The 144,179-nt window shown below is 48.0% G+C and overlaps 4 protein-coding genes across 4 annotated transcripts; all 4 read right to left on the bottom strand.

Annotated features, from left to right (window-relative positions):
* Window positions 1–2,637: 2,637 nt before the first annotated feature.
* On the bottom strand, window positions 2,638–10,168 carry TMEM147 (transmembrane protein 147). The gene is made up of 7 exons (XM_063942171.1): window positions 9,985–10,168; window positions 8,794–8,863; window positions 8,207–8,272; window positions 7,908–8,044; window positions 3,282–3,366; window positions 3,078–3,199; window positions 2,638–2,929 (listed from the first exon to the last, which is right to left on the bottom strand). The coding sequence occupies exons 1-7, from the start codon at window positions 10,059–10,061 to the stop codon at window positions 2,809–2,811; spliced, it is 678 nt and encodes a 225-aa protein (XP_063798241.1). The 5' UTR covers window positions 10,062–10,168; the 3' UTR covers window positions 2,638–2,808.
* Window positions 10,169–43,301: 33,133 nt separating this feature from the next.
* LOC134966860 (chymotrypsin-like elastase family member 2A) lies at window positions 43,302–57,012 on the bottom strand. Its single transcript, XM_063943901.1, has 8 exons — window positions 56,973–57,012; window positions 55,484–55,572; window positions 52,614–52,711; window positions 49,118–49,246; window positions 48,105–48,241; window positions 45,375–45,520; window positions 43,987–44,139; window positions 43,302–43,319 (listed from the first exon to the last, which is right to left on the bottom strand). The coding sequence occupies exons 1-8, from the start codon at window positions 57,010–57,012 to the stop codon at window positions 43,302–43,304; spliced, it is 810 nt and encodes a 269-aa protein (XP_063799971.1).
* A 19,079-nt stretch (window positions 57,013–76,091) lies between these two features.
* On the bottom strand, window positions 76,092–113,441 carry LOC134966858 (chymotrypsin-like elastase family member 2A). The gene is made up of 8 exons (XM_063943900.1): window positions 113,381–113,441; window positions 105,391–105,479; window positions 105,111–105,220; window positions 101,183–101,311; window positions 98,531–98,667; window positions 79,474–79,619; window positions 77,006–77,158; window positions 76,092–76,335 (listed from the first exon to the last, which is right to left on the bottom strand). Exons 1-8 carry the CDS (start codon window positions 113,439–113,441, stop codon window positions 76,318–76,320), a joined length of 843 nt encoding a protein of 280 aa, XP_063799970.1. The 3' UTR covers window positions 76,092–76,317.
* A 262-nt stretch (window positions 113,442–113,703) lies between these two features.
* Window positions 113,704–122,635, bottom strand: LOC134965801 (chymotrypsin-C-like). Its single transcript, XM_063942170.1, has 8 exons — window positions 122,596–122,635; window positions 119,865–119,956; window positions 119,669–119,769; window positions 119,156–119,278; window positions 117,476–117,612; window positions 116,796–116,941; window positions 114,306–114,458; window positions 113,704–113,841 (listed from the first exon to the last, which is right to left on the bottom strand). Exons 1-8 carry the CDS (start codon window positions 122,633–122,635, stop codon window positions 113,824–113,826), a joined length of 810 nt encoding a protein of 269 aa, XP_063798240.1. The 3' UTR covers window positions 113,704–113,823.
* Between the last annotated feature and the right edge of the window lie 21,544 nt (window positions 122,636–144,179).

Below are 144,179 nucleotides of genomic sequence, written 5' to 3'. Positions count from 1 at the left end.
CCGTCGGTGGCGTTTCCCAATTTTTACTCAATTCTGCTGCAAGGGGATAGCGAGCTAGCATCTTCTTGTGCGGGGTGAATTTCTTTCCGGGGTTCTCCCAGGATTCCTGACGTATGTCAACCAAGTGGTCAGAATGAGGTAAAACCAATTTAGTAACCTTCTGACGTTTGAACCTGTCCGGTTTCTTAGAAGTAGTAGCAGGCTCAGGATCATCATCAATCTGAAGAATGAGCCTGATAGCCTCTAATAGATCAGGAACATCCACCTGTGAAAGATTCCCCATCAGAAACGTCATGATCAGAGTCTGTGGGGTCAGTATACACGCCATCTTCATCGGAAGAGGTATCCGGAACATGTGCGGATTGAGAGGAAGTAATAGCCCGCTTAGAGAACTTCTTAGGTTTAGTCTTAGGCAGGCGAGGGTCAGGAATCCGTTTATCCAAAGAGTTATTCAGTGCTGTAACTGAGTGGACAGAGCATCTGTCCATGGCGGATTAGCCGCAGGGACCATATAAGGCTGATAAGGCATAGGAGGTCCCATAGGGGGTGCAAGTCTAGTTACCAGCGTAGTCAGTAAATTAAAAAAGGCCGACCAGGGCGGGCCCTGATGTGCCCCCGTTGTTACAAACTGACTGGGGGGTACAGAACCCCCAGAACCTGAACCCTACGCAGCCATGTTATCCTCAAATGCATCTGGGATATCATAACCGCGCGCGGCGGAATCAGCCCCATACCCATCGCCTCCTGTAGCTGACATGATATGAAAGCGTAAACCACGGACGACAGTACAATATCAGCAGATATAATACCTAACACAAACCCCCCCATGCAGTGTGACAATACAGAGGATTTCTGAGGTAAAATGTGACTGAAAAACGCAGAGAAAAATACAAACTACGTATATCCTGTGAAATACCTATATTATCTAATAACCCTGACGCAGGGAGTCCCCTCAGGTTACAGAATATAGGGATAGCAGTCACATGCACAATGCAGGAATTATGACAAACAATAAAACTGCACTGGACTAGCAATACTATTACTGAGTAAAGCTATGTATATAACCAGATATCAATGCACAGTAAAAACTGGATGAATATCACAGGGTACTTGTACTAAATAACCCTGAAGTATGCACTTGTTCTTAACTAACACTGTCTAAACGACATGTAGAATACTTAAGTGTCCTGTAAATGCACAGCGCTGATGATGCAGGCGGCTTTATAGAGGAGGCATCACTCAGCAGTCCCAGAATCAGCGCAGCTGTAATGGCGCCCAAACGCTGACAGGGAGTGAGGGAGACAGAGAGATGCAGCTCCAGGGCGGGAACATTTACTCTAAATGGCGCCCAGGGGCTGGGGGAGGGGCTACAGGCCAGAGCCATTTTCCCTTGCTGGACTTCACCACCGGTTGCTGCAGGCCTTAATAAAATGGATTATAGCCTAATCCGACCTGTGCCCTTGCCCTGGTTGTTTAGTGGGGTCCCTGTACTGCCTCAGGGTCCACACCAACACGTGCGGCGGATCGCGATTTCCAACAGGTCCCCCCTGGGGGACCCTCTTACCTTCCGCCTGAGTGCGGCCACGCGATCCGAGAGAACTTTGGTTAGTGTGTGTGCCCTGGGTGAAGAACCTGAGCCTCCGCTGTAAGTACCCGGCAACCAAGGACGCGGGAGTATACAGCGCCGCCGGGGGAGGTGATGGAGCTGCAGCAGGAGATATATCAGAATGATACCTAGCACTAGAGTGCCTCTGCTGCAGCCCTTGAAGTCTTCTATCTTCTTTAAAATAGCTCTTCTTAGGGATGCTGGAGCAGCCCTGCCTGTTAGCTACCTGCACTGCAGGCACCAACTTACAAACTGAGCTCCTGTGCACGGAGGTGGGGTTATAGAGGAGGCGGCGCTGAGCATCTTGGGAACAGTCAAAGCTTTTAGCCTGTTGGTTCCTCAGCTCAAGATCCTACTCTACACACCTGATGTTATTCCCTGTGGAATACCAGTGTACCCCGCTGCAGAAATTAAGTATTAGGTCAGGATTTAAACACTATTATTGAAGACACCCACCCGTCTAGAAAAAATTTCTAGGGAGAACACTGGGAGGGACAAGCACATGAGGGAAAAGGGTCCTGATTGCAGAGAGAAGTGGGTCTTGGGAGCCCGTTTGAAGTTTTGTAGAGAGGTGGAGAGTCTGAGGGGGAGAGGTAGAGAATTCCAGAGGAAGGAAACAGCATGGGATAAGTCTTGGAGGTGGGAGTGGGAGGAGGTAATCAGTTGGCAGAACAATTGGCATGTATTTATGGAGCGAAGAGGGCTGGCAGGAGTGTAGAAGGAGATACGGTCAGATGTAAATGGGAGAGGATTGGGTGAGGACTGGAAATGGTACTGCATGCGTGGTGCATAGCCGTCTTACAGTGTCTCCCCTACACACAGCGGGTTCAGCCAGATTCTGCCATATAATAACTGGGGGTTAGTCTGTGCCTCAGGGATGTCACCGGTATCCAGAGAATCTACAGGCTGTCCAGCCAACGCTATTGAATGCCTCCATGATTTAGTCTTCTATGTGATCACAATTAAGAGGCGTCAAATACTTTGCACCACAATACAGGAGGAATGGAATCAATTAAAACCAGACTCCGAGATAAATGGTCCGCATGTATTTTATTATATAAAGTTTTAGGAAATTAATTTAAAAAAACAAAATACATATAAAGTTCTCGCCCCCGTAGTGCTTTGGTTCGGGTTTTCCTCTTGAATGAAGAGACCGCCAACAAAGAGGCCGATGTCCAGCATGAAGTTAGTCCAGAAGCGCGTCAGTTTCCGTGCACGAGGCTGACGAAGAGCGTGAGGCAGCTGAGGGACAGGACCCCGGTGGTCACAGCTTTCAGCAGAAGAGCCGTCCAGCTGCCCAGTAAGAAAATGTGCACAAAACAGCTGCAAAAAGGAAGGAAACTGGTTAAAGGAAAACGCGTCATAAAAACGGAACTTGCATCCTAGAGATCAGTGACAGAAACAGGGTAACCGTTCCCCCAGACACGTATACTAGGCTACGTATACAATGTGCCGATCAGACCATACTCACTCCATGAGGAAGGCTTTATACATACTCAGCCCTAGGAGGACTGAAACCGGCAGACGTAAATGGGTAGGGAGGTCGTATCGCGTCCACATCCAGACCAGGGCGGCTACGGACATGTAATGCACCTGTGGAGGCAGGAGAACACACGTCACACAGCTGAGAGGGCGGTTAGCACATGACATACTCTGCGACCATCGGAGGACATACCAAACTAATGTTGGAATCGATGCTCATCTGAATGTACTTCCAGTCAAACTCAATGCCACGAGCGCCGACCCAGAGAGGGAGACACCTAGCACAGGGCGACAAATAAGCCTGGTCACATCATATTTATATGCTGGAACAATCAAATGGGCGTAATCCATAGTAAGATCAGCCCTGACAGTCTACTGCAGGCGAAGGTGAAAACTAAACCATGAAAGAAACTTTCCATACTACAAAAAAGAAGATTCAATCCCCTATAGATTGTAAGCTCTTGTAAATAAGGACCTCTGCTTGTATTATCTACTTGTACACAATTATACACCTAGGTGAATTTATACTACTCCTACTGTACAGCGATAGAGTTCCCCGTCAGTGCCTTTTAAATAAGAGATAATAATGCACCCCACCCACCGATACATACAGCAGGCAATGGGGCTCAGTAATTAGAGGACGGCCTGTGCACCCCACCCACCGATACATACAGCAGGCAATGGGGCTCAGTAATTACAGAGGACGGCCTGTGCACCCCACCCACCGATACATACAGCAGGCAATGGGGCTCAGTAATTACAGAGGACGGCCTGTGCATCCTACCCACCGATACATACAGCAGACAATGGGGCTCAGTAATTACAGAGGACGGCCTGTGCACCCCACCCACCTATACATACAGACAATGGGGCTCAGTAATTACAGAGGACGGCCTGTGCACCCCACCCACCTATACATACAGCAGACAATGGGGCTCATTAATTACAGAGGACGGCCTGTGCACCCCACCCACCTATACATACAGACAATGGGGCTCAGTAATTACAGAGGACGGCCTGTGCATCCTACCCACCGATACATACAGCAGACAATGGGGCTCAGTAATTACAGAGGACGGCCTGTGCATCCAACCCACCGATACATACAGCAGGCAATGGGGCTCAGTAATTACAGAGGACGGCCTGTGCATCCCACCCACCTATACATACAGACAATAGGGCTCAGTAATTACAGAGGACGGCCTGTGCACCCCACCCACCTATACATACAGACAATGGGGCTCAGTAATTACAGAGGACGGCCTGTGCACCCTACCCACCGATACATACAGCAGACAATGGGGCTCAGTAATTACAGAGGACGGCCTGTGCACCCTACCCACCGATACATACAGCAGACAATGGGGCTCAGTAATTACAGAGGACGGCCTGTGCATCCCACCCACCGATACATACAGCAGGCAATGGGGCTCAGTAATTACAGAGGACGGCCTGTGCACCCCACCCACCTATACATACAGACAATGGGGCTCAGTAATTAGAGGACGGCCTGTGCATCCTACCCACCGATACATACAGCAGACAATGGGGCTCAGTAATTACAGAGGACGGCCTGCGCATCCTACCCACCGATACATACAGCAGACAATGGGGCTCAGTAATTACAGAGGACGGCCTGTGCATCCTAACCACCGATACATACAGCAGGAAATGGGGCTCAGTAATTACAGAGGACGGCCTGTGCACCCCACCCACCTATACATACAGCAGGCAATGGGGTTCAGTAATTAGAGGACGGCCTGCGCATCCTACCCACCGATACATACAGACAATGGGGCTCAGTAATTACAGAGGACGGCCTGCGCATCCCACCCACCGATACATACAGCATACCCTACGCACCGTTACATACAGCAGACAATGGGGCTCAGTAATTACAGAGGACGGCCTGTGCACCCCACCCACCGATACATACAGCAGGCAATGGGGTTCAGTAATTACAGAGGACGGCCTGTGCATCCTACCCACTGATACATACAGCAGACAATGGGGCTCAGTAATTACAGAGGACGGCCTGCGCACCCCACCCACCGATACATACAGCAGGCAATGGGGCTCAGTAATTACAGAGGACGGCCTGTGCATCCCACCCACCTATACATACAGCAGACAATGGGGCTCAGTAATTACAGAGGACGGCCTGCGCACCCCACCCACCGATACATACAGCAGGCAATGGAGCTCAGTAATTACAGAGGACGGCCTGTGCATCCTACCCACCGATACATACAGCAGGCAATGGAGCTCAGTAATTACAGAGGACGGCCTGCGCACCCCACCCACCGATACATACAGCAGGCAATGGAGCTCAGTAATTACAGAGGACGGCCTGTGCATCCTACCCACCGATACATACAGCAGGCAATGGAGCTCAGTAATTACAGAGGACGGCCTGTGCATCCTACCCACCGATACATACAGCAGGCAATGGAGCTCAGTAATTACAGAGGACGGCCTGTGCATCCTACCCACCGATACATACAGCAGACAATGGGGTTCAGTAATTACAGAGGACGGCCTGTGCACCTTACCCACCGTTACATACAGCAGACAATGGGGCTCAGTAATTACAGAGGACAGCCTGTGCACCTTACCCACCGTTACATACAGCAGACAATGGGGCTCAGTAATTACAGAGGACAGCCTGTGCACCTTACCCACCGTTACATACAGCAGACAATGGGGCTCAGTAATTACAGAGGACAGCCTGTGCACCTTACCCACCGTTACATACAGCAGGAAATGGGGCTCAGTAATTACAGAGAACGGCCTGCGCACCCTAGCCACCGATACATACAGCAGGCAATGGAGCTCGGCAATTACAGAGGACGGCCTGTGCATCCTACCCACCGATACATACAGCAGACAATGGGGTTCAGTAATTACAGAGGACGGCCTGTGCACCCCACCACCGATACATACAGCAGGAAATGGGGCTCAATAATTACAGAAGATGGCCTGTGCACCTCACCCACCGATACATACAGCAGGCAATGGGGCTCAGTAATTACAGAGGACGGCCTGTGCACCCCATCCACCGATACATACAGCAGGCTAAGGAGCTCAGTAATTACAGAGGATGGCCTGTGCACCCCCCCCCTACCGTTACATACAGCAGACAATGGGGCTCAGTAATTAGAGGACGGCCTGTGCACCTCACCCACCGATACATACAGACAATGGGGCTCAGTAATTACAGAGGACGGCCTGCGCATCTTACCCACCGTTACATACAGCAGACAATGGGGCTCAGTAATTAGAGGACGGCCTGTGCACCCCACCCACCGATACATACAGCAGACAATGGGGCTCAGTAATTACAGAGGACGGCCTGTGCACCTTACCCACCGTTACATACAGCAGACAATGGGGCTCAGTAATTACAGAGGACGGCCTGTGCACCCCACCCACCTATACATACAGCAGGAAATGGGGCTCAGTAATTACAGAAGACGGCCTGCGCATCCTACCCACCGATACATACAGCAGACAATGGGGCTCAGTAATTACAGAGGACAGCCTGCGCACCCCACCCACCGATACATACAGCAGGCAATGGGGCTCAGTAATTACAGAGGACGGCCTGTGCATCCCACCCACCAATACATACAGCAGGCAATGGGGCTCAGTAATTACAGAGGACGGCCTGTGCACCCCACCCACCTATACATAGAGCAGACAATGGGGCTCAGTAATTACAGAGGACGGCCTGCGCACCCTACCCACCGATACATACAGCAGACAATGGGGCTCAGTAATTACAGAGGACGGCCTGCGCACCCCACCCACCGATACATACAGCAGACAATGGGGCTCAGTAATTACAGAGGACGGCCTGTGCATCCCACCCACCGATACATGCAGCAGGCAATGGGGCTAAGTAATTCCAGAGGACGGCCTGTGCACCCTACCCACCGATACATACAGCAGGCAATGGGGCTCAGTAATTCCAGAGGACGGCCTGTGCACCCCACCCACCGTTACATACAGCAGACAATGGGGCTCAGTAATTACAGAGGACGGCCTGTGCACCCTACCCACCGATACATACAGTAGACAATGGGGCTCAGTAATTACAGAGGACGGCCTGTGCATCCTACCCACCGATACATACAGCAGGAAATGGGGCTCAGTAATTACAGAGGACGGCCTGTGCATCCTACCCACCGATACATACAGCAGGAAATGGGGCTCAGTAATTACAGAGGACGGCCTGTGCATCCTACCCACCGATACATATAGAACTGTTAGAACCATGTGATTTTTACTGACTGACCAAAATGTTCTATATTTTCTCCACAGGTCAGTAATAACCCTTTCAGACTGCCACAATAACCAGGTTTATTGCAGGGTCAACCCGGGTTGCCTCTCAGTTTGAAAGGGTCCCAAAATAATAACCCTGGTTGAGTGACCCGGCAACGACCCAGGCTACGAGCAGTTTTAACGGGTGACCCAGGTTATCCGACCCAAGTCCCATTTACAGTACAGGAAGAGTCATCTCTCCGGCGCTTAGTGATGATGTCATCTCCAGGCACAGGCAGAATAGTTGACACTGCACCCGTGTGCAGTATAAACAAGCCAACCCGGGAATAACCCGTGTCAACGGCGCAGTGTGAACAGGGTCGGTCCCGGGGCTGACCCAGGTTGGACCTGTGTTCAAGATCAGTGGGCGGTCCCCGATTTTGATCTGAAAGGGGTATAACGGTGCCATACAACCATTCCCTGAATTAACATTAACATGCATAGTAACAGGTGCGAGCACTGTACATAGTATACAAACATGAGCGCTAGTTCTTACCTAGACATGACCAGTTCCGCCGTCGCCCACCCCATGGCTGCCACCATTATTTTGTACTCTCCCTTCCCTGCGTTCCGAGACATCACCAAGTGCAGCCCCAACAGGTCCGCCAAATCAACTGTGGACTTCATGAACTCCTAGCAAAGATGAAGAGTAAGAGCAGCACAGAGCATGTCAGCATCAGTACGACCGCGCGTCGCAGCAATGTTATACGCGCATAAAATAACATAACCTAATAAACATGGAGGTGTGAGGTTATAGGCACAGATAGAGAAAGAGCGCACAGGTTTCAGCCTCACCCCAATAAAGTCGTAAACTCCGGCTGCTCCTTCCCATGTCGGGAAAAACGTGGCCAGGAACAGCATCTGTAAGAAGATCACACATGTACGTCACCAACAGTTTGTGATCAATACAGACTCCAACTGTACACGCAGTGAAAAATTCAACCACGGACGCAGAATTGACAACAGTACATTTAATGGTTCCCATTCTCTGAGGGACAATCAGCAGAAGAAAGGATATAGATATACAGTAAATGCACATACATACAATCATAATTTAATTCTTTAAATTGGAATAAATTGATTGCATTTTTTGAAACGTAAAAATCTTTGTCCATTTAAGTCATCTACTATCTCCCGATATTAGCAGCGTCGTCTGTGCGCACAGCGTACAACTGCCCCATGTGGACACACTGAACATTTGCATCAGAAATTTCATATATAAATCAGTACAGAATTAGTCAGACGTTACGGAAAATTAGTACAAAATAGAACCAAGAAGAGAGCTTATGGTGCAGATCCAGGCCCCACAGCCTGTGCTTGCCCCCATTTACCTGTCGGTGGGTACTCTGCCCACACTGCAGTATACCCAGAGTATGACTGACCTTGCAAAGCTGCACACACAGGTAGGTGGCTCCGGCCTGTACACATCTCCAGAAGGCGCCATACTCGGAGCTGTAATACAGACAGTTAAATGCACCCGAAGCCTAGATCCCCCTCTCTCCATCGCTCCAAGTGCCCAGCTCTCCCCTGGCTCTCTTCTACCAGGAGCCCAGCTCTCCTGCCCTCATGCCAAAAGCCCAGCCACCGCCTCCCTCCTTCCCTACAGGTGCCCAGCTCCCCCACACCTTCCCTCCAGGGGCACATCCACCTCTCACCTTCCCTCCAGGGGTCCAGCCACCAGCCCCACAGGGGACCAGCTTCCCCACACCTTTCCTCCAGGGGCACAGCTCCCCCACACCTTCCCTACGGAGACCCACTTCCCCCACACCCACCGTACAGGGGCCCAGCAACCCCACACCTTCACTCAAGGGGCCCAGCCGCTGCCCCTCCCCTTTTCTCCCAATAGCCCAGCTCCCCCACACCTTTACTCAAGGGGCCCAGCCCCCCTTTCCCCTAGGGGCCCTGCTCCCCCACACCTTTCCTCTAGGTGCCCCTACACCTTGCTTCCAGGGGCCCAGCTCCCCCACACCTTGCTTCCAGGGGCCCAGCTCCCCCACACCTTGCTTCCAGGGGCCCAGCTCCCCCACACCTTCCCTCCAGGAGCCCAGCTCCCCCACACCTTGCTTCCAGGGGCCCAGCTCCCCCACACCTTTCCTCCAGGAGCCCACCCCCACCACACCTTCCCTCCAGGAGTCCAGCTCCCCCACACCTTCCCTACAGGGGCCCAGCTCCCTCACACCTTCCCTACAGGGGCCCAGCTCCCTCACACCTTCCCTACAGGGGCCCAGCTCCCCCACACCTTCCCTACAGGGGCCCAGCTCCCCCACACCTTCCCTACAGGGGCCCAGCTCCCCCACACCTTGCTTCCAGGGGCCCAGCTCCCTCACACCTTCCCTACAGGGGCCCAGCTCCCGCACACCTTGCTTCCAGGGGCCCCGCTCCCGCACACCTTGCTTCCAGGGGCCCAGCCCGTACACACCTTCCCTCCAGGAGCCCAACCCCACCACACCTTCCCTCCAGGAGCCCAGCTCCACCACACTTTCCCTATAGACGCCCAGTTCTAAAGTGTAAGTCCCCTCCCCTCGCTCCCGTTCTCCCCTAGACAATCCTGTTCCTTCCCACCGGTCACTCACAGGCCGCTGCACTTGTAGGTGATGAAGTACGGGAAATAGGCCAGAGCAAAGCAGTTCCCGAAATGAAAGAGCGTCATGGCGACCGGCAGCAGCTGCCCCGTCCAGCACACCGACCAATCACACCGCGACCGGCGCGCCTGCGCACTGCGGGAACACGCCACGTGACCCGTGCCAGCTGCCGCCTGAAGCTGCCAGTGCTCCGAGCATGCGCGGAAGACTCCGGTCTGTCAGAGCGGACGGAGTCACGTGATCACAGGACAGCTCTGCTGCTGCTGCTGCTGCTGCTGCTGCTGCTGCTGCTGCTGCTGCTGCTGCAATAGAGTTATTATTACTATGAGTCTCTGAGGGGTAAATTTACTAGAGCTTCTAGAACAATTGGTGATGTTACCCGTAGCAACCAATCAGACGCTGTCAATCATTTTCTGAAAGGCAATAGAGAAATGATAGCATCTGCATACGTCCCAACATCTGGAGGCATAAAACCGGGACTCTCAACGCGGCATCGCTGCACGGCGCTGAAAAAGGGGCGTGATATAATGGAAAGGGCGTGGCTTCGCATGAATGACACAATCACAAGCCACGCCTCCCATGTCCGTCACGGTGGGGCGTGGCCAGTGCTCTGTGAGCTGCTGGTCATGCTCCCAGTCCATCTGGCTGACTGCAATAGACGCTGTGCCCCCCAACCGCGGCCCGCGGGAGGGACAGCGGGACAGACCCAAAAAAAAACGGGACTGTCCCGCGAAAATCGGGACAGTTGGAAGGTATGCATCTGATTGGTTGCACCAATTCTCTGTTTTAGAAGCTTTAGTAAATTTACCCCTGAGAGAGAGAATGAGAGTATTTGTATTAACTTTCCAGCTGACCATCCCCATCACGTCTTTGAAACTGTCAGGAATTACGCCACGAGCGGAGTCAGATGTTTGTGTGTGTATGTGATGTAGGACTATAAGTTCCAGCATGCCCTGGCAGTATATACTGAGAGTTTACTTGCAGGGGGTGTGAGCCACGGGTGAGGTCAGCGCTGATGTACGGTGACTGACCTCTGACATGTCTATTGCAGGATCTGCTTCTTGCCTGTCACCGTGTAATGCGTCATTTACTATCCCGCAGCCACTGCGTGGCCCCAGCCGTTATACAAGGAATAATGCGCTCCCTACTGTATGATACAGAGATATTAGAAGTCATCCAGGAGCGTATGGAGGCTGCAGGTCTCCATAGTGACGTCTAATCTCTGTGATACCTTACAATGCGGGGAGCGGGATTTTTCATCATTGCGCTAAGAGACATCCTGCATGGCTGCTTCGTGCAGAAATTCAGATGTATCATACAGAGTTGCCAGAGGTACTACGATAACCCACCCCTCCAGTGACCTCAGCCTGGTGCTGATCCGGTACGGCCCTGCTCCCCAGCAGAGGGGCTGCGTCATTCTGGACCGACGGTACAGGCATGGACATGTCAGGAGGCGGCAGGGGGACTGGTAAGTGATACACAGCACCATCCTCAGATGACGCTATGAGTTAGGAGACAAACAAAGAAAAGCTCAGTTTCTCATCACTTAGGGGTCTATTCAGACCCGGACTCAGCCGTGCGTCTGTCGCAGCGGCTGCATCCAAACACATGCGCACCGGCCGTAGTGGGCGTGCGCAGGCTGCCATGATGCGATCGCCGGATTATGTAAGAGGGGTGAGTAATGTGTATAGGGGATGAGGGCCAGAGCCGGATTATGTAACAGGGGTGAGTAATGTGTATAGGGGGTGAGGGCCAGAGCCGGATTATGTAAGAGGGGTGAGTAATGTGTATAGGGGATGAGGGCCAGAGCCGGATTATGTAAGAGGGGTGAGTGTTATGATTCCCGTACTCCAGACCAGAGGAGATCTTAATGACAGAGGTCTGAGTACTGGAAAGATATGCTGGTACGGGAGCAGGAAAGCCTAGTAACCCCTGGCGCCCTAACTCCGTTGTCTCGCCCGTGTTATCAGAAATCCCCTGCGAGACTATGGTTGCTTGAGCCCATGGCAGCCGCGTTCGAAGGGCGGATTATGTCTGCCCAACCCCGATGCCCCCTCAGGTCTTAATGGGAGACAAAGGGAAATCCGAGACAGGGTGATAACAAGGGGCCCTCTGACTAAGCAACCAGGCCAGGGGTTACAAGCTATCTAACTTAAACCAAAAGTATGTGCGGACAAACCGCCAGGGAAAAGGACAACCAAAGATCCACTGATCCGTTACTCCTATCCAGCACCGCTGGATACCAGAGTGGATTTGTGGGAGCGGAATCCTCCGCAAAAGCTCCAGAACACAATAAACCAAATAATAAATAGTAAGCGGTCAAGCCGCAACACACGGCTACGCCGCGACTCACGAACACCACAGGATGTCAAAGGTGCTCGGTCGGACTCCAGGAATAGATGACAAATTCCGAGTACTGGATCACTGAGGACAGGAACAACCGGGTTGAGCAGGACTGGAAACTCTCAGTAACTGACACAGCCAACAGGAAGCTATCACCGGCGTCTGTGATAAGTCCTGGGAGTGCTTATATTTGGGAGCCCTCCAATCATGATCCAGACAGGGTAATTATAAAGTGATGCCGTGCAGCTGCATGCTGCACGGCCGGAATACACAAGCACTGATAATTAATACCCAGCAACGGGGAACGCGGCCTGAACGTGGCGTCCCCGTTGCTAGGGTCTGAGCGGCTCCGTGCGCCCGGCGTCTAGCGTTGCTAGGGAGCCGGCGGCTGTCTGCCTGCGGCGTCCCTAGTTGCTAGGCGCCGGGCCGCACTGACGGGCGGACCCTCGGCGCCTAACAGTACCCCCCCCTTGAGGAGGGGTCAAGGAACCCCTACGGCCAGGTTTCTGAGGAAATTCTCGAAAAAATGCCCTTTTGAGCCTCGGGGCATGGAGATCCTCATCCAGGACCCAAGACCTTTCTTCTGGACCATAACCTCTCCAATGTACCAAAAAATAAAGCCGACCCCGGGACAACTTGGAATCGAGAACCTTCTCCACTAAGAACTCCTGCTGACCCTGTACATCTATTGGTGATTTCCCCTGAGAGATCTTGCGAGGAAATCTACTGGACGAAACATATGGTTTTAACAAGGAGCAATGGAAGGTATTTCCGATCCGTAAAGTTTTTGGTAAACGTAACCGGAAAGCCACTGGATTGACTTTTTTGATAATATGAAATGGTCCAATAAATTTAGGACCCAATCTGGCTGAGGTTTGTCGAAGTTTAATGTTGCGAGTCGACAACCAAACCCTATCTCCAACTTTAAAAGTGCACGGCCGCCGGAGCCTGTCAGAAAATTTTTTCTCCCGAAATGCCGCTTTTCTGAGAGCCAGGTGCACTTTTCTCCAAATGAGTTTGAGATGAGAGGTCAAGGTCAGTGAGGAGACAGAGGAATGTTGAAAAAAGGAATTAGCTCTGGGGTGAAAACCAAAAACTGTAAAAAATGGAGATACATTGGTGGAGGAATGACAGGCATTGTTGTAAGCAAACTCTGCAAACGGAAGAAACTCAGACCAGTCATTTTGGAGTTTGGCCGAGTACAAACGCAAATATTGTTTTAATGATTGATTAACTCTCTCAGTCTGCCCGTTGGATTGGGGATGGTAGCCAGACGTTAAAGATAATTTCATCTTTAATGAGGCACAAAAAGACTTCCAAAATTGTGCAATGAATTGTGGACCCCGATCAGAAACTATATCAGTGGGTAACCCATGGAGTCTGAAAACATGGCGGAGGAACAAGACTGCCAATCCCTGGGCAGATGGCAATCGGGGAAGAGCAATGAAATGGGCCATCTTGCTAAAACGGTCCACTACCACCCATATGACTCGGCATCCGGCTGACAGAGGGAGGTCCACCACAAAATCCATGGAAATATGAGACCATGGCCTAAGAGGAACATTCAAGGGCATAAGTTGACCGATAGGCAAGGAACGGGGAACCTTATGCTGTGCACAGACCTGACAAGAAAAAACAAACTCCTTAATGTCTTTGGAAAGACCAGGCCACCATACCGAGCGGGAAACTAATTCAAAAGTTTTAGCGATCCCCGGATGCCCGGCAACCTTGCTATCATGAAACTCCGTCAAAACCGTTGCTCTCAAAAACTCGGGGACATAAAGACGACCAGCAGGAGTATTTCCAGGAGCTTGATGTTGAAGCTGCTTTAACTGGGTAAATAAATCTTGTGTGAGACCTGCCCGAATGACTGAAGACGGAAGTATGGGAGTAACAGGACTGTTGTCTTGAACTGGAAGAAAACTGCGTGACAGGGCATCTGCCTTGGTATTCTTGGAACCTGGCCTGAAGGTGATAAAGAACTTGAAACGAGTAAAAAATAAAGCCCACCGAGCTTGCCGGGCATTCAGCCGTTTAGCTGATTCAATGTATTGAAGATTTTTGTGATCAGTCAAAACTGAAAAGGTATGAGTGGCTCCTTCAAGCCAATGCCTCCACTCCTCGAAAGCCCATTTAATAGCCAGTAATTCCCGGTTACCAACATCGTAGTTGGATTCAGCAGATGAGAATTTCCTGGACATGAAGGCACAAGGATGTAATTCCAGGGAATCCGGATCCTTCTGAGATAGGATAGCCCCTACTCCAACCTCCGAGGCATCAACCTCAACAATGAAAGGCAATTCTGGGTTGGGATGTCTGAGGACCGGGGCTGAGACAAAGGCTTGTTTCAAGGCCTGAAAAGATAACTCCGCTTCACGTGACCAGTTGGTAGGATCTGCTCCCTTTTTAGTCAGTGCCACAATGGGAGCAACTAGGTCAGAGAAAGAGTGAATAAATCTTCTATAGTAATTCGCAAACCCTAAAAAGCGCTGAATTGCTTTTAAATTGGTGGGTTGCGCCCAACTAAGGATGGCTTGGAGCTTCTTTGGTTCCATACAGAATCCCCGAGGGGAAATAATGTACCCTAAAAAGGATACCTCCGTGACATGAAATTCACACTTCTCCAGCTTGGCATATAGGTGATTTTCACGTAATTTTTTTAGAACCTGACGCACCTGGGTAACATGTTGTTCAATGGAGTCAGAATATATCAAAATATCGTCTAAGTAGACTACAACGAATCTTCCAAGAAATTCACGGAGCACATCGTTAATGAGATCCTGGAAAACTGCCGGAGCGTTGGACAGGCCGAATGGCATAACCAGATACTCATAGTGGCCTGATTGAGTACTGAATGCCGTTTTCCACTCATCCCCTGACTTGATTCTGATGAGGTTATATGCTCCTCTTAGGTCAATCTTAGAAAAAATCACAGCCGAACGTAGCTGATCAAAGAGGACAGAAATCAGCGGCAAAGGGTAAGTATTCTTCACTGAGATTTTATTCAAGGCTCTAAAGTCAATGCAAGGTCTGAGTGATCCATCCTTCTTCTCCACGAAGAAGAAGCCTGCACTTAAAGGGGATTTAGATGGCCTGATAAATCCTTTCCCTAGGCTTTCTTTAACATACTCATTCATGGCCACAGTTTCAGGTCCGGACAATGCATATAACCTTCCCTTAGGCAAAGTGGCACCAGGAATTAACTCGATAGCACAATCATAAGGCCTATGGGGAGGCAGAATATCCGCATTGCCCTTGGAAAATACATCAACAAAATCCTGGTATTCCACAGGAATGGGTGCGGGAATGACAGCAGCTATTCTGATGGGAAGCGTAACACATTCCTTATTACAGATGGTACCCCATTGTAAGATCTCCCCTGACTGCCAATCAATGATGGGATTATGAAAGGCCAGCCAGGGGTGACCCAGAACCACAGGAACTGCTGGGCAATGGGTAAGGAAAAACTCAATCTTTTCAGAATGCAGAGCTCCTACTGAAAGAAGAACAGAAGGGGTACAGAGAGAAATAACCCCATTGGACAAGGGACTCCCATCTAAACCATGCATGGTGATACACCTACCCAAGGCTAACTGAGGAATACCTAAGGCCTTAGCCCATGTTAAATCCATAAAGTTCCCTGCAGCTCCACTGTCCACAAAAGCCGAGACCGAGGAACAGAGGCTGCCAAAGGAAACTTTAGCTGGAACCAACAGTGAATTATTTGAGGAGATAAGCTGCAGACCAAAGTGAACCCCCTCACAACTCACTTGGTCGAGGCGTTTCCCGACTTGTTCGGACAACTACGGGCAAAATGTCCCTTACCCCCACAGTATAAACAAAGACCAGAATTTTGCCTTCTGGTTCTTTCTTCAGGAGACAGTTTGGAGAGGCCTATCTGCATGGGCTCCTCTATGTCCACAGGAATGGAAACAACACAAGGAGAAGACCCGACAGATGCTCCTTTTTCAGCCCTCCGCTCTCTGAGACGACGATCAATCTTAATAGAGAGCTCCATGAGTTTATCGAGAGTCTCAGGAGCGGGATACTGAAGGAGACTGTCTTTTATAGACTCGGATAAGCCGAGGCGAAACTGACTGCGCAGGGCTGGGTCATTCCATCCACAGTCGTTCGACCAACGGCGAAACTCCGTACAATACATCTCTGCGGGATTCCTACCCTGTCTGAGAGCACGCATTTGACTCTCGGCGGATGCCTCTCTATCAGGGTCGTCATATAATAGCCCTAAAGACCCCAGAAAGGCGTCTACAGACAATAAAGCCGGATCGTCTGTCTTTAAGCCAAAAGCCCAGGTCTGAGGATCCCCCTGTAGCAAAGAAATAATAATTCCTACCCGCTGAGATTCCGTACCTGAGGAGACTGGTCTTAAACGAAAATACAGTTTACAAGACTCTTTAAAATTAAAAAACTGCTTTCTATCCCCAGAAAAACGGTCAGGCAGATGCATTTTTGGTTCAGGAATGACCCTCGGGGAAGTCCGTAACAGATCTTCCTGAGACCTCACCCGAAGGGACAGATCCTGAACCATCTGAGTAAGCTCTTGAATCTGGCTAACTAAAAGCTGGCCAGGATTTGGCCCAACACCGGAGGGATTCATGAGGCTGACAAATCTCCCAACAGAATAAGGGAAAAAAATTAACTCCTGTTTAATTTTAAATTTTAGTCTGGCCGGTGATAATGTTATGATTCCCGTACTCCAGACCAGAGGAGATCTTAATGACAGAGGTCTGAGTACTGGAAAGATATGCTGGTACGGGAGCAGGAAAGCCTAGTAACCCCTGGCGCCCTAACTCCGTTGTCTCGCCCGTGTTATCAGAAATCCCCTGCGAGACTATGGTTGCTTGAGCCCATGGCAGCCGCGTTCGAAGGGCGGATTATGTCTGCCCAACCCCGATGCCCCCTCAGGTCTTAATGGGAGACAAAGGGAAATCCGAGACAGGGTGATAACAAGGGGCCCTCTGACTAAGCAACCAGGCCAGGGGTTACAAGCTATCTAACTTAAACCAAAAGTATGTGCGGACAAACCGCCAGGGAAAAGGACAACCAAAGATCCACTGATCCGTTACTCCTATCCAGCACCGCTGGATACCAGAGTGGATTTGTGGGAGCGGAATCCTCCGCAAAAGCTCCAGAACACAATAAACCAAATAATAAATAGTAAGCGGTCAAGCCGCAACACACGGCTACGCCGCGACTCACGAACACCACAGGATGTCAAAGGTGCTCGGTCGGACTCCAGGAATAGATGACAAATTCCGAGTACTGGATCACTGAGGACAGGAACAACCGGGTTGAGCAGGACTGGAAACTCTCAGTAACTGACACAGCCAACAGGAAGCTATCACCGGCGTCTGTGATAAGTCCTGGGAGTGCTTATATTTGGGAGCCCTCCAATCATGATCCAGACAGGGTAATTATAAAGTGATGCCGTGCAGCTGCATGCTGCACGGCCGGAATACACAAGCACTGATAATTAATACCCAGCAACGGGGAACGCGGCCTGAACGTGGCGTCCCCGTTGCTAGGGTCTGAGCGGCTCCGTGCGCCCGGCGTCTAGCGTTGCTAGGGAGCCGGCGGCTGTCTGCCTGCGGCGTCCCTAGTTGCTAGGCGCCGGGCCGCACTGACGGGCGGACCCTCGGCGCCTAACAGTGAGTAATGTGTATAGGGGATGAGGGCCAGAGCCGGATTATGTAAGAGGGGTGAGTAATTTGTATAGGGGATGAGGGCCAGAGCCGGATTATGTAAGAGGGGTAAGTAATGTGTATAGGGGATGAGGGCCAGAGCCGGATTATGTAAGAGGGGTGAGTAATGTGTATAGGGGATGGGGCCAGAGCCGGATTATGTAAGAGGGGTGAGTAATGTGTAAGGGGATGAGGGACAGAGCCGGATTATGTAAAAGGGGTGAGTAATGTGTATAGGGAATGAGGGCCAGAGCCGGATTATGTAAGAGGGGTGAGTAATGTGTATAGGGAATGAGGGCCAGAGCCGGATTATGTAAGAGGGGTGAGTAATGTGTATAGGGAATGAGGGCCAGTGCCGGATTATGTAAGAGGGGTGAGTAATGTGTATAGGGGATGAGGGCCAGAGCCGGATTATGTAAGAGGGGTGAGTAATGTGTATAGGGGATGAGGGCCAGAGCCGGATTATGTAAGAGGGGGGAGTAATGTGTATAGGGGATGAGGGCCAGAGACGGATTATGTAACAGGGGTGAGTAATGTGTATAGGGGGTGAGGGCCAGAGCCGGATTATGTAAGGGGTGAGTAATGTGTATAGGGGATGAGGGCCAGAGCCGGATTATGTAAGAGGGGTGAGTAATGTGTATAGGGGGTGAGGGCCAGAGCCGGATTATGTAAAAGGGGTGAGTAATGTGTATAGGGGGTGAGGGCAAGAGCCGGATTATGTTAGAGGGGTGAGTAATGTGTATAGGGGATGAGGGCCAGAGCCGGATTATGTAAGAGGGGTGAGTAATGTGTATAGGGGATGAGGGCCAGAGCCGTATTATGTAACAGGGGTGAGTAATGTGTATAGGGAATGAGGGCCAGAGCCGGATTATGTAAGTGGGGTGAGTAATGTGTATAGGTGATGAGGGCCAGAGCCGGATTATGTAAATGGGGTGAGTAATGTGTATAGGGGGTGAGGGCCAGAGCCGGATTATGTAAAAGGGGTGAGTAATGTGTATAGGGGGAGAGGGCCAGAGCCGGATTATGTAACAGGGGTGAGTAATGTGTATAGGGAATGAGGGCCAGAGCCGGATTATGTAAGTGGGGTGAGTAATGTGTATAGGGGATGAGGGCCAGAGCCAGATTATGTAAGAGGGGTGAGTAATGTGTATAGGGGGTGAGGGCCAGAGCCGGATTATGTAAGAGGGGTGAGTAATGTGTATAGGGGATGAGGGCCAGAGCCGGATTATGTAACAGGGGTGAGTAATGTGTATAGGGAATGAGGGCCAGAGCCGGATTATGTAAGTGGGGTGAGTAATGTGTATGGGGGATGAGGGCCAGAGCCAGATTATGTAAGAGGGGTGAGTAATGTGTATAGGGGGTGAGGGCCAGAGCCGGATTATGTAAAAGGGGTGAGTAATGTGTATAGGGGGTGAGGGCCAGAGCTGGATTATGTTAGAGGGGTGAGTAATGTCTATAGGGGATGAGGGCCAGAGCCGGATTATGTAAAAGGGGTGAGTAATGTGTATAGGGGATGAGGGCCAGAGCCGGATTATGTAAGAGGGGTGAGTAATGTGTATAGGGGATGAGGGCCAGAGCCGTATTATGTAACAGGGGTGAGCAATGTGTACAGGGAATGAGGGCCAGAGCCGGATTATGTAAGTGGGGTGAGTAATGTGTATAGGGGATGAGGGCCAGAGCCGGATTATGTAAATGGGGTGAGTAATGTGTATAGGGAATGAGGGCCAGAGCCGGATTATAGTAACTGGGGTGAGTAATGTGTATAGGGGATGAGGGCCAGAGCCGTATTATGTAAATGGGGTGAGTAATGTGTATAGGGGGTGAGGGCCAGAGCCGGATTATGTGAGAGGGGTGAGTAATGTGTATAGGGGGTGAGGGCCAGAGCCGGATTATGTAAGTGGGGTGAGTAATGTGTATAGGGGATGAGGGCCAGAGCCGGATTATGTAAAAGGGGTGAGTAATGTGTATAGGGGGTGAGGGCCAGAGCCGGATTATGTGAGAGGGGTGAGTAATGTGTATAGGGGGTGAGGGCCAGAGCCGGATTATGTAAGAGGGGTGAGTAATGTGTATAGGGGATGAGGGCCAGAGCCGGATTATGTAAGAGGGGTGAGTAATGTGTATAGGGGGTGAGGGCCAGAGCCGGATTATGTAAGAGGGGTAAGTAATGTGTATAGGGGATGAGGGCCAGAGCCGGATTATGTAAGAGGGGTGAGTAATATGTATAGGGGATGGGGGCCAGAGCCGGATTATGTAAGAGGGGTGAGTAATGTGTAAGGGGATGAGGGACAGAGCCGGATTATGTAAAAGGGGTGAGTAATGTGTATAGGGAATGAGGGCCAGAGCCGGATTATGTAAGAGGGGTGAGTAATGTGTATAGGGAATGAGGGCCAGAGCCGGATTATGTAAGAGGGGTGAGTAATGTGTATAGGGAATGAGGGCCAGTGCTGGATTATGTAAGAGGGGTGAGTAATGTGTATAGGGGATGAGGGCCAGAGCCGGATTATGTAAGAGGGGTGAGTAATGTGTATAGGGGATGAGGGCCAGAGCCGGATTATGTAAGAGGGGGGAGTAATGTGTATAGGGGATGAGGGCCAGAGACGGATTATGTAACAGGGGTGAGTAATGTGTATAGGGGGTGAGGGCCAGAGCCGGATTATGTAAGGGGTGAGTAATGTGTATAGGGGATGAGGGCCAGAGCCGGATTATGTAAGAGGGGTGAGTAATGTGTATAGGGGATGAGGGCCAGAGCCGGATTATAGTAACTGGGGTGAGTAATGTGTATAGGGGATGAGGGCCAGAGCCGGATTATGTAAGAGGGGTGAGTAATGTGTATAGGGGATGGGGGCCAGAGCCGGATTATGTAAGAGAGGTGAGTAATGTGTATAGGGGATGAGGGGTGAGTAATGTGTATAGGGGGTGAGGGCCAGAGCCGGATTATGTAAGAGGGGTGAGTAATGTGTATAAGGGGTGAGGGCCAGAGCCAGATTATGTAAGAGGGGTGAGTAATGTGTATAGGGGGTGAGGGCCAGAGCCGGATTATGTGAGAGGGGTGAGTAATGTGTATAGGGGGTGAGGGCAAGAGCCGGATTATGTTAGAGGGGTGAGTAATGTGTATAGGGGATGAGGGCCAGAGCCGGATTATGTAAGAGGGGTGAGTAATGTGTATAGGGGATGAGGGCCAGAGCCGGATTATGTAACAGGGGTGAGTAATGTGTATAGGGAATGAGGGCCAGAGCCGGATTATGTAAGTGGGGTGAGTAATGTGTATAGGTGATGAGGGCCAGAGCCGGATTATGTAAATGGGGTGAGTAATGTGTATAGGGGGTGAGGGCCAGAGCCGGATTATGTAAGAGGGGTGAGTAATGTGTATAGGGGTGAGGGCCAGAGACGGATTATGTAAAAGGGGTGAGTAATGTGTATAGGGGGTGAGGGCCAGAGCCGGATTATGTAAGAGGGGTGAGTAATGTGTATAGGGGGTGAGGGCCAGAGCCAGATTATGTAAGAGGGGTGAGTAATGTGTATGGGGGATGACGGCCAGAGCCGGATTATGTAAGAGGTGTGAGTAATGTGTATAGAGGATGAGGGCCAGAGCCGGATTAGGTAAGAGGGGTGAGTAATGTGTATAGGGGGTGAGGGCCAGAGCCGGATTATGTAAGAGGGGTGAGTAATGTGTATGGGGGATGAGGGCCAGAGCCGGATTAATAATTTTGGAATGCTGGTGGTTGGTCTTCCGGAGCCAGTGTCTTGAGTGGAGTCCGGATTCACATGACCGCTGGTATCCCATCCATCGAGGTGCCATCCCTTTGAATATAGTATATTTAAAGTTCTGGCTTTCCAACAACTGCATGCACCAACATAGATATGGTTCACCATTGGGAGAAATTGCCCCCCAGCCATCCCTGCCCTGTGTGCATGGGCATTATACCGTATACATATATCAGTACCTTTACATCTATATACCCTAGACGCACTGTGCCATTAATAAAGGTAATAATATAAAAGGTGACCTATGTACGGGGCAAGTGTAGGATTTTGGAGAAAGGATTCTGAATATAAAAGATTCAATAGGAAGCTATCATAGGCTAAGCCACGTGACCGAGTATAGGCCCTCATTCCGAGTTGTTCGCTCGGTATTTTTCATCGCATCGCAGTGAAAATCCGCTTAGTACGCATGCGCAATGTTCGCACTGCGACTGCGCCAAGTAACTTTACTATGAAGATAGTATTTTTACTCACGGCTTTTTCTTCGCTCCGGCGATCGTAATGTGATTGACAGGAAATGGGTGTTACTGGGCGGAAACACGGCGTTTCAGGGGCGTGTGGCTGAAAACGCTACCGTTTCCGGAAAAAACGCAGGAGTGGCCGGGGAAACGGTGGGAGTGCCTGGGCGAACGCTGGGTGTGTTTGTGACGTCAACCAGGAACGACAAGCACTGAAATGATCGCACAGGCAGAGTAAGTCTGGAGCTACTCTGAAACTGCTAAGTAGTTAGTAATCGCAATATTGCGAATACATCGGTCGCAATTTTAAGAAGCTAAGATTCACTCCCAGTAGGCGGCGGCTTAGCGTGTGTAACTCTGCTAAATTCGCCTTGCGACCGATCAACTCGGAATGAGGGCCATAGTTCAATCCTGCCCTAAAGTAGTCTGCAGACTACAGTACATGGGCCCTCATTCAGAGTTGTTCGCTCGCTAGCTACTTTTTGCAGAAATGCACACGCTAAGCCGCCGCCTACTGGGAGTGAATCTTAGCTTTGCAGAATTGCGAACGAAAGATTAGCAGAATTGCGAATAGAAATTTCTTTGCAGTTTCTGAGTAGCTCCAGACTTACTCTGCCAGTGCGATCAGTTCAGTCCTTTTCGTTCCTGGTTTGACGTCACAAACACACCCAGCGTTCGTCCAGACACTCCCCCGTTTCTCCAGCCACTCCCGCGTTTTTCCCGAAACACCTGCGTTTTTTCGCACACTCCCATAAAACGTCCAGTTTCCGCCCAGAGACACCCACTTCCTGTCAATCACACAACGATCATCAGTATGATAAAAAAAACCTCGTAATGCCGTGAGTAAAATACCAATTTCTCTAACGTCCTAGTGGATGCTGGGGACTCCGTAAGGACCATGGGATAGACGGGCTCCGCAGGAGACATGGGCACTTTAAGAAAGAATTTAGATTCTGGTGTGCTCTGGCTCCTCCCTCTATGCCCCTTCCCCAGACCTCAGTTTGATATTGTGCCCAGACGAGCTGGGTGCTTTTCAGTGAGCTCTCCTGAGCTTGCTGTGAGAAAGTATTTAGTTAGGTTTTTTATTTTCAGGGAGATCTGCTGGCAACAGACTCCCTGCATCGTGGGACAGAGGGGAGAGAAGCAGCCCTACTCTCTGAAGCTAGGTCCTGCTTCTTAGGCTACTGGACACCATTAGCTCCAGAGGGATCGGTACGCAGGATCTCACCCTCGCCGTCCGGTCCCAGAGCCACGCCGCCGTCCCCCTCGCAGAGCCGGAAGACAGAAGCCGGGTGAGTATTAGAAGCAAAGAAGACTTCAAAGGCGGCAGAAGACTCTGTGATCTTCACTGAGGTAACGCACAGCACGGCAGCTGTGCGCCATTGCTCCACACACCTACACATACTCCGGTCACTGTTAGGGTGCAGGGCGCAGGGGGGGCGCCCTGGGCAGCATTTGGGTCCTCATCTGGCAGAAATAAACATATATACAGTTGGGCACTGTATATATGTATGAGCCCCCGCCAGAAAATTGCATTTTAAGCGGGACAGAAGCCCGCCGCCGAGGGGGCGGGGCTTCTCCCTCAGCACTCACCAGCGCCATTTTCTCTCCACAGCTCCGCTGAGAGGAAGCTCCCCAGGCTCTCCCCTGCAGATACAGGGTAGAGAGGGTTAAAAAGAGAGGGGGGGCACATAATTATTAGGCGCAAAAACGATATATAACAGCAGCTACTGGGTTAACATTAAGTTACTGTGTTATTCCTGGGTTTATAGCGCTGGGGTGTGTGCTGGCATACTCTCTCTCTGTCTCTCCAAAAGGCCTTGTGGGGGAACTGTCTTCAGAAAAAGCATTCCCTGTGTGTGTGGTGTGTCGGTATGCTTGTGTCGACATGTCTGAGGAAGAAGGCTATGTGGGAGAAGTGCGAGAGCAGATGAATGTGGTGTCTCCGCCGACGGCGCCGACACCGGATTGGATGGATATGTGGAAGGTTTTAAATGATAATGTTAATTCCTTGCATAAAAGGTTAGACAAAGCTGAAGCCTCGGGACAGTCAGGGTCTCAACCCGTGCCTGACCCTATGTCGCAGAGGCCGTCAGGGTCTCAGAAGCGCCCACTATCCCAGATTATTGACACGGATACCGACACGGATTCTGACTCCAGTGTCGATTACGATGATGCAAAGATACAGCCAAAATTGGCTAAATCCATCCGTTATATGATTATAGCAATTAAGGATGTGTTGCACATCACAGAGGAAACCCCGGTCCCTGACAAGAGGGTTCATATGAATGGGGAAAAGAAGCCGGAGGTAACCTTTCCTCCCTCACACGAACTCAATGAGTTATGTGAAAAGGCTTGGGAATCTCCAGATAAAAAACTGCAGATTTCCAAACGGATTCTTATGGCGTATCCTTTCCCGCCAACGGACAGGCTACGCTGGGAATCCTCCCCTAGGGTGGACAAAGCGTTAACGCGCTTATCTAAGAAGGTAGCCCTGCCGTCACAGGATACGGCTACCCTCAAAGATGCTGCGGATCGCAAACAAGAGGTTACCCTGAAGTCCATTTATACACATTCAGGTACCTTACTAAGGCCGGCAATTGCGTCGGCCTGGGTGTGTAGTGCTGTAGCGGCATGGACGGATAACTTGTCTGAGGAAATTGATACCCTAGACAAGGATACTATATTGTTGACCCTGGGGCATATTAAAGACGCTGTCCTATATATGAGAGATGCTCAAAGAGACATTAGTCTACTGGGTTCTAGAATAAATGCTATGTCAATTTCTGCCAGAAGAGTCCTGTGGACTCGGCAATGGACAGGTGATGCCGACTCAAAAAGGCATATGGAGGTTTTACCTTACAAGGGTGAGGAATTGTTTGGGGAGGGTCTCTCGGCAGGGCCGGCTCCAGGCCTACTAGCACCCTGAGCGAGAATATGTAAAAGTGCCCCCCCCCCCCCAACCCCCATGCGCGCGGCTTCGGCGCGCGCTCCTGTAAAAGTGGGCGTGGCCTCCTGAAAAAGTGGACGTGGTCTCACCCCCCAGCAGTGCCAGCTACACATGACATGCCCTCCAGCAGTGCCAGCTACACGTGACATGACTCCCAGCAGTGCCAGCTACACATGATAGTGTTCACTTTTTAGGGCAGGTTGCTGATCACAGGGAGGGCACATTTTTAAGTTAGGTGGGCAAAATGATGTACATACTGTAATGCTTGTTGTTCCCATTTCCACACGCTAAAGCATGGACAGTGCGCGCCGAAGGCGCGCAGCAAAAATTTAGGGGAGTTACTTCGTGGGGAAGGTGCGTAGCCACATTATAGTGGCAATTCACATTACACCACACAGTAGTGCAGCTAATACACATTGCACCAGGTAGAACCTCCTATACACTTTGCGCCAGGCAAAGCACGTTAGACACTTTGCGCCAGGTAGAGCACTGAGACACACTGCCCAGCCACAGACGCCTAGCGGGAACACTACATGATATTCCCCCCGGCAGTGCCAGCTACACATGACATGCCCCCCAGCAGTGCCAGCTACACGTGACATGCCCCCCAGCAGTGCCAGCTACACGTGACATGCCCCCCAGCAGTGCCAGCTATATAAATGGCCACACAGTTCCAGATGGATAAATGCCCCCACAGCGCAGATATGCCCCCATAGTGCCAGATACATTAATGCCCTCACAGTGCAGATATGCCCCCACAGTGCCAGATACATAAATGCCCCCACAGTGCCTGATACATAAATGCCCCCACAGTGCCTGATACATAAATGCCCCCACAGTGCCTGATACATAAATGCCCCCACAGTGCCTGATACATAAATGCCCCCACGGTGCAGATATGCACCCACAATTCCAGATACATAATTACTCCCACAGTGCAAGATATGCCCCCACAGTGCAAGATATGCCCCCACAGTGCCAGATACATAAATGCCCCCACGGTGCCAGATACATAAATGCCCCCACGGTGCCAGATACATAAATGCCCCCACGGTGCAGATATGCACCCACAATTCCAGATACATAATTACTCCCACAGTGCAAGATATGCCCCCACAGTGCAAGATATGCCCCCACAGTGCAAGATATGCCCCCACAGTGCCAGATACATAAATGCCCCCACAGTGCCAGATACATAAATGCCCCCACAGTGCCAGATACATAAATGCACCCACAGTGCAGATATGCACCCACAATTCCAGATACATAATTACTCCCACAGTGCAAGATATGCCCCCACAGTGCAAGATATACCCCCACAGTGCAAGATATGCCCCCACAGTGCAAGATATGCCCCCACAGTGCAAGATATGCCCCCACAGTGCAAGATATGCAGTGCAAGATATGCCCCCACAGTGCAAGATATGCCCCCACAGTGCAAGATATGCCCCCACAGTGCAAGATATGCAGTGCAAGAGTTCTGCCTCTGATTACAACACAGAAGCCAAAACGACCAGGTACAGCAGTTTACCACCAAGCATAACCTCTGAATGAGGCATCTCTCAGTCATGTCAGTGCACTTTCTTTTCCGAGCAAGGAAAGCCATCTAGTAGGGTAATGTATTTAACAAAATAAGTTTTACTGTTTGCATTGCTTTACAAATTTGAAATGCGTTTTTTTTTTAATGAACAAAGTTGCTGCATGTGGCTAAATGTATAAACTGTAATTTGTTGGACAACTTGCCTTTCTACATATCCAATAGCTATACTGCAGAAACCTAAAGCATCAAGCTCTGCGCCAATGCCTGAGAGTCTACATGGCACGTTAAATTGCATCAAAGCAGATCAATAGGACTGGTCTACTGCCTGCATCTCATCTGATGTACTCCCTTTATGAAGAGCAATTAGCTAGAAGAAATCCCCAAACAAACATCATCTGTAACCAGGGCTAGCAGAAAGGGATGTTACTACTCCCCACAGGGAGAAGTACTGATCATATTGCTGAAAGGCAGACAGAGGTGTAGGGGTTAATTGTAACCGGACTAACAAGTTTATTAAGGCATTTGGAGGAGGATCATCTCACATGATCTGCTCCACAAGACAGATACATCCCTCCTTCTTAGGCCAGTTAGTATATCCTGGGTGTATTACTGAGGATTTCCCAGTGCAATGGTCAGCAGCTGTGGTACAGGAACAGCCACTGACAGACAGGGGGGCTATTTGGTGGTCTATGTAACTCTGCTGTTGCCCCAGTGCTGGAATAACAGCATGGCAGCCAGGGGCTCACACACGACTCCATAAACTACATCACTGGCGTTTGGGGCACAGTGGCATAATATGAAATGGGGGCACTACAGTGGGTTTGGCCCATTAGTTGTTCTGGGAGCATATATTGACAATATCATTGGTAGTAGCAGACACTGACCTTAAACCAGCCTTTTACAGCACTGGAAGTGCTCATTTAATTTGACCATTGCTCTTGCATTTCCTACATGTATTGGTGACCAGGGAAGCACATCCATATGAATATACTGTAACCAACCTGATACTCTGTCAGCACTGGCCGGTCTTTTGCATCTAACTTGGAGTGACGGCAATTGTTTCTAGATTGCTGTGAACAGACCCACATCACCAGGACATAATACACATGAGCATCACAAGCACTGAGCAATCACATAAACACTGAGCATCGTTCACCATACAATAAATCAGTGTACATGTCACATGTATGCAACAAATGGTATTAAATGTAAATCTCCCTAAGGTTCACACAAAGGTGACATTAATCAGAAGAGTAGCCAAGAACGCTGTGGCAGTAGGCTTCAGTACCTTGCTCGTGTAATAACAGATGGAAATCCATGTCACCCTTATCTACAGTCTATTAATCCAGGACCAAAGGCAGACACGTTACACATAGTACGTGCCACAGCCTTCATACATGCATTAGCAGCTGGCTGCTGCACTCCATCCATCACATGTACCTGCGGTGGTGGCGGGAGGGTGAGTGCCGCCGAGGACGCGGGCGGCTCTTCTAAAACTCCTGTGTGCGCGCTATGCTCGCTGCCCGGCGCCGGCGTCTAACGTCAGACGCCGGCGCCGCACAGCCGCGTACACAGGAGTTCAGGCCATGAAGCACTGCAGGCTGGCTCCAGGCACAAAGATGGCGGCGCCAGCGCGCGGCGCCCATTAAGGGTGGCGCCCTGCGCGGCCGCTCTAGTCGAACGTGCCTGGAGCCGGCCCTGTCTCTCGGACCTGGTCTCCACAGCTACGGCTGGAAAGTCAAATTTTTTGCCTTTTATTCCTTCACAGCCTAAGAGAGCACCGAATTATCAAATGCAGTCCTTTCGATCACAAAGAAACAAGAAAGTCCGAGGTGCGTCCTTTCTTGCCAGAGGTAGGGGCAGAGGAAAGAAGCTGCACAACACAGCTAGTTCCCAGGAACAGAAGTCCTCCCCGGCCTCTACAAAATCCACCGCATGACGCTGGGGCTCCGCTGGCGGAGCTAGGCCCGGTGGGGGCACGTCTTCGAAATTTCAGCCACAGGTGGGTTCACTCCCAGGTGGATCCCTGGGCAATAGAAATTGTGTCTCAGGGATACAAGCTGGAATTCGAAGAGATGCCCCCTCACCGTTACCTCAAATCGGCCCTACCAGCTTCCCCCCACGAGAGGGAAAGAGTGTTAACTGCAATTCACAAATTGTATCTTCAACAGGTGGTGGTCAAGGTACCCCTCCTTCAACAGGGAAGGGGTTATTATTCGACCATGTTTGTAGTCCCGAAACCGGACGGTTCGGTCAGACCCATATTGAATTTAAAATCCCTGAACATATACCTGAAAAGGTTCAAGTTCAAGATGGAATCGCTGAGAGCGGTCATCGCAAGCCTGGAAGGGGGGGATTTTATGGTGTCTCTGGACATAAAGGATGCATACCTTCATGTTCCCATTTATCCACCTCATCAGGCGTACCTCAGATTTGTGGTACAGGATTGTCATTACCAATTTCAGACGTTGCCGTTTGGTCTATCCACGGCACCGAGAATATTTACCAAGGTAATGGCGGAAATGATGGTGCTCCTGCGAAAGCAAGGGGTCACAATTATCCCATACTTGGACGATCTCCTCATAAAGGCGAGGTCCAGAGAGCAGTTGCTGATCAGCGTAGCACGCTCTCGGGAAGTGTTACGGCAACATGGTGTTACGATCCTGATGCTCAGGACAGGGGAGATCTTATGTAGTGAGTCCTGAGCACCAAGACGGAATGCTGGGATTGGGAAATGGGAAGGAAATAGCCCCTAGCACCCTACCTCAGTTGTCTTACCCGTGTTATCAATTCACGCCTGAACGACTATGGTTTCTTGGGCCCATGGCAGCCGCGTTTGAAGGGCGGATTAGGTCTGCCCAACTCCGATGCCCCCTCAGGTCTTAAAGAGAGACAAGGCGTGAACTGAGACAGGGTAATAACAAGGGGACCTCTAACTGAAACAACCACGCTAGGGGCTATAAACTACCTAAAAACTAAACGTATGTGCGGCACGCCGCCAAAAGAAAAGAACTACAAAGAAACCACTGTCCACTCCCCTACACGGCACCGCCGAGTTCCGGGGAGGACAGTGAAAGCGGAAACCTCCGCAAATGCACCAATTCACAGTAAAGTAAACACTAAGCGGCATAGGCCGCAACACGCGGCAGAAGCCGCTACTCACGAAACCGGGCGAGAACCCCAGATGACAAACAGGTTCGCAAGGACTAGAAGGATTCCCAGGACCGGCTTCGGCCCCCCAAAGTACCAAAGGGCAGGGAGCAAGATCCACCAAACACGGCTGACAGGAACAGAGTTCTGCAAGGCAGGAACAGCATACAAGAAGCTATCACCGGCAGGGCTGCAGTGTGCTGGCTCACATAAAAAGGCCCTGCTGGCCAATAACAGGAGGGCCAGCAGGACCAGCCCCCAGACCCTAATTACTAGTTGCCATGCAGCTGCCTTGCTGCACGAGCAACCTAATTAACTATTCTTAGCAACGGGGAACGCGGTCCACCTGTGGCGTCCCCGTTGCTATGCACCCGGCGGCCCTGCACGCACGGCGTCCTGCGTTGCCAGGGACCCGGCGGCTATCGTGCGCACGGCGTCCTGGCGTTGCTAGGCGCCGTGCGGGGGACAGGGAAGGAGAGAGGCGCGGCGGCCGTGACCGCTGCTCAGTCAGGGCACGGCCGAGACCCCCCCTTGAGGAGGGGTTAAAGAATCCCTAGAGCCAGGTTTCTGAGGAAACTCCTGAAAGAAAATCCTCTTCAGCCTGGGAGCATGTAAATCTTTATCCAACACCCAAGATCTTTCTTCAGGGCCATAACCTTTCCAGTGGACCAAAAAATAGAGCCGACCCCGAGAAAGCTTAGAATCTAAAACCTTCTCCACCAAGAACTCTTGTTGCCCCTGAACATCCACCGGAGATCTACCCTGGGAAGTCCTCCGAGGAAATCTCCTGGAAGAAAAATACTGTTTCAAAAGAGAACAGTGAAAAGTATTGCCAATTTTGAGAGATCTCGGCAAGCGTAGCCGAAAAGCAACTGGGTTGACCTTCTTAATGATAAGGAATGGTCCAATAAATTTGGGTCCCAATCTAGCCGAAGGTTGTCGGAGCTTGATGTTGCGAGTTGACAACCATACCTTATCTCCCACCTTAAAAGTGCAAGGACGTCGGAGCCTATCAGAAAATTTATTTTCTCGGAAGGCAGCTTTTCTCAAGGCAAGGTGCACCTTTCTCCAAATTGTTCTGAGATGGGAGGTTAAGGTCAACGAGGAGACTGGAGAATGAGGAAAAAAAGAGTTGGCTCTAGGATGAAAGCCAAAGACTGAAAAGAATGGGGACTCCTTGGTGGAAGAATGACAAGAGTTATTATAAGCAAATTCGGCTAACGGAAGAAATTCAGACCAATCATTCTGGAGTTTGGCCGAATACAACTGTAAATACTGTTTTAATGACTGGTTAACTCGTTCGGTTTGTCCGTTAGATTATGGATGGTACCCAGATGTTAAAGAGAGTTTCATATTTAATGAGGCACAAAAACGTTTCCAGAAAGAAACGAGCAATGAATTGCGGACCCCGATCAGAGACAATATCCCTGGGCAACCCATGGAGCCTGAACACATGACGGAGAAACAAGACTGCCAACCCTTGAGCAGAGGGTAATCGGGGAAGAGCAATGAAATGAGCCATCTTACTAAAACGATCTACTACCACCCAAATGACTTGAAATCCGGCTGAAAGAGGAAGGTCCACCACGAAATCCATGGATATATGTGACCATGGCCTGAGAGGAACGGCTAAAGGTACGAGTTGCCCGATCGGCAATGAACGAGGAACCTTATGCCGTGCACAAACCTGACAGGAATGGACAAATTCCCTTACATCTTTAGAAAGACTAGGCCACCACACCGAGCGAGAGACTAACTCCAAGGTCTTAGTGATACCTGGATGACCAGAGACTTTGTTGTCATGAAACTCAGCTAAAACAGTGCCTCTCAGAAATTCAGGGACAAAGAGACGAGTCGGTTTAGGAGCCTGCTGTTGAAGCTGGACTAACTGAGTAAATAAGTCCTGTGTGAGGCCTGCCCGGATGACAGATGATGGAACTATGGGGGTAGTAGCAGGGTGGTTATTGTGAACCGGAAGAAAACAACGTGACAGGGCATCAGCTTTAGTATTTTTGGAACCGGGCCTGAAGGTGATAATAAACCTGAAACGAGTAAAAAAACAATGCCCAACGTGCCTGCCGAGCATTAAGCCGTTTAGCTGACTCAACATACTGCAGGTTCTTATGGTCAGTAAACACTGTAATAGTATGCCTAGCTCCCTCCAGCCAATGCCTCCACTCCTCGAAAGCCCATTTAACTGCCAGCAATTCTCGATTACCAACGTCATAGTTGGATTCTGCGGAGGAGAATTTCCTGGACATGAAGGCACAAGGGTGTAATTCCTGAGACTCCGGATCTTCCTGAGATAGGATAGCCCCCACTCCAACCTCTGAGGCATCTACCTCAACTATAAAGGGGAGCTCCGGGTTAGGGTGCCTGAGAACAGGAGCCGAGACAAAGGCCTGCTTTAAGGCCCGAAAGGCAGACTCGGCTGCAGGCGACCAATTGGAAGGGTCCGCTCCTTTTTTAGTCAATGCTACTATAGGAGCGACCAAATCAGAAAAGGTATGAATGAACCGCCTATAATAGTTTGCAAACCCTAAAAAGCGCTGAATTGCTTTTAAATTTGTGGGTTGCGCCCAATTAAGGATGGCCTGGAGTTTTTTCGGTTCCATGAAAAATCCCTGGGGAGAAATAATATACCCCAAGAAGGACACTTCCGTGATGTGAAAATCACATTTCTCTAGTTTTGCGTATAAATGATTCTCCCATAGTTTTTGAAGAACCAGACGCACATGGGTAATATGTTGTTCCATAGACTCAGAATAAATCAAAATGTCGTCTAAATAAACGACAACGAACTTTCCAAGAAAGTCACGGAGAACATCATTGATGAGGTCTTGAAATACCGCAGGAGCATTTGACAGCCCAAAGGGCATCACCAGGTATTCATAATGACCCGACTGTGTGCTGAAAGCCGTCTTCCACTCATCCCCAGATCTTATTCGGATGAGATTGTAAGCTCCTCTAAGATCGATTTTTGAGAAGATAACGGCAGAGCGTAACTGATCAAAAAGTACTGAAATCAAAGGCAAAGGGTAGGTGTTTTTAAAAGAAATTTTATTCAGAGCCCGAAAATCAAACATGGTCTGAGCGACCCATCTTTTTTCTCAACAAAAAAGAATCCTGCACTCAAAGGAGATTTCGAAGGCCTAATGAAGCCTTTTTTCAGGCTTTCCTGGATATAATTATCCATAGCCGTGGTTTCTGGCCCGGAGAGGGCATATAATCTCCCCTTAGGTAAAGTGGCCCCGGGAACGAAATCTATAGCGCAGTCATAGGACCGATGGGGAGGCAGAACGTCCGCATTACCCTTGGAGAACACATCAGCAAAATCCTGATATTCCAGAGGAATAAGTTCTGGGGTAACTGCCACAACCCGGACAGGATGGGAAATACACTCCTTAACACAAAAAGGACCCCATTGGGAAATCTCCCCAGACCGCCAATCTATGGTGGGATTATGAAAGGCAAGCCAGGGGTGACCCAAAACTACTGGAACTGCCGGACAATGTGTAAGGTAAAATTCTATTTCTTCTGAATGTAGGGCCCCCACTGTCAGCAATACTGGAGGTGTGCGGTGAGTAATAACCCCATTGGAAAGCGGACCCCCATCCAAGCCGTGCATGGTGATACGTCTATCTAAGGGTATCAGTGGAACGCCTAAGGCCTTAGCCCAAGCTAAATCCATAAAATTTCCTGCAGCTCCACTGTCGACGAAGGCTGACACCAACGAACTGAGGCTGCCAAAGGAAATCTTTACCGGAACTAATAGAGAATTATTAGAGGAGATTAACTGCAGACCCAAGTGAACCCCCTCACAATTCACTTGGTCAGAGCGTTTCCCGGCTTGTTCGGGCAGTTACGTGCGATATGTCCCTTACCACCACAATACAAACAAAGACCAGAACTTAACCTTCTGGTTCTTTCCTCTGGGGACAGCCGGGAGAGACCCATTTGCATGGGCTCCTCGACGTCCTCAGGAAAAGTATATACACATGGATTAGGCCTAAAAGTTGTTCCTCTTTCAGCCCTCCGCTCTCGGAGATGACGATCAATTTTAATAGCGAGCTCCATGAGTTTGTCTAGAGTCTCAGGAGCGGGGTACTGAAGGAGACTGTCTTTAATCACTTCCGACAGACCGAGGCGAAACTGACTGCGCAGGGCCGGGTCATTCCAGCCACAGTCGTTCGACCAACGGCGAAATTCGGTACAATACACCTCTGCTGGATTTTTGCCTTGCTTAAGGGCACGCAGGTGACTCTCAGCTGATGCTTCTCTATCTGGGTCGTCATATAAGAGGCCTAAGGATTTAAAAAAGGCGTCTACTGATAACAAAGCAGCATCATCCGCTCTTAGCCCAAACGCCCAGGTCTGTGGATCACCCTGAAGTAGAGACATCACAATCCCGACCCGCTGAGACTCAGTACCAGAGGAACGGGGCCTTAAACAAAAATAAAGCTTACAAGCTTCCTTAAAATTAAAAAAATCCTTTCGGTTACCCGAAAAACGGTCAGGTAAATGGATCTTTGGTTCTGGAACCATACTCGGGGAGGCTCGCAAAAGATCTTCCTGCGATCTCACCCGAAGAGTAAGGTCCTGAACCATCTGAGTTAATTCCTGTATTTTGTTAACCAAAAGCTGACTGGGGTTTGGCCCTAAACCTGCCGGATTCATGAGGCCGAATTTCTAGGCCCACCAATACAACGGAAAAAATTAAACCCCCTTTTTTTTTATGTGGGCTGGTGATAATGTTACGATCCTGATGCTCAGGACAGGGGAGATCTTATGTAGTGAGTCCTGAGCACCAAGACGGAATGCTGGGATTGGGAAATGGGAAGGAAATAGCCCCTAGCACCCTACCTCCGTTGTCTTACCCGTGTTATCAATTCACGCCTGAACGACTATGGTTTCTTGGGCCCATGGCAGCCGCGTTTGAAGGGCGGATTAGGTCTGCCCAACTCCGATGCCCCCTCAGGTCTTAAAGAGACACAAGGCGTGAACTGAGACAGGGTAATAACAAGGGGACCTCTAACTGAAACAACCACGCTAGGGGCTATAAACTACCTAAAAACTAAACGTATGTGCGGCACGCCGCCAAAGGAAAAGAACTACAAAGAAACCACTGTCCACTCCCCTACACGGCACCGCCGAGTTCCGGGGAGGACAGTGAAAGCGGAAACCTCCGCAAATGCACCAATTCACAGTAAAGTAAACACTAAGCGGCATAGGCCGCAACACGCGGCAGAAGCCGCTACTCACGAAACCGGGCGAGAACCCCAGATTACAAACAGGTTCGCAAGGACTAGAAGGATTCCCAGGACCGGCTTCGGACCTCCAAAGTACCAAAGGGCAGGGAGCAAGATCCACCAAACACGGCTGATAGGAACAGAGTTCTGCAAGGCAGGAACAGCATACAAGAAGCTATCACCGGCGAGGCTGCAGTGTGCTGGCTCACATAAAAAGGCCCTGCTGGCCAATAACAGGAGGGCCAGCAGGACCAGCCCCCAGACCCTAATTACTAGTTGCCATGCAGCTGCCTTGCTGCACGAGCAACCTAATTAACTATTCTTAGCAACGGGGAACGCGGTCCACCTGTGGCATCCCCGTTGCTATGCACCCGGCGGCCCTGCACGCACGGCGTCCTGCGTTGCCAGGGACCCGGCGGCTATCGTGCGCACGGCATCCTGGCGTTGCTAGGCGCCGTGCGGGGGACAGGGAAGGAGAGAGGCGCGGCGGCCGTGACCGCTGCTCAGTCAGGGTACGGCCGAAGACCGCCGTGCCTAACACACGGCTGGATTCTCAATATTCCAAAGTCGCAGTTGGTTCCTACGACTCGTCTGCCCTTCCTGGGCATGATTCTGGACACAGACCAGAAAAGGGTTTATCTCCCGATAGAGTAAGCTCAGGAACTCATGACCCTGGTCAGGAACCTATTAAAACCAAAACAGGTGTCAGTGCATCACTGCACTCGAGTCCTGGGAAAGATGGTGGCATCATACGAGGCCATTCCCTTCGGCAGGTTCCATGCGAGGACCTTCCAATGGGACTTACTGGACAAGTGGTCCGGATCACATCTTCAGATGCATCGGTTAATCACCCTGTCCCCCAGGGTCCAGGGTGTCACTCCTGTGGTGGCTGCAGAGTTCTCACCTTCTAGAGCAGGCATTCCCAACCGCGGTCCTCAAGGCACACCAACAGTGCAGGTTTTAGTGATATCCAGGCTTCAGCACAGATGGTTAAATCAAAATAACTGAGGTACTAATTAAGTCACCTGTGTTCAAGCCTGGATATCACTAAAACCAGGACTGTTGGTGTGCCTTGAGGACCGAGGTTGGGAAACACTGTTCTAGAGGGACGCAGATTCGGAATTCAGGACTGGGTACTGGTGACCACGGACGCAAGCCTCCGAGGGTGGGGAGCAGTCACACAGGGAAGAAATTTCCAAGGTCTGTGGTCAAGTCAAGTGACTTGCCTTCACATCAACATCCTGGAACTTAGGGCCATATACAACGCCCTGCGTCAAGCGGAGCACTTGCTTCGCGAACAACCGGTTCTGATTCAGTCAGACAACATCACCGCAGTGGTTCATGTGAACCGCCAAGGCGGCACAAGGAGCAGAGTGGCGATGGCAGAAGCCACCAGAATTCTTCGCTGGGCGGAGAATCACGTAAGCGCTCTGTCAGCAGTGTTCATCCCGGGAGTGGACAACTGGGAAGCAGACTTCCTCACCAGACACGACCTCCACCCGGGAGAGTGGGGACTTCATCAGGTAGTCTTCACACAGATCACAAATCGGTGGGAACTGCCACAGGTGGGCATGATGGCATCCCGCCTCAACAAAAAACTACAGAGGTATTGCGCCAGGTCAAAAGACCCTCAAGCAATAGCGGTAGACGCCCTGGTGACACCGTGGGTGTTCCAGTCGGTCTATGTATTTCCTCCTCTTCCTCTCATACCCAAGGTGCTGAGGATAATAAGAAAAAGAGGAGTGAGAACAATCCTCATTGTTCCAGATTGGCCACAAAGGACCTGGTATCCAGATCTGCAAGAAATGCTCACAGAGGACCCGTGGCCTCTTCCTCTAAGACAGGACCTGTTGCAACAGGGGCCCTGTCTGTTCCAAGACTTACCGCGGCTACGTTTGACGGCATGGTGGTTGAACGCCGGATTCTAGCAGAAAAGGGCATTCCGGACGAGGTCATTCCTACGCTGATAAAGGCTAGGAAGTATGTGACAGCTAAACATTATCACCGTATATGGCGAAAATATGTTTCTTGGTGTGAGGCCAGGAATGCTCCTACAGAGGAATTCCAGCTGGGCCGTTTCCTTCACTTCCTACAGTCAGGAGTGAATTTGGGCCTAAAATTGGGCTCCATTAAGGTCCAGATTTCGTCCCTATCCATTTTCTTTCAAAAACAGTTGGCTTCTCTACCAGAAGTTCAGACGTTTGTAAAGGGAGTGCTGCATATTCAGCCTCCTTTTGTGCCTCCAGTGGCACCTTGGGATCTTAACGTGGTGTTAAGTTTCCTAAAATCACACTGGTTTGAACCACTTAAAACGGTGGAGTTAAAATATCTCACGTGGAAGGTGGTCATGCTATTAGCCTTGGCTTCGGCTAGGCGTGTGTCAGAATTAGCGGCTTTGTCACATAAAAGCCCCTATCTGGTTTTCCATATGGATAGAGCAAAATTGCGGACCCGTCCACAATTTCTGCCAAAAGTGGTGTCATCTTTTCATATGAACCAACCTATTGTGGTGCCTGTGGCTACTCGTGACTTGGAGGATTCCGAGTTACTGGTTGTGGTCAGGGCTTTGAAGGTTTATGTAGCCAGAACGGCTAGAGTCAGGAAAACGGAGTCACTGTTTATCCTGTATGCATCCAACAAGCTTGGTGCTCCTGCTTCAAAGCAAACTATTGCTCGCTGGATCTGTAACACGATTCAGCAGGCTCATTCTGGGACTGGTTTGCCGCTGCCAAAATCAGTTAAAGCCCATTCCAATAGGAAGGTGGGCTCTTCTTGGGCGGCTGCCCGAGGGGTCTCGGCATTACAACTATGCCGGGCTGCTACTTGGTCAGGTTCAAACACATTTGCAAAGTTCTACAAGTTTGATACCCTGGCTGAGGAGGACCTATTGTTTGCTCAATCGGTGCTGCAGAGTCATCCGCACTCTCCCGCCCGTTTGGGAGCTTTGGTATAATCCCCATGGTCCTTACGGAGTCCCCAGCATCCACTAGGACGTTAGAGAAAATAAGATTTTACTTACCGGTAAATCTATTTCTCGTAGTCCGTAGTGGATGCTGGGCGCCCGTCCCAAGTGCGGACTTCTTCTGCAATACTTGTATATAGTTATTGCTTAAATAAGGGTTAAGTTACTGTTGCATCAGGCATGACCTGATGCTCTGTTAATAATCATACTGTTGACTGGGTTGTTATCACATGTTATACGGTGTGATTGGTGTGGCTGGTATGAGTCTTGCCCTGGATTCCAAAATCCTTTCCTTGTACTGTCAGCTCTTCTGGGCACAGTTTATCTAACTGAGGTCTGGAGGAGGGACATAGAGGGAGGAGCCAGTGCACACCAGAATCCAAATTCTTTCTTAAAGTGCCCATGTCTCCTGCGGAGCCCGTCTATCCCATGGTCCTTACGGAGTACCCAGCATCCACTACGGACTACGAGAAATAGATTTACCGGTAAGTAAAATCTTATTTTTGTGTGCTAATTTACTTGGCGCAGGCGCACTGCGAACATTGCGCATGCGCAGTTTGCGACTAATCGCTCCGATGCGAAGAAAAATAACGAGCGAACAACTCGGAATGAGGGCCATTGTCTCTCCACCAAGTGGTCAGAATTTGTTACTGCAGTTTAGTTGTGTTTTTTTGCCATTTCTTAATATTTATTGGCAATATATGAGGATACCAGGCATGTAACGTCCCCCTGAACACAGCAGGGAGCAGAGCCGGCCATAGGCATAGGCAAACTAGGCAATTGCCTAGGGCATTTGATATGCCTAGGGGCATCAGCAGCTTCTGCTGATTAAAATGATATGCGGCATGCCTATAGTATATATTCTGTGTGTAGCATTTCATATGCAGATACAGCCACAGTCTCACACAGTATATAGGCATGCTGCATATCATTTTAATCACCAGAAGCTGCTTGTGCATCCTAGCCACATACTGTAGCAGTGCAAATAAGCTGCATTTTCATAAAAAAAAAATGTGCCCGATGTTAGCATTGAGGCAAGATTTATGAGGACACATCTGTATCCAAGCAGTGTTAGTGGCAGTGTGAGTGCTGTGTGCATGTGAGTGGGTTGGTTGTGCAGTAGTGTTCGGAATATGTGTAAAGAGCATTATGTGTGTCATGTAAAAATGTATTAATAATGTGCAACATATGTGTAAGGGGCACTATGTGTGTCATTATGTGTATAAGGGCATTAATAATGTGCGGCATATGTGTAACAGGGTACTACTGTATGTGTGTTCATTATGTGTATAGGGGCACTAATAATGTGCAGCAAATGTGTAGGGGGCACTATGTGTGTCATTATGTGTATAAGAGCATTAATAATGTGCGGCATATGTGTAAGGGACATTATGTGTAAAAGGGCATTAATAAAGGTTGTCATAATGTGTAAGGCACATTATGTTTATAAGGACATTAATAATGTGTCTCATATGTTTAAGGGGCATTACTAATGTGTGGTATTATGTGTATAAGGTGCTCTACTATGTGGCATTGCGTATAGAAAGGGCACTACTGTGTCGTGTAATGTGAATAAAGAGCAATAGGGTGTGGTGTAATGTGAATAAGGGGCAATTTAGTGTGATGTAATGTGAATAAGAGGCTCTACTGTGAGGAGTAATGTTTATAAGGTAAAGTAATACTACAGTGGGATGTAATATGAATTATGGACACTATTGCATGATCAAATGTGAATAAAACTGCAGTACTGTGTGGCGTAATTGGAATTGAGGTTACTGTTGTGTGGTCATGCCCCTTGCCAGCAAAAACACACCCCTTTTTGGGCTGTGCGCCAAATGTGCGAACTGTTCCTATTTAAAATATAGGGGGTACAAACACCAAAATAAGGACTGCTATGGATGAGGGGTGGTGGTGCTGGGAAAGAGGTGCAAGGACAGAGGCGGAACCAGCGGTGGTGCTAGGGGGCACCAGTCAAAATCTTGCCTAGGGCATCATATTGGTTAGGGCCGGCTCTGGCAGGGAGATACTGTGACTTAGCATGGGGGGTAAGGATGAGCAGACTGGGGTATGACAGTACAGACACATTTCAGGGAAAGCTCAGGGACTGGGTACTTTCTATGTGACATCCTGCTTTTCCATTCCAAAAACATGGAAGTCCCAGCTCTCCTGTACCCCCAGCTTTGCTGTACATTAAACCCCTCTGGGCAGACTACTAGTATAAACTGGTATTTGGATGGTAGGTCGACACGGATTAGTCAATATGTCGACCACTATTGGTATTGACATGATCGACACTGGAAAATGGTCGACGCATTAAAATGGTCGACACTGGACTGGTCGACACATGAAAAGGTCAACATGACTTTTTAAAAAAAACTTTTCCATACTTTAGAATCCACGTGGACTATGTTTGTGAATAGTAACCTGTGCCGAGCGCAGCGGTAGTGGTGCGAGGCACCTTGCCCGCCATGCAAGGGGACGCTGTATACTAATTGGGGTTCCTGGTATGTTACGCAAAAAGAACGGACACCAAAAAAGTTTTAAAATGTCATGTTGACCTTTTCATGTGTCAACCTGTCCCGTGTCGACCATTTTAATGTATCAAACCTTTTTCCTATGTCGACCTTGTCAGTGCTAGCCAATAGTGGTCGACCTGTTAACTGTCGACCTAATCCATGTGGACCCATTGATCCATAACCATATACACCTTACTGACTAAATACCCATAAATATAAACTACCGGCGCTTCGTTACACGGGGGCCGACATTGTGCATATATTTTCCCGATATGCCGATCTTTCTGAGCATGTTTTCTTGTCATTGGAACATCCGATATCACCATAAACCAGTAAGGCTGTTGCCTTTTATTTTATTTTTCCTTCAATTCTACAGATATAGTAACGATGGGTATTGTACTGCAGACGTCTGTAATAACCTGCGCCAGCGGCTGCAGTCTGCGGGTAACCAGGGAAATCTCAGCAGAATCCTATAAGGAGATATCTCCCACCACTGTGCTCGGAGAATATAGAAATGGCGGTGAAATATGTACAGTACCTACCCGGATTTATTCTCACACCCATTCTAAGTATTCATATTGTTTTGTTAATAAGAGACTGTCCTATGTTTAATCACTGGTGATCGGTCCCCATTGCCCCCCATCTCTGCAATAAGGTGGCGGCAGGGCTATAACACCGGAGGGCTGTTAATGGAGTGGTGTCATCAGGACTAGCATAGGCAAACGCAGAGGGGGTTTCTGGTTGCCCGGAACCCCCCCCCCCCTCCTCTTGGCAAGTGGTTTGAAGTATGACAACAATAGCAATGGTATATACTATGATTACTAGAGCTGCCGCCACATCATGCAGTGTAAGGGACAGAGCAGAGCTGCTGCACATGCCCAGTGGTAGAAGCTTCTTCTACCAAGTTTGCTGTGTGTGTGGATCTGAGTCCTCAATCAGTGCACTGGACAAGAGAGTAGCTACCAGGAAGAAGAGACAGGAGCCTTACCATGAGGTGGGAGAATGTGTGCTAGAAAGTGCAGTACTGGTTCTATTATGTTTGTGTATTTATTTATTTATTTATTTATTTTGGGATGTTTAACCTTTTCCTGACCACTTATCTTATTTATAGGAATTAAATACAGTTTGTTTGATACAACCTATGCTATAGACAATCTATAGTGTTAAATATTAATACTATGGGGCAAATTCAGTATGAATCGCAAGTAGCGATTCGTACGGAATTTTTGCAGAGGGGCCGCAAGGCGGGAGGGGGGTGGCAACGCTCCATTTTCTGGGTGGAAATGGAACGTTGCAGGGGCGTGCCAGCCCAAACGGTGGGCTGATACGCGCGAACAGGGGCGTGTCGGGGCTGTGCGGCCGCAGCGGCTGCGTGAAGTCACACGCAGCCGCTGCGACAACAAAAATGGCGCCGGGACTCCTGTGGCCGCAGCTAAACTGCGCTGGCAGGAGTCATCCTTCATTTCTGCTAACAAGTAGAAATTGCGTGCTGTTCGCAATTTCTGCTTGAAGCAGGGGGGAAGCGCCGGACAGCATGCGTGCTAATGGTTAGCAAATTCTGCTGATTAGCAGCATCCACTAACCTTACTGAATTGGCCCCTATATTCAGTACAGTATCCAGTGAATAAAAAGACCAATGTTTACATTACTGTCCAGGGTCGTTACTAGGTTCTTCTACCCCAGACTCCAATGTTCTGCAGAGTGGGAGATTGTGGATTGCTTTTGGAAACCCCCCTCTAGAAATCCTGCGTTTTTGTGCGGGATGGTGGAGGGGATATTAATAATAATCTAAAAAAATAATAATAATTTTATTTATATAGCACTCTTTCTCCAACAGGACTCAAGGCGCTTTGCGACACATGGGGAGCAGGGGTACATAACTGGGGCCCATTGAGGCTGAGGGGGGGTCCTGCCAGGGCATCTGTTATTTCAGGGGATCTTATGCCACTAGGAGGAATATTTGTGATGGGGGGTAGGAAGTAAAATTACAATAGGGCCCTATGGGCACAGGGTCAGGGGGTGGGGTGCAAAAAAAAAACCTTGGTATGTTTTCCTTTAAATACAATTTTTAAATATATCTTTAAAAATACTTTTTAAACTTTATTAAATAAAAAAAAGTGTCAATTTCTGAGCGGTTGGGGGGGGGGGCAACTTGTCATTTGAGTGGCTAACAAGATATCCTGGTAAATGAATACATACTATATATATATATATATATATTATTTTTTGGTGTTATTGGTGCTCTAATGTCATTGTCTGGAGGCCCCTATTCCCCAGAAGAGAGAGATTAGAATTGTGCGTGCTTCTTATGCTCCATACGCTCTCCCAGGCCGTCGTTCTACAGCGACCTATAGAGGAATCCGGCCCAGGAACCAGCATAGCGCAGTCTGATATCCCCGGCGTGGCAGGTACGTCAGGCTGTCAGAGTACTCAGCTCGTCCTATGCGCCCGCTGCAGGCCGGGTCCAGAGCATAGCACATAACTCAATGTAACTCTAACTGACCACGTTAAATAACATGACATTACTGTATATCAATGTGTCCGGTAAATGACAAATCATCATTTTATTATTACAGAAATGAGAAACAATGGGATTTATTAATCCTCAGTTTGCAAAATTATAAAATGATAGGAAAACATTGATGTCTCATTCTGATTTTCGGATCCCACGGGTCTCTAGTTGGAGGCGATGGTCTGAAAGATAAAGTCATAATTTGTTTCAATTATCTTTTATTTCCAAACGCAATGCTGTACAGTGCATCTATTATGGATCTTGCACAAGACATAGGAGGCCGGTGGTCAAACGGATAATCTGCAGGACCGTAGAGAGATTGGACAGACCTCGGTAAAGCAGGTGGGTGTGGCCTAATCATAAAGGCGTGACCACGCTCCTTTTTAAAACAAAAAAAAACCACATGAAAAATATACTTTTAATGTGCCACGCAGCGGTGCCAGTGTGCACATGGGGGCGCTGTGCACCACTTAGCCAAGCACAGATCCAAGGGGGGCGAACAGTGCGATCACTAACCCTCTTGCAGGCAGAGGACCACACTCAGCGGCAGACTCACTTAAGAGAGATGCCACAGCTGGGCTGACAAGAAGGAAGGGGGAATGAAGACCCAGGCCCCTTCAACAAGCCCAGGCAATTAGTACCTGCCCCCCTGCGTCGTCGGACCCATACTAAGACTGCAGACGTCGGTTGATCACATGTGCATGCAGGAAGCGCCTCCTGCTGCATTACCGTATCTGTGCATCGCTGCTTCCGGGTAATGTAATGCGCTTTCCGGCCGCACCTGAATCAGGCGCGCTGTGTCTAGGCTACGGTCTCCACAGGGTGTACTGAGCAGCGTCAGGCTCTTACCGTGCTAATCCAGCTATTGTACTCCGAGACACGAGTGAAGACAGAGGGCTTCTTGTAGTAGTTACATCCAAGAGAGGAGCCGAAGCTGACGACACCATGGACCTCCCATGAGCCTTGATCATTCAAGCAGTTCAGGGGTCCACCGGAGTCTCCCTGTCATATAAAAGTGTAAGCTCTTGTGAACACACAAGTGAAGCAAATGAAAATATGTCATATTAACCAAGCATTGAAAGAAGTAGGGCTACATGTAATAGGGCGAGAGTAACGGCGCAAGTACGAATTCGCATTAATGTATTTGTATACACATATAGCTCCTCTAGGTCCGGCTGGGTTATAGGGTGACTATAAGTACCATCGGGCCCTTATGCCCCGCATGCTGGTACTTGTAATTCTTCAAGTACCAGCAAGCGGGGGAGGCCTGCTAGAACCTGTAGTCCCGTAAAAGACAATTTTTATCTAACTTTACAGAAATGCTATCAACTTGGCACCCAACGCCCAGGGATGCCGGGGACAGCCCCGGACTTCAGCCCAGGCCTTGAGTGCCCTGGAGAGGGGGGACCCCGTTATTGGTGGGCTTCCCACTTCCCCAGGAATCCTTGGCCTGAGTTGACTTGTTAGGGGGGAGAATGTTTTGGCCAGGGGACGCCATCAAGTGTGTGTTCCCACGTTTTGGACCTCGTATGTTTAGAACCAAGGCCGGCTCCAAGAGCCCGGTACTAATTCATTAAATACAGGGGAACCCTACACTTTTTTTTCCTATATTTGTTTGAACCAAAGTTGACTCAAACAGCCCGCTCTGGTTATGCTTTATGCTTTGGGGGGGAGTGGGGAATTCTTCATGTAGTTTTTTTTCTCTGATTTTTAACTTTTTTATAACTTTTACACATGTGAAAATGCGAGTTACAGTACATGCGAGTTTAGATGTTCTCACAGCCTATTACGTGTGTGAGTTCTGAAAGAAATGAAGAAATGACTTATTTCCCTAACTAAGGAGGCACTTGATAGATGGCATGGTTCCCCAACAGGTGATATATGAACCCAACGGGCAGGGCTGGATTAAAGTTTGGGTGGGGGGGGGGGTAAGTATGAACCTGAAATTGGTGGATACCAACCCCTTTTATAGTGGGCATTTTTAAATAGTGACAGAGATACAGGATTCCTTGTTTGGAATTTACAATCAGTAAGCGGTACATGGAATGTAATCTGCACCATGGACATTAGATGGACAGATCAGCAGCAATAGAGAAAAAGGAAAAGTGATTTCCGCCACTACTATATATTGTACTGAGTGGGAGAATATTTCATTGGTTAAGTGAAAAAAAAAAAACCCATATAATGTGGTATTAAATGCCAAACACGGGGACATGTCCAGGAATGGTTTCACGTACGTTACAGCTGGACACGACTCCATCTCCGCCAGCGCAGATCATGCGAGTGTTCACAGTATTTCCCCACCAGTCAGACTGAGAACATGTTGCGTGGGCCACCACCAGGAGAAGACCTTGCTGCAGGGCATCGGGTGCGGGTCCACCAGCTGAAATGTGGGTCAGATACAGAAGTCAGCGAGGGCAAAAGTAGAAAACCGCATTGCAGCTGCTCTTATGTTGATCGTCCTCTTTTGTGCGATTGCTCCTGTTTTTAAGAGCAAGCACAAGGATTTGGGGGCCAAGATGTCTTTGTACAGATGTGTTGCAACGGTCATCCATATCGGACCTCTGACCGTTGCCTCTTTCTACCTACAGTAGATTGCATTTGTGTCTTCACTATTAGTGTACTAAATACTTGGGATTAGTACTTTTACTGACCCCTCTATACTCTACACTACATCCCTGACCCCTCTATACCCTACACTACATCACTGACCCCTCTATAACCTACACTACATCCCTGACCCCTTCTATACCCTACACTACATCACTGACCCCTCTATAACCTACACTACATCCCTGACCCCTCTATACCCTACACTACATCACTGACCCCTCTATAACCTACACTACATCCCTGACCCCCTCTATACCCTACGCTACATCACTGACCCCTATATAACCTACACTACATCCCTGACCCCTCTATACCCTATACTACATCACTGCCCCCTATATACCGTATACTACATCACTGACTCCTCTATACCCTACACTACATCACTGACCCCTCTACACCCTACACTACATCACTGACCCCTCTACACCCTACACTACATCACTGACCTCTCTATACCCTACACTACATCCCTGACCCCTCTATACCCTGCACTACATCACTGACCCCTCTATACCCTACACCACATCTCTGACCCCTCTATACCCTACACTACATCACTGACCCCTTTATACCCTACACTACATCCCTGACCCCTCTATACCCTACACTACATCCCTGACTCCTCTATACCCTACACTACATCACTGACCCCTCTACACCCTACACTACATCACTGACCCCTCTACACCCTACACTACATCACTGACCCCTCTATAACCTACACTACATCCCTGACCCCTCTATACCCTACACTACATCACTGACCCCTCTATAATCTACACTACATCCCTGACCCCTCTATACCCTACACTACATCACTGCCCCCTATATACCGTATACTACATCACTGACTCCTCTATACCATACACTACATCATTGACCCCTCTACACCCTACACTACATCACTGACCCCTCTACACCCTACACTACATCGCTGACCCCTCTACACCCTACGCTACATCATTGACCCCTCTATACCCTACACTACATCACTGACCTCACTATACCCTTCACTACATCACTGACCGCTCTATACCCTACACTGTATCACTGACCCCTCTATACCCTAGACTACATCCCTGACCCCTCTATACCCTACACTACATCACTGACCCCTCTCTACCCTACACTACATCCCTGATCCCTCTATACCCTACACTACATCCCTGAGCCCTCTATACCCTACACTACATCACTGACCCCTCTATACCCTACACTACATCACTGACCCCTCTATAACCTACACTACATCCCTGACCCCTTCTATACCCTACACTACATCACTGACCCCTCTATAACCTACACTACATCCCTGACCCCTCTATACCCTACACTACATCACTGACCCCTCTATAACCTACACTACATCCCTGACCCCCTCTATACCCTACGCTACATCACTGACCCCTATACAACCTACACTACATCCCTGACCCCTCTATACCCTACACTACATCACTGCCCCCTATATACCGTATACTACATCACTGACTCCTCTATACCCTACACTACATCACTGACCCCTCTACACCCTACACTACATCACTGACCCCTCTACACCCTACACTACATCACTGACCCCTCTACACCCTACACTACATCACTGACCCCTCTACACCCTACACTACATCACTGACCTCTCTATACCCTACACTACATCCCTGACCCCTCTATACCCTGCACTACATCACTGACCCCTCTATACCCTACACCACATCTCTGACCCCTCTATACCCTACACTACATCCCTGACCCCTTTATACCCTACACTACATCCCTGACCCCTCTATACCCTACACTACATCCCTGACTCCTCTATACCCTACACTACATCACTGACCCCTCTACACCCTACACTACATCACTGACCCCTCTATACCCTTCACTACATCACTGACCCCTCTATACCCTACACTACATCACTGACCCCTCTATAACCTACACTACATCCCTGACCCCTCTATACCCTACACTACATCACTGACCCCTCTATAACCTACACTACATCCCTGACCCCTCTATACCCTACACTACATCCCTGACCCCTCTATACCCTACACTACATCACTGACCCCTCTACACCCTACACTACATCACTGACCCCTCTATAACCTACACTACATCCCTGACCCCTCTATACCCTACACTACATCCCTGACCCCTCTATACCCTACACTACATGCATGCATGGATGACTGACAACCTCCTCCCAACGACCACGCATCGTTCATCGTTGGCTGTGTACACACTAGAAGTATCGGAACGATTTGATCGTTCACAACCGTCGTTATCGCTCATATCTATGGAAAAAATCTTCTGGTGTGTACTATGGACCTTTAGTTTATACTTACTCTGAACATTTCCCCAGCCTGTGGTGTAACAGCCCAAATTGTGGGGCAGGATGTAGCCGGCAGCGGGCAAGCACGCTGGCTGGATGATGTCATTATATTCCAGCGGTTCGGCCAGCTTGATGAGGGAAATATCATTTCTGTTGGGTGTAACATTAGAAATTGTGAAAGTCACGTTAGTGAGTTATTGCACTGACAGTGTAACAGGGGCAAGAAGGTATTTAATAGTGACTGTGATTTATATCTCAGAATCAGCACCGTGCCACTTTCCACAAGTCATGTCAGCTCCCTGGCATGAACGATTAGTACCCAGGGAGAAGACTTTATTTTTTATTGGGGAGGGGCACCCTCTATCAGTAATTAGAACATAACTAATAGACACTAAAGCTACAGACATACAACACATAAATCTTATTCCTAGTGATAGAACATATTATACTAAGGGTTGGTATCAGGATCCCAGTGCTTGGGATACTGGCAGTCAGAATACCGACAGCGGCATCCCGACGCACAGGTTCCCGACACCTGTTCGGTAAGTATACTAGCACTAACACGGTAGGATTTGCTAGTGGGAGATTGGGGGGAAAAAATTGCGGCCAGTTCTCCATAAAAAAAAAAAAAGATATACCGTATAAGAGACATTGTAAAGTAGCTGTTTTCATACAAATCTCTTTTTCAAAATCTCTCTGGAGGGAAACCGTATGGATACCAGACTCAGTAAATCTGCTATACAGGCACAGGCTCACAACTCTCAACAAGTCATGTGATGGGGAGGGGGGAGGGATTTATGCTAGAGCTCAGAGAAGCATTCAAAGGCCTTACCGCTCACATCACATGCCATGTGATACTTAATTATCAATCATTAAAAAATAACTTTGGATCTGCTTTTACATTTCCGTGCTGATTTATGTATTTATTTGGATGGAGAGAGTTCTTATATGACAGAACTAATTTTCTAACAGCTTTTAATAGCTATAGACTGTGTAGGTAGTATGCTCAGATATGTGGATGATTACCCATTGGACAGCAAGATGGAGATCCACCTGGGGTGGTTAATGAGTTTGACCACGCTGATTGTCCTGGCCTCTGGCTCGTTCTGTCTCAGGTTGTGCCTCCCGACCTGTACTCTGTACGTATTGGATGAACTGGGGGGAGAAAACATAGTCATATTCACAGGTAAGACCCCAAATCAAGTGACAGCCAGACACTTATATGGCTAGAACACTGCGATTGTACATGTGTATTTTAAGTTGCACATATTCAACTTTTAATCTAGATATATTAACTGCTGCCGTCATCATCATCAACACAGAAAATGACCACCATGCAGGACGTGCAGAGATATTCCCCCTAACAGGGAAGAGTGCCGGATGTCAAAAGGACCGGCACAGTGTTCAGAGGTGAACGCTATGCCGGCATCATACGCAAGCGGTCAATGTTTTCAGTCTGTGTATGCGTTCCGAGCCGCACTGTGCATGCGTCCCCCGTTGGTTAACGCACAAAGATCCTAATTCATGTTTGCACGCAAAAGCTGTTGTTCACATAAGCGAGCATTTATGGGCAGACTGCGCATGTGCCGCGATCTCACTGCGCATGTGTAAAGGTGCATTTGAGATGCCGCTCGCAGGAAGGACCATTTGGGACAGGTAACGGTGAGTGGCGTCAATTGCAAATACATTTACATACAAACATGAATTAGGCCCAAAGACACAGATCAATACTGCACGCAGATCCATGCAATACAGACGGGTGTTTCTGGGCGGTAATCGGTAGGGTGATGACTAGCTAGCCGCAGGTGTGTCACGGTCACCGACTGGGTCTAAAGACCAAGCAGTAGCAAAGAAATCGCTGAACTCCATGAGCATCAGCAAGTGCGTGCGACTGGGGATCAAGCCGGTACTGTACTAAGGGTCTAATTCAACTTGAGTTGTAGTTGTGCGAAAAATTACACAACTACAACTCTTTACACTAATATGTGGGGGGACGCCCAGCACAAGGCCAGTGACCCCCGCATGCCGGATCCTGATTCCCCCCCCCCCCCGCGCGCGCGCGCGCTAACATGCGAACGTTTCATTAAGCAGCGAAACGCTTGCATGATTAGGGTAGCCCATTGCCTTCACAGCCTAGCTGCAAAGGCAGATGGGTACCCGCCATAGGCTCACAGCGGCTGCAGGTGATGTCACGCAGTTGCCGTGGCCCGCCCCACAAATGGTCCAGACATGCCTCTATTGTCCAGACAGCGCCCCCCCAAACGGTGCATCGACGCCCAATAAACACGGCGTTGATGCCCCGTAGGCCAGCGGGTCAGCACTATGCTGATGCGCTGTGCGCTCAGGGGGTCATCGCCAGAGGCCGCTTCGGCAAACATGATATTTATACATCTTGTCGATGTCTCTTCCTGCTTCACCTCAGTAACAATCCGTGCCGCTGTAATTCATTTACCTCTAAGTGTGTGCAATAAAGATGGTATCACAGTAATGGTAGCCAAAATTAAATGCAAATAGCATCTGTGTGTGGGCGTGTCTGGGGGTGGACTTCTGCGTATGGGCGTGTCTGGGAGTGGTCTTCTGCGTATGGGCATGTCATGGACGGGCTTCTGTGTGTGGGCTTCTGTGTGTGGGCGTGTCTGGGGGCGGGCTTCTGCATGTGCGCGGGTTCTCTCTTGCTGCTGCCCCACTGCCACAGCGGCCATATTTGTTGAAAGTTACAGAATTCTATCTGTGTGACCCAGGACATACGCGAGCTACCGATGTTTAACCGATGTTGTAGTGTGCCTGTCATATCCTGCAGATGTGCACAACACTCAGATAAGTAAAATGGGCGGTTTCACTGTTACACAGTACATCTCACGCTCACACACGCGGAGACTGCTTAAAATAGCATTTGTATATTTTAGCACCTTAGCTGCGCCCACGATCGCATTTGAGGCAGCATTAGCGTACAAATCAGAAACGGGCCCTATAGGCCCTCAGCCATCATATCACTTATCTCTCAGTAAGTGACCACTATCCCTGGTAGCCCCTCATCAGGTTCCTCCGAGTTCATCATTAATCCCGCCTTCTTTTTTATCTCACATGAATGACGTAACCCCTCCTCCCCACAGAGCCACGCCCACACCGCCTTCCATGTCACTATCGGTGCGTTCTAAAGTCTGCGCTTCCAGCAATACAGGTCCAGCAACACAGAGCAAGGGGGGCACGAGTCCACGCCCCCTTGACTCGTGGCATGCCCCCATGCTCTGTGCTCTTGCGCCCCTCTGCCGAGCACACATGCACAAACGAGGATGCCAGGGTCAACAATGGCAGCTAGCCGACATGACATAATGTCAACACTGACGAAAAAGACAATTTTTTTATATACCAATTTTAGAGTTAAGGTTATGCAGGGGCAAACGCAGGGTTTCTAGAGGGGGGGTTTCCAAATGCCTTCCACAATGTCCACTCTGCCGAACATTGGAGCAAGTGCCGTAGTCTGGGGGAGCGGTAGAAGAGCCTCGTAATGACCCTAGACATTAATGTAAGCAATGGTCTTTTTATACATGGATACTGTATGGAATACAGCAGGGACGTTTTAAGGAGTGGAGGGCCCCCCGTGCAGCCCCCGTCGCGGGCCCCCTCATCTCCGGCAGCAGTATACTCTGGCATAATGCGCCTTGTTCCCGGGGATATCTACAGTGCGCATGCGCAAATCACTCGGAAATGGCCGTGGTGGCCATTTTCCATTTTCTGTGGCGGCCATTTTCCGAGTGATTTCTGTCTGCAGTAAAGGGCCGCTGTCGGGGGACTCTGGAGGGGTAAGTATAATATATGTGTGCAGTGTGTGCGGTGTGGGCCCCCCCTGGATCCAGGGTCCCATGTGCACCGCACACACTGCACCCATTATAGAAACGCCTATGGAATACAGTATTAATATTTAACACTATAGATGGTCTATACTATAGGCGGTATCAAACATTTAAATTATATAAATAAGTGGTCAGGAAAAGGTTAAACATGCCATAATAACAAAATACACAAACATTATAGAACCAGTACTGCACTTGCTAAGCACACCTTCTCCCACCTCATGGTAAGGCTCCTGTCTCTTCTTCCTGGTAGCTACTCTCTGGTCCAGTGCACTGACTGAGGGCTCAGATCCACACACACACACAGCAATCTTGGGAGGAGAAGCTACTACCACTGGGCATGTACAGCAGCTCTGCTCTGTCCCTTACACTGCATGATGTGGTGGGCAACAGGAAACCCCCCTGCACTTGCCTATGTTAGGGATCCTTACCTCAACAAAGGGAAACCGATTGGTTGACGTGCCGACTGCTGACATTCACAATGTCGACATTATAGCAATGTCAATGTGATGTCAAAGTCCTCATTGTGATTGTCGACATTTGACATACCGAACACCCATCCATATCAACATTCTGGTGTTGAAAGTTTGTACCACACACAAAGTGTTTCTCTTATCCTAAGATAGTCCATGAAGTTCTGGTTGCGCCACGCTGCAGCATATACATACCTGATGCAATGAGCGGCGGTCAGGACCCATTGTGGTGCTATCACGGTTCCACCGCAAGTGTGGTACCAGTAACCGCCAGATGTGTACTGGAGCGACACCTGTTAGTAAGACACAATTGTACTGAGTGCAAGTAAATTGTGCAGCTGTGATGTAACAGTATGTCACACAATAAGTACTATTTAGTAGTCCTTAAAATGTATGCAGAATACATAGACACTTGGCATGCTCTCAACCCCACCTTCAGGGATTATACTTACTATTCTGCCCCTCACCGCACCTATTCTAGGATTGACCTCTTATTTTGCGGCCCCCTGGCCTCCAGGCATTTACTCAACTTCATGATCACCCACAACCCCTGGTCCGATCACTCTTCTGTCACTTCCACATTTGATCTGTTGGACTTCCCAGTCTCTCGGCCCTCCTGACGTTTGAACGTTGAGACAAGGGCGACACTTAATCCAGTCCTCTCAGAGAAAATCGATAAGTCACTTTGCTGGTTAAATCAGCGGTTTTTCGAGAAGAGTAACAAGGCCGAAACCCTTCTTGCCAACTGCCTCAAGGCCCGTAACTTCAACTATAGCCTCTCTTAAAGACCCAATGGGTAATCTTCATTATTACCCCTTTGAGATCAACTAATTTTTCTCCGATTATTACACCAGTCTTTATAATTTCCCGGACCTTACCTTACATCACCCGCCCCGACCATACACGTCGTATTATCTCGCTTCCTGTACTCTGGCCCAGATTGACCAGTCTACCTCTACTGCACTATGCCGCCCTATAACTCTCAAGCTCCAGAAGCTCTCTAAAGGGCAGGGACCGGATGGTCTCCCCTTTTCCTAGTACAAGACTTTTGAGAGTTATCTCGTACCTCATATTACACAAACTTTTAATAAAGTCTTAGATGGCAGCTTTTTTCTCCCAGAAACCAACAAAGCCATCATAACATTTATTCTCAAACCCGGCAAGGACCATCAACTGATATCAAATTATCGCCCAATTTCCCTCCTAAACACAGAGTTTAAACTTTTTGCAAAAATCCTTGCCTTCAGGCTGAACCTTCTCCTCCCCTCCCTCATCCACCAAGGTCAGGTGGGCTTTGTCCCTTCTAGACAGGCCCTGATTAATACCAGACGAACAGTTAACTTTAGTCACCATTCTAACATCCTTAAACTCCCTTCCTTACTCCTGGCCTTACTTGCAGAGAAGGCCCTCAATAGGGTTTCCTGGTCCTTCCTGAATCACAATCTTTGAAGGTTCGGCTTTCAAGGTAAATTTCTCCAGGCCATACAAGCTCTCTACTACAATCCATCAAGTCCGTTGACCATCTCAAATGGAATACAGCAGGGGTGCCCCCTCTGGCCACTCATTTACGCCCTGGTTATTTAACCTCTTACGTGCCATATCTCCCTCAATCCTGACATTACGGGCATCTCTATAGGAGAATCCTGCTACATAATCTTCCTTTTTGCGGATGATGTCCTCCTTACCTTTACTAGTGCCTTTCTTTCCCTTCCCAGCCTTTTTAAAGAACGATCTCTCAATGGCCGTCTCTCAGGGTATATGATCAACCATGACAAATCAGAGGCCCTTCCCTTGCACATTCCAGCTTCTACCCTGGACCTTCTCAAGCTCAACTTTTCTTTCACGTGGCGACAGCACTCCATTAAATATATTGGGATTTCTCGGACTAAATCTTATGACTCCCTATATAAAGCTAATTACCCTCCCCTGTTCGTTGGCAAAAACTCTTCATCTGTCCACATTAATGTTATTAAAATGACCGTTTTACCCAAACTTCTGTACCTCTTTCAAACCCTTCCTATAGCGGTCCCTTCTCGAGTCCTCACGTCTCTTCAAACCTCATACTGTAAGTTTATATATGAACAACAAGAAGCCCCCACTCCGCAGAGAAACCCTTCATAAAGGCTCAACTCTCTGAGGCCTAGACCTCCCGTTATTGGCCAAATATTATTGCGCCTCCAAACTTAGTCAATTGGTGGCCTGGCACTTTCCAAGAGGCACAAAACGATGGGTGGATATGGAAAGTAACCTTCCACGGATTGTTTCTATCTCCCACCTTCCGTGGCTCACCCATCGACTCAGACCTGGAGGTGCTTTGTCGGTTCCCACTACTGCCCTTACTTTGTCAGTCTGGGCCACTAAATTCTCCCACTCTACCTACCCCTCACCCCAAACTCCTTTGTGGCACTAACTCTCTTTTCTTCCCGGCTGCTCGCCTCTCATGGCCTCTAATTGGATGGCGGCAGGCATTACCCAACTTCACCATGTACTTGTCAGCTTAGCGCCTCAGTCTTTTGCGGAGCTTCAGGAGTCCTCTCTCCCAAACTCTTATTTCTACCAGTATCTTCAAATCCAAAACTTTGTCACCACGTCCATCAGGGAATCTGGTCCCCCCTGTAGTCCGACGATGATGGAGCGTCTTTGTATCTATCAGTCTGTTCCCTTCTGGCCCTCCGACTGTTTTTTTTGTCTCCCTCCCCTCCCTCACCCTCCCCGTTTCTGAAGCCTTTACTAATACCCCTGTTGCAAACCACTGACTGGGCTGTCCAATGATGGATTATTGTTCTATGCCTTCACTGATGCCTACTTGCTCACAGATTGATATCATATTTTGTTTTTCTGTTGTGATTCCATTCATTCTGCTCTCTTTAGTTGGAATCCTTTTCAATATATTTTCTGTTTATTTCAGTTTTTATTGTATTCCACTGTTGGCGTGTGCTAATTGTACTCATTGTTTCTTTTCAATAAAATAAAATAGGTGACTAAAAAAAAAAGTATGCAGAATACAGTTGACCCAAGGGCTTGCGCTCTGTCAGAGTACACAATATTCAGAAGAAGACACTTACCTGCCAAGGCCAGCTGTTGGGAGCTGCATCCTCCCCATTGACCACCCTGGATGTCAGAGGCTTGTAGGTGGGAACGCCGCACCCATATGCTGCATAGAACCAGTATACAGTAGGTGTTACCAGAAATCAGTTACAATTCTGCATGAGTCAGCCTTAATGAAAAGTACCAGCCAATCAGCTCCTGTCATTCTTCAATCACAGCCTGTAACATGACAGTTAGTACCAACCAATCAGCTCCTATCTCTCCACAAGGCTTCATACATCTCTCCCACAATGAGAAGTATCAGACAAATCAGCATATTGCCCCTGACGATTAGTATAAAGATGTCCTTCATATTGATCAGTGAGGCGACCGTTACAGCCCATGAAACGCAGGCCAGTATATCCTGTTCCACATTAAAGACTCCTGCAGAGGACGGAACCTTCTCTGGGTGGATACTATGTCAGAAGAACTTGGGTTCTAGGTTTAGGAACCACCGGGGAGGGTTAGGCTGTGGGGGTGGGAAAGATTAGGGTTAGGTTGCAGGAAGGGTGGGTTAGGGTTAGGTTGCAGCAAGGGAGGGTTAGGCTGTGGGCAGGGGGGGTTAGGGTTAGGCACCCCTGGGGAGGGTTAGGGTTAAGCTGTAGGGGGTTAGGTTTAGGCACCACCAGGGAGGGTTAGGCTGTGGGGGGTGGTAAAGGTTAGGGTTAGGTTGCAGGAAGGGTGGGTTAGGGTTAGGTTGCAGGAAGGGGGGATTAGGGTTAGGCACCCCTGGGGAGGGTTAGGGTTAGGCTGCGGGGAAGGGAGGGTTAGGCTGTAGGGAGGGTTAGGCTGTGGGGGTGGGAAAGGAAAGGGTTAGGTTGCAGGAAGGGAGGGTTAGGTTGCAGGAAGGGAGGGTTAGGATGCAGGAAGGGAGGGTTAGGTTGCAGGAAGGGAGGGTTAGGGTTAGGCTGTGGGCAGGGGAGGTTAGGGTTAGGCACCCCTGGGGAGGGTTAGGATTAGGCTGTGGGAAGGGGGAGGGTTGGGCTGTGGGTGTGGGGAAGGTTAGGTTGCAGGAAGGGAGGGTTAGGGTTAGGCTGCAGAAAGGGGGGGTTATGGGTGTAAGGGCGAGGGTAAGCATACTTATCTGACTCCTGTTGGGATTCTAAGCATCGAGATGCCAGTGTCGGTCTTATGAATGCTGGCATCCTATACACCAGTTTTTAATATCACACCCCTGAAAGCAGTGCACCCTACATAAGCATGAACTCCAAGGGCTTCCACCTGTGATACTCAGAGGTCTGTCCTGCTGGAGTTGTGGCATATATACTTACAGAGTAAATCGTTACCTGTTTCCCCAGATACACGCTCATATTTACCTATATAATTGCTGATAGCCTGCCGCATTCCCACAGACTGTTAGTAAAACAGATGTCTCATGCTTTGGTTACCCTCTTAATTGCTTCTAATATAGAACATACCTACAGTACATGTGTCACCCCAAAACCCAATGTATAGTACAGTACATACCCCCAACAGCCAACAGCAGCACCGCGAGCAGAGAAGCCATGTCAGAATGATATAGGCTGCCCACCTCGGGGGGTATTTATCCCAAATATCCCCATGAACACTCCCCAGTGGAAAGCTAAATATAAGTCTTATCTACAAGAGAAAACATGTTTATTTTTTCTCACCATCCGAAACGACTACTACCGACCTATATCATGAGCTACGTAGAGACCGCACAGATCTGCATTGCACTAACCTTGTTTGTATTATGCAACACTCCGGCCCGGGTTACACATTTCATTTTCCATCTGCCAAGAAACTGAAAACGATTTGAAGAAGGATAGGAATAGAATTAATCGCATTTTACTCATTAAGAAAGGTTTATTTTCATCACTAGCTTAATTCTTGATCATTATATATTCTAAAATATGAAAACACTATTTGTTAGGAATAAGTTGTGCATTTACAGTGCACTTTAAGGTCAAATAAAACAAGATTTATGGTAAGAACTTACCGTTGTTAAATCTCTTTCTGCGAGGTACACTGGGCTCCACAAGGATTAACATCGGGGTGTAGAGTAGGATCTTGATCCGAGGCACCAACAGGCTCAAAGCTTTTGACTGTTCCCAAGATGTTCAGCGCCGCCTCCTCTATAACCCCGCCTCCATGCACAGGGAGCTCAGTTTCGTTAACCAGCCCAATGCAGTAGCATGTACCAGAGACGACAACCGCTCGCAGCCAAGTACACCACACACCACAGGAGAGGGTGTCAATGGCTATGCCAATACCAACCCAAAGAAGCTAAGTGCGTCAGGGTGGGTGCCTTGTGGAGCCCAGTGTACCTCGCAGAAATAGATTTAACAACGGCAAGTTCTTACCATAAATCTCGTTTTCTGCTGCGGGGTACACTGGGCTCCACAAGGATTAACATCGGGGATGTCCTAAAGCAGTTCCTTATAGGAGGGAACGCACTGTAGCGGGCACAAGAACCCGGCGTACAAAGGAAGCATCCTGGGAAGCGGCGGTATCAAAGACATAGAACTTTATAAACGTGTTTCCTGAGGACCACGTAGCCGCCTTGCACAATTGTTCAAGGGTCGCACCACGGTGGGCCGCCCAAGTAGGTCCAACCGACCGAGTAGAATGGGACTTAATTGTAGCAGGAGCTGGACGACCAGCCTGCACATAAGCATGTGCAATCACCATTCTAATCCTTCTGGCCAGGGTCTGCTTGGAAGCAGGCCAGCCACGTTTGTGAAAACCAAACAAAACAAACAGAGAATCAGATTTCCGAACGGAGGAAGTTCTCTTCACATAGATACGGAGAGCCCGTACCACATCCAAAGACCGGTCTTTGGGAGACAACTCAGGAGAATTGAAGGCCGGAATCACAATCTCCTGGTTAAGGTGGAAAGAAGACACCACCTTAGGCAAATAACCTGGACGCGTTCTAAGAACCGCCCGGTCACGGTGAAAAATCAAATAGGAAGACTTACAGGATAAGGCACCCAAGTCCGAGATCCTTCTAGCTGAAGCAATAGCTAGCAGGAATAGAACCTTAAGGGAAAGCCACTTAAGGTCAGCAGGGGCAAGAGGCTCAAAAGGAGACACTTGCAAGGCCTCCAAAACTACCGACAAGTCCCAAGGGGCCACAGGCGGCACATAAGGAGGCTGAATCAGCAACACACCCTGAGTGAACGTATGGACATCAGGTGTGTGGCAATCTTTCTCTGAAACCGAACCGACAGGGCAGAAATGTGAACCTTGAGGGAGGCCAGACGCAAGCCTAAGTCTTGGCCCTGTTGTAGAAAAGCCAATATTTTGGCCGTACTAAACTTGAAAACGTCATGATTGTGAGACACACACCAAGTAAAGTAAGCATTCCAGACCCTATGGTAGATCCGAGCAGAAGCCGGCTTACGGGCCTTCAGCATAGTTTGAACAACCGCCTCAGAAAAACTCCTGGCCCTCAGAATGGAAGCCTCAAGGGCCACGCCGTCAAAGCCAGACGGGCTAAATCCTGGTAAACACAAGGGCCCTGAACAAGGAGGTCTGGTCGTTGTGGAAGTAGAAGGGGACGATCCCACAAGAGACTCAGTAGATCGGAGAACCAGTGCCGTCTGGGCCACGCTGGAGCGACCAGAAGCATGTTTCCTCCTTCTTGCTTGAACTTCCGAATTACTCTGGCCAGGAGTGACACTGGCCGAAAGTTCCATGGAATTGCCAGAGCGTCCACGAACGTAGCTTGAGGATCCCTCGTCCTTGCTCCGAAGACCGGAACCTTGTGATTGTGTTGAGACGCCATCAGATCCACATCTGGAAGGCCCCACGTGTCCACGAGAAGTTGAAACACCTCCGGATGGAGGCTCCACGCTCCCGCGTGTACGTCCTGATGACTGAGGTAGTCCGCCTACCAGTTCAGGACTCCTGGAATGAACACTGCAGATATGGCCGGCAGATGGCGTTCTACCCACTGAAGAATCTGTGATACTTCCCTTATTGCCATGCGGCTTCGAGTGCCGCCTTGATGATGATGTATGCCACCGTGGTGGCATTGTCCGACTGTACTTGAACAGGCTTTTTCTGTATTAGATGCCGAACCATTGTCAACGCATTGAACACTGCCCGCAATTCCAGAATATTTACCTTTCAGACTGGCGTCCGTCGTCAGAAGGACCCAGTCGGATAGTCAGAAGGAACGGCCCCTGCTCAATTGTTGGTCCTGCAGCCACCAGCTCAGTGACAGGCGGACCTCCGGAGACAAGGAGATCATGTGAGATCTGATCCGGTGAGGCAGGCCGTCCCACTTGGCCAGAATTAACTTCTGCAGAGGGCGAGAGTGGAACTGAGCATACGCCACCATGTCGAAAGCCGACACCATGAGACCTAGCACTTGCATTGCCAAATGTATCGACACTTGCGGACGAGATAGGAAGCATCGAATCCTGTCCTGAAGCTTCAGGACTTTCTCCTGAGACAAGAACAACCGTTGGTTGTGAGTGTCCAACAACGCTCGCAGATGTAACATGCTCCGAGCAGGAACCAGTGAGGATTTCTTCCAGTTGATCAGCCACCCGTGGTCTGTCATGCACTGGACTGTCAGATTGAGATGACACAGGAGAAGTTCTGGGGATTTTGACAGGATCAACAAATCGTCCAAATACGGTAGGATCCTGACCCCTTGACGGCGGAGCACAGCCGTCATGACCGCCATTACTTTGGTGAAAACTTGGGGAGCCATTGTCAAACCAAAGGGTAATGCCCGAAATTGGTAATGAAGGTTACCCCCCGCAAACCGCAGGTACTGCTGATGAGATACCGCAATAGGAATATGCAGGTAGGCATCCTGTATGTCCAGGTAGACCATACAGTCCCCAGGCTCCATGGCCAGAACAATAGAGTGCAGAGTTTCCATACGAAACTTGGAGACCCGCACATGATTGTTTAAGGACTTCAGATTGAGAATGGGCTGCGAGGACCCGTTCGGCTTTGGGATTAGAAACAGCGGTGAATAGTACCCCTTGCCTCTCTGAGACAGAGGCACCTGTACTACCACTCCTGTGGTCAGGAGGGAATGTACCACCGAATGCAACGTGTTTGCTTTTGCCGGATCCAGAGGCACATCTGTCAGGTAAAACCGCTGCGGGGGACGATTCTTGAAGGATATGGCATAACCTCGAGCGACGACTTTCCTCGCCCAGGTATCTGAAGTGGTCTTCAACCATTCCTGGGCAAAACCTAGAAGTCGGCCCCCCACCTTGGGATCCCCCAGAGGGAGGCCTGCCCCATCATGCGGCAGGCTTGTCCGTTTTGGAAGCTGGCTGACGGGCGGCCCAGGCACGCTTCGGTCTGGGCTTGGCAGGTCTGGAAGCACGATCTTGCTTTGGGTACGCCTGACCTTTTGCTTTACCTGGAGGACGAAAGGGCCGAGGGAAAGTACTTTTAGCCTTCTGCGTTGAAGGAGCCGTACTAGGTAGGCAAGCTGTTTTAGCAGTAGCCAGATCAGCCACAATCTTATTGAGGTCTTCTCCAAAGAGAATGTCTCCCTTGAAAGGAAGCACCTCCAGGGTTTTCTTTGAATCCATATCCACCGACCAGGACCTCAACCAAAGGATACGTCTGGCCAAGACGGATGTAGTAGCAGCCTTGGCCGCGAGCACACCGGCATCGGAGGCCGCCTCCTTAAGGTATAGAGAAGCCGTGGCAATATACGAGAGACATTGTCGAGCATGCTCAGATGCGTTGGAAGGCAGTTCCGCCTCAAGTTCCTGAGCCCACGCCTCAACAGCTTCAGCAGCCCAAGTTGCTGCAATTGTGTGCCTATTCCCAGGATTCCTGACGTATGTCAGTCAGGTGATCAGAATGGGGTAAAACTTGTTTAACCACCTTCTTACGCTTAAACCTTTCCGGTTACTTGGAGACAGACTCAGGCTCAGGATCATCAGCAACCTGAAGAATGAGTCTGATAGCCTCAATCAAATCCGGAACATCCACTAACGATTTTCCTTCCCCATCAGAAACATCTGTGTCAGTGTCTGTGGGATCAGTATACGCACCGTCCTCGTCAGAGGATGTGTCTGGAATAGCAGTGGATTGGGAGGAGGTAATGGCCCGTTTAGAAGACGACTTAGTCTTAGGCGGGCGAGAGTGACCCTTAGATTTAGTCATAGATCAGTTCAAATGCTGTAACTGAGTGGAAAGCTGATCCGCCCATGGCGGATTCACAGCAGGGACCATAAACTGTTGCAGTGGCACAGGTGGTCCCACAGGGGGCATTAATTTAGTCACAAGCGTGTTTTTTTTTTTTTTTTTTTTTAGGTTTTTAATATAATCTCTCATAGTACAGAGTATAAATCCAGCATTTCGAGACAAAGAATATAAAAGCCAGAATTATATAACAGGGTGGACACAGGGTCATCATGTCAAAAGATAGTAAGACATAGAATATTCAATCTCGTGTTAGATCAAGGAGAGATCAACACATTTTCAAACTTTTCCTCACATAAAACCTTTAAACATTCCAATATAGAAAACATATGTGTAACAAGTAAAGGCGGAGAGTTTATAATGTGGTTAACTTGTAAAGATGGAGAAAAATGTAAATAAAAAGTGGACAAATAAAACAGTGGTTCTCCACCAGCATAGACATATTACATCAAAATCTCCAGATATAAACACAATAACTAAAATATAATAAAATAAAATAATACACACTGCCAGCTGGGAGTTACGAGCCGTCGATCCATTCACATAGCTATCTCCAAAAGCAGGGGTACAGACCCCCAAACAACCCGGCAGACAACAGGATATAGAAAGAGGTGGAGAGAGGACCAAGAGAAAAAAGAAAGGTGTAGAGTATTTAGATGCCCAAGGGGTTAGGATGGTCTATAGTGTGAAGGAGATACCATGAGGTGGATTGGAAACATTTTTTAATTGCCTGTTTGGTATTTAAAGGAAGTGTCAAAATATAGGTACCCCAGCATTGAAATAGAGCAGGGGTAAGCCGTTCCTTATGGATAGAGGCCTCCAACCAGTCCATGGTGAATATCAAAAATAATCTAAAGTCACCATCAAAAGAGTGGGGGCTATGCTATGGATTCATTGTTGTAGAATTGCTTTCCTACTAGCCGCTGATAATATCATGAACAGTTTTTTGTTGGACCTAGGGATGTCCGGCTGGTCAGCCAAACATCCAAACAGTGCCCAGGAGGTAGTACAACGGAAAGATATGCCTAAGTTCCATATTGGTGTACCTCATGCCAAAACTGTGATACCAAAGCGCAATACCAGAAACAGTGGAAGAGATCTGCCTCATCCGTTAAGCATTTGGTGCATTTAGCATCTTCCGAAATGCCCATAAAAAGTCGGCGCTTAGGCGAAACATATGCCCTATGGAGCATTTTATAGGCCATTTCTTGGTATGAGCTTGCAGGAATACGTTTCAGAGTCAGCTGAAAGTGGTTTAAGAGGGAGTCAGGGGTGACCGATGAAATGTGGGAGGACCATTGGGACAGTTCTGGAAGGTCCGTATCTGGGTCTATTTCAATACGAATGCGTGTATATATGGTTGAAATAGAATAGAAGGCCGATTGGAGAAGTGTGTCAAAGGAATTAAGAAAATTGACACCTGTCAATTTGGGCAAAACAGTTTTAAGATAGTGTACTGCCTGGAAATAGGCAAACTCATGGTGAGGGGGCAGGCCATATTTATCCCTTGCCTCCGCGAAAGACAATGGGAGGCGAGAAGTATTAAGCAGGTTACGCAGGTTACGGATACCATAGGAGCACCAGGCAGTGAAGGGCTGTAATGCCTCCCCCCCTCCTGAAACTCCAGGTTACCGACAAAGTGTAATGAAAGTGAGTAGAAATATTGAAGTTTAAGAGGTTTCCTCGCCATTCTACATGCCTGTAAGATAGGGAATAGCAACAAGTTGGTAGTTATATGCAAGGCCAATTTGGAGGGTCTGGCATGGAGAAGGTAACTGAGGGACAAGGGAGCGCAGAGTTGAGAGTCTAGAACAGAATCCGTATAGTAGTTATTATCTCCAAGCCAATCCAGAGCAATGCGGAGGAGGCATGCGAGATTGTATTGTTTAACATTGGGTAGGTTTTCATACTAATCCGAGGTCGCTTGCCAGCCCAGATGAACTTGGAGATAGAAGCATTCAGAGAAGAGAGATCCGATTTAGACAATAATAAAAGGGTCATCTGTAAAATATAAAGAAGTTTTGGGAAGCTGGCCATTTTAAACAGGTTGCATTGTCCCAGCAAATTAAGAGGGAGGGATTGCCAAAGGTCAAGCTCGGTCCTTATCCTACGCAGGACCGGGGTAATATTGAGCCTATATAGATGGCAAGGGTGAGAGGGGAGTGCGACACCTAGAAAAGTTATATGGGTAGTAGCCCATTTAAAGGGAAAAGTGTTCCCCCATCCCAGTCTTGCCTGTCCATACATGGCCAACGCCTCCGACTTTCCATAATTAATAGAGAATCCTGCGAAAGAAAAGAAGTGATCAATTATGGCAATTAGCTGCGGGATTGCACGGTGAGGGTCAGACATAAAAAGGAGGTCGTCTGCAAACGTCATCACTTTTAGTTCTTGCGTGCCAACAGCAATGCCTCTATAATCTCTGTGTAACAGGATATGTCGTATAAGGGGTTCTAATGCTAAATTAAAAAGAATGGGAGATAAAGGGCAGCCTTGTCTGGTGCCTCTTTCCAATGTGAAAGAGGGGGATGTCACATTGTTGACCAGCACCTGCGCCACAGGGTTGGTGTATATAGTCTGCACTAAATTACAGAACGAGGTGCCAAAGCTCTGATGGGCGAGTACTCTATTCAAATGAGGCCAGGCAATCTTATCAAATGCCTTTTCTGCGTCCAAATTTATGATAATGTTATTTTTGGCCTGACTAAAGTGAGTGTAATATATCGCAGCTAAGGCCGCCCTTGTTCCCCGTGTGGATTTATCCTCTGACGAAACCGCACATGGATAATTGCGGAGAAACGCGTAAGGACTGGGGTTATATTCTGATGTCCTCTTATCCTGTCAGCGATTTATACCTACCAATATCATCTTGGTTGTTTGGAAACAGACCATTGAGAGAATCCCAGGTGCATCCTGCATTAAGGAGAAGTGTTATTACTCGGCTGTGACTGACACTGCAAAACGGGGGCCGTCCACGGACTATCAACAGGCACGCTTTTGGTCGTGAGTATAGTGGACAACACTGCAAAGTGGCCCTATTAGCACAGCGAGTATGGTCCTATAAATCCACAAATTACGGACTTTAAAGTCATAACACTTCAAACAATTTGGCTGCCTGCTGGCAGCAATTACCGGGAGTCAAAAGCCAGTGACTCATTGGAGTCTATTCTGAGCACACACATATGCTCACAGCTGGACACTAACGATAGATATCAGCTCTGTTCTTTTGCACATGACTTTTTTTCTCTCAGGACCGTATTTCACATCTTGAACTTTTAAATCTGGATACACAAGTGTTTTTTCCAAACCTAATCGCTGCAGCATGGGGGATTTTTTAATCAATTGATATATTTATATATTTTTTGTGCATGTGTTTATTTTATTGTATATAAATAAATTTGTTATTTACACAGTTATATGCGCTCTCTGATAGTATATTATATTATCAATTCTTGTTGCTGCATTTGTGGACAGATCAGTACTGTCCAATTGAGAGCTGCTATTTCTTAACATATACGACCATAATTATATATTTTTAGGAGTTTTAAGACGCGCTGGAATTATTTGTCTTTCAATCTTATCAAATGCCTTTTCTGCGTCTAAATTTATGATAATGTTATTTTTGGCCTGACTAAAGTGAGTGTAATATATCGCAGCTAAGGCCGCCCTTGTTCCCCGTGTGGATTGTCTACCCTTGACAAAGCCCATCTGTGCAGGTGAAATGAGACGGTGGCACGCAGGTCTGCAGCCTATTAGCCATGATTTTAGTCAAGATTTTAAAGTCTTGGTTGAGGAGTGAGATAGGGCGGTATGACCCTACCTGGGTGGGATCCTTACCAGGTTTCGCAAGTACGATAAGCTTCGCCTCGTTAAAACGGAGGGGGGTCTACCCCGTCGTAAGGATATGGTTATATAATCGCGTTAGAACAGGGAGGATATCATCGTCTAGCATCTTATAGAATTCGGCACTGAAGCCGTCAGGGCCAGGGCTTTTTCCATTAGGGAGGGACTTAATGGTGGCTCGAACCTCATCATCGGTTATAGGAGCGTCCAACAAGTCCCTCTCCTCCGATACAAGTTTCGGCAGGTGTGTCTCATCTAGAAACGATTGTCCATCAACCGCGTTATCAGTGCCCGCAGTATACATATATATAGGATTTGTAAAAATGAATAAAAGCCGAGCATATGTCGGTCGGATTCCAGAACTGTGTAGTGAATCAACTCATGTTTTGTTCCGAGGCCCTCTGACTAAATTAGCCAAGAGTTATCCGGACTTATTCCCACATCTATGAAACCTATTCCTGCCATAGCCATAGCTTATCTGGGCCTGTTCGGTAAGAAAGGTATCATAAATTTGCTTTGCCATGAGGTACGTTTCCTTGTGAGTGGGGCTATCGCATTGTTTGTAAGTACGATAAGCAAGCGTAAGAGCCGTACTAAGTTCCTGCAATTTAGTATCGAATTTCTTGTGCTTAGAATTAATATAAGAAATAATGTGGCCTCGAAGGACCGCCTTAGAGGCTCCCCAAAAATGCGGAGTATTGGATTCCTGATCCAGGTTATCAGTAACATAGTTATGCCAGGTGTGTTTAAGATGTAGTAAAAATCTTCAGAGTGTAAGAGATATGCTAGGAACCTCCAACACTTGGAAATACTTTGGGGTAAAGCCAAATGTAGGGATAGAATTATGGGGGCATGGTCTGAGATAATAATATCCTTAATTGAAGTGTGAGAGACTTTGAAGAATAGGTGTTTAGATAAGAAAAGATAATCGATGCGAGAATGAGTGGAGTGTGGGTGTGAGTAGAAAGAGTAGTCCCGTTGGAGGGGTTGATGTATACGCCAAGGGTCTAGTATAGCAAGTTGGGAACAAAAAGAGGAGAGAAGATTAGGAGAGGGCCCGGATTGTTTAGTACTCACCCCCGACCTGTCCATGGACGGATCGATGACTGTATTGAAATCTCCCCCTAAAATTAAATTTTGGCCGCCCCAAGACAGAACTCTCTGAAGAACATCTGCAAAAAAGAGGTTGTTATATCCAGTAGGTGCATAAAGATTCAAAAAGGTGCATACCAGGTTATCAATAGAAACATCTAAGAGGATAAATCTGCCCTCAGGGTCAATAAATTTTTTAAGGATCGAGAATCGGAGATTCCTATGAAAGAGGATGGCAACGCCTCTGGTTTTATTGGTGTAAGGAGCGGAGATGCACTCTCTATACATGGGGCCTTTTAATGACGGAGAGGAATCATGCACCCAGTGTGTCTCCTGTAAAAACACAACTTGAGGGGACAAACGAGAGAGATGGGCGAGTACCTTCTTACGTTTAATGGGGCTATTAAGACCCTCTACATTCCAAGAAATTATGTTAAAATAAAAAAAGTGGGGTGACTACCGGGTCAGAGGGTTGAGAAGCAGCATGGTCAGTCATACTATCAGTGCCCGCAGTATACAAGGATTTGTAAAAATGAATAAAAGCCGAGCATATGTCGGTAGGATTCCAGAACTGTGTAGTGAATCAACAGATGTTTTGTTCCGAGGCCCTCTGACTAAATTAGCCAAGAGTTTTCCGGACTTATTCCCCCACCCCCGCAGATGGAGAATAAAATATCAAAATTGTATAGGTAAAATGGTGCCCCCTTCCCCGCCCCCGTCCCAGTGAGCAAGGAGGGGCCAACCCATGGAGGACCGAAACACATCATCCCAGCAGGCAAGACAAACAAACAAACAAAGACATCAAACTAGTAACCATGAAACAATTAGAGGCGTAGCCTCCAGCATGCATAAATAGCATGCCGACATCATGCTCCTAACACTGTGTGACCTGTAAACAATAGCAATTGAAGAGAAGAGCAAACTTTAAGTAGGAATCAACAGTCAAGTGTCAGGGTGAGCAAAGTGGGCCTTTGCCGCCAACGGATCATCGAAAAAGTGTGGTTTTCCATTGATAAAGACTCGAAGGCGAGCCGGATACAACAGTGAAAACTTGACGTTATCTTCAAACAGCCGTTTGCATACCGGAGCGAACTCTCTGCGTCTGTTAGTGACATAAGTGGAAAAGTCCTGGAATATAAACAACCTTTCTCCCTTGTAGAGGAGACCTTCTGACTTTCGGTAGTGGTCTAAGAGCTTGGATTTATCCGCATAGCTTAGGATCCTCATGATAACAGGGCGAGGACGTCCAGCAGAGTCTTTGCGTTCAGGGCCAATCCCATGAGCCCTTTCAATGGCTAACGGCAAGCCATGAAGGCCCATATCCAGTTTTTCCGGCAGCCAGGTAGAGAGAAGGTCTAGCAACGCATGGCCCCTCACCGACTCTGGGATGCCCACCATTCTCAGGTTGTTTAGACGGCTCTGATTCTCCAAGTCGTCGAGCTTATCAGTGAGGCCTTTAATTTCTTTGGTTTGGGCCTCTATAGTGGACTGTGCAGACTGTAGATCGTCCTCCAATGTTGAGACCCTCTGCTCGACTTCATCCAAACGGATTTTATGTTGAGTTAACTGGGTCAAGGTGGGATCTATGGCCTCTTTGAGGCCCGCCAGCTTTTCATCTAGGAGAGGCCCGAGAACCGCAGCAATATCAGTAGGTTTCATTTTAGGCTGTTTAGTGACCGTAGCATTAGTATGTTTTCGTTGGGAACGAGAATGGGTGGTGGAACAATCAGAATCGGAAGAATTTCTATGGGAGATGTCCTCACGTGCGCCTGAAGCAGGACCAGAGGAGGACATTGGAGTGGACAACAGGAACTTTTTCATATGAGGTCGCCAGAGACAAATATATAAAGCAAGTAATAGTAAAGGGCGCAGAGTAGTTTAATGAGGGTCACATCAGTGAGAGGGAGAGACTAGAGAGTTACATCACTACGAAGATGGCAAACATGTATGAAATTGCAACTCGCCCACAGCAGCTCTCATGGAGAAAGCTGATGGTAAAGCTGATAAGGGGCGGAATGTAAGCTGCTCCCTGCTCCATCCAGGTCTTCCACAGCAGCAGGGGGAAGAGAGCCGCTGGGTCCCGCCGCTGTGCCAATGGGGTTGATCATGGTAGGAACGGTGGTCACGGGTCAGCAACGGTCGTCCGCGATGAGTATCCCCAGAGGGAGAGAGGCAGGACCAGGCGCCTGTAGTACGGCATGGCTGGAAGATGTTGGCGCTGCTCGCAGGGGTGAGTGAGTGCTCCTCCAAGTCCCTTCTGCTTCGTACTGTGGAGGAGGCACAGTGCAGCCGGAGTCAGCGGCATCCAGCGCGTCCGAGGTCCTCCACGACGGCTTCCGGTCCGACATCCGGGACACGCAAGTCCCCGGCTTCTAGATCGGCACAGGCCGCAACCCGCACAGGCACCTAGAGCGCCCGTTGGCTCCGCAGCGAGCACCGGGCAGCTGCCGTAGGGTAAGGGATGCAGGGAGATGGCCCTGAAATTGGTGTGGGGCGGCTCAGACAGGCTTGCTTTGCGGATTTATGCGGGATCTGAGAGGCCACACGTCCACCTCAGTGTACAGCTAGCCACGCCCCCGTCACAAGCGTGTTTAACAACATGGAAAATGTAGCCCAAGGTGGGTCTTGTAATGCCCCAGGTGCTACCGACCCACAGGAAGGTAAGGAACCCCCTGAACCTGAACTCTCAGCTGTCATATTATCCTCCATGACATCTGCAGCCTCACTACCACGCAGTGTGGGAGAAGCCGCGGCGTTGTTGCCACGTGTAGCAGACATAACTATGTGCACAATATTGGGCAACCAGGTACAAAATGTAGCAGCACTATACCTATCAAGAACTCTCAGTAAAACGTGCCTTGAAAAGCACAGACCGGGAGTTCAAGAGATATAGATTAAATGGTGACTATAAATCACAAGTAAAAATACACCGTCAGTATATCTTGTGATACACACCTATATTAAACAGAAAGAAAAACCTGAAACACTTGGCCCCCTCTGCTATAGTAATATAGGAATAGCCCACTGAGTGAAATACCCTTTAATAAGGCAACCACGCAGCAGCTACATGCACGCACACGTATATAGGTGGTCATTCCGAGTTGTTCGCTCGCAAGCTGCTTTTAGCAGCTTTGCACACGCTAAGCCGCCGCCTACTGGGAGTGAATCTTAGCATAGTAAAATTGCGAACGAAAGATTAGCAGAATTGCGAATAGACACTTCTTAGCAGTTTCTGAGTAGCTCCAGACTTACTCGGCAACTGCGATCAGTTCAGTCAGTTTCGTTCCTGGTTTGACGTCACAAACACACCCAGCGTTCGCCCAGACACTCCTCCGTTTCTCCAGACACTCCCGCGTTTTCCCCAGAAACGGCAAAGTTTTTTCACACACACCAATAAAACGGCCAGTTTCCGCCCAGAAACACCCACTTCCTGTCAATCACATTACGATCACCAGAACGAAGAAAAAACCTTGTAATGCCGTGAGTAAAATACCTAACTGCATAGCAAATTTACTTGGCGTAGTCGCAGTGCGAACATTGCGCATGCGCCATTAGTGGAAAATCGCTGCGATGTGAAGAAAATTACAGAGCGAACAACTCGGAATGAGGGCCATAGTCACAAACGTACCATGCAGCAATTATGTACCATAAACTGCACTGGACTAGCTATACAAAGTAATACTCAGTATGGCTATATGTGTTAACAATAGATATAACAATGCACAGTAAACACTGGATGTATATCACAGGGTGTTTGTACCACACAACCCTGAATGTATGCACTCTTTCTTAACTAACACTGTCCCAGAGACAGGTAGAATACTTAAGTGTCCTGTAAGAAGCACAGCACTGGCAATCAGGTGGTTCTACAGAGGAGGATTTGCCCCAGCAGTCCTAAAAACAGTTCAGCTCAACTGTGATGGCCACTGGTCGGGAGCAGGGCCGGCTCCAGGCCTACTAGCACCCTGAGCGAGAAAATGTAAAAGCGCCCCCCCCCCCCCATGCGTGCGCCGAAGGCGCGCGCGTTCCCGTAAAAGTGGGTGTGGCCTCTGGGAAAGTGGGCGTGGCCTCATAACTTCATATCATCAAACTATAAACATATTTTCACACAATTAGCAGCCTTACACATAGCCACAGTAGTGTTCCTTACACACAATGTCTCCAGTATAGTGCCAGATACACATGACATGCCCCCCAGCAATGCCAGCTACACATGACATGCCCCGCAGCAGTGCCAGCTACACATGACATGCCCCGCAGCAGTGCCAGCTACACATGACATGCCCCCCAGCAGTGCCAGCTACACATGATAGTGTTCACTTTTTAGGGCATGGTGCTGATCACAGGGAGGGCACATTTTTAAGTTAGGAGGGCAAAATGATGTACATACTGCTTGTTGTTCCCATACCTATAAGTCAAAGAATGGACAGTGCGCGCCGAAGGCGCGCAGCAAAAATTAAGGGGAGTTACTTCGTGGGGAAGGTACGTGGCCACATAATAGTGGCAATTTGCATTACACCACACAGTAGTGCAGCTAATACACACTGCACCAGGTAGAACCTCCTATACACTTTGCGCCAGGCACAGCACTGAGACGGATTGCACCAGGGAGAGCACTGAGACACATTGCCTAGCCACAGACGCCTAGCGGGAACACTACATGACATGCTCCCCAGCAGTGCCAGCTAAACGTGACATGCCCCCCAGCAGTGCCAGCTACACGTAACATGCCCCCAGCAGTGCCAGCTACACGTGACATGCCCCCCAGCAGTGCCAGCTACACGTGACATGCCCCCCAGCAGTGCCAGCTACACGCGACATGCCCCCCAGCAGTGCCAGCTACACGCGACATGCTCCCCAGCAGTGCCAGCTACACGCGACATGCCCCCCCCAGCAGTGCCAGCTACACGCGACATGCCCCCCCCAGCAGTGCCAGCTACACGCGACATGCCCCCTAGCAGTGCCAGCTACATAAATGGCCACACAGTGCCAGATACATAAGTGCGCACACAGTGCCAGATACATAAGTGCCCCCACAGTGCCAGATTTAAAAATGCCCACACAGTGCCAGATATGTCCCCACAGTGCCATATATAAAATTGCCCCCACAGTGCCAGATATGCCCCCACAGGGCCAGATACATAAATGCCCCCAGTGCCAGATGCATAAGTGCCCACACAGTGCCAGATGCATTATTGCCCCCCACAGTGTCAGATACATTAATGCCCCCAGTGCCAGATATGCCCCCACAGTGCCAGATACATTAATGCCCCCAGTGCCAGATATGCCCCCACAGTGCCAGATAAATAAATGCCCCCCACAGTGCCAGATAAATAAATGCCCCCCACAGTGCCAGATAAATAAGTGCCCCCACAGTGCAGATATACCCCCACAGTGCCAGATACATAAATACCCCCACAGTGCCGATATGCCCCCCCAGTGCCAGATACAGAAATGCCCCCACAGTGCCAGATACATACATGCCCCCACAGTGCCAGATACATACATGCCCCCACAGTGCAGATACATAAATGCCCCCACAGCGCAGATATGCCCCCACAGTGCCAGAAATGCCCCCACAGTGCAGATACATAAATGCCCCCACAGCGCAGATATGCCCCCACAGTGCCAGAAATGCCCCCACAGTGCCAGATACATTAATGCCCCCTCGCAGTGCACAGATAAATGCCCCCCCCCGCAGTGCCAGATAAATGAATGCCCCCCACAGTGCCAGATAAATGCCCCCACAGTGCCAGATAGATAAATGCCCCCACAGTGCAAGATACATAAATGCCCCCACAGTGACAGATATGCCCCCACACAGTGCCAGTGCCCGGCCCCGACGATCCCAACAATACCTGCGGCGGCGCTGGGAGGGGACGTGCTGCCGTTGAGCCTGAGGGCACCGACTGTTCCCGACCGCTTGAGCGCTCAATGCGCCGCGCAGCGCACACACAGCTTTGAAAGGCCGGGGACGGCGGGGAGAGCTGCCTGCAGTGTACAGGGCCGGCTCCAGGTAAGACTATGGCGGCGCCAGCGCGCGGCGCCCATTAAGGGTGGCGCCCCGCGCGGCCGCTCTAGTCGAACGTGCCTAGAGCCGGCCCTGGTCAGGAGTGAGGGAGAGATATGCAGCTCCAGGGCGGGAACATTGTAGAAATGGCGCCCTGGGGCTGGGGGGAGGGACCTCAGGTCCGACCTGCTCCCCCTGCTGGCATCCTCACCGGGCGCTGCGGGCAGTAAAAAGCGGGGTTAATATAGTAGAAAAACCCCCTGACCTGTGTCCCTTAACTGTCCCTGTTGGCTAGTGGAGCGGCTGCCCAGTAATCAGTGTCCAAGCCAGCGCGCGCACGGCCCGCCTCCTACGGCCGCGCAGGATCGCGGTAAAGTGCGGGCACAGAAGCCCCTTACCTCCCCCGTATCTGTGCCCCCACGATCCGGGAGGACGGCGGCATGTGTGTGTGACCAGAGCCGCCCTAACCAATATGATTCCCTAGGCAAGATTTTGGCTGGTGCCCCCTAGCACCACCGCTGGTTCCGCCTCTGACCTTGCACCTCTCTCCCAGCACCATCACCCCTCACCCATAGCAGTCCTTATTTTGGTGTCTGTACCCCATATTTCAATTAGTAACAGTTCGCACATTTGGCGCACAGCCCAAAAAGGGGTGTGTTTTTGCTGGCTAGGGGCATGGCCGCACAATAACCCCAATTCCAATTACGCCACACAGTACTACACTTTATTCACATTTGATCATACGATAGTGTCCATAATTCACATTACATCCCACAGTAGTATCACTTTACCTTATAAAAGTTACTCCTCACAGTAGAGCCCCTTATTCACATTACATAACACTAAATTGCTCTTTATTCACATTACACCACACCCTATTGCTCTTTATTCACATTAGATGACACAGTAGTGCCCTTTCTATACGCAACGCCACATAGTAGAGCACCTTATACACATAATGCCACACATCAGTAATGCATTTATACACATAATTCCACACAGTAATGCCCCTTACACATATGAGACACCTTATTAATGTTCTTAGAAATATAATGACACACATAGTGCCGCCTACACATTTGCTGCACATTATTAGTGCCCCTATACACATAATGAACACACATACAGTAGTACCCTGTTACACATATGCCGCACATTATTAGTGCCCTTATACACATAATGACACACAGTGCCCTTTACACATATGTAGCACACTATTAATGCATTTTTACATGACACACATAATGCTCCTTACACATATTCCGAACACTACTGCACAACCAACCCACTCACATGCACACAGCACTCACACTGCCACTAACACTGTGACCTCTGCCTCTGCTTTATACAGATGTGTCCTCATAAATCTTGTCTCAATGCTAACGTCGGGCACCTTTTTTTTAATTAAAATTATTTGCATTGCTATGTGACTAGGATGCACAAGCAGCTTATGCTGATTAAACTGATATGCAGCATGCCTATATACTGTGTGAGACTGTGGCTGTATCTGCATATGAAATGCCACACACAGAATATAGGCATGCCGCATATCATTTTAATCAGCAGAAGCTGCTGATGCCCCTAGGCATATCAAATGCCCTAGGCAATTGCCTAGTTTGCCTATGCCTATGACCGGCTCTGTGTGTGACTGACCGTTTGTGAAGACTTTGCCTGCTGCAGCCCTTGTAGTTCTGTATAAGAATCTTCTTCTTTCTTTTAAAATAAAGCTATCAATAGGCTGCCTGAGGCAGCCCCCTGTTAAGTGCCTGCTTACTGCATGGCACCAAATTACAAACTGAGCTCCTGTGCACGGAGGCGGGGTTACAGAGGAGGCGGCGCTGTGCTTCTTAGGAACAGTCAAAAGCTTTAAGCCTGTTGGTGCCTCGGATCAAGATCCTACTCTACACCCCAATGTGAATCCTTGTGGAGCCCAGCGTACCCCGCAACAGAAATATAAACTACTGACGCTTCGTTACACGGGGGCTGACATTGTGCTTATAGTTTTGTTTCCCGATATGCCGAGCTTTCTGAGCATGTTTTCTTGTCATTGGAACATCGGATATCTCCATAGACCAGTAAGGCTGTTGCCTTTTATTTTATTTTTCCTTCAATTCTACAGATATAGTAACGATGAGTATTGTACTGCAGACGTCTGTAATAACCTGCGCCAGCGGCTGCAGTCTGCGGGTAACCAGGGAAATCTCAGCAGGATCCTATAAAGAGATATCTCCCACCAATGTGCTTGGAGAATATAGAAATGGCGGTGAAATATGTACAGTACCTACCCGGATTTATTCTCACGCCCATTCTAAAGGCCCATACACACTTGCCGATAAAATGAGCGACGTCGCTCATTTTCCCCCTCCGTGAGCAACGTCGCTCATTTTATCGGCAAGTGTGTATGCCGCAAGCGATGACCGATGCGCGGCCCCGCGGGTCGGCAACGATCGTCGCTGTCGCCAGTGCATGCATGCAGGATCTGGACTGTCGTCCACGACCTGCATCCAGGGCTGGCGGAGGCGTGATTTCACTGAGCGATATGAGCGGTCACATTACTCAGTGTGTACAGTCGGCCGCTGACCGGCCGGCCCAGTAGGGGGAAACATTAGACGACGTCACTCACAGAGCGACATCGTCTAATGTGTACGGACCTTAAGTATTCATATTGTTTTGTTAATAAGAGGCTGTCCTATGTTTAATCACTGATCAGTCCCCCCTGCCCCCCATCTCTGCAACAAGGTGGCGGCAGGGCTATAACACCGGAGGGCTGGTGTCATCAGGACTAGAGGGTTTACGCTGACCCATAAAAAAGCTTCTTCTTTTTTGTGCGGGGGCAGGGAGGGGATATTAATAATAATATAAAAAAAATATTGTGACACACGTGTAGGAGGGGTACTTAAGTGGGGTCCATTGACGCTGGGTGTGAGGGTGGGGCTTCTGCTAGGGATTCTGTTACCACCAGGGGGTGTAGAGTTTGATATTTCAGGGGACCTTATGTCACTAGGGGGAATATTTGTGATGGGGGTAGGAAGTCAAATTAGTGGGGCAATGGGGGCCTATGGACACAGGGTTGGCAGGTGGGGTGCAAAATACCGCTTGCTATATTTTATTTTAAATAACATTTTTAAATCTATCTTTAATATATTTGAAACTTTATTAAATAAAAAAATAAAAAGAGTTTCTGAGCGGTTTGGAGAGGGGGGAAATCTTGTTAAGTGGCTAACATGATATCCGGGAAAATGATACATTCCATTTATTTTTTTCTGTGTTTGTTATTGGTGCTCTAATGTCATTGTCTGGAGGCCCCTGTTCCCCTGAAGAGAGCTTAGAATTGTGCATGCTGCTTATGCTCCATACTCTCTCCCAGGCCGTCGTCCTACAGCGACCTATAGAGGAACCCGGCCCAGGAACAAGCATAGCGCAGTCTGGTGACCCTGGCGTGGAAGGTACGTCAGAGTACACAGCTCGCCCTGTGCGCCCACTGCCGGCCGGGTACAGAGCATAGCACATAACTCAATGTAACTGTAACTGACCCCCTTAAATAACTTTACTGTATATCAATGTGTCCGGTAAATGACAATTCATAATTTTATTATTACAGAAATGAATAACAATGTGATTTATCAATCCTCAGTTTGCAAATTAAGAAACATAAATTATAAAATGATTGGAAAACATCGATGTCTCATTCTGATTTTCGGATCCCACGGGTCTCTAGTTGGAGGCGATGGTCTGAAAGACAAAATCATAATTTGTTTCAATTATCTTTTATTTCCAAACGCAATGCTGTACAGTGCATCTATTATGGATCTTGCACAAGACATAAGAGGCCGGTGGTCAGACGGATAATCTGCAGGACCGTAGAGAGATTGGACAGACCTCGGTAAAGCAGGTGGGTGTGGCCTAATCATAAAGGCGTGGCCACACTCCTTTTTAAGAAAAAACACATGAAAAATATACTTTTAATGTGCCACGCAGCGGTGCCTGTGTACACATGGGGGCGCTGTGCACCACTTAGCCAAGCACAGATCCAAGTGGGGGCGAACAGTGCGATCACTAACCCTCTTGCGGGTTAGGACCACACATAGCGGCAGACTCACTGAAGAGAAATGCCACAGTTGGGCTGACAGGAAGGAAGGGGGAATGAAGACCCAGGCCCCTTCAACGAGCCCAGGCAATTAGTACCTGCCCCACTGCGTCATCGGACCCATACTAAGTATTGATCACACGTGTATGCAGGAAGAGTCTCCTTACATCAGGCGCCTCCTGCTGCATTACCGTATCTGTGCATCGCTGCTGCTTCCGGGTAATTGCAATGCGCTTTCCGGTGGCACCTGAATGAGGCGCGCTGTGTCTAGGCTCCGGTCTCCACAGGGTGTACTGAGCAGCGTCAAGTTCTTACCGTGCTGATCCAGCTGTTGTACTCCGAGACACGAGTGAAGACAGAGGGCTTCTTGTAGTAGTTACATCCAAGAGAGGAGCCGAAGCTGACGACACCATGGACCTCCCATGAGCCTTGATCGTTCAAGCAGTTCAGGGGTCCACCGGAGTCTCCCTGTCATATAAAAGTGTAAGCTCTTGTGAACAGACAAGTGAAGCAAATGAAAATATGTCATATTAACCAAGCATTGAAAGAAGTAGGGCTACATGTAATAGGGTGCGACTAACGGCGCAAGTACAAACTCGCATTAACGTGTTTGTATACACATATAGCTCCTCTAGGTCCGGCTGGGTTCGGGTGATGCTTTTTTTATCTTTAACCCACTGGATGCCTACTTGCAGAAGAGGATCGAGCACACCATGGACAGGGTAAGCATATATGAGTGTTTTTATTAAAGCTATACTATATACAGTGTGTGTCCTGTCTTTATTTTAAGATTTATTTGATAGGATGACTATAGGTACCATCAGGCCCTTAACGCCCCGCATGCTGGTACTTGTAGTTCTCCAAGTACCGGCAAACGGGGGAGGCCTGCTGGAACCTGTGGTCCTGTAAAAGACCATTTTTATCTAACTTTACTGAAATGCTATCAACTTGGCACCCAACGCCCAGGGATGCCGGGGACAGCCCCGGACTTCAGCCCAGGCCTTGAGTGCCCTTGAGAGGGGGGACCCCGTTATTGGTGGGCTTCCCACTTCCCCAGGAATCCTTGGCCTGAGTTGACTTGTTAGGGGGGAGAATGTTTTGGCCAGGGGACGCCATCAAGTGTGTGTCCCCACGTTTTGGGTCTTGTATGTTTAGAACCAGCGCCGGTTCCAAGAGCACGGTACTGGTTCATTAAATACAAGGGAACCCTACATATTTTTTTCCTATATTTTTTTGAACCAAAGTTGACTCAAACAGCCCACACTGGTCATGCTTTATGCTTTGGGGGGGAGGGGGGGATTCTTCATGTAGTTTTTTTTCTCTGATTTTTAACTTTTTTATAACTTTTACACATGTGGAAATGCGAGTTACCATACATGCGAGTTTAGATGTTTAGCCTATTACGTGTGCGAGTTCTGAAAATGTGCCAGTTTAGCGCTAAACTAGCACGCTATTACATTTAGCCATCAATGTTCAGGACGCATTGGTAAGAAGAAATTACTTGTTTCCCTAACTAAGGAGGCACTTGATAGATGATCTATCAATCTACGGCACGATTCCCCAACAGGTGATACATGTACCCAACGGGCAGGGCTGAATTAAGGTGATACAGGATTCCTTGTTTGGAATTTACAATCAGTAAGGGGTACGTGATATGTAATCTGCACCATGGACATTAGATGGACAGATCAGAAGCAATAGGGAAAAAGGAAAAGTGATTTCCGCCACTACTATGGGGGATATTCAATTATCCGCAAATTCGCGGCAATTTTGCGCCCAAAATTTTTTCGCGGCAATCGGCCGAAAATTGCCGCGAAAACGCTCCGTTTTTCCATTTTCCGCAAATTCGCTGCAATTTTGCGCCCGAAAATTTTTCGCGGTAATCGGCCGAAAATTGCCGCGAAAACGCTCCATTTTTCGACCTATTCAATTCCGACCGGGTTTCACGTGAAAATTCTTGCAGTGAAAAGTGCAGGTGAAAATGGAGAAATCAGCCTGTACCCCAAAAAATGCTAAACTAACATAGGAAAACAGAAGAGAAGTGTGTTAGAGATCATATTAGAGAGTTTTTGGGGACTTAAATTGTATGAAATGGCGGTTATATGCATTTTTTTTTAAATGCAAAAAAATGATAGAAAGCAAGTTTTTTTGAGCAAAATAAATGCTCTCATTAAATTTGGGGTACATGAAAATGGGTATAAGTATATATTTGGGTCATTTTAGGGTACTTTAAAAAAAAGTGGAAACAGACCGATTACTCCCATCTGCAAGCCTAAAAAACACCTGTCCCACTCATAAAGCACCCCAATATACCTGTCCCATACCTTGAACCCCAATTTCCATCACTTTTTACTTTTTCACCCCGAAAATTACATGTCATTATTGGCCAATTAAAAATAATTAAAAACTTCAACGTGCCTAATTAGTCATAAAGGGGGGTGTCCCAGGAGTTCTGTACCATATCCAAACATTTTTACCTTAAAATAGTGACTTTTCCCAACTTTTCACCTGCTGCAGAGAAGGTGAAGTGAAATTAGTGAAAACATGATCACCGATAAATTTTCCAGGATAATTGAATAGGCTGTAATTGCATTTCACGTGAAAAGTCCGGTTTTTCACCCGAAAACCGGACTTTTCACGTGAAAAGTCCGTTATCACTGCTAATTGAATATGGCCCTATATATTGTCTACAGAGTGGGAAAATATTTAATTGATGAATTGAAAAAAAAACCATATAAGGTGGTATTAAATGCCAAACACGGGGACATGTAGGTTTCACGTACGTTACAGCTGGACACGATTCCATCTCCGCCAGCGCAGATCATAATGGTGTTCACACTACGTCCCCACCAGTCAGACTGAGAACATGTTGCGTGGTCCACCACCAGGAGAAGACCTTGCTGCAGGGCATCGGGTGCGGGTCCACCAGCTAAAATGTGAGTCAGATACATAATTCAACAAGGGTAATTGCGCAAAAGTAGATAACCGCATTGCAGCTGCTCTTTTGTTGCTCACTGTCTTTTGTGGGATTGCTCCTGTTTTTAAGAGCAAGCACAAGGATTTGGGGGCCAAGATGTCATTGTACAGATGTGTGGCATAGCGCGGATAACTCGTACCAGACCTCTGACGTTGCCTCTTTTTACCTAGATTGTGTATTTTTTCCTGCATTTTGGGGGTCATTCCGAGTTGTTAGCTCGTTGCCGATTTTCGCTATACTGCGATTAGTCGCTTACTGCGCATGCACAAGGCTCGCAGAGCGCATGCGCTTAGTTATTTTACACAAAAGTTAGGTATTTTACTCACGGCATAACAAAGCTTTTTCATCGTTCTGCTGATCGGTGAGTGATTGACAGGAAGTGGGTGTTTCTGGGCGGAAACTGAATGTTTTCTGGGAGTTTGCGGAAAACAGGGGAGTGACTGGCCGAACGCTGGGTGTGTTTGTGACGTCAAACCAGGAACGAAACTGACTGAACTGATCGCAGTGTAGGAGTAATACTGTCTGGAGCTACTCAGAAACTGCTAAGAATTTTCTATTCGCAATTCTGCTAATTTTTCGTTCGCAATTCTGCTAAGCAAAGATACACTCCCAGAGGGTGGCGGCTTAGCGTGTGCAATGCTGCTAAAAGCAGCTAGCGAGCGAACAACTCGGAATGCGGGCCATTGTGTCTTCATTCAATAACAGTATGTATACCCTCTATACCCTACACTACATCCCGGACCCCTCTATACCCTACACTACATCACTGGCCCTTCTATACCCTACACTACATCCCAGACCCCTCTATATCCTACACTACATCATTGGCCCTTCTATACCATACACTACATCACTGACCCCTCTACAAAATACACTACTTCACTGAATCCTCTATACCCTACACTACATCACAGTCCCTTCTATACCCTTGTAACACTGTAGGGGTGCAAGGCGCCTTTTCCTGGGGAATATGGCCGCACGCAGCAGCTGAGGAACAACACAAGTCCAGTTTCTGGTACAACTGACCCCGGCCAGTTTTATTGAAACAGAAAATAAAACAAAACCCAAAAATAAAAATACCTTGCCTGTCCGGCACTAACTAAACATAAGATATTCCTAACTGTCACTAAACAAAACACAGAGTTCTTCAGTACATACTGTATAGCTTACTTGCATCAGAAAGCGTGTCTCTCACACACAGATCCTGCAGCCTTCCCAGGCAGTCTGCCCATACTAATCAGGTTAGAAGCACTATAACACTCTTACACAGCTGAAACCCTGATTAGCCCTCTGTGAGGCCAAAGACCCGAACTGGGCCCAATGTCTAGAACTCGCCTTATCTCTCTCTCAGAGCCTTTACCCAGCTTTTACAGCAAACTGAAAAGGTTCAGACAAAACAAAAAGCATTTTTCCTAGAAGTTAACATTTTCTAAAACATGTAAGACAAGAACCTGGGACAAATATACCTGCCCTCAAACACTATCCCAGTGTTCTTGTCACATATCCCCCTCCCCTGTTTCGACCTAGGGGCCGGAACACTTGTAGCCCCCAAACAGAAGATGCGAGACAATGCATCTGCGTTGGCCAATTGTGTTCCCGGTCTATGTTCGACAGTAAACTTAAAGTCCTGCAACGCTAGAAACCATCTAGTTACACGAGCATTCTTGCCTCTATTTACATACATCCATTTTAAAGGGGCATGGTCTGTCACTAGTCTGAATTGTCTACCCAAGAGGTAATATCTCAAGGTATCTAGTGCCCACTTAATGGCCAAAGCCTCTTTTTCCACAATGGCATACCTTTTTTCATGCTCATTGAGTTTCCTACTCAAATAAATGATAGGGTGTTCGTCCCCATCTCTGGTTTGGGACAGCACAGCACCTATCCCTACCTCTGAGGCATCTGTCTGTACCACAAATTCTTTTGAAAAATCTGGTGTTATCAACACCGGTTGTGAACACAAAGCCACTTTTAACGCTTGGAACGCCTTTTCTGCATCAGGGTTCCATTTCACCACATTTGACTGCTTCCCTTTGGTAAGGTCTGACAACGGCACCGCTGTGGTCGCAAAATTAGGAATAAACCGTCTATAGTACCCAGTAATTCCCAAAAAAGCCCTTACCTGTTTTTTATTCACTGGACGAGGCCAGTTTTGAATAGCATCAACTTTATTCAATTGGGGCCTAATCAGACCTCTGCCTATGGTGAAGCCCAAGTATTTGACCTCCTCCATTGCGAGGCAGCACTTCTTTGGGTTAGCAGTTAACCCTGCCTCTCTGATTGAGTCCAGTACTGCTTGTACTTTAACCAAATGGGACCCCCAGTCTGTACTGTGAATTACCACATCATCCAAATAGGCAGCTGCATATTTTCTATGGGGCCTCAAAATTTTATCCATCGCCCGTTGAAAGGTTGCTGGAGCCCCATGCAACCCAAAGGGTAACATCTTATACTGGTACAGCCCCTCCGGAACCGAAAAGGCTGTTTTTTCTTTGGCGCTATCAGATAAAGGTATTTGCCAGTAACCTTTGGTCAGGTCCAATGTGGTGAGAAACCTGGCTGTTCCCAGCCTTTCTACAAGCTCATCCACACGGGGCATGGGGTATGCGTCAAACTTGGACACCTCATTTAACTTACGAAAGTCATTACAGAAGCGTATGCTACCGTCGGGCTTCGGGATGAGCACTATGGGACTGGACCACTCACTGTTAGACTCCTCTATGACTCCCAGTTCTAATATGGTTTTAACTTCCTTAGAAATAGCTTCTCGCTGAGCTTCAGGAATCCTATATGGCTTTAAATGAACCCTGACCCCTGGTTCTGTGACAATGTCATGTTTTATTATGGTCGTTCGGCCAGGCAGCTCTGAAAATACCTCCCTATTTTGGATGAGAAATTCTTTAACCTGATTGTTCTGATCAGCTGATAATGTCTCTGACACCTTCACTGCGGGAAGCAACCGGGGTGAAGACACCGAAGGGCAAGGCTCCGCTGACAGAGACAACCTATCTTTCCAGGGTTTGATTAAGTTAACATGGTAGATCTGTTCGGGTTTTCTCTTTCCCGGCTGGTATACTTTGTAATTAACCTCATTCACTTTTTCCCTAATCTCAAATGGACCCTGCCATTTAGCTAGGAATTTGCTTTCCACAGTGGGTACCAAAACAAGAACTCTATCGCCAGGAGCAAATTCCCGTATCTTGGCACTCCGGTTATAGACCCTCTGTTGAGCACTTTGGGCCTGTTCCATGTGCTCTCTGACAACAGGTACCACGGCTGCAATCCTATCCTGCATTTGTGTTACATGCTCAATAACGCTTCTATAAGGAGTGGGCTGTCCTTCCCACGTCTCTTTGGCAATATCCAACAGCCCTCTGGGGTGTCTACCATACAACAAATCAAATGGAGAAAACCCCGTAGAGGACTGAGGAACTTCTCTGATGGCCATTAACAAGTAGGGCAACAAACAATCCCAGTTTTTCCCATCTCTCTCAACAACCTTTTTTAACATACTTTTTAATGTTTTATTAAACCTTTCCACCAACCCGTCAGTTTGGGGATGGTAGATGGACGTCCTGAGGTGAGTGACCTTAAATAACTTGCACAACTCTTTCATGATCCTTGACATAAATGGAGTACCTTGGTCAGTCAAAATTTCTTTTGGTATTCCCACTCTACTAAATACCTGCACCAGCTCCCTAGCTATCGCCTTGGTTGTGATAGTGCGTAAAGGGACAGCCTCAGGATATCGAGTGGCATAGTCCATAATTACCAGGATATACTGATGGCCCCGAGCAGACTTTAACAAGGGCCCCACGAGATCCATGGCTATTCTGTCAAACGGGACCTCTATAATAGGCATGGGAACTAGTGGGCTCCTGAAATGGGGTCTAGGGGCATGATACTGGCATTCAGGACAGGAAGAACAATATTCAGACACTTCTTTATAAACCCCTGGCCAAAAGAACCTTTGTAAAACTCTTTCAGTGGTTTTTTCTGCCCCTAAATGTCCTGCGGTAACGTGAATATGAGCTAAATCTAGTACCGTTCTCCGATAAGGCTGGGGAACTACCAGCTGTTCCACCACATCCTCACCCCTTTTGACAATGTGGTACAAGAGCTCATTACAGATGGCCATGTGGGGATACGTAACCCTGTCACCTGGTACCACAGGTTCCCCATTAACAATCTTAACATTCTCTCTAGCCTTTATTAAGGTAGGATCCTTTAACTGTTCAGACGCAAACAGATCCTTCTTTACCTCCAGGTCAGGCACGCTTTCAGTTCTAACTACTATGTCTCTGTTCCCGGCAAGAGGGTCCTCACTGGACTCCCCATCTGTCACTTCCCCAGCCAAACTAGCAAAAGGCAAAGGGCCAGAAAGTTCCGAAGACCCACGTACATCCATAAAATCACCGGTATTATCAACTGGCTTTTTACTTCTCACATCTGTTGATAACCGTGATTCCCACAGTTTCCAAAAATGAGGAAAATCCCTCCCTATTATGGCCTCATGCACCAAGGTAGGGACCAGTCCCACTTTAACCATTGCTGACCCACAACAAGTTTCTATATTCACCTCAGCAGTGGCATAATGTTGGGTATCCCCATGTATGCAAGTTACCCCAATAGGTATTTGCTGGACCTTTAAGGGGTTCACTAACCCAGCTTTCACGAGGGTAACTAAACTTCCTGAATCTAGCAAGGCCTCTACCCGGTTACCCTCTAAGAACACATCACACATTTGTTTTTCCAGCTCAGGTGAAGGTACCACAGTACAGGCTAACCTAGCAAAGAAAGACATTCTGCGACATTCAAAGGCAGCATCACATTGCATGGGTTCTTGCGTGACTGGGCAATTGGCAATAACATGACCTGGCATACCACACCTAAAACATTTAACCACACGATTATCAACCCGTTTGGGCAGCATAGACCGTTCTAGCCCCATTGGCCTGTCTCCAGGGCCAGTGTTTACAGTCTCTCCAGCCTTGCGTTCTCTTAACCGCCCAGCAACGTTTTCCCACGGAACAGTCTTACCAGTCTTTACTGAAGGGCGCTGTCGAGGATCTATGGGTTGCTGGGTGGTCATCAGTAGTTCCTCTGCTGCCAAATACCTCTCTACCATGTCCACTAATTGGTCAGCAGTACCCGGGTTTCCATGGCTCACCCACTTGCGCAGGACCATGGGCAAAGATCTCAAGTAGCGGTCCATGACGACTCTTTCCACCATCTGGGGACCAGTTAATGTCTCTGGCTGTAGCCATTTTTTTGTTAGCTGAATAAGGTCGTGCATCTGGGAGCGCGGAGGCTTCTCCATGGCGTACAGCCAACGGTGCACCCGTTGTGCTCGTACTGACAGCGTGACTCCCAGGCGGGTCAGGATCTCAGTCTTTAGTTTATCATAGTCCCGAGCCTCAGCAGGGCTTAAATCAAAGTAAGCTTTTTGGGGCTCACCTGACAGGAAAGGTGCCAGCAGACTGGCCCACTGTGCTTTTGGCCAGTTCTCACGCTCTGCAGTCCTTTCAAACGTGGTCAAGTAGGCCTCCACATCATCAGCCTCTGTCATTTTCTGCAGGAAGTGACTGGCCCGTATAGAACTAGAGCTGGTCGGAGCACTGACGGCCACATCTCCAATCCGGGCTGCAAGGCTCTGCACCACTTCTGTTAAGGCCTCTCTATCCTGACGCTGTTGCCTGTAAAGTTCATCAACAACTGCCTGCTGTTGTCTCTTATTTTCCTCCATTGCCACCTGCTGCTGTCTTATATTTTCCTCCATTGCCACCTGCTGCCTGCTGTTGGCCTCCTGCTGTAGTCTCCAATTTTCCTCCATTGCCACCTGCTGTTGTCTCCTATTTTCTTCCATTGCCACCTGCTGCTGTCGGTTGCAGCAAGGCTTTAAGCAGATCCTCCATGTCGACAGATTTTTCAGGCGGCTTTGTAGCTGCTTTCACCCAGGACATATATCAAACCCTCAGGGGTGAGTCTCAGTAACTTCACACTGGGCTGTATCTGCATAAACCACCATTTTCTGCAGGCCTCACAAAGCTGCTGCTTTCACTTATGCGCAGAACGGTGTGCTCGCATTCTCCACCAAGTTGTAACACTGTAGGGGTGCAAGGCGCCTTTTCCTGGGGAATATGGCCGCACGCAGCAGCTGAGGAACAACACAAGTCCAGTTTCTGGTACAACTGACCCCGGCCAGTTTTATTGAAACAGAAAATAAAACAAAACCCAAAAATAAAAATACCTTGCCTGTCCGGCACTAACTAAACATAAGATATTCCTAACTGTCACTAAACAAAACACAGAGTTCTTCAGTACATACTGTATAGCTTACTTGCATCAGAAAGCGTGTCTCTCACACACAGATCCTGCAGCCTTCCCAGGCAGTCTGCCCATACTAATCAGGTTAGAAGCACTATAACACTCTTACACAGCTGAAACCCTGATTAGCCCTCTGTGAGGCCAAAGACCCGAACTGGGCCCAATGTCTAGAACTCGCCTTATCTCTCTCTCAGAGCCTTTACCCAGCTTTTACAGCAAACTGAAAAGGTTCAGACAAAACAAAAAGCATTTTTCCTAGAAGTTAACATTTTCTAAAACATGTAAGACAAGAACCTGGGACAAATATACCTGCCCTCAAACACTATCCCAGTGTTCTTGTCACACCTACACTACATCACTGACCCCTCTATACCCTACACTACATCACTGGCCCCTCTATACCCTACACTACATGCCTGACCCCTCCATACCCTACACTACATCCCTGACCCCTCTATACCCTACACTACATCCCAGACCTCTCTATACCCTACACTACATCACTGGCCCTTCTATATCATACACTACATCACTGACCCCTCTATATCCTACACTACATCCCTTACTCCTCTATACCCTAGACTACATCACTGACCCCTCTATACCCTACACTACATCCCTTACTCCTCTATACCCTACACTACATCACTGACCCCTCTATACCCTAACACTACATCACTGGCCTTTCTATACCATACACTACATCCCTGACCCCTCTATACCCTACACTACATCACTGAACCCTCTATACCCTACACTACATCACTGGCCCTTCTATACCATACACTACATCCCTGACCCCTCTATACCCTACACTACATCACTGAACCCTCTATACCGTCCACTACATCACTGGCCCTTCTATAACCTACACTACATCCCTGACCCCTCTACACCCTACACTACATCACTGACCTCACTATACCCTACACTACATCCCTGACCCCTCTATACCCTACACTACATCCCAGACCCCTCTATACCCTACACTACATCACTGGCCCTTCTATACCATACACTACATCACTGACCCCTCTATACCCTACACTACATCCCTTACTCCTCTATACCCTACACTACATCCCTGACTCCTCTAAACCCTACACTACATCACTGACCCCTCTACACCCTACACTACATCACTGACCCCTCTACACCCTACACTACATCACTGACCCCTCTATACCCTACACTACATCCCTGACCTCACTATACCCTACACTACATCCCTGACCCCTCTATACCCTACACTACATCCCAGACCCCTCTATACCCTACACTACATCACTGGCCCTTCTATACCATACACTACATCACTGACCCCTCTATACCCTACACTACATCCCTTACTCCTCTACACCCTACACTACATCCCTGACTCCTCTATACCCTACACTACATCACTGACCCCTCTACACCCTACACTACATCACTGACCCCTCTATACCCTACACTACATCACTGACCCCTCTATACCCTACACTACATCCCTGACCCCTCTATACCCTACACTACATCACTGACCTCACTATACCCTACACTACATCCCTGACCCCTCTATACCCTACACTAAATCCCAGACCCCTCTATACCCTACACTACATCACTGGCCCCTTCTATACTATACACAACATCACTGACCCCTCTATACCCTACACTACATCCCTTACTCCTTTATACCCTACACTACATCACTGACCCCTCTATACCCTACACTACATCACTGGCCTTTCTATACCCTACACTACATCACTGACCCCTCTACACCCTACACTACATAACTGACTCCTCTATACCGTACATTACATCACTGACCCCCTCTACACCCTACACTACATCACTGACTCCTCTATACCGTACATTACATCACAGGCCCTTCTATACCATACACTACATCACTGACCCCTCAATACCCTACACTACATCCCTGATCCCTCTATACCCTACACTACATCCCTGGCTCTTCTATACCCTACACTATATCCCTGACCCCTCTATACCATACATTACATCACTGACCCCTCTACACCCTACACTACATCACTGACCCCTCTACACCCTACACTACATCACTGACCCATCTACACCCTACACTACATCACTGACCTCACTATACCCTTCACTACATCACTGACCCCTCTATACCCTACACTACATCACTGACCCCTCTACACCCTACACTACATCCCTGACCCTCTATACCCTACACTATATCACTGGACCTTCTATACCCTACACTACATCCCTGACCCCTCTAAACCCTACACTACATCCCTTACTCCTCTATAACCTACACTACATCACTGGCCCCTCTATACCCTACACTACATCCCTGACCCCTCCATACCTTACACTACATCCCTGACCCCTCTATACCCTACACTTAATCCCAGACCCCTCTATACCCTACACTACATCACTGGCCCTTCTATACCATACACTACATCACTGACCCCTCTATGCCCTATACTACATCCCTTACTCCTCTATACCCTACACTACATCACTGACCCCTCTACACCCTACACTACATCACTGACCCCTCTATACCCTACACTACATCCCTGACCCCTCTATACCCTACACTACATCCCTGACCCCTCTATACCCTACACTACATCCCGGACCCCTCTATACCCTACACTACATCACTGGCCCTTCTATACCCTACACTACATCACTGACCCCTCTATACCCTACACTACATCCCTGACCCCTCTATACCCTACACTACATCACTGACCTCACTATACCCTACACTACATCACTGACCCCTCTATACCCTACACTACATCCCAGACCCCTCTATATCCTACACTACATCACTGGCCCTTCTATACCATACACAACATCACTGACCCCTCTATACCCTACACTACATCCCTTACTCCTCTATACCCTACACTACATCACTGACCCCTCTATACCCTACACTACATCACTGGCCTTTCTATACCCTACACTACATCACTGACCCCTCTACACCCTGCACTACATCACTGACTCCACTATACCCTGCACTACATCACTGACCTCTCTATACTACATCCCTTACTACTCTATACCCTACATTACATCAATGGCCCTTCTATACCATACACTACATCACTGACCCCTCAATACCCTACACTACATCCCTGACCCCTCTATACCCTACACTATATCACTGGCCCTTCTATACCCTACACTACATCCCTGACCCCTCTATACCCTACACTACATCCCTGACCCCTCTATACCCTACACTACATCACTGACCCCTCTATACCATACACTACATCACTGACCCCTCTATACCATACACTACATCACTGACCCCTCTACACCCTACACTACATCACTGACCCCTCTACACCCTACACTACATCACTGACCCCTCTACACCCTACACTACATCACTGACCTCACTATACCCTTCACTACATCACTGACCCCTCTATACCCTACACTACATCACTGACCCCTCTACACCCTACACTACTTCCCTGACCCCTCTATACCCTACACTACATCCCTGACCCCTCAATACCCTACACTACATAACTGACCCCTCTATACCCTACACTACATCACTGACCCCTCTATACCTTACACTACATCCCTGACCCCTCTATACCCTACATACATCACTGACCCCTCTATAACATACAATACATCACTGACCCCTCTATACCCTACACTACATCCCTGACCCCTCTATACCCTACACTACATCCCTGACCCCTCTATACCCTACACTACATCATTTACCCCTCTATACCCTACACTACATCACTGGCCCTTCTATACCATACACTACATCACTGACACCTCTATACCCTACACTACATCCCTTACTCCTCTATACCCTACACTACATCCCTGACTCCTCTATACCCTACACTACATCACTGACCCCTCTACACCCTACACTACATCACTGACCCCTCTGTACTCTACACTACATCACTGACCCCTCTATACCCTACACTACATCCCTGACCCCTCTATACCCTACACTACATAACTGACCCCTCTATACCCTACACTACATCACTGACCCCTCTATACCCTACACTACATCCTTGACCCCTTTATACCCTACACTACTTCCCTGACCCCTCTATACCCTACACTACATCCCTGACCCCTCTATACCCTACGTACATCACTGACCCCTCTATTCCCTACATTAAATCACTGGCCCTTCTATACAACACACTACATCACTGAACCCTCTATACCCTACACTACATCCCTTACTCCTCTATACCCTACACTACATCCCTGACTCCTCTATACCCTACACTACATCACTGACCCCTCTACACCCTACACTACATCACTGACCCCTCTATACCATACACTACATCACTGACCCCTCTATACCCTACACTATATCCCTGACCCCTCTATACCCTACACTACATCACTGACCTCACTATACCCTACACTACATCCCTGACCCCTCTATACCCTACACTAAATCCCAGACCCCTCTATACCCTACACTACATCACTGGCCCTTCTATACTATACACAACATCATTGAACCCTCTATACCCTACACTACATCCCTTACTCCTCTATACCCTGCACTACATCACTGACCCCTCTATACCCTACACTACATCACTGGCCTTTCTATACCCTACACTACATCACTGACCCCTCTACACCCTACACTACATCACTGACTCCTCTATGCCCTACATTACATCACAGGCCCTTCTATACCATACACTACATAACTGACCCCTCAATACCCTACACTACATCCCTGATCACTCTATACCCTACACTACATTCCTGGCTCTTCTAAACCCTACACTACATCCCTGACCCCTCTATACCCTACACTACATCCCTGACCGCTCTATACCCTACACTACATCACTGACCCCTCTATACCATAAACTACATCCCTGACTCCTCTATACCCTACACTACATCACTGACCCCTCTACACCCTACACTACATCACTGACCCCTCTGTACTCTACACTACATCACTGACCCCTCTATACCCTACACTACATCCCTGACCCCTCTATACCCTACACTACATAACTGACCCCTCTATACCCTACACTACATCACTGACCCCTCTATACCCTACACTACATCCTTGACCCCTTTATACCCTACACTACTTCCCTGACCCCTCTATACCCTACACTACATCCCTGACCCCTCTATACCCTACGTACATCACTGACCCCTCTATTCCCTACATTTAATCACTGGCCCTTCTATACAATACACTACATCACTGACCCCTCTATACCCTACACTACATCCCTTACTCCTCTATACCCTACACTACATCCCTGACTCCTCTATACCCTACACTACATCACTGACCCCTCTACACCCTACACTACATCACTGACCCCTCTATACCATACACTACATCACTGACCCCTCTATACCCTACACTATATCCCTGACCCCTCTATACCCTACACTACATCACTGACCTCACTATACCCTACACTACATCCCTGACCCCTCTATACCCTACACTAAATCCCAGACCCCTCTATACCCTACACTACATCACTGGCCCTTCTATACTATACACAACATCATTGAACCCTCTATACCCTACACTACATCCCTTACTCCTCTATACCCTACACTACATCACTGACCCCTCTATACCCTACACTACATCACTGGCCTTTCTATACCCTACACTACATCACTGACCCCTCTACACCCTACACTACATCACTGACTCCTCTATGCCCTACATTACATCACAGGCCCTTCTATACCATACACTACATAACTGACCCCTCAATACCCTACACTACATCCCAGATCACTCTATACCCTACACTACATTCCTGGCTCTTCTAAACCCTACACTACATCCCTGACCCCTCTATACCCTACACTACATCCCTGACCGCTCTATACCCTACACTACATCACTGACCCCTCTATACCCTACACTACATCCCTTACTCCTCTATACCCTACACTACATCCCTGACTCCTCTATACCCTACACTACATCACTGACCCCTCTACACCCTACACTACATCACTGACCCCTCTATACCATACACTACATCACTGACCCCTCTATACCCTACACTATATCCCTGACCCCTCTATACCCTACACTACATCACTGACCTCACTATACCCTACACTACATCCCTGACCCCTCTATACCCTACACTAAATCCCAGACCCCTCTATACCCTACACTACATCACTGGCCCTTCTATACTATACACAACATCATTGAACCCTCTATACCCTACACTACATCCCTTACTCCTCTATACCCTACACTACATCACTGACCCCTCTATACCCTACACTACATCACTGACCCCTCTATACCCTACACTACATCACTGGCCTTTCTATACCCTACACTACATCACTGACCCCTCTACACCCTACACTACATCACTGACTCCTCTATGCCCTACATTACATCACAGGCCCTTCTATACCATACACTACATAACTGACCCCTCAATACCCTACACTACATCCCTGATCACTCTATACCCTACACTACATTCCTGGCTCTTCTAAACCCTACACTACATCCCTGACCCCTCTATACCCTACACTACATCCCTGACCGCTCTATACCCTACACTACATCACTGACCCCTCTATACCATACACTACATCACTGACCCCTCTATACCATACACTACATCACTGACCCCTCTATACCATACACTACAACACTGACCCCTCTACACCCTACACTACATCACTGACCCCTCTACACCCTACACTACATCACTGACCCGTCTACACCCTACACTACATCACTGACCTCACTATACCCTTCACTACATCACTGACCCCTCTATACCCTATATTACATCCCTGACCCCTCTATACCCTACACTACATCACTGGCCCTTCTATACCCTACACTACATCCCTGACCCCTCTATATCCTACACTACATCCCTTACTCCTCTATACCCTACACTACATCCCTGACCCCTCCATACCTTACACTACATCCCTGACCCCTCTATACCCTACACTTAATCCCAGACCCCTCTATACCCTACACTACATCACTGGCCCTTCTATACCGTACACTACATCACTGACCCCTCTATACCCTACACTACATCCCTTACTCATCTATACCCTACACTACACCCCTGACTCCTCTATACCCTACACTACATCACTGACCCCTCTACACCCTACACTACATCACTGACCCCTCTATACCCTACACTACATCACTGACCCCTCTATACCCGACACTACATCCCTGACCCCTCTTTACCCTACATTACATCACAGGCCCTTCTATACCATACACTACATCACTGACCCCTCTATACCCTACACTACATCCCTGACCTCACTATATCCTACACTACATCACTGACCCATCTATACCATACACTACATCACTGACCCCTCTACACCCTACACTACATCACTGACCCGTCTACACCCTACACTACATCACTGACCCGTCTACACCCTACACTACATCACTGACCTCACTATACCCTTCACTACATCACTGACCCCTCTATACCCTACACTACATCACTGACCCCTCTACACACTACACTACATCCCTGACCCCTCTATACCCTACACTACATCCCTGACCCCTCAATACCCTACACACATCAATGACCCCTCTATACCCTACACTACATCCCTGACCCCTCTATACCCTACACTACATAACTGACCCCTCTATACCCTACACTACATCACTGACCCCTCTATACCCTTCACTACATCCCTGACCCCTGTATACCCTACATACATCACTGACCCTTCTATACCCTACACTACATCACTGGCCCTTCTATACCATACACTACATCACTGACCCCTCTATACCCTACACTACATCCCTTACTCCTCTATACCCTACACTACATCCCTGACTCCTCTATACCCTACACTACATCACTGACCCCTCTACACTCTACACTACATCACTGACCCCTCTTTACCCTACACTACATCACTGACCCCTCTATACCCTACACTACATCCCTGACCCCTCTATACCCTACACTACATCCCTGACCTCACTATATCCTACACTACATCCCTGACCCCTCTATACCCTACACTAAATCCCAGACCTCTCTATACCCTACACTACATCACTGGCCCTTCTATACTATACACAACATCACTGACCCCTCTATACCCTACACTACATCACTTACTCCTCTATACCCTACACTACATCACTGACCCCTCTATACCCTACACTACATCACTGGCCTTTCTATACCCTACACTACATCACTGACCCCTCTACACCCTACACTACATCACTGACTCCTCTATGCCCTACATTACATCACAGGCCCTTCTATACCATACACTACATCCCTGACCCCTCTATACCCTACACTACATCACTGACCCCTCTACACCCTACACTACATCCCTGACCCCTCTACACTCTACACTACATCACTGACCCGTCTACACCCTACACTACATCTCTGACCTCACTATACCCTTCACTACATCACTGACCCCTCTATACCCTACACTACATCACTGACCCCTCTACACCCTACACTACATCCCTGACCCCTCTATACCCTACACTACATCACTGACCCCTCTACACCCTACACTACATCCCTGACCCCTCTATACCCTACACTACATCACTGGCCCTTCTATACCCTACACTACATCCCTGACCCCTCTATACCCTACACTACATCCCTTACTCCTCTATACCCTACACTACATCACTGGCCCCTCTATACCTACACTACATCCCTGACCCCTCCATACCTTACACTACATCCCTGACCCCTCTATACCCTACACTTAATCCCAGACCCCTCTATACCCTACACTACATCACTGGCCCTTCTATACCATACACTACATCACTGACCCCTCTATACCCTACACTACATCGCTTACTCCTCTATACCCTACACTACACCCCTGACTCCTCTATACCCTACACTACATCACTGGCCCTTCTTTACCATACACTACATCACTGACCCCTCTACACCCTACACTACATCACTGACCCCCCTACACCCTACACTACATCACTGACCCGTCTACACCCTACACTACATCACTGACCTCACTATACCCTTCACTACATCACTGACCCCTCTATACCCTACACTACATCACTGACCCCTCTACACCCTACACTACATCCCTGACCCCTCTATACCCTACACTATATCCCTGACCCCTCAATACCCTACATACATCACTGACCCCTATATACCCTACACTACATCCCTGACCCCTCTATACCCTACACTACATAACTGACCCCTCTATACCCTACACTACATCACTGACCCCTCTATACCCTATACTACATCCCTGACCCCTCTATACCCTACATACATCACTGACCCCTCTATACCATACAATACATCACTGACCCCTCTATACCCTACACTACATCCCTGACCCCTCTATACCCTACACTACATCCCTGACCCCTCTATACCCTACACTACATCACTGACCCCTCTATACCCTACATACATCACTTACCCTTCTATACCCTACACTACATCACTGGCCCTTCTATACCATACACTACATCACTGACCCCTCTATACCCTACACTACATCCCTTACTCCTCTATACCCTACACTACACCCCTGACTCCTCTATACCCTACACTACATCACTGACCCCTCTACACCCTACACTACATCACTGACCCCTCTATACCCTACACTACATCACTGACCCCTCTATACCCTACACTACATTCCTGACCCCCTCTTTACCCTACACTATATCACTGACCTCACTATAACCTACTCTACATTTATGACCCCTCTATACCCTACACTACATCCCTGACCCCTCTATACCCTACACTACATCACTGGCCCTTCTATACCATACACAATATCACTGACCCCTCTATACCCTACACTACATCCCTTACTTCTCTGTACCCTACACTACATCACTGACCCCTCTATACCCTACACTACATCACTGGCCTTTCCATACCCTACACTACATCACTGACCCCTCTACACCCTGCACTACATCACTGACTCCTCTATACCCTACACTACATCACTGACCCCTCTATACCCTACACTACATCCCTTACTCCTCTATACCCTACATTACATCACTGGCCCTTCTATACCATACACTACATCACTGACCCCTCAATACCCTACACTAAATCCCAGACCTCTCTATACCCTACACTACATCACTGGCCCTTCTATACCCTACACTACATCCCTGACCCCTCTATACCCTACACTACATCACTGACCCCTCTATACCCTACACTACATAACTGACCCCTCTATACCATACACTACATCACTGACCCCTCTATACCATACACTACATCACTGACCCCTCTACACCCTACACTACATCACTGACCCCTCTACACCCTACACTACATCACTGACTCCTCTACACCCTACACTACATCACTGACCTCACTATACCCTTCACTACATCACTGACCCCTTTATACCATACACTACATCACTGAGCCCTCTATACCATACACTACATCACTGACCCCTCTACACCCTACACTACATCACTGACCCCTCTACATCCTACATTTCATCACTGACCCGTCTACACCCTACACTACATCACTGACCTCACTATACCCTTCACTACATCACTGACCCCTCTATACCCTACACTACATCACTGACCCCTCTACACCCTACACTACGTCCCTGACCCCTCTATATCCTACACTACATCCCTGACCCCTCAATACCCTACATACATTACTGACCCCTCTATACCCTACACTACATCCCTGACCCCTCTATACCCTACACTACATAACTGACCCCTCTATACCCTACACTACATCACTGACCCCTCTATACGCTACACTACATCACTGACCCCTCTATACCCTACACTACATCCCTGACCCCTCTATACCCTACATACATCACTGACCCCTCTATATCATACAATACATCACTGACCCCTCTATACCCTACACTACATCCCTGACCCCTCTATACCCTACACTACATCCCTGACCCCTCTATACCCTACACTACATCACTGACCCCTCTATACCCTACATACATCACTGACCCTTCTATACCCTACACTACATCACTGGCCCTTCTATACCATACACTACATCCCTTACTCCTCTATACCCTACACTACACCCCTGACTCCTCTATACCCTACACTACATCACTGACCCCTCTACACCCTACACTACATCACTGACCCCTCTATACCCTACACTACATCACTGACCCCTCTATACCCTACACTACATCCCTGACTCCTCTATACCCTACACTACATCCCTAACGCCTCTATACCCTACACTACATCACTGACTCCTCTATATCCTGCACTACATCACTGACCCCTCTATACCCTACACTACGTCCCTGACTCCTCAATACCCTACATACATCACTGACCCCTCTATACCCTACACTACATCCCTGACCCCTCTATGCCCTACACTACATAACTGACCCCTCTATACCCTACACTACATCACTGACCCCTCTATACCCTACACTACATCACTGACCCCTCTATTCCCTACACTACATCCCTGACCCCTCTATACCCTACATACATCACTGACCCCTCTATACCATACAATACATCGCTGACCCCTCTATACCCTACACTACATCCCTGACCCCTCTATACCCTACACTACATCCCTGACCCCTCTATACCCTACACTACATCCCTGACCCCTCTATACCCTACATACATCACTGACCCCTCTATATCATACAATACATCACTGACCCTCTATATACTACACTACATCACTGACCCCTCTATACCGTACACTACATCACTGACCCTCTATATCCTACACTACATCCCTGTCCCCTTTATACCCTACACTACATCACTGACCCATCTATACCATACAGTACATCACTGACCCCTCTACACCCCACACTACATCACTGACCCCTCTACATCCCACACTACATCACTGACCCATCTATACCATACACTACATCACTGACCCCTCTATATCCTACACTACATCACTGACCCCTCTATACCCTACACTACATTCCTGACTCCTCTATACCCTACACTACATCCCTAATGCCTCTATACCCTACACTACATCACTGACTCCTCTATATCCTGCACTACATCATTGACCCCTCTATACCCTACACTACATCACTGACCCCTCTATACCCTACACTACATCACTGACCCCTCTACACCCTACACTACATCACTGACCCCTCTATACCCTACACATTTCACTCAATGATCCCTCTATACCATACACTACATCCCTGACCCCTCTATACCCTACACTACATCACTGACCCCTCTATACCCTACACTACATCACTTACCACTCTATACACTTTGACTGATGTATTCAGAAGTTTAAAGCACCTAAAATGGTCATGTAGATTAGATAGCCACACCCCCACAAGCTTTGTACCTACTCTGGTAACTGACCACCCACTGATCAATTCAAATCCAAACACCAGAATTGCATCAGTCAGGGGCAGCTGACGTCTAAGTTTGTACTTACTCTGAACATTTCCCCAGCCTGTAACATAACAGCCCAAATTGTGGGGCAGGATGTGGCCGGCAGCGGGCAAGCAGGCTGGCTGGATGATGTCATTATATTCCAGGGGTTCGGCCAGCTTGATGAGGGAAATATCATTTCTGTTGGGTTTAACATTACAAATTGTGAATGTCACGTGAGTTAATGCTCTGACAGCGTAACATGTGCAAGAATGAAGCAACAATTGATATGCTCCATTGGGTGCCATCTAGTGGCCGCTGGCGCGAATAACACTGGAATTCCCCCCATAGAGGTGAGGAGCAGCATTAGCCATTAGCAAATTTGGACATTTTATTAAATCGGCAATCATTTAAAAGGCTAAACCATGCCTTTTAAGTGACTGCCTCTTTAAAAAAATCAGAGTTTAGTCGATCTTGGGCGTCATTACATCCGGCCTTGGTGTCAATACAATATATGTGTCATGGGATCTTGATAAGAACTAACGTCATCCTACATCATTAGAGCCAGCATCTGTACATTTATTCAGGTCTGGTATTAACAAATAGGAACAAAAGGGTCCAGATTTGTGAAACGATGGAACTCTGTTATAGAGGATAAATATGCAAATAGGGAATGCTCCCTTAGTCTATCACCAGTCCTGAGAGAGTAACGAGACCAGGCTATAAAGTGCTTGATTGTCTCACCGTCTCACTCCCATGACTCACAAAATCAGCAGCACACACACTGAGTGTTCCAAAAACGCAACGCCCGTGCAGAAGGTCACAGTAACAATGGTACCCGAACGCACTGCACAATCTTGACATGCAATGCACTGAGAACAGCAGGAGAGAAGAACCTGATGACTGACGTTGGGCCTCATTGTCCTGAGCAATGCGACGCCTCCTGCAGATTCTAACACCAGTATCATCAACTGCAAAACTTGCGTCATATTTAAAGTACAACATAAAAAGGTTAATGACCAATAGGTAAGTAGAAAGTCATCCCTAATATGCATCCCAGATGAGTGGGTATAGAAAGACAGAAATGCAATACACATAGTGAGCTTCTGCTGTTAATCATGTACCAGATGGTAGTGAATGGTTTATGAGAGTACACTAATCAACGTGTGAAAAAGTGATCCTGCATTTGCTTTTGACCGCATTGAAGGCAAAATTCACATTGTGTAAGGGGCACTACTACAGTGGGCATAATGTGTAAGGGGCACTCTTACGGTGGACATAATGTGTAAAGGGCACTACAACTGTGCTTTTCTCATGAAACCACGCCCCCTTAATTGTTTCAGGTGCGTGACGAAAAAAGAACTTAGGGGGGCAGCAAAGCATTTAGTAGCTTACCAAAAAATTTGGCCTCGGGCCGGCCCTAATCCAAAGGTATATTGCCCGTGTCCTTTCTAATTAAGCAATCTGTAGATAAAAGCTCTTGCACACAGTGAGACTGACATGTACAGTGAAATCATTCATCCAAGGACCATCTGGTACATGGTTAACAGCAGAAACTCACTGTGTATTGCATGTGTTCATTCCATCTTTACTATCTTTCTACAACTACACATCCTGGGATGCATATTAGGGATGACTTTGTACTTAACTATTTGTCGTTAACCTTTTTTGTAAATATGGCATGACATTGATTGTCTTGTAATGTCTATTGTATGGGTACACAAGTATTGCAGTTGATGATACTAGACTATATATGCTTTACATAAAGTCTTAGGATGTATACTTAGGAGAATTTCTGTTTTCCTATCTATTATCTATAACAGGGCTGCATCATTGTACAAGTCTGGAGCTTTATGTTCCTTTTTGTTAATACCAGGCCTGAATATATGTTGTACAGATGCTGTCCCTGATTGACATTAGCCGTATATCAAGATCCCGTGGCACATATTGTATTGACACCATGGGCCGGATGTAATGAAGTCCGAGTTGGCCGGAGGTGTGGGTTCTCTGGCTTTTTTTTTAAAGCGGCAATCATGATTGCCGCTTTTAAAAAAAACGTCCAAGAACCTGCACCTCTGGCCAACTCGGACTTTGTTACATCCGGCCCCATATCGCTCACATCGATAATAGAGTATATTTTATCATTACGAATAAGATTTATGGGTTGTCTGTCTGTAGTTTTAGAAAGTATCTATTAAAAGTTACATTTTTATTATGGAGTGAGAGACAAGATGGGATCTGCTAAGATGGGAGGTGGGGGGGGGGGGGGAATTAAAGAAGTTATTTTAATATCTCTCTGGAGGGAAACTGTATGGCTAACCAGATCAATCTATCAACTCTCAACATGTCATGTGATGGCAGGGGGTGGGGGGTGAATTTATAGTGCAGCTAGAGCTCAGAGGGGCATACCAAGGCCTTCCCGCTCACAACATCACATGACGTGTGATACTTAAAATCTGCATAATTATCAATAATTAAAAGCAGTCTGAAAAAGCAACACAAGGGAAAAGCTTGTCTGATTCTTATAGCCTGCCACGGTGATCTTTCAAAATTAACTTTTTTGTGCACGGCATACAGTATCTGCTTTTACACTTCTGTGCTTAGTTTATTCATTCATTTGGATGGAGAGAGTTTGTATATGACTTCACTAGTTTTCTAACAGCCTTTAATAGCTATAGACTGTGTAGGCAGTATGCTCAGATTTGCGGATGATTACCCTTTGGACAGCAAGGCGGAGTTCCACCTGGGGTGGTTAACGAGTTTGACCACGCTGATTGTCCTGGCCTCTGGTTCGCTCTGTCTCAGGTTGTGCCTCCCGACCTGTACTCTGTACGTATTGGATGAGCTGGGAGGGGATAGAGAACATAGTTATATTCACAGGTAAGACCCCAAATCATGTAACAGCCAGACAATTATATGGCTAGAAAACTGCGATTGTACATGTGTATTTTCTCTTACGTCCTAGGAAATACTGGGAATCCATTTAGTACCATGGGGTATAGACTGGTCCACTAGGAGCCATGGGCACTTTAAGAATTTGATAGTGTGCGCTGGCTCCTCCCTCTATGCCCCTCCTACCAGACTCAGTTTAGAAAATGTGCCCGGAGGAGCCGGTCACGTCGCTGGAAGCTCCTGAAGAGTTTCCTGCATTTGTTTTATCTGTTTATTATTTTCAGGCAGGACTGGATGGCATCAGCCTGCCTTCTTCGTGGGACTTGGGAGGGGGGGGGGGGGGGGGGAGAGAAACGGCCCAACCTGTTGAAGGGTTAATGGTCCCGTTCCCCGCTGACCGGACACTAGCTCCTGAGGGAACTATTCGCAAGCCCCACCACGGTGAGCGTACATTCTCTCAGCACGCCACCACCCGCAACAGAGCCAGAAGAATGAAGAGTGTTGAGTACTAAGCAGGTCGCCGGCCATTATGGCGGCATAAGGAACGGAGACGCACGGCTTCTACATGGGGCGGCTGGGTCTCCAGACTCAGTACACAGTGCGGATGCACAGCTTCTGAGGGGGTGAACTGAGTCTAAGTACACTATATGTGTACACAGTACCCAGACTGGCATTACAGACTGGAAAGGGGACTGACTCCGTTTTAGGCACAAAATCACCTCAGCCAGTATAAAAAAGAGAGGGAAGACCGCGCGCCATTGAAGGGGCGTTTCTTCACTATGAGTGGATCCAGCAGCTCACCAGCGCCATTTTCCCTCTGCAGTGGACACAGACGCTGACTGACAGAGAAGTGCAGCTCCTCCGGAGAGACTCCAGATTACTGGAGTCTCTCCGGTACTGCGCTAAGAGACTACACAGGAGTGTTCAACTTAGGAATTAAATGTGTGCGATAAAGATGGTATCGCAGTAACGGTACCCAAAATGAAATGCAAAAAGCATCTGTGTTGTAGGCGTGTCTGGGGTGGGCTTCTGCGTGTTGGGCGTGTCATGGATGGGCTTCTGCATGTGGGCGTGTCATGGGCAGGCTTCTGCATCTGGGCGGGTTCTCTCTCACAGCCCCGCTGCCCACAGTGGCCATATTTGTTGCTGAGTTCTATCTGCGCAACCTAGGACTTACACGAGCTATCGATGTTTCATCGATGTTGTAGTGTGTACGGCCCATCCGGTACAACACTCAAGTAAGTAAAATGGGCGTTTTCACTTTTACACAGTACATCTCACGCTCACACACGCGGAGACTGCTTAAAATAGCATTTGCATATTTTAGCGCCTTAGCTGCGCCCACGATCGCATTCTGCAACAGCATTAGCACGCAAATCAGAATCACCCACAGCCATCATATTACCTATCTCCACTAATCTCCCAGTAAGTGGCCAGTATCCCTCGTAGCCCCACGGCAGGTTCCTCCGAGTTCATCGTTAATCCCGCCTTCTTTTGTATCTCACATGAATGAAGTAACCCCGTCTCCTCACAGTGCCACACCCACACCGCCTTCCATGACACTATTGGTGCGTTCTAAAGTCTGCGCATTCAGCAATACAGGTCCTGGCTGCTATTTATTAAAGCCCAACATAATATGTATGATAAACAAGCACAAAGGTGCTGTTATGTGTACACGTGGCGGTATGATGTAATGTCGGCAGATGTGCGATCATAAATCTGCAATAGACCATACAAACAAATAGAAAAGAAAATATCAAAAGGTAGAGAGGTCGAGGATGAGAGGTGTTGTAGTATGTCGACACTTTGCCGAAAAAGGAGATTTTTTTTAACCAATTTTAGAGCTAGGGTTAGAGATACTTACCTCGTCAATGGGAAACCGATTGGTTTACGTGCCGACTGCTGACGTTCACAATGTCAACATTATAGCAATGTCAATTTGTACCACACACAAAGGGGTAAATTTACTAAGGTGGGAGTTTTTTTTAGAACTGGTGATGTTGCTCATACAAAGTACCAATCAGATTCTACTTAACATGTATCTATCTGCTTCTAGAACAGAGGTTCTCAAACTCGGTCCTCAGGACTCCACACAGTGCATGTTTTGCAGGTCTCCTCACAGAATCGCAAGTGAAATAATTAGCTCCACCTGTGGACCTTTTAAAATGTGTCAGTGAGTAATTAATACTAAAAACAGCGTTTTCCCCACAAAGTGGGGAGAGTAGAGGCACTGATATTTGAATAAAAAATTAATTAATTACAGTACATCATATAACAACATTAAAATACACCGTGTATCTATATAAATGGTATTTATTGGCTCAATATATAAGAAATTACCGGCCGGTAAAAAATTCAATGTACCCACTATTCAAACAAGCACATGAAATACATTTAAAACAATCTGCAATAGGAGTGTCCTTTGTGAGGGTTTTGTTAAGTGTCCAAATGCTGATAAATTGTTTAATCCACCTGAGGAAGAAAGCCCGAATGTGACTTTATACACAGTCCTACCGGCCGCCGGTAGCTATTCCTTTATATGCGGACATATCTCGAGGTACAGTACAAAGTCTTTTGTTTGTTTATAATTGATGAGAGAAGGTAAGAAATAATGGTGACTCACCAATCACGTGAATTTACACTCTGCTGTTTGCCAGATATAGGGGGTCATTCCGAGTTGTTCGCTCTGTAAATTTCTTCGCATTGCAGCGATTTTCCGCTTAGTGCGCCTGCGCAATGTTCGCACTGCGACTGCGCCAAGTAAATCTGCTATGAAGTTAGGTATTTTACTCACGGCTTTTTCATCGTTCAGGCGATCGTAGTGTGATTGACAGGAAGTGGGTGTTTCTGGGCGGAAACAGGCCGTTTTATGGGTGTGTGGGAAAAAACGCTACCGTTTCTAGGAAAAACGCGGGAGTGGCTGGAGAAACGGAGGAGTGTCTGAGCGAACGCTGGGTGTGTTTGTGACGTCAAACCAGGAACGACAAGCACTGAAATGATCGCAGATGCCGAGTAAGTCTGGAGCTACTCTGAAACTGCTAAGAGGTGTGTAATCGCAATTTTGAGAATCTTTCGTTCGCAATTTTAAGAAGCTAAGATTCACTCCCAGTAGGCGGCGGCTTAGCGTGTGCAATGCTGCTAAAAGCAGCTTGCGAGCGAACAACTCGGAATGACCCCCATAGCTCAATCGGCATATCACGTAGGAGCCTGTAGTTTCCTCTATCTTATCACGGGCCAGTGATTAGTATTACAGACGCTTTTTCAGCAACAGTATCCCAGGCAGGACACAATGTAGCGGTGAGCATTCACCTGCTCTCCGTGTCGGAATGCACGCCGCACACGGACCACACAGCAGGCACTATCCCATCTTTGGACACCATGTTTGTTTGCAGGATGGTCATAACAAGTTCCCCTCCTCGGTGTGGGGGAGTAAATGGAAGCCGGCCAGTAATCTGCAAATGCTGGTTTACGCGTTTCCCCGCCTTAGGGTCCCGTCGGCGGCTTCATCAGAACCATTTAAAATGTGTCAGTGAGTAATTAATACACCTGTGCACCTGCTGGGTTACCTGCAAAACATGCACTGTGTGTGCCCCCGAGGACCGAGTTTGAGAAGCTCTGTTCTAGAAGATAATGGAATCTATGAGCAACATCACCAGTTCTGAAAAAAAACTCCCATCTTGGTAAATTTACCCCAAAGTGTTTCTCTCATCCTGAGACTTGCCCTATAGTCTATGAAGTTCTGGTTGCGCCACACTTCAACATTCCTGATGCAATGAGCGGCGGTCAGGACCCATTGTGGTGCTATCACGGTTCCACCGCAAGTGTGGTACCAGTATCCGCCAGATGTGTACTGGAGCGACACCTGTCAGTAAGACACAATTATACTGAGTGCAAGTAAATTGTGCAGCAGTGCGGTAACACTCTGTCACATAATAAGTACTGTTTAGTAGGGCTTGAAATGTATGCAGAATACAGTTGACCCAAGGGCTTGCGCTCTATCAGAGTACACAATATTCAGAAGAAGACACTTACCTGCCAAGGCCAGCTGTTGGGAGCTGCATCCTCCCCATTGACCACCCTGGATGTCAGAGGCTTGTAGGTGGGAACGCCGCACCCGTACGCTGCATAGAACCAGTATACAGTAGGTGTTACCAGAAATCAGTTACAATTCTGCATGAGTCAGCCTTAATGAAAAGTACCAGCCAATCAGCTCCTGTCATTCTTCAAGCACAGCTTGTAACATGACAGGAGCTGATTGGTTAATACTTTATCCCTCTCCAATTTATATCTAACAAAGGTTTGGTACATCTCCCCCACAATGAGAAGTATCACACAAATCAGCATATTGCCTCTGTCGATTAGTATAAAGATGTCCTTCATATTGATCAGTGAGGCGACATTTAAAGCCCATGAAACGCAGGCCAGTATATCCTGTCCCGCATTAAAGACTCCTGCAGAGGACGGAACCTTCTCTGGGTGGATACTTTTGTCAGCAGAATATGCAATATGCTCTGAAACGGGATGTAGCCGGAAAACCGGCACTAGAACTCTGACATGCGGCCAAAAAACGCCGACATCACTTTTAATACCGACACCAGAATCCTGACTGCCAACATCCTAAATGTAAGTATGCTGGGGTCTCCTAGATTTTAGCTGCACGGGGGGAGGGGGAGGGGGGGGGTGAGGAGGTTAGGTTTGGGCTGCGGGGGGGAGGGTTAGGGTTAGGCTGTGCGAGGGGGGTTAGGGCTAGGCTGTGGGGAGGGAGGGTTAGGGTTAGGCACCCCCCATGTAAGGTTAGGGTTTGGCTGTGGGGAAGGGAGGGTTAGGCACCATCGGGGAGGGTTAGGGTTAGGCTGCAGGGGTGGGGAAGGTTAGGGTTTGGCTGTAGGAAGGAAGGGTTAAGGGAGTAAGGGAGGAGCGTAAGTATACTTACCTGACCCCTATTGGGATGCCGGTGCATCGGGATGCCAGTGTCGGGATAGCCAAATTAAAGTGGGGGTGCAGAGCATACTGTACCCTGGGCCCCCCTCTGTCAGAGGGCCCCCCAGCTGGATCACTGACATCACTAGCTCTTACTCTAATGCAGCAGCAGAACCATGCATCTAGAATGTGAGCAGGACAGTATGCAATGCAGGCAGAGAGACACAGCAGCATCAGGTTTCATGAGCTACCAATGGAGCTTCCCAACCAGAGGGGAGAGAGGAGTGGGGAGAGAGCTGCAAATGAGCCAGGGATCCCAGCTTCTCCTCCTTCCCGCCTGGGTGTCTCGGTCTTGTGTAACCTGTTTTCTAATGAGAGCATTCAGGTCTAGAGAGAGACACACACACAGAGTCCTCCTGAGTCCTGTCCCAGTGTGTAAGTAGTACAGAGGCTGCTGCTAATGCATTTAGCATTATAGATTTTATTTTTCTATGTGTATTTTAAGGTTGTTTAAATTGTAGTTGTTCCACTACAAGAAAACTTTATAAAATAGTTGTCTCTCAATTAGGTGGAGCTATAAACAGGACCCGGATATTATTAAAATATTAGTTTAAATCCAATATACACCATTGGTTTAAATTTAATCTACACAATCCACATCTCCCAACATGACCCATTCCAGGAGGGACAGAATGCTCTCTACCTAGAATTCCCTTCCCTGGGCCCCCGTCTTAAGTGCCCCGGGCCCACCCAAGGCTTAATCCAGCCCTGGGTGTCAGTCTTATGACTGTCGGCATCCTATTCACCGATATTTCGTATCACACCCCTGAAAATACCCTACATAAAGCATGAACTCCAAGGGCTTCCACCTGCGATACTCAGAGGTCTATCCTGCTGGACTGTTGTGGCATATATACTTACAGAGTACATTATTACCTGTTTCCCCAGATATACGCTCATATTTAACTATTTAATTGCTGATAGCACGCCGCATTCCCACAGTTAGTAAAACAGATGTATCTTGCTTTGATCCCCTTCAATAAATTGCTTCCAATATAGAACACACATATTGGGGTATAACCCCAAACCCCAATGTATAGTACAGTACATACCCCCAACAGCCAACAGCAGCACCGCAAGCAGAGAAGCCATGTCAGAATGATATAGGCTGCCCACCTCAGGGGGTATTTATCCCAAATATCCCCATGTACACTCCCCAGTGGAAAGCTAAATATACCGTAAGTCTTATCTACAACAGAAAACATGTTTATTTTTTCTCACCATCCGAAACGACTACTACTGACCTATATCATGAGCTACATAGAGACCGCACAGATCTGCATTGCAATAACCTTGTTTGTATTATGCAACACTCCGGCCCGGGGTACACATTTCATTTTCCATCTGCCAAGAAACTGAAAACCATTTGAAGATGGATAGGAATAGAATTAATCACATTTTACTCATTAAGAAAGGTTTATTCTCATCACTAGCTTAGTTCTTGGTCATTATACAATATAAAATATGAAAACACTTTGTTATGAATAAGTTGTGCATTTACAGTGTAGAAATTAAGGTCAAGTAAAAGGGGAAATGTATACTCTCCACGGTATTGTCATAACCTCTAGTGGCGGAATCACTGAGTATTACTACAGCAGGTATGCGGCCAGAGGTTAGCGGGGGCCCTATAGCTGCAATATAAAAGTAGGGGGGATGAGGAGTAAAGGAAACTCGGTAAATTTTGTCATCTGCCAGCAGCATGGCATCAGCTGGGGGCTTCTTCAGATCCAGTCCCTCTATTGCACATTCATGTGGAGTCCACTGTGTGTTTTTGTGGTTGCTGCCATCTATCCAGGGCACTCCTCATGTTCAGACTCTCCTCCACTGCTGCACATTCAACCCCTTCTCCCACATGGGATCTTGAATTTCCCACCCAGAGCAGCTATATTCATGGTCACTCATGGTGGGTGGATCTATGGGCTGGGGGTACATTATTGGTGCATCACAAATCCAAGTCCATACAAAAAAAGATGAAGGTCCAGTCCGTCATTAAGTCGGAGTGTTCCCTACCATTTCATCCTGACCTTACGCTCAGCATCCTCCCTGGGAGAGGCCTCCCAATCAGCTCTCCCATTTCTGACAACCAAGGGGTCTCTTATTCTGAGACTGGTACTCTTCACTCTTCATCCTCCACCTCTTCTGGGGCTTTCTAGTTTTCAGGGGCTGGCGGTGTCCACTACCCACAGTAGCCTCCACTGGGGCCTCTATCTCTGCTGCCCAGACAGGAAGCTTTTCCTATGTGCAGTGTGTCCTTATGGGGACCCCACACTGGCCTCTTGTTGCCCAGCCCACATTGACCATCGTTTCCATAAAAGTCGAACTGTCATTGATGTGTCCCATTCTACATTCAGGGTGTAGAGGTCATGTTCACTGGACTCCATATTATGTCTTCTAGACAGGTTTAGGCTCCTATGTCTGGACTGGTCTCTGAGACCTGGATGGGACACTGAAGCCTGAGCTCAGAGGCCTGGATGGGACACTGAGAGCTAAGGCTGCCTCTTTAGCCTGGAGCTGAGCTCTGAGGCCAGGGTTGGTATCTGAGGCATAGGGCTGGGCTCTGAATCCTCGGTCTAACACAAACCACTTACTTGGTCTCCATGTGGTCTTTTTCTCTACTCTGAACTGGGGCCAACTCTTTTGTAGGGCTTTCCACTGGACATCTGCTAGTTCCTCTTTGGGTCCAGACCCCTTTCCTCTTCCTCCTCCTCATGGAGGTTGCTGTCTATTGTTGAAGACTCTTCAGTGCATGCTAGGGTACTCCTCTGGCCCGGACTATCCTCCACTGCTTCATGTCCAGACTCATCCCACAGGAGGGCTTGAATTTCCCACCTTGACTAGACAGGGCTATAGGCTTGAGGGATGTAATTGGTGACCTCACCATTGTGCGACCCAGCCCCAAGGTAAAATGCAAGATTAGTCTTGGGATCATATTTGTATTATCTGCAATGACTGTAGTCCCACTTCTAGCTGCACCCCCCATTATCTTCAGCACAGAGCATGCTGAAACGTGGCTTCACTGCACATGTAGTGGCCCCGGCCTCACAAGGTTGGGTGACAAAACAAATACATGTACTGTACAGTATACCTCACCTAGCCCCCAATTGCTGGCTACACGCTGAGATGCAACAGGAACATGGACGCAGGGCCTGAGGCAAACTCACCCACTTTTATGGTCTCCTCTCTGGGAGAAGCTCGAAGAGGAGACACTGTAGGACACATGAAATTTGTGTCATTTAGCCCTCACCCCCTCCCCACAGACCTGCAAGATGCAGCATTTTGCCACAACAGGGGCAGGGCGTAGCGATGCCCTGCCCATTTTGTCACGTTTAGAGGGTCAGCTTGGAAGGGGTGGGGCTAAATGACACTAATTTGCATAATTTGGCCCCTAATCCCACTTTATACGGAGCCAGAATCCCAGGTATAATCTCAGCCTGCAGCGTTCACTAGTAAGTGGGCGGGATGCATGAGGTTCAGCCACTCTTCCGTGGGGGTCTGCAACTTTCACGAGTTTAGGCATTTATGGCCTGAGATTTTCAGTGGGCATTCCTGGAAGGTAACAGGGGGGGCGGTTAGGCAAATGCAGGTGCGTAGTAGGCATGCTGCTGACAGTGGCTGTGTTCAAAGAAGTGAAGCCGTTTACATGGGAGGTCTTACTAAGACAGAGAAATTGCACCTGCCATAGCAATGGTGCAAGGTTCGGCGGTGTCATGGATGGTACAGATGACACTCCGACACAGGCACAAGGCGCTGCATGTTGGCATCTAAGTTTTTAAGAAATCGGTGACGGCATAAGCACATAGATGCTGACGCAGCAAATGGAACAGCCTCATCCGCGTTTGGGTGCACCATTGAGGTGGTTTATGCATAGAGACGTTTAGGGCCTGAACATTTTTTTTTCTTGTGCTCACTTCAGGCCACCTCCCAGTCACCGCCCAGTAAAGCCCAGCGATTTGCTGCAACGTTTGTGATACTGTCTGTCCCCATCGCAACAGAATCTTTCAGCGCACACTCTGTGTGACACATTGCATCATAGGGACATTTCACGCATGCGCAATTGCAAATGGTCGCTCAACTACATGAACTTCGGCATTGCGATCGCAGTGGGTGCACTTCTGTATCAGGGCCCTTTGTTCAGGATAGACCGCTCCTTTCCCAGTCTGTATTAGAGGAGTAATGGTGACATTCATATTCAGTAACTCCAGTCACTATTTGAAACCAAATGTTGGGAATATGAGCTCAGGTGATTTAAAGTGGGAGATTTTTGAGTTGGGAAAACAGATGTCATTATGTTTTATCCCTTATATTAAATTCAATCCAAAAATTATGCCTGGGTAACATGTAGGCATGGAGTGACTGGAGAGATCAGACAGCCCATAGAAGGTGTAACAGGTTATTGGGTGAGGCACAGCTGTCTCCACATCCAGGGCCGTATTATCCATTAGGCTAACTAGGCTGAAGCCTAGGGGCCCCGCAGGAACTAGAGGGCCATCATTTTTATTTTATTTTTTTGCTGCGGCATGGTTACCTGCGCCATAGGGCTCCAATGGTTAAAGGCACCTTGTGTTATGAGCCATGGCAGTGGCTCATTCCTGTTTTGCATTTTGGTTATGTATTTTATGTTATACTTCTGTTTCTGTTCCCCTTGGGTGTCATGGGGTGTCCGGAGTTCACCCTTAAGGAGAGGGTACTGTTATGAACCACAAGTAGTGGTTCATTCCTGTTTGCTTTCCGTTTATGTATTTTATGTTATAGTTCTCTTGCAGGCCAGGATTTCCTTTGCTCTGGTTTAGAAAGACTCTTGTTGGCCGCCGGTGGTGAGTCTGTGTAATTGCAGCCTGTTTCCATGTGTTTAGCCTCACCTGTCTGTTAATTGCACCTGTCAGTTTGGAATCGTGCAGCAGGGCAGCTGCATGACATAATTAATTAGGGTCCCTGCTGTGATTGGAAGAAATCTTTGTTATATTCTGTCCCAGTGCATTACACAGACGCCGGTGATAGCTTCTGTCTAGCTGCTTCCTGCCTTGAATCATTCCTGTCCAGGAGTCCTGTGGCTTTGCCTGTGTCTGATCCAGTATCCTGCTTCCTGGTGTCCACTGGTCTGTCGTTTGGAATTCTGCCTGTCCTCCGGTCCTGAGAGCCTGTGTCAGCTACTTTGGGGGTTCCTGTCCTTTTTGCCAGTATTTGTACCGGTTTCGTGAGTAGCGGCTTTGCGGCGTCCCTTGGCCTAGGCCGTAGCTACCTGTTGCTTTTGCTTTGGATTTTCTGCAGAGGGTTCTGCGTGTGCTGTCCTCACCGGAACACAGCGGTGTTGTGTCGGCGTGTGGACAGCACTGCCATTGTTGTAGTTTTTGTCTTGGCCGCTGTGCCGCACATACTTTAAGTTCTGTAGCACCCCTAACTGGGTACTTCCTTCTCTAGTTAGAGGTTCCCCTTGTCATCGCCCCGTCTCAGTCTACGCCTTGTCTCCAACTAAGACCGGGGGGGCATCGGAGTTGGGCAGACATAATCCGCCCTTCAAACGCGGTTGCCGTGGGCCCAAGAAACCATAGTCACGCAGGTGTAGGCTGACAACGAGGGTGAGACAACGGAGTTAGGGATCCTTGGGGGTGCTGCCGAGCTCCGTATCTATTGCAGCATTACGTTCCTGTACCTGGAGCTCATCCGCCCAGTTCCAGGAGTACCAAGTACAGTGAACGTAACACCTTGCACTCTTGTAGGCTTGTTTTGAGACAATGGGTGTTGGTGTCCATGTGAATACTGAAAGTGTAAATGATGGCATATGCTCTGCTTCCCAAACGTCAGCTGTAGTGGGGTAAATGACTGAAGTGCCAGAGGGGCCCCCGAAATACCTGAAAGTCTAGGGGCCCGGCCATGGGTTGATACAGCCCTGTCCTCGTCCATACATATATTTGGTTCCTTTAGTAGTGATCAGCACTTCATCTGGTCAATAATGCATGCTGATTGTCCAATTCCCTGGTTAGGGGAACCAAAACCTGACCTCCATTTACAAAAGCTAGCTCTAGATACATTTGTGCATGAACACGTACTGGTTACAGGAGTTTGCTGAATTATACAGTGGTGCTGGAAAGTTTATGAATGCTTTAGAAATTTTGGAATTTCTGCATAACCACAAATAAGTTCAGACCTTTATCTAAGTTTTAAAACAAGCCAAGGGAGAGGATCCAACATGAAACTTTGCTGTTGTTTGTGGACCTACGCTCTCAGTAACTGGTGTGACCACCTTGAGCAAGAAAGACTTTACTCAAATGTTTAAAATAATTGCTGATCATTTCCTTGCGGTTGTGCAATACCAACCAGATCCAAATCAGGTCCAGGATCTGGACTGTGACTCGGCCATTACACAATGCTAAATTTCCTCTGCTTCAATATTCATTTGTAGACTGACTTACGTAGATGGCCGATAAGAACCACTTGGCCCATCTAGTCTGCCCATGTACACACACAAACTTACACGCTAGGGTTTTTTGTTGGGCGTCTACCAATATATTTTTGGATTGTGGGAGGAAACCCGCTAAGTACGGGGAGAATATACAAACTCTACACAGTTAAGACCATGATGGGAATCAAACCCATGACCTCAGTGCTGTGAGTCAGTAATGGTAACCATTCCGCCATCTTACTTGTGACTTGTTGTATGACCCAACTTCTGCTGAGCTCCAGTTCCTACTGTTCTCCTGTAGAACATTGTGGTACAATGTGGAACTCCTATTTCCATGCTGTTTAATTGCAGCAAAATAGCCGCAATGGTTCTGTGTGATCTCCAAGAATATTATATGGCTTGCTCTTGGAATTGCTCTATTATGTCTGAGAACAGATCTATAATGTACAGACCATGCTAAGTGTCTCAGGTTATGTCAGAATGAGAAGTTGCAGTTATGTGTAAGGAAAGCGTTTTGCTTTGTAAGGAGAACAGGGGGGCTGTAATGTTCCTCCTACCATCACCTTGTGGCAGAATTGTCATGGAAGTGATGGCACTACCGTGGATGCAGGTATCACAGTGCCTAGAGGTGAGGGTCGTTACGTTCCTCAGGCTCATTCTCTGCTTGTTCCAGAGCTGGGGGTCCAGGACGCTTCAGCAGCATCACCAGTCCCCACCTAAACTTTGTTATAAGACCCGGTTGAAGCACCGGTCCACCCCTGTTTGGAAACAGTGTCACCTTCTGTTACATGAATGTATTCTTTATGAGACTTAACATTTGGGGAGCAACATGTAGATTTACTACACAAATTCCACAGCTGTAATTCCCCAGGTTGCCGAAGCCATCAGGCTGAAACATCATTCCATTCACCTACATCATCCATGCAGACAATATGTTTAATTAAAGGTCTTTGTCACACAATGAGTCAACGTGCTCGTTTCACTTTATTGGTTTACAAAGTCATTAAATTGAACAAATCATTACATAAAATTTGAAGGATGATAAAATCTTGCCATGGTGGGGAAAAGCCGGTCAGGCTCACTTCTTAGTTGCTGGCGATTTTCTGCAAGTAAGAAGTAATATGTCAGACATCTTTAAACACTTGGTGCAGGCGAATCACTTTTGTGCGCTGATCTCTGTATGTAAGTGCGTGTTTTGTTTTCACTGTCACATATGCATTACGGGCCCAATTCAATGTTACAAACCAAAAAAAGGAGCAATTTGCACCTAGGCAAAGCAATTTTGCATTGCAGGTGGGGCAGACTTAGTATGTGCGGAGGAAGTTGGGAAGGGGCATGTCCTAGCTTAATTTTTAACTTCAGTGTAAAAACAAATACGTATAAACTGGTACATAGCAGGGGACAGAGAGGGACGTGGGGCGGTATAGAGCAGGGCTGGGATGGGGAGGAGCAGTGGGCAGATTGAGGTGACCTGGCTTATGGTGGGTCCCTTAGGTGTATTTGGGCATTCAGCATACACATTAGAGAACACACTGACATGCAGCATGGCTGTGTATATGTTGCTCACCTGGTTGATCCAGTCGATGTAAGCAGACACGCGGGTGAACACGGTCGGCTTCTTCTCATAGTTGCAGCTGATTCCGGAGCCAAAGCTCACAACGCCGTGGACCTCCCAGGCTCCGTTGGCAGCCTGGCAGTTCAGAGGACCGCCGGAATCCCCCTGTGAAATAATACATTAAATAGGTGAATGCTTTGTGCAACGTTTCTAGATGTCATCACTGGATAAATTGTAAAGGCAGCATGTCGCCCCATTTAACCGACTCATCTTCTAACCCATCTCTAATTAATACCCAGCGTTGTGACACCCTTACGTGTATTCCACATCAGCAGGTTAGGAGTAACCACCACTGACCAGGAATGATAGTGGACTTCAGGAAGAAGTCAGCTAGTGCACCTCCGCTAACGATTGCTGACAGTGTGGTATCGCTAGTGGACTCCTTCAAGTTCCTGGGGACCAGTGCCGTAACTAGGTGTGTGCGAAGGGGGCACTGCCCACAGCGCAGTTAGGCTGTGGGCGCACCCTCCGCACACACTGATTGCTTCTCACCAGCTGCGCCGCTGCCCGCTGTAGTGTAGTGTAATATTAGTAGCGCTGTGCCCGGCACCTTCCCTGCCGGAGGCAGCGCTGCTAATATACATTACACTACAGCGGGCAGCGGCGCAGCGCTGCGCTGCCTGTGTAGACTCAGTCTCTCCCCACGATCAGTCCCCCTCTGACAGTCCGCCCCCCTCCTCCTGCTCTTCTCAGCACTGCACGGTTACATACACTTCCGGGAACGTCTATGAGATAACTCATCTCATAGACGGCTGGTGCTGCTGGTGCTGCCTTCGGTTCTCTCACCAGTGAAGTCTCTCTTCTCCCTCTCCTCGTCCCTCGTGCAGACAATGCTTACCAGGCATGACATGTAGGTGCTGCACATACATTAATCTATTGTGTTTGTGTATATATATATATCTATATATATTATATATATAGATATATATCTATATATAGATAGATAGGTATCTATATATATATATTTATATATATATATCTATATATTTATATATATATATATATATATATATATATAGATAGATCTATATATCTATATATAGAGATAGATCTGTATATATATATATATATATATAGATAGATAGATAGATAGATAGATAGATAGATAGATCTATATATATATATATATATATATATGGAGTACTACTGTCTGTGACTCGGATGCTGCCATGCTGTGTAATGTGGCCGACGGACGCTACCGTGCTGTGTAATGTGGACGATGGACGCTACTGTGCTGTGTAATGTGGCCGATGGACGCTACCGTGCTGTGTAATGTGGCCGATGGACGCTACCGTGCTGTGTAATGTGGACGATGGACGCTACCGTGCTGTGTAATGTGGACGACGGACGCTACCGTGCTGTGTAATGTGACTGACAGACGTTACAGCGCTGTGTAATGTGATTGACCGAAGCTATCGCACTGTGTATTGCGACTAATGAATGCCACCACTCTGCGTAACGTGACTAATGGACGCTACCGTGTGGTGTAATTTGACTAATGGGCGCTACCGTGCAGTGCAGAGTGATGTGAGTAACAGACGATACTGTGCGGCGTAGTGTGAGTAACGGGCGGAGTTATGTGATTAATGCATGCTCCATGAAGCCACACCCCTATTTTTTGATGCCAGTAACTAGCGGCGTGTGATTGATGGGGCGGGGGAGGGGGGGGAATGAATTTCAAAACATGTCGGGGGGGGCGCCGATGCAGTTTCTTGCACACAGCGCTAAAATGTCTAGTTACGGCACTGCTGGGGACCACAATCTCCCGGGACCTTAAATGGGGGTCCAACGCTGACGCCACTTTTGGGAAAGCGCAGCAGAGGTTGTTCTTCCTCAGGCAACTAAGAACGTTCAACATCCCACAGAAGCTTCTGTTCCTCTTCTACTCCGCGATTGCAGAGTCAGTACTGTGCTCCTCGATAATGGTATGGTACGTGAGGGACAGATGCAGGCTCCAAAAGGTGGTCAGAACCGCAAAGATGATCATCGGGCCGACCTTCCCTCAAGTCCAGGACCTGTACCTATCCAGAGCTAAAAAGCGGGCAACGAAGATAGTAAAAGGACCAGCTACACCCCGGCCACAGCATGTTTAATTTGCTTCCTTCAGGCAGGCGTTACACGGCCGTCCCCGCCGGGTCCACCAGAAGCCTCAAAAGTTTCTTTCCCCAAGCGGTCCGCCTGCTGAACTCCTGAACATTGACTGACTAGACGTACATATAACGCACTTGTGTCCCTACGGTATTCCTATCTGTATGACTTTACTTGCCCCTCCCTACCCACCTGCTTGTCTGTTACCTACTTGGCTGTTGTATGGCAAACCGAAGACAAATTCCTAGTATACGCAAGTATACCTGGCCAATAAAGCCGATTCTGATTCTGAATAACCACCACTGGCCAGATAAAATAACAAAAAGCATAAACCAACTGGAGACTGTTCCTTACATTGCAGCCGGAAACAATGCCATCTCCTCCAGCGCAGACCATGGTTGTCCTAACCTGGAAGCCCCACCAATCATTCTTGGAGCAGACCTCGTGAGACACCACAGGGAGAAGAGCCTGCTGTAGGACATCAGCGATGGGACCATTGGCTGAAAGACATTTATCACATGCAGTGACCATCAGGGCTGCGAGGGCATCAGAGGTGGTAGAGGTTAAGACTGTAGAGCAATTTAAACATGCTTGGGACAGGCATATGAATATCCTTACAAAGAATTAAGGTTCAAAAAGGGTTGAGATTACCTAAAGGATAAAAAAAGGGGCAGACTAGATGGGCCAAGTGGTTCTTATCTGCCATCAAATTCTATGTTTCTATGTTTCATGGTGAACATTACATTGCCATATGGAAAATATTCTGTGCTGTGAACATATAACATAACTTAGGAACAGTCTTTATGGTGGACCTGTCACCTGTCCACAGTAAAAGCACCATCTTGTGTGCCACAACCAACAAATGACTGTGCCTCATGCCTCAGGGCTGCCAGCGGTTTCTAGTGATTTGATTTTATTCTTACAACTATTGGGCTGCACAACGACTGGATCCACTGAGAGGTGAGAGGTACATTTTAGGTCATCTATGTAGTATCTAAATGTGATTTATAGGGAATATCAAAGCAGCATCTTACTGTAGAGGCGACCCCAGCCAGTCACGTAGCAGGGAGAGTCGTGTGCCAGGATGGCACCGTTAGCTGGCAGGCAGGCCGGCTGGACAGAGTGGCTCCGCTGCACAGGCACGGAAAGCTTGATAAGAGCGATGTCATTGCTACAACACAGACAGGGAGGATGGAAAGTTAGGTTCCAGATGAACTGCGAAGCCTCGTGCCTCAGAGTCACTTTCATATGGTGGGTGTAACTTCATTCAGTGGATGGGTGGCAAACTTAATCTAAAACTGCTGCAATCTGGATCAGAAGTTCCTTATGCCTTGAAAGAGAGACCTGCCAGTCTCGAACCGCGTCGGAATGGAGGAGCAGGTCAGGAGCAGGTCAGGAGCTTCTGGTCCAGATTGCAGCAGTTTTTAGAGGCCAAGGAGATTCTGGAGTCTTTAAAACACCTGTCTTCTAACTGCAGCTATCTGGCTTCACATTATGCTTTTTAGTGCTGTGGATGCCACACTATTTTTACCTTGGTGCTTGTGTATTAATAAAACCTTTAATTATATAATATCTTCAAGTGCTGAAAATAATACAGCAATTTTTTTTTACATGCCTTCTAAGCAGGTTCGGAGCAAGTTTCCTCTGCATCCTACGCAAGACTTTAACCCCCCCCCCCCCACCACCACCACCACCACAACCTACACTCCAATACACCCCTCAGGTGAAAGTGTGGAGGTGGCATCTTAGAAGTACAACAGCCCCACCTGCATTAAGTTCAACAGAGTCATCCACAGTTTTATAATAGGCATGCTCAGGGCTGCCCCCAGATGACGGTGCCCTAGGTGGCTGTCTATAGCTGCCTAATGGTAGAGCCGGCACTGCTCCTAAGGTAATTAATCTGTCACTTAGCACACTGACAAGGAATGTACCCTTTAAGGACTCACATAAAAGTTGATCAAAGTCAACATTTATGTAATTTGGTTTTGTTGATCCATTCCTGCTAGTTACATGTGTTGCATTTATTATTACTGTTGATATAGAAAAATAACACTATGTTGGAAAGTCTTATCTTTCTTATTTCTGATCCTACTACAATGTGACCACATCATCCAGTGACAGAGGGAAGCATTTGCCTTTTTATTCATATACTTTATAGTGTCATTGGTCACACCACTATCCATTTGTACAAAGGTTAGCAGAACTGCTACTAAATAATTCCTTGCAGTTTCTGAGTAGCTCCAGACCTACTCCTACACTGCGATCACCTCAGTCCATTTAGTTCCTGGTTTGACGTCACAAACACGCCCTGCGTTCGGCCAGCCACTCCCCCGTTTTTCCAGCCACTCCTGCGTTTTTACCTGGAACGCCTGCGTTTTTTAGCACACTCCCTGAAAACGGCCAGTTTCCGCCCAGAAACACCCACTTCCTGTCAATCACACTACGATCACTCGAGCATTGAAAAAACGTCGCTGGAGCTTGTGTAAATCTACTAAGTTTTGTGTTAAATGACTAAGCGCATGCGTGCTGCGTACCACGCGCATTTTCTACCTAATCGCTGCGTTGCGAAAAACGGCAATGAGCGAACAACTCGGAATGACCACCATTGTTGGGAATACCATGGAAGAGATGGTAGTGTGGTGCCCATCAGACTGGTAAACCCTCCATCTCCCGTCACAGTTGGTGGGTGCTGACCTGTTCAACGCTATACTTACAGGATGAAGAAGGAGTTCCAGTTCTCGTGAACGATGATCTTCTCAGGGGCAATGGCAACAGATCCTTCTTCCTCTTCCTTCAGATTGTGTTTTCCCACAAACACTCTGTACACGCGGCCAGAGCTGGGAAAAACGTTGAGGGGCAAAAAATATGGAGACTTGTTAAACAAAAGCAGTGAAACAAAGGACATGGTGGAACAATCCTGATGGTATAAAACCGGAGGTATGCCTTCTCTCTACACAAATCGAAGACACAACGTGACTCGTTGACTTGACTATGTTTGATACAGCTGGGATATGCGTCCTAGCCTTCAACACTCACAGGGTAAGCCATTGCCATCAATATTCAAATGTATAATGTTATCAGTATTGAAGTAATTCAAAATGGTGCCCCCCCCATGCAACAGAGTGGTTGAATGTACCGGTGGAAGTAGATACTTACACATAGAACTCTTATAGGAAAGATCTATTGTTTTGATGTTAGTATTGTTACATTCAGTATTTGAGATGTACCTGATACAGTGAGCAGCAGTCACGACCCAGTTGTCAGCAATGAGAGTTCCACCGCAGGTGTGTCCCCAGGCGCCGCTACTTCCCTGGTACTGCAGGGAGATCTGACGGGAAAAAAAGATTATATTCATTGTCATTGAGTTTTTTCTAAAAAAAACATTTGGCCCCCTGATGGCTGTACTTTCCCGGCTGCCCATACCTGCCATGGCCAGCTGCTCTGCAGAACGTCTACTCCATTAACCACTCTACTGGAGAGAATGGGTTGTACAGCTGGAACGCCACAGCTGTAGGCTGCAATGAACAAGATAAAACTACATCAGAACCGGACACAACAGCAAATCCATCACCTGATACATCTACATCAGCACCGGATCCAGTGTCAGCTCCATCACATGATACATCTACATCAGCACCAAAACTAGTGTCAGATCCATCACATGATACATCTACGTCACCACCGGATCTAGCGTGATGTCCATCACATGATACATCTACGTCACCACCGGATCTAGCGTGATGTCCATCACATGATACATCTACGTCACCACCGAATCTAGCGTGATGTCCATCACATGATACATCTACATCAACACAGGATCAAGTGTCAGGTCTATCACATGATACATCTACTTCACCACCGGATCTAGCGTGATGTCCATCACATGATACATCTACATCACCACCGGATCTAGCGTGATGTCCATCACATGATACATCTACATCACCACCGGATCTAGCGTGATGTCCATCACATGATACATCTACATCAACACAGGATCAAGTGTCAGGTCTATCACATGATACATCTACTTCAGCACCGGATCCAGCATCAGGTCCATCACAGGATTCAGCTATGTAAGCACTGGATCTAGCATCAGTTCCATCACATGATACAGCTACGTCAACACCGGATCCAGTGTCAGTTTCATCACATGATACATCTACATCAGCACTGGATCTAGCGCCCTGTCCATCACATAATACAGCTACATCAACATCGGATCCAGTGTTAGGTCCATCACATGATACATCTACATCAGCACCGAAACTAGTGTCAGATCCATCACATGATACAGCTACATCAACATTGGATCCAGTGTGAGGAACATCACATGATAGATCTACATCAGCACTGGATCTAGCGTCAGGTCCATCACATGATACATCTGCATCAGCACCAGGATCCAGTGTCAGGTCTATCACATGATACATCTACATCAGTACTGGATCCAGCATCAGGTCCATCACATGATACATCTACATCAGCACTGGATCTAGAGTCAGGTCCATCACATGATACATCTAAATCAACACTGGATCTAGTGACAGATCCATCACATGATACATCTACATCAGCACTGGATCTAGCGCCCTGTCCATCACGTGATAGATCTACGTAAGCACTGGATCTAGCATCAGGTCCATCACATGATACATCTACATCAGCACTGAATCCAGCATCAGGTCCTTCACATGATACATCTACATCAGCACTGAATCTAGCATCATCTCCATCACGATACATCTACATCAGCACCGGACCTAGTGCCAGGTCCATTATATGATACATGTACATCAGAACCAGTTCTAGCGTCAGGTCCATCACAAGACATCGAAGGGAGTCTATTAAACAGTTTGCAAGAACAGCTTGGTCCTGTGAAACCAAGAATATCCCATGTGATACCATCTATTCTAGGTGGACCTTGGATGAATAGAAACTCACCAGTGACAAATATCATAAGTAGGTCTGTCACTAGGAATTTGGGACAGTTGGAAACCATGGCAAGAACCACTAAACCTGGTTATTAGCAGTGAATGTTAAGGTATTGTATTGTGGCAGTTATACATTGAATGCAGAACGTGCTTGTGTGACACCACCACAAGTTATTTTCTTCAAACAGTTTCGTCACCTACTCCAGTGGTTTCCAAACGTTGTTCTCAAGACACTTCAACAGTCCAGGTTTTAGAGATATCCCTGCTTGTGCACAGATGGTATAATTAAACTGACTGAGGTACTAATTAATGTACCTGTGCCTAAGCATGGATATCCTTAAACCCTGGACTGTTGGGATGCCTTGGGAACACTGTTTGGGAACCACTGACCAACACACATCAGTAGCAGAACCAATGTTCATAGGAATACAGTCCATCCATTCACAAGGAGACAGTATCAGGGTCACCCTACAAAATAACGGCCCCCTAGGTGGTGGGATAACTATGACAAAGCCACTCTGTTGCCCAGGGGAAAAAGAGGACGCACGAAGGTCATTATAGGTCAGATTCAAAAGGTGGACGCAGTGGCGATGTTGGGTGTAAGCGGACAATGTTTTCAGTCTGCACATGCGTTAGTTGCACTGCGCTGAAAGACGTAGATCAAAATTGCGAGCAGATAGATGCAATTTCGGTGCTCGTTTCTGGTTGATAACACAGTGGTGTCTAACCAGACGTGGGTGTGTCACGGAATGCGACTAAACCCAAAGACCGCAGTTGCACTGACACCGGCGGCCATAGGGCTTTCGCAATCTACAACATTGCGAGTGACAGTGCGTCATAGTATGCATGGTGACAGAATACCACCACTGCCAACCGGCGTCTCAATAGGCTGAAAATCTTTTTTTTTTTTTTTTTTACATAATGCAGACGCTGTTGCGCAAAACAATGCAGTCACGGCAGCAGCTGCGTCCACTCTGAATCAGGCCCTATATATTGTAAAAGACAACATAAAATCAGATACAAATTAGATAACTGACATAAAAGTCTGCATATAACACATTCAGTATAAAACCATCATATGTAATGGTTTAGCAATATACAAGAAATATCTTGATTTTCAGCGCTATGGCTGTTTTACATCCGATAAAGAATTTTCATCATAATTTCTGCCATTTGCGCCAGAGAAAAGTAAGGTTGAGGAAAAAGTTTGACGTTACCGTAACCCAGGCAGACAGCAAGCACCACAAGCTTGAACATTGTGACTTATTAGAACCCCCATGCACCAAGCAGTTACTTTTATACTCGGGGTGTCTGACTTTCTGCCAGGACACCCTGCAGCTCAGATAGCGGGAGCCAATGAGAGGAGTCCTCGTTTCCCTAACAGGACACTGGCCTGAGGACTTTCTCACAAGTCTCCATTACTCTAGCACTCATTACCCATTGGTGTGATAAGGCCGTGTTTGCTTTACATGTTTGTAGGCCAAATGAGATCATTTACACCAACACCTGAAGCAGACAGATGTCCCGGCTCCATGGCGTTCACAGACCAAGACTTCAGGGATTCTATCAGATCATTGAATTGTCACATGAAGATTCCACTAAAGTGGTGTACACATTAACTTCCCGGCGATCTCACGATGGGTCAATACGACGCAACAATATATATTGTGTCCTCAAACACACTACACAATCCGCCATATGATAACACATTCATGATATACACTGCTCAAAAAAATAAAGGGAACACTAAAATAACACATCCTAGATCTGAATGAATGAAATATTATTATTAAATACTTTGGCCCTCATTTCGAGTTGTTCGCTCGGTATTTTTCATCGCATCGCAGTGAAAATCCGCTTAGTACGCATGCGCAATGTTCGCACTGCGACTGCGCCAAGTAACTTTACTATGAAGAAAGTATTTTTACTCACGGCTTTTTCTTCGCTCCGGCGATCGTAATGTGATTGACAGGAAATGGGTGTTACTGGGCGGAAACACGGCGTTTCAGGGGCGTGTGGCTGAAAACGCTACCGTTTCCGGAAAAAACGCAGGAGTGGCCGGGGAAACGGTGGGAGTGCCTGGGCGAACGCTGGGTGTGTTTGTGACGTCAACCAGGAACGACAAGCACTGAAATGATCGCACAGGCAGAGTAAGTCTGGAGCTACTCTGAAACTGCTAAGTAGTTAGTAATCGCATTATTGCGAATACATCGGTCGCAATTTTAAGAAGCTAAGATTCACTCCCAGTAGGCGGCGGCTTAGCGTGTGTAACTCTGCTAAATTCGCCTTGCGACCGATCAACTCGGAATGAGGGCCTTTGTTCTTTACATAGTTGAATGTGCTGACAACAAAATCACACAAAAATTACCAATGGAAATCAAATTTATTAACCCATGGAGGTCTGGATTTGGAGTCACACTCAAAATTAAAGTGGAAAAACACACTACAGGCTGATCCAACTTTGATGTAATGTCCTTAAAACAAGTCAAAATGAGGCTCAGTAGTGTATGTGGCCTCCACGTGTCTGTATGACCTCCCTACAACCCACACAAGTGGCTCAGGTAGTGCAGCTCATCCAGGATGGCACATCAATGCGAGCTGTGACAAGAAGGTTTGCTGTGTCTGTCAGCGTAGTGTCCAGAGCATGGATGCGCTACCAGGAGACAGGCCAGTACATCAGGAGACGTGGAGGAGGCCGTAGGAGAGCAACAACCCAGCAGCAGGACCGCTAACTCCGCCTTTGTGCAAGGAGGAACAGGAGGAGCACTGCCAGAGCCCTGCAAAATGACCTCCAGCAAGCCACAAATGTGCATGTGTCTACTCAAACGCTCAGAAACAGACTCCATGAGGGTGGTATGAGGGCCCGACGTCCACAGGTGGGGGTTGTGCTTACAGCCCAACACCGTGCAGGACGTTTGGCATTTGCCAGAGAACACCAAGATTGGCAAATTCGCCACTGGCGCCCTGTGCTCTTCACAGATGAAAGCAGGTTCTCACTGAGCACATGTGACAGACGTGACAGAGTCTGTGTCACAACTGAGGGCCTGAGCTGACGGGAGGCAGCCTCAGTTGTAGGGGCTGAGATGTACCGGAACCTGGGAGGTTGTATCAGACCCCTGGACATGTAAGTAACATGAATAATAACTGCCCGAAGGCGTGACCACGACAACTTGGATAAAAGTCAATGATGTTTATTATGACAACTCCGCAACACAGCAGCAGTAAAAGAAAACGTAAAAGTCAGCAAATAATAAATACAGTTCCTGGGTACTACAGGATGGCAGGAGCCACAGGGCACTGGTAGTGTGAGATAGTTCTTATGATCTTCTAGATGGAAAGTCCTTACCAGGCCCGACTGTAGCAATGGAGATAACCCAGGATTGTGCCAGCTGGTGTTCCAGGAAAAGCTGGGTTGCTGAAGGTAAAACAGCTGCTGTGGATACTGGCTGGAACCAGACTGTTGTTAGCACGGAGTGGATACTGGCTGGAACCAGTTAAATAATAAATGAACTTGGGAGCGATGAAATATGAACTGAAATGTAGAACTTGAGAGCGGAGAAATAATAATACCGGTGGAGAGTGGTAAAGTGTAGAAAGGACACCGGCCCTTTAAGGGAAGCTGTACTCTGCTGGAAGCTGAGCTGGAAGCAGGTAATGTTGTAGCTGGAAACAGATGAATCCACAATGGATTGGTGAGTCAGGCTACACCGCAGGTGGAATGCTGGTGCGGGTCTCTATGGTGGAAGTCTTGAGACAGGAGCTGGAACCTGGAAGACAATCACAGGAGAGAGACAAACAGGAACTAGGTTTGACAACCAAAGCACTGACGCCTTCCTTGCTCAGGCACAGTGTATTTATACCTGCAGCAAGGAAGGGATTGGCTAGGCAATTATGCAGATTATCAATACTGAGAACAGATTGGTGGAAATGATCAGCTGACAGAATCCAAGATGGCTGCGCCCATGCAGACACTTGGAGGGAAGTTTGGTTTGTAATCCATGTGGTAATGAAAACAGTAATGGTGGCGCCGGCCACCGGAGACAGGAGGCGCCAGGCTGTCAGATGCACATCCAACCACGCGGACACAGCGGAGGCCGCGGCTGACGTAATCGCCACTCAGACACTCTGCATGCAGAAGTTCAGGGACGGCGGCGGAGGCCGCGGGAGACGCCATGCCAGGTGTAATATGGCGTTACTGTGACAGCGTCCCAGAGTGACAGGAGAGGATACAGGAATGTACACATCAGGATAACAGATGGGATCCGGTCCTGGAGCGCTGAGCCAGCCTTAGGAGGCATCTGATGGGTAAGAAATGGCGTCCAGATACCCGGATCGTGACAGCACCCCCCCCTTTAGGAGTGGCCCCAGGACACTTCTTTGGCTTTTGAGGAAACTTGGAATGGAATCTCCGGACCAAGGCAGGAGCATGGACATCAGAAGCATTGGTCCATGAACGTTCCTCAGGACCATAACCCTTCCAGTCAATAAGATATTGTAGTTGACCGTAACAGTGACGTGAGTCCAGGATCTTGGCCACTTCATACTCAACGCCTCGTTGAGTTTGGACTTTCGGAGTTGGAGGAAGTGAGGAATGAAACCGATTCAAGATCAGCGGTTTCAACAGGGAAACATGGAATGTCCTGGGTATTTTTAAGAAGGGAGGCAACTGGAGTCTGTAAGCAACAGGATTGATGACTTGTTCAATCTTGAAAGGACCGATATAGCGAGGTGCAAACTTCATACTGGGAACTCTTAACCTCAAATTCTTCGTGGATAACCATACCCGATCACCCACCTTGAGAGCAGGAACTGCTCGACGCTTCTTATCCGCAAACTTCTTGTACCTGAACGATGCCTTGAGCAGAGCTGATCGTACGCTCTTCCAGATATTGGCAAACTGATGCAAGGTGATATCCACTGCGGGAACAGAAGTTGCTGGAAGCGGTTGGAACTCAGGGGCTTTAGGGTGGAATCCAAAGTTAGTGAAGAATGGTGTTGAAGCAGATGAAGAATGATACTGGTTGTTATGACAGAACTCGGCCCAGGGAAGTAATTGAACCCAGTCATCTTGAGAGGAGGACACATAGATGCGGAGGAAGGCCTCCAAGTCCTGATTCACCCTCTCGGTTTGACCATTGGTCTGAGGATGGTAAGCCGTGGAAAACTTTAGCTTGACTTGGAGGACTTGACATAAACTTCGCCAGAATTTGGCTGTGAATTGAACTCCTCGATCTGAGATAATTTCTTCAGGAAGACCGTGGAGTCGGAAGATCTCTTGTATGAATACTTGAGCCAACTTGGAAGCTGACGGAAGACCGGTGAGAGGAATGAAGTGTGCCATCTTGGTGAACCGGTCAACTACCACCCAGATGGTATTGAACTTGTTGCACATGGGTAAGTCTGTAATGAAATCCATCGACAAGTGGGTCCATGGTCGACGGGGAACGGATAGTGGAACCAGTTGCCCCGCAGGCGACTGGCGGGATACTTTATGTTGGGCACACTTTGGGCAAGATGCAATAAACTCCAAGACGTCCTTTTTCAGAGTTGGCCACCAATAGGACCTAGAGATAAACTCCAGGGTTTTTTGGATACCTGTATGTCCGGCAAAACGGGAAGCATGGGCCCAATGCATGAGCTTCTTCCTTAGCATCGGCTTCACAAAACTTTTCCCTGATGGGGGCGTAGAGTCCATCCCTACCGTGGAGAATGCCAACGGATTTATAATAGGATGCTTGTCTGAAGACTCTGACTCATTTTCTTGCTCCCATGAGCGGGAAAGGGCATCGGCCTTGCGATTCTGAGAGCCCGGACAGAACTGGAGTTTAAAGTCGAACCTGGAAAAGAAAAGTGCCCATCTGGCCTGACGAGGGTTGAGACATTGTGCGCCCTTCAGGTATAAAAGGTTCTTGTGGTCTGTAAGTATGGTGATTGAATGAGAAGCTCCCTCCAACAGATACCTCCACTCTTCTAGAGCGAGCTTGATGGCTAGCAACTCCTGGTCGCCAATGGCATAGTTGCGCTCAGCTGGGGAGAACTTCCGGGAGAAGAAACTGCAAGGGTGTAAATGGCCATCTTTAGCCCTCTGAGATAACACCGCTCCTACTCCAACGGAGGAGGCATCCACCTCTAAGATGAAAGGAGAGTCGATGTCAGGCTGTTTCAGAACAGGCGCAGAGATGAACCTTTGTTTTAAAAGATGAAATGCTTGCATGGCTTCTTCAGACCACTTGGACGGGTTAGCACCCTTCTTAGTGAAAGCAGTAATAGGTGCCACAATGGTGGAAAAGTATCGTATAAACTTTCGGTAATAGTTGGCGAACCCTAAGAACCTCTGGACCCCTTTGAGGGTTAAGGGTACCGGCCAATTTTGGATTGCTTGTAGTTTCTCAGGATCCATCTCTAGTCCGGAACCAGACACAATGTACCCTAGAAACGGAATGGACTTGACTTCAAAGACGCATTTTTCTAATTTGCAATAGAGATGATTGACACGGAGACGGGTCAGAACCTCTTTAACCCAAAAACGATGTTCCTCTAAATCGTTGGCAAAAATGAGGATATCGTCTAGATAGACCACGACATGACGGTATAGAATGTCTCTGAAGATCTCATTGACAAAATGCTGGAAGACAGCTGGAGCATTGCTCAATCCGAAGGGCATGACGAGGTACTCATAATGTCCGTCACGGGTGTTAAAGGCGGTCTTCCACTCGTCACCCTCACGGATCCGGATGAGATTGTATGCACCTCGCAAGTCCAGCTTTGTAAAGATGGTAGCTCCGCTAACTCTGTCAAAGAGCTCAGTAATCAGGGGTAAAGGATAACGGTTCTTGATGGTAATGTCGTTCAAACCTCTGTAGTCGATGCACGGCCGCAGACCACCATCTTTCTTTTTTACAAAAAAGAAGCCTGCGCCGGCTGGGGAAGAAGAAGGTCGAATGAACCCCTTTGCTAGGTTCTCTTTAATGTATTCCTCCATAGAATGCGTCTCAGGCAGAGACAACGGATAAGTTCGGCCTCGAGGTGGAACCTTCCCTGGAACGAGATCAATCGGGCAGTCCCATTCTCTATGAGGAGGAAGGATATCAGCAGAAGCTTTACTGAACACATCCGTGAAATCTTGATATGGAGGAGGTGGAACATCAGACGACCTGGGGGAGGAAGAACAGACAGGCAATACTTTAAACAGACATGTCTCTGCACAGGAGGAACCCCATGCCAGGATTTGCGTAGTCGTCCAATCAATTGTAGGATTGTGAAGACGGAGCCATGGAAGGCCCAGGACCACAGGATGTGTGGCTCTTGGAATCACTAAAAGTGAAATAAGTTCGGAATGAAGAACTCCCACTCTCAGACGAACTGGTAGAGTCCTTAGAGCAATAACAGTATCAAAAATTTTACTGCCATCCACGGCAGTTAAGGAAAAGGAGGAAGGAAGTCTCTCGGTGGGTAGGGACCACCGTTTAACATAGGCTTCAGTAATAAAGTTCCCAGCTGCTCCGGAATCAAGGAGGGCAATGACGTTCCGATAACGTTGAGCAACTTGAAGCGAGACTGGGAGATTACAATCATGAGGAGATGGAGAGGAGATCATTACTCCTAGCCGGCCCTCTCCTGGGCGAGCTAGGGTTTGGAGTTTTCCCGGACGTTCGGGACAGGCATTGATGGTGTGAGATGGAGCTGCACAGTAAAGACAAAGAGACTCAGAGAGACGTCTTCGGCGCTCAGCAGGAGTTAAACGGGAACGGCCAATTTGCATGGACTCATCTTTAGATGGTGACAGTTGACGAGGAGGAGGAGCAGAAGATTTTGGAGCAGATGATCTTCCACGCTCAGTTGCTCTCTCTCTGAAACGTAAATCAACTTTCGTGCAGAGTGAGATTAGCTCATCTAACTTAGAAGGTAAGTCTCTGGTAGCTAACTCATCTTTAATAAGCTCAGATAAGCCATGCCAGAATGCAGCATACAGGGCCTCGTCGTTCCATGCCAGTTCGGATGCCAGGATCTGGAACTGTATCAGATATTGTCCTACAGTACGTGACCCCTGGCGTAAACGGAGAATCTCGGATGAAGCTGAGGTTACCCGGCCTGGCTCGTCGAAGATGCGCCTGAATGTTGACACGAATGCAGTGTAAGAAGATAGCAGGGTGTCGGACCTCTCCCATAACGGTGATGCCCAGTCAAGGGCGGAGCCACTGAGAAGAGAGATGATGTAGGCAATTTTTGTACGGTCACTGGGAAAATTGCCAGGTTGTAGCTCAAACTGAATCTCACACTGGTTGAGAAATCCCCTGCAGAATCTTGGAGATCCGTCAAATTTTGCTGGCGTTGGAAGATGAAGACGTGGAGCAGAAATGGGTAAGGTGGGTGGGGTTATAGCTGGAGTCACTGTGGTTGACGCACCAGATGCGCCTGATCCACGGAGAGTTGTCTGAATCCCATCCAGTCGAGTAGAGAGATCCTGGAGACAGCGGATGATGTGGCCCTGTGCAGCCTCCTGATGTTCTAGTCGGGCTGCCAGTTCTTGCATCGGCCTGGCCGCTTGATCCTGGTCTCCGGCTGGATTCATTAGGTCAGTGCTTACTGTCACAACTGAGGGCCTGAGCTGACGGGAGGCAGCCTCAGTTGTAGGGGCTGAGATGTACCGGAACCTGGGAGGTTGTATCAGACCCCTGGACATGTAAGTAACATGAATAATAACTGCCCGAAGGCGTGACCACGACAACTTGGATAAAAGTCAATGATGTTTATTATGACAACTCCGCAACACAGCAGCAGTAAAAGAAAACGTAAAAGTCAGCAAATAATAAATACAGTTCCTGGGTACTACAGGATGGCAGGAGCCACAGGGCACTGGTAGTGTGAGATAGTTCTTATGATCTTCTAGATGGAAAGTCCTTACCAGGCCCGACTGTAGCAATGGAGATAACCCAGGATTGTGCCAGCTGGTGTTCCAGGAAAAGCTGGGTTGCTGAAGGTAAAACAGCTGCTGTGGATACTGGCTGGAACCAGACTGTTGTTAGCACGGAGTGGATACTGGCTGGAACCAGTTAAATAATAAATGAACTTGGGAGCGATGAAATATGAACTGAAATGTAGAACTTGAGAGCGGAGAAATAATAATACCGGTGGAGAGTGGTAAAGTGTAGAAAGGACACCGGCCCTTTAAGGAAAGCTGTACTCTGCTGGAAGCTGAGCTGGAAGCAGGTAATGTTGTAGCTGGAAACAGATGAATCCACAATGGATTGGAGAGTCAGGCTACACCGCAGGTGGAATGCTGGTGCGGGTCTCTATGGTGGAAGTCTTGAGACAGGAGCTGGAACCTGGAAGACAATCACAGGAGAGAGACAAACAGGAACTAGGTTTGACAACCAAAGCACTGACGCCTTCCTTGCTCAGGCACAGTGTATTTATACCTGCAGCAAGGAAGGGATTGGCTAGGCAATTATGCAGATTATCAATACTGAGAACAGATTGGTGGAAATGATCAGCTGACAGAATCCAAGATGGCTGCGCCCATGCAGACACTTGGAGGGAAGTTTGGTTTGTAATCCATGTGGTAATGAAAACAGTAATGGTGGCGCCGGCCACCGGAGACAGGAGGCGCCAGGCTGACAGATGCACATCCAACCACGCGGACACAGCGGAGGCCGCGGCTGACGTAATCGCCACTCAGACACTCTGCATGCAGAAGTTCAGGGATGGCGGCGGAGGCCGCGGGAGACGCCATGCCAGGTGTAATATGGCGTTACTGTGACAGCGTCCCAGAGTGACAGGAGAGGATACAGGAATGTACACATCAGGATAACAGATGGGATCCGGTCCTGGAGCGCTGAGCCAGCCTTAGGAGGCATCTGATGGGTAAGAAATGGCGTCCAGATACCCGGATCGTGACAGTCTGGAGACGCCAAGGAGAATGTTCTGCTGCCTGCAACATCCTCCAGCATGACCGGTTTGGCAGTGGGTCAGTAATGGTGTGGGGAGGCATTTCTTAGGGGGACCACACAGCCCTCCATGTGCTCGCCAGAGGTAGCCTGACTGCCATTAGGTACCGAGATGAGATCCTCAGACCCCTTGTAAGACCATATGCTGGTGCGGTTGGCCCTGGGTTCCTCCTAATGCAAGACAATGCTAGACCTCATGTGGCTGGAGTGTGTCAGCAGTTCCTGCAAGATGAAGGCATTGATGCTATGGACTGGCCCGCCCGTTCCCCAGACCTGAATCCAATTGAGCACATCTGGGACATCATGTCTCGCTCCATGCACCAACGCCACGTTGCACCACAGACTGTCCAGGAGTTGGCGGATGCTTTAGTCCAGGTCTGGGAGGTGATCCCTCAGGAGACCATCCGCCACCTCATCAGGAGCATGCCCTTGCGTTGTAGGGAGGTCATACAGGCACGTGGAGGCCACACACACTACTGAGCCTCATTTTGACTTGTTTTAAAGGACATTACATCAAAGTTGGATCAGCCTGTAGTGTGTTTTTCCACTTTCATTTTGAGGGTGACTCCAAATCCAGACTTCCATGGGTTAATAAATTTGATTTCCATTGGTAATTTTTGTGTGATTTTGTTGTCAGCACATTCAACTATGTAAAGAACAAAGTATTTAATAAGAATATTTAATTCATTCAGATCTAGGATGTGTTATTTTAGTGTTCCCATTATTTTTTTTGAGCAGTGTATGTAGTGTAACTGCACTGCATTGCCCCATCCGATGGCACGTTACATGGGAGAATGCAACCACACAATTCATCAAACAATGACTACACAATGGTCGTGCAGAGCGCTCACAGGTTCAATGATTGCACAACAAATTGTGTAGTGTGAACCCAGCATTAGACACTAATGTAGTGAAATAAGTGACATTCAGGGGGTAATTCCGAGTTGATCGCAGCAGGAATTTTGTTAGCAGTTGGGCAAAACCATGTGCACTGCAGGGGAGGCAGATGTAACATGTGCAGAGAGAGTTAGATTTGGGTGGGTTATTTTGTTTCTGTGCAGGGTAAATACTGGCTGCTTTATTTTTACACTGCAATTTATATTGCAGATTTAACTCACCACACCCAAATCTAACTTTCTCTGCACATGTTACATCTGCCTCCCCTGCAGTGCACATGGTTTTGCCCAACTGCTAACAAAATTCCTGCTGCGATCAACTCGGAATTACCCCCTTAGTGCGGTCAGTACTGGGCTGGTTTGCCTAGGGGGTGCCCTGTTTTTGTGGACTGATTCCCCTTGAGAATTCAGCTGCCGTGCTAAACAGGCTGAGAAGCAACAAGGCAGGCGGACCCCACACTGGGCAAACTGTAACAGCCAGCGCAATTCATGCGAGAGTTACTAGATTTAAAGGGGCAATTACTTTAAAGCATACTTGCCTACTCTCACGGAATGGCCTAGAGGTTCCCGGATATAGGATGGCGCTCACAGATTCCCAGAAGAGTGGGCAAGTCTTCCGCAGCTGTCCACTTACAGAGTAAAAGTGGGCGTTCCGGGCTGCTGGTGACACGATTCGCTCCAAACAGTATCATCGTGGCCCTGCTTCACGAGGTTGGTAATGGCGGCATTCTGTAGCAGGGGGCGGGGCCGTGATGATGCAATCACACTAACCCACTTTCCTGTGGTGACCCGCCCTGCTGAGCCGACATGACTTCCCCCTCCTGGAGAAAACAGCCAGGAAGTCAACAACTATGGTTTAATGGCGAACACCTCCTGCAAATCACAGGCTATCATATTTGGGCCGCTGCTGCGGTGACCCCCGCATGTCAGAGTACTGCTGGTAGTATCTTTTGTGCCTGACAAATGTGGGACAAAAATAATGTTGAAGGCAAAGGAACAGGTGTGGTTTATGAATAAAAAAAACTAGTTGATGTGCCCAGTTTCAACTGGGCAAAGGTTTGCTGGGCGGAACATTTTCCCCCTCTTTACCCACTTAGGAATCGAATTTTGAAAAATCTTAGTGGGTGGCTGCAAATAGCTGTCACAGTTTCCAGACCAACCAGCAGGTCACATGTTCCAGGTCATCCAGCACATGCACAGGGAGAGTTCACCAACTGTCACATTTTCCAGAGCACACTGGTGATGCATTGAAAATGACAGGCAGTCGTTTTGCCGCATAACTCCAAAATGAAGCAACCAATTACATTGGCAATATGTTTATGCAAATCTACGGACCTACTCAGACTACGGCATAGTAGAAACGTCACTCGTAAACGTCATCCTTCTATTACACAGGTCTGTGATGAAAAATAAGAATTTACTTACCGATAATTCTGTTTCTCGTAGTCCGTAGTGGATGCTGGGGACTCCGTAAGGACCATGGGGAATAGCGGCTCCGCAGGAGACTGGGCACATCTAAAGAAAGCTTTAGGACTATCTGGTCTGCACTGGCTCCTCCCCCTATGACCCTCCTCCAAGCCTCAGTTAGGATACTGTGCCCGGACGAGCGTACACAATAAGGAAGGATTTTGAATCCCGGGTAAGACTCATACCAGCCACACCAATCACACTGTACAACTTGTGATCTGAACCCAGTTAACAGCATGATAACAGAGGAGCCTCTAGAAAAGATGGCTCACTACAGCAATAACCCGATTTTTTGGTAACAATAACTATGTACCAGTATTGCAGACAATCCGCACTTGGGATGGGCGCCCAGCATCCACTACGGACTACGAGAAACAGAATTATCGGTAAGTAAATTCTTATTTTCTCTAACGTCCTAAGTGGATGCTGGGGACTCCGTAAGGACCATGGGGATTATACCAAAGCTCCCAAACGGGCGGGAGAGTGCGGATGACTCTGCAGCACCAATTGAGAGAACTCCAGGTCCTCCTCAGCCAGGGTATCAATTTTGTAGAATTTTACAAACGTATTTGCTCCTGACCAAGTAGCTGCTCGGCAAAGTTGTAAAGCCGAGACCCCTCGGGCAGCCACCCAAGATGAGCCCACCTTCCTTGTGGAGTGGGCATTTACAGATTTTTGGCTGTGACAGGCCTGCCACAGAATGTGCAAGCTGAATTGTACTACAAATCCAACGAGCAATAGTCTGCTTAGAAGCAGGAGCACCCAGCTTGTTGGGTGCATACAGGATAAACAGCGAGTCAGATTTCCTGACTCCAGCCGTCCTGGAAACATATATTTTCAGGGCCCTGACAACGTCTAGGAACTTGGAGTCCTCCAAGTCCCTAGTAGCCGCAGGCACCACAATAGGTTGGTTCAGGTGAAACGCTGAAACCACCTTAGGGAGAAACTGAGGACGAGTCCTCAATTCCGCCCTGTCCGAATGGAAAATCAGATAAGGGCTTTTACAGGATAAAGCCGCCAATTCTGACACGCGCCTGGCCCAGGCCAGGGCCAACAGCATGACCACTTTCCATGTGAGATATTTTAACTCCACAGATTTAAGTGGTTCAAACCAATGTGACTTTTGGAACCCAAAAAACTACATTGAGATCCCAAAGTGCCACTGGAGGCACAAAAGGAGGCTGTATATGCAGTACCCCTTTTACAAACGTCTGAACTTCAGGGACTGAAGCTAGTTCTTTTTGGAAGAAAATTGACAGGGCCGAAATTTGAACCTTAATGGACCCCAATTTCAGGCCCATAGACACTCCTGTTTGCAGGAAATGTAGGAATCGACCCAGTTGAATTTCCTCCGTCGGGCCTTACTGGCCTCGCACCACGCAACATATTTTCGCCAAATGCGGTGATAATGTTTTGCGGTTACATCCTTCCTGGCTTTGATCAGGATAGGGATGACTTCATCCGGAATGCCTTTTTTCCTTCAGGATCCGGCGTTCAACCGCCATGCCGTCAAACGCAGCCGCGGTAAGTCTTGGAACAGACAGGGTTCTTGTTGGAGCAGGTCCCTTCTTAGAGGTAGAGGCCACGGATCCTCCGTGAGCATCTCTTGAAGTTCCGGTTACCAAGTCCTTCTTGGCCAATCCGGAGCCACGAATATAGTGCTTACTCCTCTCCATCTTATCAATCTCAGTACCTTGGGTATGAGAGGCAGAGGAGGGAACACATACACTGACTGGTACACCCACGGTGTTACCAGAGCGTCTACAGCTATTGCCTGAGGGTCCCTTGACCTGGCGCAATACCTGTCGAGTTTTTCCCAACGGTTTATAATCATGTGGAAGACATCTGGGTGAAGTCCCCACTCTCCCGGGTGGAGGTCGTGCTGAGGAAGTCTGCTTCCCAGTTGTCCACTCCCGGAATGAATACTGCTGACAGTGCTATCACATGATTTTCCGCCCAGCGAAGAATCCTTGCAGCTTCTGCCATTGCCCTCCTGCTTCTTGTGCCACCCTGTCTGTTTACGTGGGTGACTGCCGTGATGTTGTCCGACTGGATCAACACCGGCTGACCTTGAAGCAGAGGTCTTGCTAAGCTTAGAGCATTGTAAATGGCCCTTAGCTTCAGGATATTTATGTGAAGTGATGTCTCCAGGCTTGACCATAAGCCCTGGATATTCCTTCCCTGTGTGACTGCTCCCCAGCCTCGCAGGCTGGCATCCGTGGTCACCAGGACCCAGTCCTGAATGCCGAATCTGCGGCCCTCTAGAAGATGAGCACTCTGCAACCACCACAGGAGGGACACCCTTGTCCTTGGTGACAGGGTTATCCGCTGATGCATCTGAAGATGCGACCCGGACCATTTGTCCAGCAGGTCCCACTGGAAAGTTCTTGCGTGGAATCTGCCGAATGGGATTGCTTCGTAGGAAGCCACCATTTTACCCAGAACCCTTGTGCATTGATGCACTGAGACTTGGCTCGGTTTTAGGAGGTTCCTGACTAGCTCGGATAACTCCGTCTTTCCCCTCCGGGAGAAACACCTTTTTCTGGACTGTGTCCAGGATCATCCCTAGGAACCGAAGACAAGTCGTCGGAACCAGCTGCGATTTTGGAATATTGAGAATCCAATCGTGCTGCCGCAACACTACCTGAGATAGTGCTACAACGACCTCCAACTGTTCCCTGGATCTTACCCTTATCAGGGAATCGTCCAAGTAAGGGATAACTAAAATTCCCTTCCTTCGAAGGAATATCATCATTTCGGCCATTACCTTGGTAAAGACCCGGGGTGCCGTGGACCATCCATACGGCAGCGTCTGAACGGATAGTGACAGTTCTGTACCATAAACCTGAGGTACCCTTGGTGAGAAGGGTAAATTTTGACATGAAGGTAAGCATCCTTGATGTCCCGAGACATCATGTAGTCCCCTTCTTCCAGGTTCGCAATCACTGCTCTGAGTGACTCAATCTTGAATTTGAACCTCTGTATGTAAGTTTTCAAAGATTTTAGATTTAGAATCGGTCTCACCGAGCCGTCCGGCTTCGGTACCACAACAGTGTGGAATAATACCCCGTTCCCTGTTGCAGGAGGGGTACCTTGATTATCACCTGCTGGGAATACAGCTTGTGAATGGCTTCCAAAACTGTCTCCCTGTCAGAAGGAGACATCGGTAAAGCCGACTTTAGGAAAACGGCGAGGGGGAGACGTCTCGAATTCTAATTTGTACCCCTGAGATATCACCTGAAGGATCCAGGGGTCTACTTGCGAGTGAGCCCACTGCGCGCTGAAATTCATTGAGACGGGCCCCCCACCGTGCCTGATTCTGCTTGTAAAGCCCCAGCGTCATACTGAGGGCTTGGCAGAGGCGGGAGAGGGTTTCTGTTCCTGGGAACTGGCTGATTTCTGCAGCCTTTTTCCTCTCCCTCTGTCACGGGGCAGAAATGAGGAACATTTTGCCCGCTTGTCCACGAAAAGACTGCGCCTGATAATACGGCGTCTTCTCATGTTGAGAGGCGACCTGGGGTACAAACGTGGATTTCCCAGCTGTTGCCGTGGCCACCAGGTCTGAAAGACCGACCCCAAATAACTCCTCCCCTTATTAAGGCAATACTTCCAAATGCCGTTTGGAATACGCATCACCTGACCACTGACGTGTCCATAACCCTCTACTGGTAGAAATGGACAACGCACTTAGACTTGATGCCAGTCGGCAAATATTCCGCTGTGCATCACGCATATATAGAAATGCATCTTTTAAATGCTCTATAGGCAAAAATATACTGTCCCTATCTAGGGTATCAATATTTTCAGTCAGGGAATCCGACCACGCCAACCCAGCACTGCACATCCAGGCTGAGGCGATTGCTGGTCGCAGTATAACACCAGTATGTGTGTAAATACATTTTAGGATACCCTCCTGCTTTCTATCAGCAGGATCCTTAAGGGCGGCCATCTCAGGAGAGGGTAGAGCCCTTACAAGCGTGTGAGCGCTTTATCCACCCTAGGGGGTGTTTCCCAACGCACCCTAACCTCTGGCGGGAAAGGATATAATGCCAATAACATTTTAGAAATTATCAGTTGTTATCGGGGGAAAACCACGCATCATCACACACCTCATTTAATTTCTCAGATTCAGGAAAACTACAGGTGGTTTTTCCTCACCGAACATAATACCCCTTTTTGGTGGTACTCGTATTATCAGAAATGTGTAAAACATTTTTCATTGCCTCAATCATGTAACGTGTGGCCCTACTGGAAGTCACATTTGTCTCTTCACCGTCGACACTGGAGTCAGTATCCGTGTCGGCGTCTATATCTGCCATCTGAGGTAACGGGCGCTTTAGAGCCCCTGACGGCCTATGAGACGTCTGGACAGGCACAAGCTGAGTAGCCGGCTGTCTCATGTCAACCACTGTCTTTTATACAGAGCTGACACTGTCACGTAATTCCTTCCAACAGTTCATCCACTCAGGTGTCGACCCCCTAGGGGGTGACATCACTATTACAGGCAATCTGCTCCGTCTCCACATCATTTTTCTCCTCATACATGTCGACACAAACGTACCGACATACAGCACACACACAGGGAATGCTCTGATAGAGGACAGGACCCCACTAGCCCTTTGGGGAGACAGAGGGAGAGTTTGCCAGCACACACCAAAGCGCTATATATATACAGGGATAACCTTATATAAGTGTTTTTCCCCTTATAGCTGCTGTATTGTTAATACTGCGCCTAATTAGTGCCCCCCTCTCTTTTTTTAACCCTTTCTGTAGTCTAGTGACTGCCTGGGAGAGCCAGGGGAGCTTCCCTCCAACTGAGCTGTGAGGGAAAATGGCGCCAGTGTGCTGAGGAGATAGGCTCCGCCCCTTTTTCGCGTACTTTTCTCCTGCTTTTTTATGGATTCTGGCAGGGGTTAAAATTCATCCATATAGCCCTGGGGGCTATATGTGATGTATTTTCGCCAGCCAAGGTGTTTTTATTGCTGCTCAGGGCGCCCCCCCCTAGCGCCCTGCACCCTCAGTGACCGAAGTGTGCTGAGGAGCAATGGCGCACAGCTGCAGTGCTGTGCGCTACCTTGGTGAAGACAGGATGTCTTCTGCCGCCGATTTTCCGGACCTCTTCTGTCTTCTGGCTCTGTAAGGGGGCCGGCGGCGCGGCTCTGGGACCCATCCATGGCTGGGCCTGTGATCGTCCCTCTGGAGCTAATGTCCAGTAGCCTAAGAAGCCCAATCCACTCTGCACGCAGGTGAGTTCGCTTCTTCTCCCCTTAGTCCCTCGATGCAGTGAGCCTGTTGCCAGCAGGTCTCACTGAAAATAAAAAACCTAAACTAAAACTTTCACTAAGAAGCTCAGGAGAGCCCCTAGTGTGCACCCTTCTCGTTCGGGCACAGAGATCTAACTGAGGCTTGGAGGAGGGTCATAGGGGGAGGAGCCAGTGCAGACCAGATAGTCCTAAAGCTTTCTTTAGATGTGCCCAGTCTCCTGCGGAGCCGCTATTCCCCATGGTCCTTACGGAGTCCCCAGCATCCACTTAGGACGTTAGAGAAAATGTTTTCACGAATGAATGTGATACTTATAGATTCTTGGCTTCTGAACAGGAAAATGACTCCCGATTTTGCATATCACATCACGTTTTTTCTGCAAACCGGGTATTTATGAATAAGTTATATTTTTCTTATATTCATTAACGTAATAAATGTATTCTGCCTACATTTATTATAAAACATTGTCTTAAATGAATTCAGTTGGTAGCATAGAACGTTGCAATTCAGTTCTCGTCATAAAACTTCCCTCCGCCCAGTGCCAGATTAAGATCCACATAGGCCTGGAGCTGAAATTTACAAAGTGCCCAAACCCCACACACACACCCACACACACACACACCCACACCCACACACACACCCACACACACACACACACACACACACACGGTGAGCTGGCAAAGGTGGAACCAAATACAACAGATGCAACACAGTTTAACCCCAGCCTACCACCACATATACACACTACAAACATAGGGGGGTCATTGCGACTCGATCGCTCGCTGCAGTTTGTCGCAGCGCAGCAATCGGGTCAGAACTGCGCATGGCAGTCGTCGGTGCCCAGCGATTGCCTCTAAGACAGAGACGGTCGCTGGGCGGGAGGGGGCTGAACGGCGTTGTTAAGCCGCCGTTTAGTAGACGCAGTCCGGCCAACGCAGGCGTGACCGGGCCGTTGGGGGGGCTGTGCGATGCTTTTGTATTTGTGCGCGGGGAAGGAAGGGCGGCACTGACATGCAGGGTGGACTAGCCCCGTGCGGCGCCCCCCCCCTCCCATGTCTGCGTTAACGATCGTAGCGGTGCTAAATTTAGCACAGCTACGATCAACTCGGAATGACCCACATAGTGTACACACACACACCACATATAGCAGTACACACTACACATACATACAGTACACACTTGATACCACATATACACACATCCACCACTGCCGCATATACACAAACACAGTACACACACACACACACACACACGTTGAGACGTCAGTATGATGGCTGATTCCTGCTGGATGATACACAGAAACGGCGCAGGAAAAACATATAAGCCAAAAGCGACAAAACGAAGTTTGAAGTAAAAAAAAACAACAAGATATTAACGTTTTTAATAATGGTTTTGTTTCTATTATTGTTTGATTTTATTGTTATTTTATTATGTATTTAAGACAAAAACACACACAGTGAAATCTACACTGCTTCGTATTTCACAACAAATGTCAAAAACAATTAAACTTCTTGTTTTTTCTAAAAAAAAAATTATGTAACCCCCTTATAGGTAAATGTGATGTGGTAATTATTTTAATATACTATTTCTTGATGTACACAGGAGTATAACTAAGAATATAAAATTATTATTAAAAAAGCTTTCAGTACCTTAAATTTCAGAGACCTGTATCTATATATCTAAGAGACTTGGCTGTCAGCACTGCAATACTGGAGGGTCTACCACGTGTTCTAAATTGGTTAGACATTATACCCATTTGAATGGTCTTCGCTCCTGAGTCTCTGAGTGTCAGGTTCAAGCTGCTGACCGATGAGGTTCCTTATGCTTGTGAACCAGTTAGATTCTATACACATATGAATCTTCCCCATATTCGAATATCTGAATGTCAGACTCAAGCTGATGATATATGAGGTATGGTCCTCGCTGTATCAATCAAGTCCCATTGAAATATTGAAACGTTGTTCATACATCTTTGAATGACCTTTTATGTGCTGACAATATGTTCTGAAATGAAGAGATTTTACCCCTGATGAAGTCTTGGAACAAGACGAAACGCGTTGGTTTATTTATCTATCTATTATCTGATGTTACCTCCGAATCTACAATAAGGAGAAGGAGGATATCGTAGTGATACATCTACGCTTTTTCCTCATCACTACAAACTGATTGTTCAAATTGTGCGACAAATGTAAATGTATCAACTCTGTATACTTGTGAACATTTGTGTCGGGTTTATATGTTGTTTTAACAAATTTTTATGTTAGTATTTGTTATCTGACGTAATTTATCCGGAGAGTACTGTAAGGTTCCGTTTTTAGGTAGGGCGTTGATATAACTCCCTTGGCGCCATCTCCTCTATTTCGTTTCATATTTTCACACAGTTAGTTCCTCCTAACGGGGAACTTAGAGGATACAGGCAGCCTTATAATTAATTAATTTTAGTGTTTTATTTGAAATAGCGCAGTGGGAGAGTAATTCTTGTCATATATATATAAAAAATCTAGCTATCAGTGTTGAGAATAAGGAAGTAAAGTGGGGTAAACATGTCTTATTACACTTTACATAGAGATGAAGGTTTGCGGTGGCGCCCAGCACGTGTAATAAATGAAGTATTCACACAAACCAACAATTAGCAACAAAATAACATTTCATTTCATTTAGTGACTTTATACTAGTGCCAGGTCCTAGTATCCGGAGGTCACACTCTGATACGGATGTCGTTATTTTTCCTGGCAGATGTCAAGGATAAAATAACAGACGGCAGGTGTGTCCCTTCTCACTGCTGGGCGAGTGTACCTCTACCTGTAGTCCTGACATGCACCCGATCACTCATCACGCCCTCCTGTACGGAAGGTTTGCTTTCAAAGTAACATCTTTGTTTAGGTTATTAAACAAAAAAATAACGTATACCAGTAGTTAGTATGTTCTGATCAGGCAGGCGACAGAACACACATTAAAGTCTGCGGCACTTTCACATGAGTTTTCTTGCAGTGGGTGCAATCTGTATTTTTGGTGAAACGCCTTCACAGAAATGCAATGCATTGGCCGCCCGCCCTAACACAATGATATGACGCAGAAGAAAAAGACAAAGACTGGACCATACATTTCCATGCATCCGTCTTGTGCCATTATAGCTGGAAACATTATAAGCATCAAGTCCTGTTGGAGAAAGCATCAAGTCCTGTTGGAGAAAGAGCGCTATATAAATAAAATTATTATTATTATTATCAATGGTTTCAGTGGTGTCAGCCCCTGTTATCCACACCCCGTTACAGAAGCATAGATAAATGCTAAGAGGACACTTGGAACGAGTCAGTCACTGATTAATACACCTGCGCTACTGAGAGGCTAAAACGGGAACAGGAGCCGTCAGAGATCACTAGGCTGTGTTGTCGTTAGCGGTAACACTCACCTGCTCTGGTTGCTGCCATCGGAACACATTTAGGAACCAGCTAAACTATAGGTTGCAGATAATAAGAATTTACTTACCGATAATTCTATTTCTCGGAGTCCGTAGTGGATGCTGGGGTTCCTGAAAGGACCATGGGGAATAGCGGCTCCGCAGGAGACAGGGCACAAAAGTAAAGCTTTCCGATCAGGTGGTGTGCACTGGCTCCTCCCCCTATGACCCTCCTCCAAGCCAGTTAGGTACTGTGCCCGGACGAGCGTACACAATAAGGGAGGAATTTTGAATCCCGGGTAAGACTCATACCAGCCACACCAATCACACCGTACAACTTGTGATCTAAACCCAGTTAACAGTATGATAACAGCGGAGCCTCTGAAAAGATGGCTCACAACAATAATAACCCGATTTTTGTAACTATGTACAAGTATTGCAGATAATCCGCACTTGGGATGGGCGCCCAGCATCCACTACGGACTCCGAGAAATAGAATTATCGGTAAGTAAATTCTTATTTTCTCTATCGTCCTAGTGGATGCTGGGGTTCCTGAAAGGACCATGGGGATTATACCAAAGCTCCCAAACGGGCGGGAGAGTGCGGATGACTCTGCAGCACCGAATGAGAGAACTCCAGGTCCTCCTCAGCCAGGGTATCAAATTTGTAGAATTTAGCAAACGTGTTTGCCCCTGACCAAGTAGCTGCTCGGCAAAGTTGTAAAGCCGAGACCCCTCGGGCAGCCGCCCAAGATGAGCCCACCTTCCTTGTGGAATGGGCATTTACATATTTTGGCTGTGGCAGACCTGCCACAGAATGTGCAAGCTGAATTGTATTACACATCCAACTAGCAATAGTCTGCTTAGAAGCAAGAGCACCCAGTTTGTTGGGTGCATACAGGATAACAGCAAGTCAGTTTTCCTGACTCCAGCCGTCCTGGAACATATTTTCAGGGCCCTGACAACATCTAGCAACTTGGAGTCCTCCAAGTCCCTAGTAGGTGCAAGGCACCACAATAAGCTGGTTCAGGTGAAACACTGACACCACCTTAGGGAGAGAACTGGGGACGAGTCCGCAGCTCTGCCCTGTCCGAATGGACAAACAGATATGGGCTTTTTTGAGAAAAAACCACCAATTTGACACTCGCCTGGTCCAGGCCAGGGCCAAGAGCATGGTCACTTTTCATGTGAGATGCTTCAAATCCACAGATTTGACTGGTTTTAAACCAATGTGATTTGAGGAATCCCAGAACTACGTTGAGATCCCACAGTGCCACTGGAGGCACAAAAGGGGGTTGTATATGCAATACTCCCTTGACAAACTTCTGGACTTCAGGAACTGAAGCCAATTCTTTCTGGAAGAAAATCGACAGGGCCGAAATTTGAACCTTAATGGACCCCAATTTGAGGCCCATAGACACTCCTGTTTGCAGGAAATGCAGGAAACGACCGAGTTGAAATTTCTTTGTGGGGCCTTCCTGGCCTCACACCACGCAACATATTTTCGCCACATGTGGTGATAATGTTGTGCGGTCACCTCCTTTCTGGCTTTGACCAGGGTAGGAATGACCTCTTCCGGAATGCCTTTTTCCCTTAGGATCCGGCTTTCCACCGCCATGCCGACAAACGCAGCTGCGGTAAGTCTTGGAACAGACATGGTACTTGCTGAAGCAAGTCCCTTCTTAGCGGCAGAGGCCATAAGACCTCTGTAAGCATCTCTTGAAGTTCCGGGTACCAAGTCCTTCTTGGCCAATCCGGAGCCATGAGTATAGTTCTTACTCCTCTACGTCTTATAATTCTCAGCACCTTAGGTATGAGAAGCAGAGGAGG

This window comes from Pseudophryne corroboree, chromosome 10 (assembly GCF_028390025.1).
Source record: "Pseudophryne corroboree isolate aPseCor3 chromosome 10, aPseCor3.hap2, whole genome shotgun sequence".
Classification (NCBI taxonomy): domain Eukaryota; kingdom Metazoa; phylum Chordata; class Amphibia; order Anura; family Myobatrachidae; genus Pseudophryne; species Pseudophryne corroboree.
This window is presented reverse-complemented; position numbering and strand designations above follow the sequence as displayed.

What these genes read in the sequence shown, in the direction of transcription:
- TMEM147 (XM_063942171.1), bottom strand. Translation starts at nt 10,061, where the DNA reads ATGACGCTCTTTCATTTCGGGAACTGCTTTGCTCTGGCCTATTTCCCG. An exon ending in TGTGTGTGCAGCTTTGCAAG is followed by an intron (nt 8,273 to 8,793) that starts GTCAGTCATACT and finishes ATCTTCTTACAG; the next exon opens with ATGCTGTTCCTGGCCACGTT. An exon ending in GCGGAACTGGTCATGTCTAG is followed by an intron (nt 3,367 to 7,907) that starts GTAAGAACTAGC and finishes GCCCTGTGCTAG; the next exon opens with GTGTCTCCCTCTCTGGGTCG.
- LOC134966860 (XM_063943901.1), bottom strand. Translation starts at nt 57,012, where the DNA reads ATGGCTTCTCTGCTCGCGGTGCTGCTGTTGGCTGTTGGGG. An exon ending in CCAACAGCTGGCCTTGGCAG is followed by an intron (nt 52,712 to 55,483) that starts GTAAGTGTCTTC and finishes TCTTACTAACAG; the next exon opens with GTGTCGCTCCAGTACACATC. An exon ending in AGGCTGGGGAAATGTTCAGA is followed by an intron (nt 45,521 to 48,104) that starts GTAAGTATAAAC and finishes CCCACATTTCAG; the next exon opens with CTGGTGGACCCGCACCCGAT.
- LOC134966858 (XM_063943900.1), bottom strand. Translation starts at nt 113,441, where the DNA reads ATGCTGCTGAAGCGTCCTGGACCCCCAGCTCTGGAACAAGCAGAGAAT. An exon ending in TGCATCAGGAATGTTGAAGT is followed by an intron (nt 101,312 to 105,110) that starts GTGGCGCAACCA and finishes ATCCCCTCCCAG; the next exon opens with CTCATCCAATACGTACAGAG. An exon ending in AGGCTGGGGAAATGTTCAGA is followed by an intron (nt 79,620 to 98,530) that starts GTAAGTACAAAC and finishes CTCACATTTTAG; the next exon opens with CTGGTGGACCCGCACCCGAT.
- LOC134965801 (XM_063942170.1), bottom strand. Translation starts at nt 122,635, where the DNA reads ATGTTCAAGCTTGTGGTGCTTGCTGTCTGCCTGGGTTACG. An exon ending in AGAGCAGCTGGCCATGGCAG is followed by an intron (nt 119,770 to 119,864) that starts GTATGGGCAGCC and finishes TTTTCCCGTCAG; the next exon opens with ATCTCCCTGCAGTACCAGGG. An exon ending in TGGAACTCCTTCTTCATCCT is followed by an intron (nt 117,613 to 119,155) that starts GTAAGTATAGCG and finishes TCTGTGTTGTAG; the next exon opens with CAATGACATCGCTCTTATCA.